Consider the following 142633-nt stretch of genomic DNA (forward strand, 5'->3'; position numbering starts at 1 on the left):
CTTATTGTCATTTCTGGGTCATATTTTTATATGGCAAAAATAATTTGTCTGCATGATGAACCTTCTTCTATGTTCAATTAGGCTGTAATAAGTCTAAGACAAGCGTTCTGGGGGACAGTTCTGATCTCCCTATGATAACCACATTTATTCTAAAAATCATTTTAAAACAAAATAATGCTCCAAATAGAAGACTGCAAAGACTTCTCATCAACTTTTCACTAGACACCATCACAAACAGAAACAATAATAATCTCATCACCCTTTCTATTATGTGAAAATTCTCAAATAACCTGTAAGACTATGCAGAAGATATCCCATTGCCTTTCAACTCTACTGTCAACAAAACACTAACTGTAAGATCCACAACTCCTCTTTATTCAAGACATCTGCTCCAACTTTGCTGTCAGATATCTCAGAAGACATAAGACTTCTTCCACCTGTAACAAAACTATGGGCCAAGACTAGCTTTTCTCTTTTTACCTCATCATTAAATCTCTATTGCCCTCTATTCCAAAAAAGAACTGGTATACTTTCTTGACATTGAGTATGAAGACAAAACACATATCTAACGATCATACAGTGTAGTCCTCCCATAAAAGTTAATTATGTGGCTTTTCAGACCATCAGATTATTTTTTTTTGCTTAATTTTAGCATGCTTGAGAAGCAGGACTTTCATTTACCCCACAGGTATTTGTACTTAGGAGTTAAAGAAACAATGCATGAGGTGCAGAAGTATTGCTAATACTGGCAGTAAAGCAGGAGTAGGATTGGAGCTGGGAGTAGGAAACCAAGTTAGATCTAAATAAAGCAGGTAGTAACATGAAGCTCCATACAGACAACAATAGTTCTTTGTTACCCAAACAAGCACAAGTGTGCCATAGTCTATGACATTGCACAGTGTCAGTGTCCTCCCTCCCTTTAATGCAAAGGAATAAGATTATCTGCATAAGATTCTTCCAAGCTGATTTTTCAAGTAAAAAAAGTTCATACCACTAAAATAATTTGTTGTCTGTATTCTAACCACTACTACTTCTGACCTAGTATGGAAAAAATGTTGTCTCCAAGAAACAGTACAAGGGATTAAAAGAAGGACAACCAACTAGTGTTTGAAAGTGTTTGCATCACTCAGACACATCTGGAGTTGTAAATTCCTTGCTCTGAAGTCCTACCGGAGCTGTTCTGTGGGTCATGGTGCCACCTAGGGGAAAGCTGAGAAAGACTAAGAAACATAGGTACTGAGAAGAGAGCAATATTAAATGAACAAAATTCTTAAAACTTGGCCTAGCTCACCTAACTATGAGAAATTAAGAATGCATATTAAACTTTGAAATAGAAAAAAAAATCTCTTATTTAAGAGCCCAGCTGTATGTTGAGCTGTGGTTTTGTGATAGGATACAAGGTATTTTATAGAGCTTATTTACAATGAAGGGGATATAAACCTTCAGTTCAAAACGCGAACCGCGGGGAGGGCGTGGAGCTGGCGGCGCCAGGTAGGAGGCGGCTCCGGGGCCTCCGCGCCGGGGCACGGGACGGTTGCGTCCCTCCGGCCCCGGGCCGCCCGCTGAGGAGCGGGCTGCGAAACCGCTTCCGGCTCCCGAGCGCGGCCTGCGGGGCCGGGCCGGGCCGGGCCGGGCCGCGCCGCGCGGCCCCGCTAACCAAAGCGCTTCCCCCCCGCCCCGTGGGGGCAGCGCTCTCCGGTGGCGGGGGGGCCGGCCCGCCGGTGCAGCGGCCGCCCCCGGGGCGCTGAGGCCGCTGTTGCCCGGAGGGGCCTGTGCGCGGGGCGCGGCGGGCGGGCGGGCGGCGTTTGCACCGCGGGGCCCCCGGAAAGTCCGCCCCCGCGGGGAGGAGGCGCGCAGCTCCCGTTAGCGCGGCGTCCCGGTGTTGCGGGCAGCTGCTCCGGCAGACGGACGAGTTCGTCGTGGCCAGGGACACGTTTCTGAAGACTAATCTGAGGGTGTCTCTTTGCTTGTAGGAAATAAACGGCTTCTGATGCGAGGAAGACGATGAAATTTGGTTGCCTTTCCTTCCGACAGCCCTATGCAGGATTAATTTTAAACAAAGTCAAGACAGTAGAGACCCGCTGGCGTCCTTTGCTAGCAAAGTACAAGAACTGTACTATTGCTATTCATATAGCTATTAAGGACTGGGAAGATGAAACATGGAAAGCAATTCTTTTGGATAGGTTTGGTATGACACGAGAAGAAGTGCAAGGTTTGTTGGATAAAGGGGAAAAATTTGGCAGAGGAGTTATTGCAGGTAAGGAACCTTGGATTATATTTTCCAAACAAGTTTTCAATCCATTGACGTTCAGTCTAATACACGTGCTTTACATGGTTATGCTTGTTATCACATTGCTTTAACGCTTACTTTAGAGAATTGGTGGTGCCTGAGTTGTGACTGGGGCGGCTATTTCGATTCCTTATCACTGTAAACTGAGGCCCATGAGGAAAGATGTAAATAAAATTTATTCTTTTTTATTGTGTTGGAAATTTGAAGTATCTTTGACCTTTAGAATATTGAATTTTAGTCAGGTTTCAGTTTTTAAAATACACTCACTTCGCTAAACTCTTCAGACTGCAACCTGAAAGTCTCTACAAGAAATAAAATTGATTCGTGCTAACTCATCAGACATTAAGATAGCATAACATTGGTTGCATATTATTTTATTTCCTGATAATAAATGTCAATTCCACACTTACTGCATTATGAGCTTAGGAACTCTTGCTGAAAACATTTTACAATACTCATCAAACGAAGTCATGACGTTGCAGTGCTTTGCATATCATATTAGAATATTACGTAAATAAATCCTGTTTCTATTCTACAAATGTCCCATTGCTGTTGTTACTTGGGCAGTGAAGTAGCTTGGTTCTATGCTAGGATGGAGTGGTGTTCCTTTGCTTATATTATGGTGAAATACAATGGATGTTGATGCACTGTATACTTACAAAGTTTTTATCCAGCACTCATTTTGCGTTCTTGTAGGTATCTTTTGTTATGGCATCTGTTTTGCATTCTCATTTGAATACCTTTAGCTATTCCTACACAACAAATTATTTCTGTCACGTATACTGAAATAATTTTTCTGTTCCAATGGAAAATTGTTAGGTACTACGTAATATGCAGACTTGTAACCTTGGCATAAATTGCACACTAAATTGTGGTGTAAGTATCAAAGCTGCTCTGAGGTTTTTTTTTTAATGTTTCTATTCTTTAAGCAATATAGAAATTCCCTTTTATGACATCAGGAATTTTCATATAGTTTAATGATTTTAAAATGTTAATGCAATAGCGTACTGATAGGAACAGAGAATTTTATTTTTAATGAAGCTGTTTCAAGGCCAAGTGTAGCTCAGGAGTTTTGGTAGCACCTGCATTTCCGTAGATGCAGGCTTCTTTTAGCAGAATCCTAGATCACTGAGTTGTCAGTATTGTAACTGCATGCTTGACCTGTTCTTCACCAACCTCAGTTCAGTCACAGAGGCTGTCTTCTGCAGTGAATGACACTGGTTTGAAGTGTGCAGGCTTCATACTGTGCTCTTCTGGTAACAAATTAGCTCTCTTGTATGTCTTCTGGGAGGCTGACTTTTGGAAAACTTTTCTCTGGGAGATCAAACAGCTATCTAATTTTATATTTTGATTTTATAACGCAGGATTGATTGACATTGGAGAGACATCACTATATCCAGAAAACTTGCCTCCTGAAAAGATTCTGGAGCTGGAGAACAGAGCTGTCCTCAGTAATCTAGAACAGAAATACTTGACTCTTGTTTCAAATCCAAGGTGGCTCCTGGAACCGATTCCCGCCAGAGGGAGAAGAGGTGTGTGGCAGGTGGACATCCCTGAAGAACTGATCCCTTCGGAAGCGTAGGTGTTGCCCCTCGCTATTCTTTTTCCTACCTAAATGCAAACTTATAATTCACAAGTCAGCATCTTGAATACCAGTGAGTTGGATTCCCTTCCAGAGCTAACCATTTGAAAGAGCCAATACATTTGAAAAACTACATCTTGTTTATTTTGCCTCGGAAGAGCAATTTTTGTGACCATTACTGGAAATTATTAATTGGTTTACTACATTCTCCCCATACACATAACTATAAATGCCCTTATTTTAAATACATGGTTGATGCATTGTGTGCCAATTTAAAACGTGTCTAAATACGATACTATCTGTGTGCATTTCCCATTATATGAAGGAGGAGGAGTTTGGAGGACCTTTCAGCAAAATGGTGCTTGAAAGCCGGCTGCCATCATCAAGAAAACATTTGTCTCACAGCCTACTCCTCTCCTTACGGTTGTGGGATTACTGAGCAAGAAATTAGCTAAGATTGGCTGGATGAGGTTTTTCCACAGAGCCTGTGTCTGTAAATAAAAATCTAGTCCTTTCTGGGAGCTTTACCTCATTTACAGCCCAGGTATAGTACATGCGCCTCTGATGGGCGGAGCAGGCTGCAGCTCTGACTTGAGAGCCTGTGTAGGAAGGCCTTTACAAGAAAAAAGGTGCTTGTACAAAATTAAAGGAAGTACTCTAACATTTCTCTTTTAAGATGAAAAGTATTAGTAATTTTTAATTCAGTATTAGATTTTCAAAGACAAGTGTGAAGAGTGACAAATAAGTCATTAATTTGGGTACTTCAAGTGTTTTTTGTAATTCACATCCTGCTTCACAATTAAAATATTTTCAACTTTGTGGAGTAAGGCCCAAGACCAGGCATAGGCACAGCTGTAAAAACAGGACAGGACAACGGGCATAGGCTTTTATTGAAACAGTTTATTGGAACACATAAGAGAGACTCTATTCCCTAGGAACGTGTCCCAGGGCGAGCCCATTGCCTGCAGGGCCGCTGTTGGGACCACACGTGCAGGGGGGCAGCAGGGGTGGGGGGGGGGTTGGCCCAGAGGTGGCCTCGGCCTGGACAGGGCAGGGGCTGCCGCCAGCACGGCTGGAGAGGCGGGAGGTGCCGGCCCTGGCGGAAAGTGGCTGTTGGGCCTGGCCGGCACGGCGGGGCCTGGTGAGGCGGCAGCAGCCCCCGGCGTGCCGGCCGGGCCGGGGCTGCTGTGCTGGGGCCAGAGGATGGAGTTGCTCCCTGCCTACTGCTCCGCAGGGTCGGCCTGGGCCAGGGCAGAGGTGTGGGCAGATGTAGAGGCACGTCTGGCTCGGGCAGCTGCCTTGGCGCGGGCAGCTGCCTTGGCGCGGCCCTTGGCGCGGCCCTTGGCGCGTGCCGTCTTCCTGGGCGCAGGGGTGCACGTGTTCTCCCTCGGAGCTGCTGCCAACGGACCGCTCTCCTCCTCGGAAGTGGTTTCCCACACAACCTCAACATCTGGTTTTCTCTTCCGGCAGCGTGCATGCAAATAATCTGTGTCTGGTGAAACTCCTGCCGCTGTTTGACTGTTTGGGTCAAAGCGTTGCTTATACTCCCTTAGCGAATATGGAAAGTATCTTCTAAAATTTGGGTTGTAGTAGAAGTGAAACTGAAAAACGCAAAGGAAAAGAGTTGCCACCACCTTGAGACTGGAAAACACAAAGATACTAGAGCTAAGAATTTGAACTGCAAAAGAGAAATGTGGCTGTTAAAAAGAGACTATCAGGGGTGGTCTAAACCTGAAGTTCAGACTCAAAGAATAAAATAGTGCTATACAATCCTGCTAAGTAGTAACCAGCTTTGTGTTTCTGCGGCTTGGTAGCAGAGATGTGTAGGATTTTCAAAAGCATACAAATGGATTTAGAAACCCAAATACCATTATTTTTCAGTAACTTCAGTGTGGAATGAACAGGTAGGTAATCATATGATGCTGACACATACCTTCTTGGCCTTCAGCAAAAAAACCCAACAAACTGCACATCTGGTACAGCAAGACATAGCAAATATCAAAAAAAAAAAAAAAAAAGTCCTGATAGGAAGGGACTGTGTTTTCATTGTATGTGTTCAAAGCAATTGGAAAGAACCAGCACGTATTTTATCAGCATTTCTACTACTCAGAAGCGCTACCTCAAAAACTCCTGGACACAAGCTGAGAAACAAGTGACCATCAGAACATTTGCTACCATTCTCATCTCCTAGGTAGTAAAGGCTTACTTAATTGGAACAGCAACCTGTCCCACTAGAATATTCTGAGAGTTAGTTTGCACATAGAGGATCCAACATACCTCCCTAGCTGCCTCTTCCGCTGTCAAGTCACTGTGCAAGCCCAATTTTGGAAAATCCCCCAGCTTTCTGGTGAATCCATGCAGCTGGAGGCAATCAGTGAAGCTTCTCATGTTCTCACTTCCAAAAATTCTCAGATGTCCTCTCCTTGCTAGTACTTCCTCTTCAAACAATTCTTCATGAATCACAACACACTGCCCGTTGTCACCCCACCAAATGGACTCAAACCGATCGCTTTCAACAACATCCCAGAGCTTCTTCAGAAAGCTGAAGCATGCAGAGACATCGCCTTTGCTAGAGCTCTCCTCCGATGAGTTCAGACACTCTCTTTTTGAGCAGGGTTGCGGAGTCAAAGTTTGTGAAGACCCTTCTTCACTTGGAGGGCCAGAGGCAGCATCACTGGCTGCTCTTTTGTCACACGCTGGATGGACAGAAGCAGTTAAGCCTGACGAATCAAATTCCTTGTCCGGAACAGAATCACATGAAGTTTCCAATGAGGAAAGCTCCATTTTAAATTCTTTTTTCTCAGTTCGAGTATATTTTTCAGCTGAACCCCAGCAGCTAGACTACCCTGCCAGACAGCCAGCTGAAAGACAGTGACCAACTGACTGAGTGTCCCAAGGGAGAATTCTTAGACATTGCTAGGACACCCGTGCTGTGCTGCTGTGACATCAGAGAGCAGTGTCTGTTTCCCAGCAACATCAAACAGCAGGGGCAATAGTACTTGCTGCTTTTCATTTACAGATTTTTTTTTTAGACTCAAAAGCCAAGTAATAAAACTGCAATGAAATTTTAAGTGTAATTATAGGGCTGCTGTGCTGAGTTCCAGCCAGTAGCTGGTCCACAGGAAAGAATAGAGGGGTCTGCAGTGTTAGGAAGGAAAGCACCACATCTCTTAAGTTTTTCAGATGTGCATGTTTCACACACGCAAAAGTGTCCATAGACTCTTTGCTCTTAATGTATGCTGACACTAAGGAAACATGATCCATGGAATTTAAGCTACTTAGTGTGGGTTCACCTAAGCACAAAGAACAGCTGCAAGGATGTGGGAATATCTGACATGCTGTTACAAACTACTGGAGTATAGCTTTCAGCTAAATTTCTCCAAAGCACATGAAAGTCCCAGAATCTGCCAAAGGAGGTTTTTCTTCAAACAAGAAAATGCTATACCAACACCAATGAGTTCCTATCTTGTAAAGTTTAATCATTTACACCAACAGTCTTACAAAGTTGGTAATGAAGACCAAGCTATGATGTTTATACCAGCTAACCAACAGCTGTAAAACCTACAACTAGTGTTTCTGGCATAGACTGCACACGCAATGCAAGAGGGAACAGCTTATTAAATAGCCAGTCTAATGGGAGAATGGTGTACATGCTGCTCAAGAATTAAAACATGAAACTGGAAAAGCTACAAAAGCAACACTTAATTTCCAAGCCAGTGCAAATGTTCAAATACTTACATGAAAATTTACATAGCTAACTCAAAAACATCATGTAAGTCGCTGTACATTCTATTTCCCCCCACCAAAAGCTTTCCAGTCTTGCCTGAGAAATGCAACACTCCTGTGCCTCTGTGGTTAAGACAATGATTGTGGCTGAACAGGAAAAAGTAGTAAGAGATAGTATACTAAGGCATCCCCAAAAAAGGATTTAAAACAGACATGGAAATCAAGTGTATATTTAGGACCTAAAAGACACCTGGAATAGCACAGGCATTTCATACAGGATTTTTAAAAAAATACTTTTAGATAATACTTATACTGTACAGGACAAGACTTTTAAACAATATATTACACTGCTAAAATGTTCATATAAATACTATACAGGCAAATGTGTAGCCAACCTGTTAGGAAAGACCACCACATATCTATGGGAAAAGCTCTCAGATTATCTTCAAGATCTCCAATTTGTGTAATCCAAGCCACTGATTCAGCCATACCTATTTTAAAGTAATTGGGACAAGGCATGAGATGAAATACATTTGTCTGTTGATTCCCAGTTCAAGTTTAATATGCTACTGTCATCTTAATCTGGCATATTGAAACAAAAAGGGGCCCAAACAATAGGCCTCAAACCAAAGTTGACTTCTGAGTGAATTCCCCGACCAGCAATCAGCATCTTATCAGCAGACTGAAGCAACCAGTATCTTATCATCATGAAAATGTAACCCTGGGAACAATCCTTGGGAACTATAATTAAACAATAGGAAGTAACTATAAATCCCAAATGTAAAGAAAAACAGAAACTCCTCAGACATGCCCGGATCCTGGCCAGATCCGGACATGCCTGAGTGAGGCATATCAATCTACCAGATATCTCCTGTGCGTTTTGTTTAGACTTGTTTGTTAAACTGTATAAAAGCTGGACCCTCTCACAGCAAAGACGGAGACCTCACCTACGAGTGGACGCACTGCGTAGGACTTCCCAATTGCCGGGAAAGGCTCTGCGACCCTTCGCTGTGACGGGGCTCCCCAGCTGATGCACGGGTCTGGATGATGGTAAAGTATGAGGGCAATTGGTGATGTATCTTTCTTAATCACTATAGCTAGCTTTAAATAGTAATGTCTAGGTGCATTACCTTGCTTATTCTTTCTGCTATTTCTACTATAGTAAAATTTCTATTTCTACTAAAGTAAAATAAGCCTATTTCTTTAGCTTGGTGTCTGTGTCCTTTGTGTTAACCCCGTCAATTGGCAAAACAAATTTGGCGTCACGGACAGGATCAGAACAAAATGTCATTTTTTAAATCTAAACGTAATGAATCAGCTCCATCTGAAATTCCTGGATGGGAAGACCTTCCTTATAGTTCACTGGCTCTTGAGTGGGCTAAGGTCGGAGGACCATGTGAACAGTGGGAAAGTCGGATAAAAGAAGCTGAACCACTGGATGTATTAAAATGTATCCAAAAATTATCTATTGAAAAAGGAAAAGAAATTGTGTGTTCGGGAAGACGGGGATGGGTTTTGTTAACAGCATATCGGAAACAGCACCAACAGAAAGAAAAACTGTTGTTAGAGCGCTCCCACATGGAGCGACAGATGTGTGATTTGCAGAATCAAATTGTAATGTTACAGTGTCAAAACAAGTTGCTTGCCGATAAGTTGGATACTTATCAGACTGTAGCTGAAAGAGCTGCAGTAAGAGTTGCACAGTATAAGTATAAGAAAAGAAGGGGACGCGTAAACCATAGGAAAGTGCATGCTGTGATTGCAGAAGCAGGGGTACAGTGGGATCCTGACAGATGGGATGGAGATATTTGGGATTCTACAGGTTCTGATGAGGCTGGTTCCTCAGATGAACCTGTGGATGTAAAACCAGTGTGGAGATGGAAAATAGAATTGGATACTAACGGGCAACAAGTAAGGAAGGATGTGATTGAAGATTATACTCAGCATGAAATAAATGATATAATTGAAAGATTTAAGCAGAGACCAGGGGAACCCCTGCTCTCTTGGATGGTGCGTTTGCACGATCAGGGAGCAGCAGGGGTAACCCTAGATCCAGAGGACTCTAGGAAGTTTTTAGTTTTGAGTTTTGACTCCTTTGTGCAAGATGCATTCCGAAATAATCCTCAGGATACAAATTTGTTAACCTTGGCTGCCCGGGGATGTAATAATAAATACCCCACAGAGAATGATTGGCCAGGTGGGGAACGTCCCTGGTATACTTTGCGAGATTGTATACAGCGGATGAAGGAGGAAGGGATGAAATTGGCAGTCTTTATAGGAGACCCTGACAGAATGATGCAAACTGCCTTGTCTGTCACTCATAGAAACCGATTGATTAAAACTGCCCCACCAGCATATAAAAATGTAATAATGACTCTCTTAATTAATGAGACCGGAAATCCCATTGATGAAATAATTGAAAAAATACAGCAACTAGGTGATCTTGGAGAATGGGGCCCCCGAGGAGGCGCAGGAAACCGAGATACTCGGGACAGCCCTAAAGGAAATGAGAACAGAGTCTCTCGCAAAGAAATGTTTACAGCTTTACTGAAGGATGGCCTATCTCATGAAAAGATTGATGGTGTTCCAACTAACGAGCTGTGGCAAATATACAAACAAAGAGGGCTGAATAAGCCTAGCAGGAGAGTGCAGAGTTCTGAAACTAAGAAGCCAGGGGTAACTCAGCCTACAGCACCTCCTCCTGAGCCTCAACGGGACTTCCTATCTGCACACGGTGGGCCCTCCGTGGGCAGATCAGTTGTTCCGGGGAAAGGGGGGATTGGGAGCTGTATTCTGATTTATACCCCTGGAAGGAGACTAGGGAAATTGTCCAGCGTAGTAAACAGGAATGAAATTATGGCCGAGCTCCAGTGCAATGGGCACGGAAGGACCAACGGCCCCATGCGGAGCTCCAAATATTTTGGAAAAACCGGTCCTCACAAACAGTAAAAGCCTTAATTGACACAGGAGCGGAGGCCTCCTTGATATATGGTAATCCAAAGAAATTTAAAGGACAACCTGTAATCATTACAGGTCTGGGAGGGAAACAAATTGAAGCTGTACAAACTCAAATCGAAAAGAAAATAGGAAACCTCCCAAAACGACTGTATTCAGTCATGATTGTCCCCATTCCTGAATACATAATCGGAATAGACATTCTGAAGGGACTAACTTTGAATCTCCCAGACGGTCAGTACCAGTTTGGGGTGAAAAATCATATCAGTATTAGAACAATTTTAGTAGGAAAAGTAAAAATGCCTCCTATACAGATTCCTGCTGCTACTGAATTAGTGACTATGAAACAATATAGAATTCCAGGAGGGCATGAGGAGATATCACAGACAATTAAAGATTTATTAGATGCAGGAGTGTCGAAACCAGTTACCACAGCTTGGAACAATCCGGTATGGCCTGTCAAGAAAAGTGATGGGTCATGGAGAATGACAGTAGATTTTAGGGAATTAAATAAACACACCCCACCGCTTGCAGCAGCTGTACCAGATACTATTACTTTAATAGAAAAGGTTCAAAAGCATTCAGGGACTTGGTATGCTGTAATAGATTTAGCTAACGCCTTTTTCACTATCCCAATTGCAGAGGAGCATTGGGACCAATTTGCCTTCACCTGGCAAGGAAGACAGTATACCTTTACCAGATTGCCTCAGGGATGGCTGCATAGTCCAACCATTTGCCATCGGACAGTGGCTGAGCATCTGGATAAGATAAAATTGCCTCCTCATATGCAAATAGTGCATTACTTTGATGATATCCTAATTCAGGGAAATGATGAGAAGGAAGTACAACAAATACTTGAACAGGTGGTAGATCATATGAGACAGAAAGGTTGGGAAATTAATCCTAACAAGATTCAAGAACCATCCCAAACGGTAAAATTCCTAGGAATTCAGTGGCATTGTGGGCATCGGGAAGTATTACCCAAAACTCGCACAATTATTGATATTGCCAGTTTTGAAAGCAATTGTGAAAAAAAGGGGATCCACCTCAAGTCACCAGTGTTCATGGAGATAAAGGGTTTGGATCAACTAATTTCAATAACGGAGCTAAAGTATGGGTCCAGAGTTCAAGCGGACCTCCTGAACCAGCTGAAGTAATAGCCACAGGAAAAGACAATACTGTTTTAATCATGAAACCTGGACAGGAAAAATGGGAATATGTTCCTGCGACTAAATGTTATCTGCGAGAATAACTAGAAGTCTTAAGATTCTATCTTTTAGATCCTGCTAAGATGGATTTGCCTGTGTATCATCATGGTCCATTTGGGAAAGGCTTTCACACCAGGATGGCCACTGGAAGGTCCACGAGAGACACCGCTTAGGTGGCAATGGAAAAATGCAACCAAGACAAGACAACAGGATGATGTCCGATGCAAAGCCAATTCTGCCTGTATCATAGCCAATCTTACTTTCAGTACTCAGTATAACGAAACATGTACATACTGGTGGCCTTCAGGACCAGCATCACGATGGAGAGATCGTGGACGTCTTTTTGTAACCTGTCCTACAGATAATTCAAATGTCACTATATCTAGTACTTAATGGCTAATAATGAGCTGTTATGGAGAAACATATTTAAGAAATGGATTCCTCAAACCCATTGGGTCAAATTATCGCCACAGACAGTGCAGTGCACAGATTTATTCTGTGCTCGTCAAATAAGCCACTACAATATTAGCCAACCTGAAGTTATGTGTAAATTTCTAGTACTGCCTGTAATTTTTGGGGAAAAAACACCCTTTGAACCAGAATATTGGCTGCCCCACTTGGAGGGAGACTATATAGACTCTAGGAATCGAACCCATAAATTAGATTTGTGTACGTCCACAGCAAATGGTTTATTGTGTGGACAAAGCTCGCGGTTATATGAACCATGTTTATTGGAACATTCAGTGAATCTGTGTAAATGGACAATTTTGCCCAAAAGCTTTGATATGTTTGTAGAAATTAGTGCTAAGCATGTTTGTATAGTAACAAATGATAAAAATATTATAGAAATGTATAATCTAAGTGCTCCATTTTCGGGATGCCTCAGAAATGTATTCTATCTCATCTGGCACGGACAGATGTATACTTTTTATTCAACGCATGAAGAACGACTAAACATGTACTGGCATCCCCAAAGCTTAGGACTTAATGGAATCAGCTTATCCCTGACTCCACTGAAAACCATCATGGAACAATCAGAACATTTGCGACGACACCTAGAACGACGAAATAAAACTCTGTCAGACTCTGTGATACAGACTGTAATCACAAAGAATCAGCTAATGTCGCTAGCTAGCCAGATGGAAAAGGAGACTGCACACCACTGGTGGGACATCTTTACTGGATATTCATCCTCTGCAACCCAAGTGTTGAATTTCTTAATACATCCTCTTGTAATATTGTTAGTTATCATTATTATTATTACTTTATATAATTGTTATGTATGGTATCGTATCAAACGGATAGAGCGAACATATTGGGCTCTTCCAAAAGGGTCGTGATCTTCACTCATAAGTCAAAGGACCGATTGAAACAAAAAGGGGCCCAAACAATAGGCCTCAAACCAAAGTTGACTTCTGAGTGAATTCCCCGACCAGCAATCAGCATCTTATCAGCAGACTGAAGCAACCAGTATCTTATCATCATGAAAATGTAACCCTGGGAACAATCCTTGGGAACTATAATTAAACAATAGGAAGTAACTATAAATCCCAAATGTAAAGAAAAACAGAAACTCCTCAGACATGCCCGGATCCTGGCCAGATCCGGACATGCCTGAGTGAGGCATATCAATCTACCAGATATCTCCTGTGCGTTTTGTTTAGACTTGTTTGTTAAACTGTATAAAAGCTGGACCCTCTCACAGCAAAGACGGAGACCTCACCTACGAGTGGACGCACTGCATAGGACTTCCCAATTGCCGGGAAAGGCTCTGCGACCCTTCGCTGTGACGGGGCTCCCCAGCTGATGCACGGGTCTGGATGATGGTAAAGTAGTCCCAGTTCAAGTTTAATATGCTACTGTCATCTTAATCTGGCATATCAATGTTTAATTTGGGAGGTGGAATCACGTATTTTCCAGGACTCTGTGTAATGACCACTCCAGTCTTTTTTCGAAACATTGGTGCAATTTTTGGTGGTTCAGGCAGTGGTGTTTCTTCTGTTTCCTCATTATCTTCATGATGAAGATCATAAGAAATATTGCCATATTCTCGTAAGAATGGGAAAATTTCAAGCAGAAACTGGCAAAAGTCTTTGCGAATTCCAAACCACCCTAAAAAAAAAAAAAAAAAAAAAAAATCACTTCACATTACTGCAGAACAGAATTAATTAAGTAGGCAGACTATGCAATCTTAAGTTCTCTTAATTGTCTGCATATGAACAATATAAAATTTGTTAGTGCTGCTTCTCCGTATGTTATTTATACCCATCATACAACAACATTACAGTTCAGATCATATACAGATACACATACAGAACATATACATGCATTACATGGCTCTGCATGTCTGCACGTGCGTGTCTGTATGTGTATATCCATATGTATAAATTACAGTTATACTACCACAGCAAGAATCCATTTCACTTCACTTGTCAAGCACTGCCAAGTCACATCAGTACACAGAGAAATAACACAAAAGACTTTGCATCTCAAATCAAAGCAATCAGTGCCACATGGGAAGTCATTCACGCCAACTTCTGTTTGATCCATATAAGTTACAATACCAGAGAGAATGTGATGGCATAAGCACACACAGATTAGTAAATGTATGTATTCAGTATTCCCAAAATACTTTTGTTGTTAGCCAAATATCATGCGATGCCAGGAGTACCTCATCCTTGGTGCTACCTGTGCTAGATTAGAAAACAGTACACACTGTGTGTTTGTCTTGTATTTTGCTCTGAGGTTCACTTTGGTGAACTGTCTTTTTTAAAAAATTTACATAAGTATTGATTAACCCTACAAAAGATAAAATGGACACACTTGGCTTTCCCAAAGACTAACCTGGCCATAAATTATCAAGGGCATGCATTTAAAAAAATAAATACCACCAGTAAATTTTCCATGCAATAACAATATAAAAGTAAACTAAATATATAGAGATAAGCTTCGTCATGACCCAAGAAAGAAATTCTCAGTGTACTTCACAATCTGACCAAAACTGAAATGAGTTTATATAACAAACATCACAGCTGGTTCATTCAACTCTGAAAAATCCTAATGAATTTTACTGCCTTGTCAACAAGGAACATGAGCTGCAACACGGATGGGAAGAGCTACTCATCTGAACTGGTTCAGTAACATGAGATGGCTGAAAGTGCAAATGCTCCTTTGGGCAGTACTAGTGATAATGGGGACAAAATCCTGGTAAATCTACAGTGGCCACTCAGGCAACTGAGGTTACAACAAAACAGCAGAGAACACTATTTGGCCAAAGAGGAAAGAGACTACTAGTTCAGCCTACTAGGACAAATGCTAATTAATTTTCAGAACCCAGAGTGGAAAGATCCAGTCATGTCCCGTGAGAATGAAACCCATGGAAATAAGAAAGGGTAAAAGGCTAAGTTACAATTAAAATCCCATTGAGATTTCAAGCTGAGCCCAAGCAGAAGTCATGCTCTTACAGGAGTAAGAAAAAAAAGCAAGAGGCACTACAAACACTGAAAACTTACTAAAATGACTTGAAAACAATAGTAACAGACACATCTGAATTCTTCCATGAGAGAATATATACAAAAAAGCCCTTTTTGAAAATACAGTCTTAATAAATTACATTTAAGCCTTGAGTTTCAATCTATTTCCATGATTTTTAAATACTTACAGTGATTTCCTCCTTTTTGTCCGAATGTTGTTGCCATTAAAGTTATCAGTGAAAGCCAGAGAGGAACAAATATGGGTATAAAAGAAAAAGAATTATGCCCATCCAGTCTGTGTACTAGTAAGATCTAAATGGCAAAAAAATTATACAGTGTCAGTTTAATTGCAATACCCACTTTCAAGCTGCTGAAAACAGAGGCTGATCTCAGACCTTCAGCTTCACATAACTGTGAAGAAAAATGGTCTCCACAGAAACACGTAGTTACAGTTCCAATGTGATGCATATTTTACTCAAAAAACTTTAAAGAAACACAGGATTCTTGTTTTTCTTTCATATCTGCTGCTAATGTCTTATTCCAAAACAAAAAGCAGTGTTCTCATTTTAGTAAGTTCAAAGAGACAGAGCAACTTCATCACTCACTGAAAAAAGAACAAGATGCCTAACACTCGTCACGCCTTTTCCTACCTCAAATGTGAGCAGTGGAACTACAATTGTCATCCAGCTGACAGCCATTGTTATGTGTGTCCTCCTCTGCTCAGCAATCACATCCATAGAGCGCAAGAAGAGAACAGACCATACAATGTAATAGAGCACTACTAGACACAGAAAGGACATCAAGATCCACAGTGGAACACAAACAACCTGAAAGAAAGAGAAATTAACTGCTTTCCTCCCCCTTGACAGTGATACATTCTTATCAGTTTGATTTCTTTCAGGTGTGGGGTTTTTAAATAAAGCAAGTCTACATATTAAGTCTAAACAAGGAAAAGAAATCTAATATAATCTCTGGCAGAAAAGTTTCACAAATCATATGCACCATTATGAGCAGTATCAGCTCTTTGGCGTTCCTCAGCTTTGTACGCCCCATCAAGCTGAAACAATTTAAACTTAACTCAATGTAGTTCAACTCTCCCCCAAAGGATGAAATGACCAAAGAAGAGACTTTGTTTCCCATGACCACTGAATGAAATGCCAGACCTTCCGTGAAGGCTTGTTAAGCAAGCAAAAAAGTGATTGTGGACTCTGATCATACATTAACTGTTCCCTATAATAAATATCTTTATGAAATTCAGCATTTAACCAAGGATAAGAACAGAACTTGTTACATACAAGCCATGGCCATCTGATGATCTCATCTAGTCTGAGTGCAATAAATATGAACTGTAGAATATTGACTGAACACAAGATTTCCAGCTAGAAAAAGAAAAAAACATTAGTTAACTCTTTGCGTGATAAAGCCATTTCCAAGATGAGCGAAGAATCTGTCAAAGGACTTTTCTAACTCCGTGCTAATCACTGCAATACAGAACATCATTTGCATTTACACTAGGTATTACTAAGTACCCCTAAATTTGGGAAGCTGTGATCCCAACAGAGTAACTGTAGAAGCAGCTGTCCCCTGAGGAAAGACCTTCCTGGTATTAAAAAAAAAAAAAAAAAGAAAATCACTACCTGCAACACTTAGAGTGATTAGAGAAATAAAAGCCAAACTAATCAGACTGAAAACAGAAAGTTTAACAGTCCCAGATCTACTGGGGGGGGGTGGGGGGAAATACATTGAATACTGGAAGATAACATCCAGATTCATTCATTTACATGAATTTACATGATACATTCATCTGTATAACAGAGATATTTGAAATTACACTGAAGACACTTAGGTTATGAGGCTATACAAAAAAGCAATACTTCTCATTAAAAGTGTTAATGAAAGCTTTCTGTGTGTTCTCCTTCCCACTAGGAGAACTAACCCTAAATGATACTTTTTTTAAAAAAATGAAGTTTGTGTCTAGCTTGAACAAAGTAGAACAATGAAACAGACTTGGCAAGATTCCTCCCAAAGTTTATGGGCAGCCCTACATGGGTAGGAATTTCAAAGATCAGAGAATTATTATCTGAAAAGACTAACTGAAGCTCTTAAGTTAGAAACATTTTCCAGTTTAAAAAACCCACAGAGTTATGTAGGGCATCTTTGAAATATAGTATTTCCCAGAACACACATACATGCTTTTCACTAACATATGATTGTTTACAACGAAGGGGATATAAACCTTCAGTTCAAAACCACTTTGATAATTAAGATATTTTCAGATTTTGGACAAAATCAGCTTATATTTTATTTTAATTTCTGCTTGCTGATGTATTAGAAATTAGGTTCATTTGACATCTTGATTAGTGATTAAAATAAAATATGGACCACTCTAGTATGCATTTAGACTAACACTAGAATTAACTGATCGGATACTGCTTTATCTTTAAAAGTATGCCTAAGAAAAAGTAACACTTCATCTAAGTAGTCATGCATGATGAAAACATTCTGTGTTTCCTAATGGGTACAATAGAGAAGTGGAGATCAAGACACCTGAAATTTAAGAGAGCATGTAAGTCCATTATATATGAGAAATTCCTGAAAACAAAAGAAAATGCAGAGAAAGGATGAGATGATGTACTTTAAAATACAACCTAAATATTCGAATTATATATATGTAGGAAAAAACATATATATAAAAAAGCAACCACATATAAAATGGTTATTACTGCACTGAAACACACAAAACTCACTAAAGTAACACACACACACGCTTACTAGAAAGAGCAAGTCAGAAGTTAACCATCTATTTTTAAATCTTATGTAGAATGCTAAACACAGTTTTAACCATAGCACAGCAAACCAATCTGTTCTAGATTTGGCTTTTATACATTTTTCTAATCATCATGATGATAAACATGCACATCAGGTCTATACAGGCATCTATACACACATATGTTTTATAAGTTTCCATTTTATCTCTAATATTTTTAGACAGCAAGAATAGAAAATCAACCTGTATCAGCTAGAAGCAACATGTTTCCTAGAATTCTTTAATAACGTTCTACCCAGTAGTGTAACAAACCATTTATTGGTGCCTTCTCTAACACAGCCTATATTGACACCAATATTCCAAAACAAAACCAAACCAACCAATTAAAAAAAACTCCCACCAAAAAAAAAAAAAACAAAAACAACCCAAAACCCACAACCAAAAAAGCCAAGAAGAAACAGAACCGGATTGACCTCTGATGTGAAGGCACTTCTTTCAGGGAAGATAGTTTTTGCCAGTTAGTTCACTAGTTTGAATTCAGAAAGAAGAACTACATTTTCCATTTTTAATAGTGTTTTATCAGTAGCCAAAAAGTAATGCTTTAGTGACAAAAGAACATACAGGACTAGTTTCAAAATACATTTGTTTCTGCACATGGATTCTTGTAGTTCTTGCCAGGAATATCTTTTGTGATTAACTCAAAATGGTGAGGCAATTCATTTTCTCCTCTTTCTTTAAGTGTCTCCTGATGAGACAGGATCAAAAGGTACTTAGCCAAACACAGTAGAAATTGTTGAAGAATTCGTAAGCACTGTACATGTTATATAAGGTAGATGTTACTAAGGAAACAAAAGAAGTAATTCATATTTTAGTTGCCACAGGTAGCATGAATTTTCCACATATTAGAAATAGCTTTAAATGATCTTTCAAAACTTCCAGCAACACCTTGCATCTGAAAACATTAAAATGGAAATAGTTATAAAGCTGGATGGACAGCATCAATCAGATGAAGTAAGGATACCTACCTCCTTTATAGCAGGAGCGCAGACTCATTAAGAAAAATGTTCTCAGCATTTTAGAGGGCATGAACCCTGGTCACGAACCCACAGCCGTACAAAAGTATTGATCAGTCTTTATCTTTAAAAATGTTTTATGCAGCCACATACTGCATTCAGAGTTGCCTGTGGATTGGACATAATAATCAGCAGGGGAAGGAGAGCTCATCACTACAAGCTCTCCTTCCCCTGCAGATTACCTCAGCATGAAGCCACGTATCTCAATCAAAAAAAGATTGCTGTGGAAAGCTACACAAGATGTTTCTAAATCAGCTAGCTTGGTGTTCAGCCTATAGTTACAACCTTCTTTTAACCTTCAGAAAAGCAGAAGGACCAGGATGGTCTCTGAATATTAGCAGCCTTACAGTTTAGAAATAAATCATTAAGCAGATAAAACTCACCAGCAGACCTGGCCTGTCTCACGCTCACATGCCTGCTGCCCAGTTCAAATACATGGAAAATTCAGCAGCAAGACCTGATGTAAAAGAGACAAGGCAGGACACTGTCCATGTTGGGGTGGAGTAGGGGGTTTAGGGTATCTAGCACATTGTATACTACTGAGAACCACCCTTCATTCAAAAAATAGTGCACATAGTGGCACCTTATATGCATATTTAGCTGCTTTAAATAACACAGAAAAATAGGCATAGCTGCAGTAAGCAAAGACATTTGCCTACCAGAAATCTTTGGACTGCACTTACATAAGAGCTCCAAATCGTAACGTCAGTGTTTGGAAAACTTTTTTAATCATAATGTAATATTCTGGAGCGAATAACAATATTTCCCCTTCTTGTTCCAGACAAGTATGAAACCCAGGCACTTGTGGCAACTTTTGAGGACTATGGATACCATAATGTCAGAGACTAGAATGCAACATGAATATCACCAAAATAATATTCTAAGTAAACAGAGACTCACCCAGGTATTACGTATGTTCTATTTTCTTTCTAAAATAAATTATCACCCAGTTAAAAAGCCCAGTAATTTGCAATGAAATGGCTGAAAAAACTAATCTCCGATGGAAATTTAGGAGTTCAACTCCCATGTTAATAAGATCACTGTTGCTACTTTGTATCACACCTGGACTGCCTCACTACCTGTGAACTGCTGGCTCGCCCTTCCACTGCATACCCTGCAAAGCTATGTAGGCTATATTCACAGCTTCAGGGGCATCTTCAGTAGGAATATGACTAAACACATGTCCCTTTGCCAAAAATTTCTATGTATATACTCCAAAAAAGTTAGTGTCTCCCATAAACAAAGGAAGATCTGAAAAGAGTTTTTGAAGTTCCCACCGAGGCTGCAACTATGTGACTAGAAGCTGTTTTAAATGTTAATTTGTCTGACCCAACAAAATGGATCCTTCTTAAATATCTCTCTCACAATTCATCTTTGTCCAGCTTCCATGTTTCTGTATCACCCAAAGCACCTTCTAAAAAGATGTGCATGCAGATATTTTCAGAAGCCATTTATTCTGTCTGTATTCAAGCACTTGAAGTTAGAAGGCACTCAACTGCTTGAACAGAAGAAAGCAAACAGAAAAGAACACCTAGCACAGTCAAAGAACAGCAGATTTATTTGTAATTTCTGGCAATGTGCCAGAAAGTTTCCTTGAACTCTTTGTCCAGTAAGTGTATTTGTTCTGTAGAAAATAAATAATGCTTTTTAATTTGATTTATGGAGCTAATTGTAAATTGAGAAAGCAAGACTTATCACAGCAACACGCTTGATTTTCAAATGTCATTACCTTCATTAATACTGGTAAACTAAGGGCAAAGTTTTCCAGCAAATTTTCTTCTGTACAGAAACTGTGATATAGACATGAAGCTATATACATTAAATCAGAAAAACTTCCAGCATATTAGCTATTACATACCACTATACAGTTACTATGATATACCATTACGAAAAGCAGTATGATTGACTGCAAACAAATACTGGAAGCTAATGCTCACACTCTACCTTATATTTTCATGTTGTTTATTTAAAAAATGAACAGTGCATATGTTCTTACATAAGACCTGTCATATACACATCTGTTATGAAAACATACTGAAACTTGCATAAGAGAAAATTTAGCATGTATGCATTTCATTCTTGAATAGCACTCTGATATACAGCTGCATTTTTACCACCGAGCTATACACACTGAGAAACCTCATTAAAATATTTCTCAGACACAGGAAAACTCTACTATAAGTAACCAATGAACTATGACTACTGATTATTTATAATGCCAAAACTTTTGACAAGGATAGTAACATCAGTGATGTGTTACAAACTAGAAATGTACTCTACTTGTGGGGCATGTGTGAGGTATGTGTAAAAAAAAAAAAAAAAAAAAAAAAAAAGATTCACATTTTCAGAAAATTGTTCAGGAAACACAGTGTTGCAACAAATCTGGAAATAAGAGAATCATCTAAAGAAACTGGAGATATATTTACTAAAACACTTATGACAGTAATTTCTCACAATATATACAAGGAAATACGTAACAGCAAGGTAAAATGCAAGTATTTTAGTTCATCCAAAACTTAGAAGTTCTTTATTTGGGTATAAGAGTAATATGAAGCTGGTTTTCCATCATGCACTGAGTTTTTGTGAATTAGAATATTCGAATGAGAGACAGAGTAAAATTAAGGGAAAGGTGGCAAACTGTAGAAGGTTGATAGAAGTCCTTAAGGTGAAATTGCTGCCAAAAGGATAGAGAGTCACAGCATCACACTTCACATTGTCTGAGGTTCTAAAAATGCAGGGAAATGCAATGGATGTTCGTATGTCAACGTATCCCAGCTTCTCACGAATGTTTTCTATTAAATAGTGACCACTCAAATAATTGTCTTGTATTGTATTTCATGGATTATTAACAGCTGAAATTTCAGTTTTGACCTCCAATATCCTGGAACATACTGCACCAAATCTTTACCCACTTCTGAAATGAGCTGTATCTGATTGAGTACCTTGACCTGATTTTGACCCAAGATATCCCAGCACCTATTGCTGCGTACTGAATCATGCAAAATCAGGTACTAGGAGAATTTGACAAGAAACACGGCAACGCTTGCCTTTCTAGATGAGATCAGACCTGAGTCCTTATAAATGATGTACTAGGCATTGTTTTAGCTCCACAGAAATCAGTAGCACATTCTGTAATTGGAATTATGCAGTCTTTATTCTATTAAAACTAAAATTAGGGACAGCTGAAAGTTAAATTAGAGACACTAACATGAAGTATACTTTACAGAAGTATAGACAAAACTTTTAGAATTTTCTGCTATTGAGATCATCATCATGTGAGGTACTGTGCCAAGATTAGATAATTTGGGATTGGTGTTAGCATGTGAAAGCCACAGTGACCAAAAAAACAGTTACATTCGTGTAAGATGTCAAGCACAAGATGATCATCTGCAAAAATCAGAATTAATTTTCTTTTTCATACTCACTACTGTACACTTCAAATCATTATCTTATATCCTGCGGGAACCTACTAAAGTCACTTTACCACTCATCACACACACAAAATTTAGGTGCCACTATAAATTGTTTTTAAGACTTTCAGTGAATGTCACAATACATCAGACAAGGTTTCTACAAACCAAGCTAGCTAGCTTTCTGGCAGAAAATTTTCAACATAATATTTATTCACTGTTGGTAGTAGCACACAGGTCTTGTGCTATTTACATTTTATTTAGAACTGTCAGACTTGAGATTTTAAGTACCTTGGAGATTTTTGCTTAAACCAAGAAAACTGTATTTTATTTATGGGATGAAACACATGATACAAATCCTGCTACAAGTTATATGATCCTAGAACAAACCTAACACTTACTTACACGACATAAAAAAATTTTGGCCTATATTTTCCCCAAAATAAGTAACCCTCACATAAACTGTAATTATGCAGTGGAAAATTACCAAAAGCAAATACCAAAAAAAGCACGAAAACTCATTACAAACTTGCAACTAAACAGATTCAACAGGTTCTTCAGCTAACCATGCGCATCTAGTAAGATGGAAAGAGCTTAAAGCCAAAGACCATATAAAATAATAACTCTGTAAAAAGCGCAGTGACCTTAAATTCACGTCATCTGTTAATTACTCTTGTTATTATGGCAGGAATGACGCCATTTGGAACATTTTGAACAAGATATTGGAAATATCCTGGGGAAAAAAAAGGACAATGAGAGCAGTAGGAATTTCAGAAAGTGGCGATAAGAAAAAAGTAGGTTTCAACAGTTGAAGTCTATCAGCCATAAAATACTTCAGAATACACAACATACACTGAAGGCATATTTGAAGTGTACACCAAAAACAGCTATCATAAAAGCTATCTGAAGTGCTTATCATCAGAAAAGAATCATCTAACCATGCTGTCCAGTGCACTTACATAGTACTAAGGTTACAGGCAAGGTTTTACTGATAAATACCTGTTATTCACAAAGTCATAGACCTGAACATAAAAAAAACAAAACAAAACCAAAACAAACAAACAAACAAAACCCACCACAAAACAACCTCCTTAAGCTTACCTTCTGAAGTTCTTCTGCCTTTGTTAAGTAAAGATACAGCCCATCTCTTTGTCAGTGGAATTCTGGCAAACTATTTTTCTCTTTCCACCTAAGTTCCTGCAATTGTTAACGTAATTTTGAGATTCCTCATGATTGAAAAGTGTGGTTCAATAGAGCAGAGGATAAATTCTAAATCACTAAAACCAGTATTCAAAATCAGGATTTTATGTTGGTGATGGCTGTAATATTTACCCTTTGTAAATATTACTAATTTGTCTTTTCCATCTCTCCCACTTTTCTTCCTCTTGCCTATCTCTCCTTACTTCTACTGCAAACTCATTCCTTTTTTTGTGAATGTTCTCTCCTCCTTTCTCTCCTCCCTGCTTCCTTTCTTTAAGATGGTACATGCATAGAAAAACTCCCCAAATACTTCTCATATTTATAACCCTCAACCGATAGATGTGGCTCTACAGGAAAGATGACTCTCCTTTGACTTCTGTTTGGATACAGATGCATCTGCATTTTTTATCTTTTACACCTGCAGGAATTCAGGCAGGATCTCAGCTGTTTGACTTGCTGCATCAGTAGCCATTTTCACAGTCCCTTGCTATTCAGCATTAGGGTCTGCCTTAATAAGGTCACTTTATTTGTTTATGTTAGAAATTAACTCTGTTGAAACATGTGTGCACCAAGATAAAATATATATTGCTTATCCCCTTAAAACTGAACAAATACAGGGGGACCATACATCTATTTGAAACACCTTCTTTTACAAATCTTCCTTTACTGTGAGGTCTCTTCATTCAATAAATCTTCATTTATTGTGTTCACTAGGCCTTCACGTACGGTTCCAGGGATGGCCTACCAGGGATCACAAGGAGACTAGCACAGGTAACACCTCTGTTGTGAAATAGCTGTTCTGTTCAAAACACTTGCATTAGAATGGCAAGGCATTGATGCAAAACCTACATTTCAAGTAAGCCAAAACACTGATTCAAAATGTATACTGTTGCTATTTGAAATGTACAAATGAGATTCTCTGTTATAGGTAGATTAAGGCCAATCACATCCAAATATGGATTAATGAATCTTTATTAAGGTAAGAGAGCAAATGCAGCGCTGGGGTGGCCGAGGAGTCGCAGCTCCGTCCAGGCTCACCAAATTGTTTAAGTTTCAAACCCCCTTTTATCCACCCAGCTGCCGGTTTCAACACCTTCGGCACGCCTCCTGGCTTCTTCTACAATCTTCTTTCTTCAGTCCTGTGGTCACTACACCTTGTCCTTCAAGCCTGGGCCAATTTGCAGCTCCTTTGTCTTTTATGGCTCAGTGGTTTCAATTCCTCTCTTATCTCAAGGACAAGGGATACCAGAGATGGCCCATTCTGTTCTTTCTCAATCCATTGCAAAGGAGTTACCGCCCTTTGATATGGACCATCTGGTGAGCATCCCAAGAGGGGGGGCTGTTGGGTTGGTGTTTCCTCAGATCAATTCCCCCCTTTTCCCAGTAGTAAAGTCTTTTCTTAAAATTTGGATCATTGTACTAGTAATAACTTTAGCCTAAGAAGTAATTTTTAATTACTTTTAGCGAAAGCAAAATTCTTCTATTACTTACCACGTTCTCCACTTGGGGAAATTCTGTCCAAAATGAGCTATTGGCCAAAGAAATGTAAGGGAGGTAAGAGACCACTGAGTTTTTAAGTGCTAAACGGCTTTTAGTTACTTCCAGAGGCAGGAGGCCCTTTGCACACCCCTCCAGCTCCGGCGCCAGTGCCGCGGGGAGGGGCCGCCCACCACAGAGCTTCTGCTGCCGTTTTACTTTCAGGGGACTTGGATGGCGAGCACCGTCAGACCGCTCCTTACCAGCGCCAAGACCCACTGGCGGTCGCTGCACCGGCCGCTCCGGCGGCGCACCCCGGGGACACCCCAGCTCCCTCCTCCCCTCAGCAGCCACCAAAACACGCCCCGGGCGCCACGCTCCCACCACCCTCACTGCCCGGCGGGAAGCTGGGGGGGGCGAGACCACCGCCCTTTTCGCGGGATAACCAACAGAAGGAGAGGAAAGGAAAAAAAAAAAGGCGAAAACCACAGGTGGGCAGGTGCCGGCCTCGCTACCCCGGCCGCGCAGAGACGGCCCCGCCCACAAGCGGCGGCAGAACCGCCCCGCCACCCGCCTTCCCCCCGCGGCACCGAGCGGGACGGCAGCGCGGCCGGCCGGCCCCGCGGGGAGGGCGTGGAGCTGGCGGCGCCAGGTAGGAGGCGGCTCCGGGGCCTCCGCGCCGGGGCACGGGACGGTTGCGTCCCTCCGGCCCCGGGCCGCCCGCTGAGGAGCGGGCTGCGAAACCGCTTCCGGCTCCCGAGCGCGGCCTGCGGGGCCGGGCCGGGCCGGGCCGCGCCGCGCGGCCCCGCTAACCAAAGCGCTTCCCCCCCGCCCCGTGGGGGCAGCGCTCTCCGGTGGCGGGGGGGCCGGCCCGCCGGTGCAGCGGCCGCCCCCGGGGCGCTGAGGCCGCTGTTGCCCGGAGGGGCCTGTGCGCGGGGCGCGGCGGGCGGGCGGGCGGCGTTTGCACCGCGGGGCCCCCGGAAAGTCCGCCCCCGCGGGGAGGAGGCGCGCAGCTCCCGTTAGCGCGGCGTCCCGGTGTTGCGGGCAGCTGCTCCGGCAGACGGACGAGTTCGTCGTGGCCAGGGACACGTTTCTGAAGACTAATCTGAGGGTGTCTCTTTGCTTGTAGGAAATAAACGGCTTCTGATGCGAGGAAGACGATGAAATTTGGTTGCCTTTCCTTCCGACAGCCCTATGCAGGATTAATTTTAAACAAAGTCAAGACAGTAGAGACCCGCTGGCGTCCTTTGCTAGCAAAGTACAAGAACTGTACTATTGCTATTCATATAGCTATTAAGGACTGGGAAGATGAAACATGGAAAGCAATTCTTTTGGATAGGTTTGGTATGACACGAGAAGAAGTGCAAGGTTTGTTGGATAAAGGGGAAAAATTTGGCAGAGGAGTTATTGCAGGTAAGGAACCTTGGATTATATTTTCCAAACAAGTTTTCAATCCATTGACGTTCAGTCTAATACACGTGCTTTACATGGTTATGCTCGTTATCACATTGCTTTAACACTTACTTTAGAGAATTGGTGGTGCCTGAGTTGTGACTGGGGCGGCTATTTCGATTCCTTATCACTGTAAACTGAGGCCCATGAGGAAAGATGTAAATAAAATTTATTCTTTTTTATTGTGTTGGAAATTTGAAGTATCTTTGACCTTTAGAATATTGAATTTTAGTCAGGTTTCAGTTTTTAAAATACACTCACTTCGCTAAACTCTTCAGACTGCAACCTGAAAGTCTCTACAAGAAATAAAATTGATTCGTGCTAACTCATCAGACATTAAGATAGCATAACATTGGTTGCATATTATTTTATTTCCTGATAATAAATGTCAATTCCACACTTACTGCATTATGAGCTTAGGAACTCTTGCTGAAAACATTTTACAATACTCATCAAACGAAGTCATGACGTTGCAGTGCTTTGCATATCATATTAGAATATTACGTAAATAAATCCTGTTTCTATTCTACAAATGTCCCATTGCTGTTGTTACTTGGGCAGTGAAGTAGCTTGGTTCTATGCTAGGATGGAGTGGTGTTCCTTTGCTTATATTATGGTGAAATACAATGGATGTTGATGCACTGTATACTTACAAAGTTTTTATCCAGCACTCATTTTGCGTTCTTGTAGGTATCTTTTGTTATGGCATCTGTTTTGCATTCTCATTTGAATACCTTTAGCTATTCCTACACAACAAATTATTTCTGTCACGTATACTGAAATAATTTTTCTGTTCCAATGGAAAATTGTTAGGTACTACGTAATATGCAGACTTGTAACCTTGGCATAAATTGCACACTAAATTGTGGTGTAAGTATCAAAGCTGCTCTGAGGTTTTTTTTTTAATGTTTCTATTCTTTAAGCAATATAGAAATTCCCTTTTATGACATCAGGAATTTTCATATAGTTTAATGATTTTAAAATGTTAATGCAATAGCGTACTGATAGGAACAGAGAATTTTATTTTTAATGAAGCTGTTTCAAGGCCAAGTGTAGCTCAGGAGTTTTGGTAGCACCTGCATTTCCGTAGATGCAGGCTTCTTTTAGCAGAATCCTAGATCACTGAGTTGTCAGTATTGTAACTGCATGCTTGACCTGTTCTTCACCAACCTCAGTTCAGTCACAGAGGCTGTCTTCTGCAGTGAATGACACTGGTTTGAAGTGTGCAGGCTTCATACTGTGCTCTTCTGGTAACAAATTAGCTCTCTTGTATGTCTTCTGGGAGGCTGACTTTTGGAAAACTTTTCTCTGGGAGATCAAACAGCTATCTAATTTTATATTTTGATTTTATAACGCAGGATTGATTGACATTGGAGAGACATCACTATATCCAGAAAACTTGCCTCCTGAAAAGATTCTGGAGCTGGAGAACAGAGCTGTCCTCAGTAATCTAGAACAGAAATACTTGACTCTTGTTTCAAATCCAAGGTGGCTCCTGGAACCGATTCCCGCCAGAGGGAGAAGAGGTGTGTGGCAGGTGGACATCCCTGAAGAACTGATCCCTTCGGAAGCGTAGGTGTTGCCCCTCGCTATTCTTTTTCCTACCTAAATGCAAACTTATAATTCACAAGTCAGCATCTTGAATACCAGTGAGTTGGATTCCCTTCCAGAGCTAACCATTTGAAAGAGCCAATACATTTGAAAAACTACATCTTGTTTATTTTGCCTCGGAAGAGCAATTTTTGTGACCATTACTGGAAATTATTAATTGGTTTACTACATTCTCCCCATACACATAACTATAAATGCCCTTATTTTAAATACATGGTTGATGCATTGTGTGCCAATTTAAAACGTGTCTAAATACGATACTATCTGTGTGCATTTCCCATTATATGAAGGAGGAGGAGTTTGGAGGACCTTTCAGCAAAATGGTGCTTGAAAGCCGGCTGCCATCATCAAGAAAACATTTGTCTCACAGCCTACTCCTCTCCTTACGGTTGTGGGATTACTGAGCAAGAAATTAGCTAAGATTGGCTGGATGAGGTTTTTCCACAGAGCCTGTGTCTGTAAATAAAAATCTAGTCCTTTCTGGGAGCTTTACCTCATTTACAGCCCAGGTATAGTACATGCGCCTCTGATGGGCGGAGCAGGCTGCAGCTCTGACTTGAGAGCCTGTGTAGGAAGGCCTTTACAAGAAAAAAGGTGCTTGTACAAAATTAAAGGAAGTACTCTAACATTTCTCTTTTAAGATGAAAAGTATTAGTAATTTTTAATTCAGTATTAGATTTTCAAAGACAAGTGTGAAGAGTGACAAATAAGTCATTAATTTGGGTACTTCAAGTGTTTTTTGTAATTCACATCCTGCTTCACAATTAAAATATTTTCAACTTTGTGGAGTAAGGCCCAAGACCAGGCATAGGCACAGCTGTAAAAACAGGACAGGACAACGGGCATAGGCTTTTATTGAAACAGTTTATTGGAACACATAAGAGAGACTCTATTCCCTAGGAACGTGTCCCAGGGCGAGCCCATTGCCTGCAGGGCCGCTGTTGGGACCACACGTGCAGGGGGGCAGCAGGGGTGGGGGGGGGGTTGGCCCAGAGGTGGCCTCGGCCTGGACAGGGCAGGGGCTGCCGCCAGCACGGCTGGAGAGGCGGGAGGTGCCGGCCCTGGCGGAAAGTGGCTGTTGGGCCTGGCCGGCACGGCGGGGCCTGGTGAGGCGGCAGCAGCCCCCGGCGTGCCGGCCGGGCCGGGGCTGCTGTGCTGGGGCCAGAGGATGGAGTTGCTCCCTGCCTACTGCTCCGCAGGGTCGGCCTGGGCCAGGGCAGAGGTGTGGGCAGATGTAGAGGCACGTCTGGCTCGGGCAGCTGCCTTGGCGCGGGCAGCTGCCTTGGCGCGGCCCTTGGCGCGGCCCTTGGCGCGTGCCGTCTTCCTGGGCGCAGGGGTGCACGTGTTCTCCCTCGGAGCTGCTGCCAACGGACCGCTCTCCTCCTCGGAAGTGGTTTCCCACACAACCTCAACATCTGGTTTTCTCTTCCGGCAGCGTGCATGCAAATAATCTGTGTCTGGTGAAACTCCTGCCGCTGTTTGACTGTTTGGGTCAAAGCGTTGCTTATACTCCCTTAGCGAATATGGAAAGTATCTTCTAAAATTTGGGTTGTAGTAGAAGTGAAACTGAAAAACGCAAAGGAAAAGAGTTGCCACCACCTTGAGACTGGAAAACACAAAGATACTAGAGCTAAGAATTTGAACTGCAAAAGAGAAATGTGGCTGTTAAAAAGAGACTATCAGGGGTGGTCTAAACCTGAAGTTCAGACTCAAAGAATAAAATAGTGCTATACAATCCTGCTAAGTAGTAACCAGCTTTGTGTTTCTGCGGCTTGGTAGCAGAGATGTGTAGGATTTTCAAAAGCATACAAATGGATTTAGAAACCCAAATACCATTATTTTTCAGTAACTTCAGTGTGGAATGAACAGGTAGGTAATCATATGATGCTGACACATACCTTCTTGGCCTTCAGCAAAAAAACCCAACAAACTGCACATCTGGTACAGCAAGACATAGCAAATATCAAAAAAAAAAAAAAAAAAGTCCTGATAGGAAGGGACTGTGTTTTCATTGTATGTGTTCAAAGCAATTGGAAAGAACCAGCACGTATTTTATCAGCATTTCTACTACTCAGAAGCGCTACCTCAAAAACTCCTGGACACAAGCTGAGAAACAAGTGACCATCAGAACATTTGCTACCATTCTCATCTCCTAGGTAGTAAAGGCTTACTTAATTGGAACAGCAACCTGTCCCACTAGAATATTCTGAGAGTTAGTTTGCACATAGAGGATCCAACATACCTCCCTAGCTGCCTCTTCCGCTGTCAAGTCACTGTGCAAGCCCAATTTTGGAAAATCCCCCAGCTTTCTGGTGAATCCATGCAGCTGGAGGCAATCAGTGAAGCTTCTCATGTTCTCACTTCCAAAAATTCTCAGATGTCCTCTCCTTGCTAGTACTTCCTCTTCAAACAATTCTTCATGAATCACAACACACTGCCCGTTGTCACCCCACCAAATGGACTCAAACCGATCGCTTTCAACAACATCCCAGAGCTTCTTCAGAAAGCTGAAGCATGCAGAGACATCGCCTTTGCTAGAGCTCTCCTCCGATGAGTTCAGACACTCTCTTTTTGAGCAGGGTTGCGGAGTCAAAGTTTGTGAAGACCCTTCTTCACTTGGAGGGCCAGAGGCAGCATCACTGGCTGCTCTTTTGTCACACGCTGGATGGACAGAAGCAGTTAAGCCTGACGAATCAAATTCCTTGTCCGGAACAGAATCACATGAAGTTTCCAATGAGGAAAGCTCCATTTTAAATTCTTTTTTCTCAGTTCGAGTATATTTTTCAGCTGAACCCCAGCAGCTAGACTACCCTGCCAGACAGCCAGCTGAAAGACAGTGACCAACTGACTGAGTGTCCCAAGGGAGAATTCTCAGACATTGCTAGGACACCCGTGCTGTGCTGCTGTGACATCAGAGAGCAGTGTCTGTTTCCCAGCAACATCAAACAGCAGGGGCAATAGTACTTGCTGCTTTTCATTTACAGATTTTTTTTTTAGACTCAAAAGCCAAGTAATAAAACTGCAATGAAATTTTAAGTGTAATTATAGGGCTGCTGTGCTGAGTTCCAGCCAGTAGCTGGTCCACAGGAAAGAATAGAGGGGTCTGCAGTGTTAGGAAGGAAAGCACCACATCTCTTAAGTTTTTCAGATGTGCATGTTTCACACACGCAAAAGTGTCCATAGACTCTTTGCTCTTAATGTATGCTGACACTAAGGAAACATGATCCATGGAATTTAAGCTACTTAGTGTGGGTTCACCTAAGCACAAAGAACAGCTGCAAGGATGTGGGAATATCTGACATGCTGTTACAAACTACTGGAGTATAGCTTTCAGCTAAATTTCTCCAAAGCACATGAAAGTCCCAGAATCTGCCAAAGGAGGTTTTTCTTCAAACAAGAAAATGCTATACCAACACCAATGAGTTCCTATCTTGTAAAGTTTAATCATTTACACCAACAGTCTTACAAAGTTGGTAATGAAGACCAAGCTATGATGTTTATACCAGCTAACCAACAGCTGTAAAACCTACAACTAGTGTTTCTGGCATAGACTGCACACGCAATGCAAGAGGGAACAGCTTATTAAATAGCCAGTCTAATGGGAGAATGGTGTACATGCTGCTCAAGAATTAAAACATGAAACTGGAAAAGCTACAAAAGCAACACTTAATTTCCAAGCCAGTGCAAATGTTCAAATACTTACATGAAAATTTACATAGCTAACTCAAAAACATCATGTAAGTCGCTGTACATTCTATTTCCCCCCACCAAAAGCTTTCCAGTCTTGCCTGAGAAATGCAACACTCCTGTGCCTCTGTGGTTAAGACAATGATTGTGGCTGAACAGGAAAAAGTAGTAAGAGATAGTATACTAAGGCATCCCCAAAAAAGGATTTAAAACAGACATGGAAATCAAGTGTATATTTAGGACCTAAAAGACACCTGGAATAGCACAGGCATTTCATACAGGATTTTTAAAAAAATACTTTTAGATAATACTTATACTGTACAGGACAAGACTTTTAAACAATATATTACACTGCTAAAATGTTCATATAAATACTATACAGGCAAATGTGTAGCCAACCTGTTAGGAAAGACCACCACATATCTATGGGAAAAGCTCTCAGATTATCTTCAAGATCTCCAATTTGTGTAATCCAAGCCACTGATTCAGCCATACCTATTTTAAAGTAATTGGGACAAGGCATGAGATGAAATACATTTGTCTGTTGATTCCCAGTTCAAGTTTAATATGCTACCGTCATCTTAATCTGGCATATCAATGTTTAATTTGGGAGGTGGAATCACGTATTTTCCAGGACTCTGTGTAATGACCACTCCAGTCTTTTTTCGAAACATTGGTGCAATTTTTGGTGGTTCAGGCAGTGGTGTTTCTTCTGTTTCCTCATTATCTTCATGATGAAGATCATAAGAAATATTGCCATATTCTCGTAAGAATGGGAAAATTTCAAGCAGAAACTGGCAAAAGTCTTTGCGAATTCCAAACCACCCTAAAAAAAAAAAAAAAAAGAAATCACTTCACATTACTGCAGAACAGAATTAATTAAGTAGGCAGACTATGCAATCTTAAGTTCTCTTAATTGTCTCCATATGAACAATATAAAATTTGTTAGTGCTGCTTCTCCGTATGTTATTTATACCCATCATACAACAACATTACAGTTCAGATCATATACAGATACACATACAGAACATATACATGCATTACGTGGCTCTACATGTCTGCACGTGCGTGTCTGTATGTGTATATCCATATGTATAAATTACAGTTATACTACCACAGCAAGAATCCATTTCACTTCACTTGTCAAGCACTGCCAAGTCACATCAGTACACAGAGAAATAACACAAAAGACTTTGCATCTCAAATCAAAGCAATCAGTGCCACGTGGGAAGTCATTCACGCCAACTTCTGTTTGATCCATATAAGTTACAATACCAGAGAGAATGTGATGGCATAAGCACACACAGATTAGTAAATGTATGTATTCAGTATTCCCAAAATACTTTTGTTGTTAGCCAAATATCATGCGATGCCAGGAGTACCTCATCCTTGGTGCTACCTGTGCTAGATTAGAAAACAGTACACACTGTGTGTTTGTCTTGTATTTTGCTCTGAGGTTCACTTTGGTGAACTGTCTTTTTAAAAAAATTTACATAAGTATTGATTAACCCTACAAAAGATAAAATGGACACACTTGGCTTTCCCAAAGACTAACCTGGCCATAAATTATCAAGGGCATGCATTTAAAAAAATAAATACCACCAGTAAATTTTCCATGCAATAACAATATAAAAGTAAACTAAATATATAGAGATAAGCTTCGTCATGACCCAAGAAAGAAATTCTTAGTGTACTTCACAATCTGACCAAAACTGAAATGAGTTTATATAACAAACATCACAGCTGGTTCATTCAACTCTGAAAAATCCTAATGAATTTTACTGCCTTGTCAACAAGGAACATGAGCTGCAACACGGATGGGAAGAGCTACTCATCTGAACTGGTTCAGTAACATGAGATGGCTGAAAGTGCAAATGCTCCTTTGGGCAGTACTAGTGATAATGGGGACAAAATCCTGGTAAATCTACAGTGGCCACTCAGGCAACTGAGGTTACAACAAAACAGCAGAGAACACTATTTGGCCAAAGAGGAAAGAGACTACTAGTTCAGCCTACTAGGACAAATGCTAATTAATTTTCAGAACCCAGAGTGGAAAGATCCAGTCATGTCCCGTGAGAATGAAACCCATGGAAATAAGAAAGGGTAAAAGGCTAAGTTACAATTAAAATCCCATTGAGATTTCAAGCTGAGCCCAAGCAGAAGTCATGCTCTTACAGGAGTAAGAAAAAAAAGCAAGAGGCACTACAAACACTGAAAACTTACTAAAATGACTTGAAAACAATAGTAACAGACACATCTGAATTCTTCCATGAGAGAATATATACAAAAAAGCCCTTTTTGAAAATACAGTCTTAATAAATTACATTTAAGCCTTGAGTTTCAATCTATTTCCATGATTTTTAAATACTTACAGTGATTTCCTCCTTTTTGTCCGAATGTTGTTGCCATTAAAGTTATCAGTGAAAGCCAGAGAGGAACAAATATGGGTATAAAAGAAAAAGAATTATGCCCATCCAGTCTGTGTACTAGTAAGATCTAAATGGCAAAAAAATTATACAGTGTCAGTTTAATTGCAATACCCACTTTCAAGCTGCTGAAAACAGAGGCTGATCTCAGACCTTCAGCTTCACATAACTGTGAAGAAAAATGGTCTCCACAGAAACACGTAGTTACAGTTCCAATGTGATGCATATTTTACTCAAAAAACTTTAAAGAAACACAGGATTCTTGTTTTTCTTTCATATCTGCTGCTAATGTCTTATTCCAAAACAAAAAGCAGTGTTCTCATTTTAGTAAGTTCAAAGAGACAGAGCAACTTCATCACTCACTGAAAAAAGAACAAGATGCCTAACACTCGTCACGCCTTTTCCTACCTCAAATGTGAGCAGTGGAACTACAATTGTCATCCAGCTGACAGCCATTGTTATGTGTGTCCTCCTCTGCTCAGCAATCACATCCATAGAGCGCAAGAAGAGAACAGACCATACAATGTAATAGAGCACTACTAGACACAGAAAGGACATCAAGATCCACAGTGGAACACAAACAACCTGAAAGAAAGAGAAATTAACTGCTTTCCTCCCCCTTGACAGTGATACATTCTTATCAGTTTGATTTCTTTCAGGTGTGGGGTTTTTAAATAAAGCAAGTCTACATATTAAGTCTAAACAAGGAAAAGAAATCTAATATAATCTCTGGCAGCAATCTAATATAATCTCTGGCAGAAAAGTTTCACAAATCATATGCACCATTATGAGCAGTATCAGCTCTTTGGCGTTCCTCAGCTTTGTACGCCCCATCAAGCTGAAAGAATTTAAACTTAACTCAATGTAGTTCAACTCTCCCCCAAAGGATGAAATGACCAAAGAAGAGACTTTGTTTCCCATGACCACTGAATGAAATGCCAGACCTTCCGTGAAGGCTTGTTAAGCAAGCAAAAAAGTGATTGTGGACTCTGATCATACATTAACTGTTCCCTATAATAAATATCTTTATGAAATTCAGCATTTAACCAAGGATAAGAACAGAACTTGTTACATACAAGCCATGGCCATCTGATGATCTCATCTAGTCTGAGTGCAATAAATATGAACTGTAGAATATTGACTGAACACAAGATTTCCAGCTAGAAAAAGAAAAAAACATTAGTTAACTCTTTGCGTGATAAAGCCATTTCCAAGATGAGCGAAGAATCTGTCAAAGGACTTTTCTAACTCCGTGCTAATCACTGCAATACAGAACATCATTTGCATTTACACTAGGTATTACTAAGTACCCCTAAATTTGGGAAGCTGTGATCCCAACAGAGTAACTGTAGAAGCAGCTGTCCCCTGAGGAAAGACCTTCCTGGTATTAAAAAAAAAAAAAAAAAGAAAATCACTACCTGCAACACTTAGAGTGATTAGAGAAATAAAAGCCAAACTAATCAGACTGAAAACAGAAAGTTTAACAGTCCCAGATCTACTGGGGGGGGGGTGGGGGGAAATACATTGAATACTGGAAGATAACATCCAGATTCATTCATTTACATGAATTTACATTATACATTCATCTGTATAACAGAGATATTTGAAATTACACTGAAGACACTTAGGTTATGAGGCTATACAAAAAAGCAATACTTCTCATTAAAAGTGTTAATGAAAGCTTTCTGTGTGTTCTCCTTCCCACTAGGAGAACTAACCCTAAATGATACTTTTTTTAAAAAAATGAAGTTTGTGTCTAGCTTGAACAAAGTAGAACAATGAAACAGACTTGGCAAGATTCCTCCCAAAGTTTATGGGCAGCCCTACATGGGTAGGAATTTCAAAGATCAGAGAATTATTATCTGAAAAGACTAACTGAAGCTCTTAAGTTAGAAACATTTTCCAGTTTAAAAAACCCACAGAGTTATGTAGGGCATCTTTGAAATGTAGTATTTCCCAGAACGCGCATATATGCTTTTCACTAACATATGATTGTTTACTACAATCTCTTGGATAAAGGCCTTTGAAATTCACAGTACAGGGTGTCAAAAGTCCATCAGGCAGCACTTCAGAGACTGCATGGAAGTCTCCACTGTTGAAGTAAAGGTTAAAGAGAGTGGAAAACTAGATTTAAAATAATTTTTTACCACTGGCTTTCTCAAAAAAACTAACCACCAAAAAAGCCCACACTCAAGCATAAGACCAAGAAACCTGAAAATTACAAGAGCAAATAGAGAGAAAAATAAATCATATGATCAATTACTGTAAATAATTTTTAGAATCAAATTACATTTGATCTATATATTGCAAGCGCAAGTATATTTGGAGTGGCTAAGTTCATAATTTAATGAATTCAATGTGCCTTAAATAAATGGTGCTTTATTGACTATAAAAATAGTATAACACATAAATGAAATTTTTTTCCTGAGCCCACCATATGTAGACAAAACCCCACCATGTACTTAATGATCACCTAATCAGTTTCAGAATAGGAACAAGCAGACAAATATATTTTAGATTAAATAATTATGAAAATAACAAACAACTACTTTCATTACTCATGCCAAAAATGAATATCCTGGATTAAAGACGGGCCCCTCTTATGCTTCCATGAAATGAAAGGGAAATACTTATATCTTCCCAGAGTAAAAAGAAAGGAAAGTAGAACACAGTAAATGAAGATGACAAAACAGTAAAAGCTGACACTTCCACTGAGTAACTTATTTTGAGACAGCTGTTGCCTTTTAGGGGTGAGTGGATTCCATTTTTTTCTGCCAGTACTTTGCAGCTGTGAACTCATCTGTAAATCAATAGTTAATCAAGCATCATCCAGTAGAAGGCAAATACTTTTACACAAATTTTGCTTTTAGGAATGGTTAACTGTGAATGGAAGTCTGTAAAATTAAATTCCATTTGCAATATTTTTAAATCATCATTTTAAGATATCAGTTTATCAGCCATCCTAGCAATCCACTAAGCAAAAATGTTTCTCTCTGGAGATAAACTTGGCTTATGCTAATGTTAGAGAAATAGTCTCTTGAAATTAAAAAAAATGAAAAAGCTGAACTTCATCTAAAAATCATAAATGTTAATTGTCATGGGGCAGTTTGGGGACATAGCAAAAAAATATCCTTGAAAAATATCAATACAATAAGAATTCTAAATTTACTGAAAATGCCACAACCATGGGAAGATCCTGAGAATCCTTGTGAAGTTCTTCCAAAACAAAAAGCAATGAATTGGAGAAGAAAGAAGATAGAGGCAGAAAATAACAAGCTACTGGCTTATGCCTACCATCTGTATTTTCAAATTAAAGATTAAGCACACAGACTGGGATAGTAAGAAATTTTCAACCCTAATTATCTAGGGCTCTGGAAATTCAATTCTGCCTAAGGACAGTGCTTAGTATCAATGCAATTTTCTTCAGCAATTTCTGTTTTAGTGTCTAGTATTAGTCCATATTGCAGAGTTTGTGGTGAGTTCTTTTAACACACAATAATAAAATGGTAGGTTTAAAACATGGTGCAATTTGGTAGTTAAAAAAAAAAAAAACAACAAAAAAAAAAACCACACCAACAAAACTGTAAGAGATTAGAAAAAAATATATTATTCCTGATCCTGAATTTTCACTCTAGCAGGTCAGTGCAAGCAATTCAGCTGATGCAGTTATCCCTGTCAGGCTTTACTGAGAGATGATAACAGAATAGATACAGAGTCTCACATCACCACAAATTTTACCCCTAACAAATGAAGCATTACCTCCAGAGACCTGTCATGTCGGAATCCCCACACACATGCTGCAACTGACACTGGAGATACAAAGAATAAGGGCATGAAGACCAGAAGCCAGAAATGGGTTCCTCTTTCAATTCTGTCACACACCAGAACTTCAAACATCAGCAAAAGCAGGTGGATGCCTACAGCAATTAACATAGCTTTGAACTCCACACAGGTTTCTCCTTCAGCTCTAAAGAGAGTATAAGGAAGCATTCAGTTTACTTGTCAATACAAAAGCACTCTTTCCTGCAAACATCCCAGGAGACTTTGTTTACAATTGTAAAGTTTCATCTATCAACACTTGTTTTTAATAAACCTACACATTATGCCCAAATAGTCACTATTAAAATACACTCCTAATGATGTAACAGGATTTCTTGCCCATAAAGCTGCACATTTAAAGTATCTTACTCAAAGGGGGCAGTGGGATTTTTACAACTTGAAATTTTTCTAAGCATTCCACAGTAGTGCAATTAAAACAGGATTTCTTTGCTACTATGTAAACACTCAGATATCACACAGGCTGTTAGGAAATAAGCTACATCTAAAATTATCTGTTTGCTTCCTGCACCAGCTTTCATTGAATCAACACCTTTCCCCAGAATTTTTTTATTCACAGAAATCAGTGTGTTGCAACAGATTATTACCTATTACTAAAAAGAAAAATGCCTGTAGAATAGCAGCACACAGAGAGAAACATTTTTTCCTACACAAGTAGGACCATTACTAGAAGGGGCAAGCAAGACCAGAATCACACAAAATAGCATATCAGAATGACAACGGGGCACAAAATTTTTCATTTAATATTCACCATAGATAGAAGAGAGGATTGATTTTATTGCACTTCATTTAAGGTAGTTTTTATTATCCCCTATCATGTTCAAATTCACATCTTACTGATAACCAAAAAAGTAAACTCTGATGATATGAAGGTCTTATAGTTATTTTACCCTTGATTGACAATTAAAATATCAATGTTAAACAACTTCAACAAAAATGAAAGGCATTTTACAGAATTTGTTCCCACAACCATCTTTCTTTGCAAATGTTGCACATTTGCCTATATTACTGTATTAAACTACTTGAATATTTCTTACAAAACTGTAACTAAAGTCTGAAAAATTTCTCTATGTTCATGGCATATTCAGGAATTACTGAATATTCACGTATATGTTCAGTGAGGTTATACGCACACCAAGGAGAAAAAAAAAAAAATCATTCTTCAGGCTGATCTGTACATTTCAGGAAACTGATTTAGAAAATACTACAATTGAATACAGTATATTCCTAGTGCATATGAAGATGCATATTTCTATATGGCTTATACTAAAGCAAAGAATTCCCAATGTTCTAACAGAAAAGTGCAAAAAGTTACTCAGAGAAGTTTTAGCTTCCCAAAGACAATATTGTTGAAGCTTGTGATAAACTGTTGCAACTAGGCGTAAGACATCCATAGCTGCTGCATAAAACTGCTCATACACACTAGAGGTTATGGTAATTATTTTAAACATGTTGAAAACAAACCCGGATGCTATATCTTATGTTGTTAAAAAACCTGTTTATTAATTCGAATCATTATGGGAAACACATTATGTTCTCGCTGTTTTGCAAAATAAATATCCTCAACTTACCGATACTGTGGGTTTCGGGCCCATACTCCTGTTCCCACTGAGGCACCAACAATCACCATTAACTTCCATAGCCATATTGGAGCAAATACAGCCCAGTAACTCCATTGAATTTTGTCATCCAGACGTAGAGAGAGCAACACAGAAAAAAGCAGCAGGCAGGCGTATATAAGAAATTTGCTATTAAACAAACAAAAAAACAGAGTCAGAAATTAAGGCAGACAACTTAACATGAGCTTAGTAGAGAACAAGAAAATCAGTCATAGCTCAAATTTAATCATGATCCTTCCCAACAGAAAATGTGTGTCAAACTTCTTTGCAAAGAATCAAGTAAGTTCTGAAGAGTCAAATATTTCATCATAAATACAGCACGTCATCTCTTTCACTTATAAAAGCATTGCTTCAAGGGAACACATCAGAAGCATTCTTGCATGACAAACTTAATGAATGGACATCTATAAATAGTTCCCTCCCACAATGATCCAGTCAGGAGCTGCATTATTAGAGGCTCAGAAATATACCAGTTGTACGTGTTTTCAGAAAATGTGTTCTTTCATACAAATCAAGCGAGATAGTTTTTGATGTTCAAACTTAAGTTACATAACTTATGTAATTTTATCCACACTATCTTTAACTAAAGATTAAAGGCTATTACATATTGTAATAAGACAGACTTCAGAGATATTTTTTAATTTTTACATTCAGTTAAAAAAAAAAAGCAACATTATAGGGAAAAAAATCCCAAACCATAACAGGTTAAATTCTCAAAGTTAGTGTACAGAGTGGAGTTTCTAACTGGAATACTGAGGATGGTGCTTGCAAGTTTAAAATAGTTATGTTGATATATCTTATAAACTAGTGAACCTAAGAATGAATAAATGTATCCAGAACACTTGAGAGCAGTTGCACAGCAATTGCTTGTACCACCAAAAAATCAGACAAAGTAATTACATAGTGCATGATTTCCTCAGACTACAGGAAGGGAAAGTCACCCACCCATTCACAGGAGGATCACAGGCTGCTTTATAAAACAGGCTTCAACACCACTTCAGTGAAGTAATTATATGTATTTTAAAACACTAACCTAAGGAACAGAGAAAATACTTGCTATAGAGTAAAGCAGCAAGTCAGGAATACTACCCTTACTCCAACAGCACAACTCAAACTACATACTTTCACTCTCATCAAATAATAAAACATTCATTAGATCAACATGGCCTCGTTTGGATATCAAACTGCTTTGTCTCTATTCAGAAAAAGTGTTTCAGCTGCTCCTTAATAAGAAAAAGCAGTGTTATTGTGCCAGCATCTCCTCTCATGCTTGATGAAACTACCTCGGGATAGGATAATATAAAAGTCACTCTTCACAGCAACAAAAGAGATCCCTCAGCTTCCTAGGCTATTCATACTTTTCTAACATTCAGCATTTGTGTAATTTGTACTTTGCTGGGCTCCTCAATAAATACAGAAGTAAAACATCATGTAGTAAAATACCACTGCTCCCTGAGTGTTCCAGTAAACATCAAAACATTCAAGATTAAGTTATCTGCACAACATTCAGCTTGCTCATTCATCGTGTAGACAGCATCCAAATATGCTGCAAGCATCTCTTAGCAATAACAAAACTTTACAAGCTTCTGGAACTTCTGTTGCTAGTTTTCCATTACTTCCAACCACACATATTTAAAATGTTTATTTCAACCTCTCTGCAACAATGCATTTCCTGAAGCATTGGTTACCCTTCTGTTTGTCTGAACAACTAATTGAACACAGCTTTTAGTAATTACAATCAAGTAGGGCCTCTTTTACAAGCAAGATTTTTCCAGGACTCTCAGTATTTCATGCCACCCTACACAAGTGACTTACAGGCCTTTATTCTGTGGTCTTAAAATACTTGGTAACAGAAAAAACCAGTAAACTCATTCTCTCAGCTTCCTTAAAAAGTTACATGTGTCCATACTTGCTTGGCAAGATAGCAGAAGCCCAAGTTGTAGGGACTATGATCTTGTTAACGTTAAGAGAGCCCAGAGTGAACAATCACCATCAACCACTCTTGTCTAGACTAGAACTGTTAAACACCATGCCCTCATACCTGCAAAGAATGAGCCTTAACTATAAGATAAATGCTTGTGCTGAAGCAGAAGGCAACTGTTTTCCCGTATAAAGCTTTATACCCCCAATCATCAAGTTGCAAAATTCAAAAACCAGAATGAGACTCGGGAGTAATTTGAGAAAGTTACATAATAAAGCAAAAAAGATGACTGGCACCGGGCCTGGAAACCAGATGACGGATGCCTCGTTCACAGCCGCCCAGATCGGGACCCAGCCGAGGGGGCTCACGCATCGGCACCCACGGCCGTTCGGAAGGCACCCGGCCGCAACAGCGGGGGCGGAGCGCTCCCGGCGCCGCCGGTACCGGAGCGCTCCCGCCTGCCGCGCCGACACTGAGATCCGTTGAAACGCTGAGGGGTCACACACCTCGACGCTGCTCCAGCCCGGGCCGGCGCCGCTCCCCAGCGCGGCCCCAGGTAACGATGCCGAAGCAGGTTTCCGCCCCAGACGACTCGCCGCGCTGAGCGGCTCTAACGCGGGGAAGCGAGAGGAGCCGGCCCCGGCGGTGCTCCCCCCCCGCGCCCCCGGCTCCGCCTCGGCCTGGCGGCAGCTCGGGCCCCGCCGCGACGCCGCTTCCGGCCGCGTCCCGCTACCGGCGCGGGGGAGGGGAGCCTCCGGCCAACAGCAGCGCTGCGCTGGGGCACAGAACCGCCGGGACCAGGCCGGGTGCCGCCCCGCCACCGCGCAGACCGGCGGCAACCCACCCAATGAGCCCTGACGAGACGGCGCGGCCCGAGGCCTCCCGTTAAGTGACGGGCCGCCCTCACCTAGGGTTGAAATCCTGGAACAAGCCGCGCAGGTTCATTGCGGCTCGACCCTACGCCCCCGCCGCGCTCTACCAGGCAGGCATGGCGCCGCCGCCACCGGAGCCTGGCCTCGCCGCCGCTCCGCCCCCGCCGCGATCTACCAGGCAGGCATGGCGCCGCCACCACCGGAGCCTGCCCTGGCCTCGTCGCCGCTCCGCCCCCGCCGGAACCGGGCAGCCCGCGCATGCGCGCCGCCCGCCAGGCCCCTACGACGGTGTTCATCTGCCGGGAAACGGGCAGCCCGCTTTACCGGGCTTCACGGGCTGGGGTTGCGCATGCGCTCACCGCCGGCTGGCTCATGCGCTCTAAGCAAGGCGGGCGCTCTGCCAGCAGATGGGCCGGCCCGTCACCTCCCTGCCCGAGTCGGCGCCCGGCCCTCGTCTCGTCTCGTCTCTCCCTTGCCAGCCCTCCCGGCGGGCGGGGAGACCCCCGCCACACACCCGCAGGAACGAGGCTTGTTTGGGGCCCTACCCGAGGCCTGGAGGGTCGGGGTGGTGGCTGGCGGGCCTGCCGTTCCCCACCGGGAGAAGGAAAGGGGTGGCCCGGGCCTCTCCCCGCTGCAGTTGCCTGTGGGGAGCTGGGCCGAAAGCGGGACCTCCGCAGCGGCCTTTGGGGCATATGGCGGTGTGGGCTGGGTATTTAGGGAACAGCTGTACTAAAGGTTGTCATAATCCGGTACTCACCGAGAAATGTTTCAATTATATATTAAAAAAAAAAAAAACCAAACTGGTTAACTTTGTTTTGGGGAATCAGTATGGCCTTTTTTGGCTTATGTTTAAAAAGGTTTTTGATGGACTAGTACAATTCTGCAGTCTTTACTGGAGAAAAATAACACCATACAATATATCAGACTGTGTGGTAAAGAACAGTATTTCTCTCCGGGACCTTTGTAGACTTAAATTTGTGTTTACTTTGTGCTTCAGAAAGCCTAGGTGCACTGGCTGCTCACATTCGGTCTCTGTTGGGAGGCTTGCTGCAGAGAAACGTCAAGGAACATCCTTCTCTTACAACCCCAGAGTCCTGTCCTCAATGTTTATCTCATGTTGTTTCCTTTTAAATTTATGACTGCATTTCAAAAGTTAAGCACTGAGCTTGGTTATTTTAAAAATATGGGCTTAGATAATCTCTTCTGATTCTGTTCAAAATGTCTTATTTGTTACCTGTTCATTTGTGTTTTATCGCACATTTCAGTAAGTTTAGACTGTGTTCTATGTGTTAGTAGGAATATATATCAGACATTCTTCAAACTATAGTGAAGCCAAGCCCGGATGATCTGGAGGCAGATTTTGTTTATTATGTTGCCACTTAGTTTCTGCTGCAATTTGTGATATGGCTGTTGTCAGAAGTAGGAATGGATGAGTCTTTGACAAATTTTCTTCTTTTCAGTCACACTGGAATAACACCTAGGAATGCACCCCTCTCAAACAACCTTTTTTATGACTGGTTTTCCTTTGTATGCTCATATTGGAAACATTCACCTCACTATATTTGTTTAAATGTCCAGCTGATTTTTAGGGCACTGATACGTAATGCTTGTTTAAACTTATGCCCAGCAAATTACTAGTAAATCTCAAAGTGTTATTTTAAAGATGGAAAAAAATTAGGTTAATTTATTTATGCAGCAGTACCCAGGAAGTTGCCTGGAGAACTAAAAGCAGTCTTCATGTGTTTTTTAGCTCTGTCCTTAGGCTGTACTCATGCCCAATGGAATACAAAAGTAACATGGAGAAGGAGAGAGTTTTTCTCCCAGCATTCTTTTAAACTACATTATTATCAGTAATCTGTCTTCTTTGGACATGATTTCAAGAGTTTAGTTCTGATTTATTATTGTGGAAACTGCCTGTACAATACACTTCCTTATTACTCTAGATATGAATCAATGTGCACAATATAGAAAAGCAAAAAAATAAGTCCATTTTAAAGAGGCTGAGGCCTACATTAATTGCATATTCTGGACTTAATCCCATCAACCTTTAGAACATTCTTGCATCAGGAAAAATGTTGAAAGTGGTGCAGATAGTGATTAAATGCTCAGAAAAAATTGTCATAAAGTAGTTGAGGGTATTTCAAAGACTGTGAGATCACTTAATTAGGTTATGTATGTACCCTCTTGGAGACGAAATATTAGGTACTGGAAGACTCTTCAGCCAAGCTAGGAGAGGCATAACAAGAAACAAGGCTGAGGAGTTCAGCTAAACAAATATTGGTCAGAGAGGAGAGAGCTGGGATTTCTTTTGTCTTTTTTGTTTTCTAAGTGAAAGTATTTAACTGTCAGAACAAATGAACCCCGAGGAACAGGAGATTTTTAATTTTTAAATTAAGTCCAGGTGCCCCTCTGGAAGATATATGCTAATCAAACTCAAGTCAATGAGCTTGACTGTAGCAAGGGTTATGAAATTATATAGCAGATCAGGATAGATTATATGATGAGTCTGTATTGGGATAAATTATATTATGACTTGGAACTGAAAATCCCCATAGTTTTTCACTAATCAAGATTACATTGCAAGTGAAATGCTAAAAAAAAAAAAAAAGAAAAATTCAGTCATATCTTAAGCTCTCACTTCTGCAGAAAGATGAAAAAAGGACTGAAAATTAAATGGTCTAAATCTTCATCCAGTGCTAACAGGACTGGTAATTTGTATCAACTAAGAAGCTAGGCTTACATGCAATGTGATTTATTAAATGCCATAGCTACTTGTAGCCCTTGACAGAATTCATTAGCTAATACAATCTACTCAAAGATGTGACTCATCTGGAGATATTCACTGGCAAATTGTAGATACAATTTTAATTCCATTGGCAACAGCACAAATAGCTGACAGACTTCCACACCAGGAGCTTTCTGCACAATATATTCAGCTGATAAGGCAAGGGTATGTCAAAGGCTACAAGGAAGCAGGAATATGCCAGCACAAGAAATGGCAGTGGGGAGGGTGTGTGAGGAGACTGGTAAGAAATCAGGATGAGAGAAAAACAAGAAAACATAATGGAAGAAAGGAAAAAAGGATGAGGGCTAGGCAGTCTCCAGAGACTGATAAGATGAAAAGTTCCCATATGATAGGACCTGTGGCAGGGCAGTGCGCCAGCTTCTAAGGAGCCAAAGAATTGCCAGGCTTAAAAAATTGGAAACTAGAACCTTGGTTTTCGTTCTGCTTTTTCAAAAGTTGAGCTTTACTCGTTTGGAAAAGAGAACAATTATGCATTATGCATTATCCAAGATGAAATACATCTATTGCAACTCATAAGGAAGCTACTAGACAGGATGGCACCTGTAAACACGATCCTCAACCAGATGCAATCATAAAACAAAGTCAAAATAATATTAACAAGGAATTATCTTAACTTGAGAACTGTTAATAATTCAGAAGTCCAATAAAGCAGCATGCCATTTCTAAGAATATTTATGAAAGTCTGTAGGAGTAAATCAAGAAAGATTTCTTCTACAGTTACAATGTTTGGCTGACTGCCCAGGCAGCAAAATAATTCACATGAAGGACAAAGAATGAGGAAATAAATCCCTAGTTACAGAAAACATGATAGAGATGAAGCTAAAAGAAAAAGGAGGTAAGTAGACAAAGAAAACAGCTCTTTGCTGTTGGACCCAACCTGCAGGTGCCACAGCTGAGAAACCCTCCACTCACTGTATCTGCTTTTCCCCTCTAAAGAAATATATAGCAAATTTAGCCCCCCCTCCATCCAGCAGTTCACTTTCAAGTAAATCTAATAGCACAAAAATGAAAATTACTTTCTCAATCTCAGCAATTAATCCACGTTCCTTCACAATGTGATTCAAAAATTTATAGTGCTGCAAGAAAACAGCTGATACTTTATAGTAAAAACTCCATATTAGAGTAGGTAATGAGAAAACAACAGCAATACCTTTGACCCCTGGATACATCAAACAATTTGCCTTTCGATTCTAACTTGATTCCTTTGAGATTTAGGATGATCTGTTTGCCCCTTTTCTGGTTAATAGGAGATACAATATTAGACAGTTTTGTATTAGTTGTTACATCCTAATTTTTTGCGCCTTAAATTGGATGTTGAAGCTGTGACTTTCATATAACCTGAAACCCCAACTATATCATTATCCATGATTAAATTCGTGGTTAAGCTCAGGTGACATACCTCTTACAGTTACCTCAGAAAAGCTAGGGCTAAATTTTTGACTTGAAGTCAAGTAACTGGCAGTAGGGATTTTAGGAGCTTAGATCTTTTGGTGGTCTTGGGTTTCTTGATTGCTATGGCTAGATATTACACTTCTGAGGGTGCTGTTGAGGAGAGTTGGGCAGCAAAGAAAAAACAAGGTGTTGTCTGAACTTACAAGATTTCTCGAGTTTATATTTTATGGTGATTTAAGAGTGGGAGGAGGAATAAGGGGAAGAGATAAAAGAAGCAGCAAGTCATCTGCTTTCTGTTAAGACTTCCTGTCAACTGCTGGTTGAGACTTGAACACTAGGAATTGAACTGAATCCCCTGACATAGTTTATTTTGGAGACCAAACACATTTTGTTTTCATTTCATTTATCTAGTTCCTCAAATTAGTTCAAAGAGTCCTATATAGTATATATTTTATAGACACTGCCATTACTGCTTTCATAAGCCATCTACTTGGATTCTTATTTTGCTTAAAAAACATAAACCAGGAGGTTCCCTATCCTTGACTGGCCAAAGTTAAGTGAAGGAAAAGAAAACTGAATCAGCCGTCTGATTTGTCAAGCTTGCTTTTCTACTGACAGTCAGCCTTGGCTCCTTTCTAACATGCTTTGTAATTCATGTGTCCTGTTTGCTTTACAGACTTTCAAAGTGTCACTGTTAGATGACTGGAATACAGTAACATTTAAAGGGAAGACAGCAGTTCAGTAATAATTGACTTATGTGGCTGGCAGCATAGCCATGAACTGTTTCTAGGATCATCTTTCACAGTCTATGACAGAGCATCTGACTGTTTACAAAACCAAATCTCCAGGTTTGAAAAGCCCCATTTGAATTTATGTTGATGTAAAATCAGGCCTTACTGTTAACATTTATTCACAGAATAAACAGATTGACCAATAATCGACAGAGATCGCTCAATCTATTATAAAATCCTTAGACAAGTCTGTAATTTTGCACAGTTAAAACCAGTAATGATCTAATATCTACACAGATGTTACTGTCATTGGCATTACATGCAGCTGCTTAGTTTTTAAATTAGGGCCTTTGGTTTCAATCAAGATTTCAATAATTTCTGTAAGAATATTGTTATGTGTCCTGTTTGGGAAGTTAAAGGGCAAAGGCTTTAAATCATTCTATTTGCATCTGTCTATTGGGTACTGTGCCCCTAAATTAATATCCTCCAGCCTGAAATCTCTTTGTAGGAAGTTGCTACATTAATGCCAACTAGGATTGTGATGTGAAGCAAATTATACTAATAAAACAGTATGAATTTCATAAACTGTTCTGTCAGTGGGATGCTAGAAAATGCATTGTTGTGCAGCTGTTTGGCCAAAGCAAGATTTGACACAATGTTTTGACATCACCTGCAAAAGATTTATCTGGTTTAATTGCTACAGCTTCAAAATTACTAATTTTTTATGAAGCTCTATGCTTGAGCTTTCTGCCACCCATTTCCCTTCCACTGTGTTTAGGAGCTGTTGAAATAAAGCTGGAAAAGAAGGCATTGGATCATTTATCTATAAATAAATTCTATCAATCTCCTAATAATGGTGATTTATCAGAGTCAATGCTTTCCTTCAAGGCCTTTTTAATTCCATTAGGCTTTGATGGTATATCAGATCACATATATTGTCCTGGCAAAATTAATATAATGTTCTATTCTTAAAACCCTTGCATAGTATCCAGCACAAAACATGACTCTTATTTGCTGTTGTTTAACTTTCAGCCCTATCATGTTATCAGGCTACTTGGACCAGCTGAACCCATAACCATTTAAACAAGTTCCATAAATTTCTCAGTGCAGATATGATTTTGAGAAAAGAAGGAAGTGGCCTCTGCAGGAAGACACCAACTGAGATATTCAGTTCCAAGAGACAAAGGCTATTTAAGAGAGCTTCAGCCACACAGAAAACTGAATAAATTAGATTTTTGCTATCATATGCACAGGGAGATGTTAGAGATGTTATCAGCCTTAAAAGAGTAAGAACAACCTGCAAGTCTCCTAGGCCCTCCTCTCATACCAAATCGGTGCTGTGGGTGCCATAACTGATATATCTGCCAGTCATGAGGGTTTAGAACTATGGATGCTTTCAGTGACATCTCAATTGTCACTGAAGCAGCATGGTTTTCTCTTGTATTTTTAACTTTTGGCATAACTCCTGTGCCAGATAATTTGTCAGGTCCCGACAGCATTGGAGATTTCACTACATAGAGACCAACAAACTGTCCCCATAGTAGCTTTGTGGTGACTGAAGTGGGAGCCCAGTATGACTCATGAAAATCAGTAGTGGTTGTACCCTTACTGACTCAAATGAAGTGAGGGAGGTCTGGTTTGTGTTAACTGGAGGACACGGGTCAACCTGACCTGGGTTTAGGTTTCTTTAGTTTGACCACTCTGCTATAGTAATCAAGTATTTTAGGTAATGTTTTCTTCATTAATTAAAAGTCAACAAATCCAGGAACTAGAGAGATTTGATTATTTGTTGCTTCCTTTAATGGCTTTTTCAAACACTGTCACTATGCGACTTCTTCATTGATATTCCTGTCACATGTCTCGGAGAGTTTTTGTTTTTTAATCACTATTGAACTTTGTCTGTTCAAGTTAGCACACTGCTGATTTTCATATTTTCTTTCAACTCACACTTTGTTCTTGTTTAATTGCCAAAAGTAATAGTCATCCAAATTCTAAACACAGCTAACCAAAGTGCAGATTTTCTGCCTTGCAGTAGTTTATTCTATGACTAGAATTTACCATTTTTTTTTTTTAATAGGAAAGCATCACATCTCTTTGCTATTTTTAAATTTTTTAATGTTTATCATTACCAAAAAATGTATCTGCAGCATAAATGCCCTTATATAAGCAGAAAGGAGAACATTTAATTTGCAGTATTTTTGAATAAGAAATTATACAAATTTAGAGTTGGGAAAAAATTCATTAAGTAGTTTATGTAATAGAAATACATAATCTGATTGGTTTACCTTTAAATGTTGCATTTAATTTTAATACAGTAAACTAAGACTGATTGTACAGGTAAAATATTTGAAATAAAATTCCCATGGTTTTGATATAAAATTTATTATATGGTTGACCAATACCATCATCTTAGTCCTATGCAAAGTAATTTAATTCTATAATTTGTGTTCTTATCAATGAAAATTATAGAGATGTTTAAAATGAGGTTTCTAAATAATTTAAAAATTGCAGTACAGTTCTGCTTGTGTATTCTCTAAAAATGCTATGGTTTTTGTTAACTTCTACTTCACCTCTACTTGATCAGTCCTGCATGTTATAAAGGGAATGCAATTTGAGCTTCACGTTGACCTGATAATTTATGTGAAAAGACCGACTTGTCAACTGTTATGAAAATAAGGAGCTCTTGTCTTCACTGAACATTTGTATTTTAACTAATGAAATTGCACTAGGAATAGAACCTTTCACCAAGAAGAACAGAGCCTGTAAGTTAAAGGAACTGATTCTGCCTATCATATTATGCCTAGGGAAATTGATGGGAGTTCTGTATGCAACACGAAGCTTTTACGTTCCTCCTTTTTAAAGTAAAGGCACCTAGTAATTTTACCTAAAGCATTAGAACTTTTGTACTGACACAGGTCAGGTGTTCCAAGAATCTTAAGGATCTGCATGTCTGGATAGCACTGACTTCAAATGAGATTTCTGTGATTCCTCTGGGCTTCTTTCAGAAGTCAAGCCAGATAGCACAAGATAAATGGTTAAATGCCACCAAATAACAGTTTTCGGATTTTGTATACAAGAGGTGAATTTAGTTCAGCATGCCTTGCAGCAGTGTAATAATTTGCAGCAGTATAGCTCATGGGCTAAAATACTGGCACCCTGATGTAGTAACATGGTGCAACGTATACTTTAGCCTGTGATGCAGGACAATGATAAATCAGGCTTCATCTTATCAGTAATTGGATATAACATAGCTCCTTCTGCAGTGTATTCAAGGAAAAGGATCAGGTTAAATGTCAATATGATTGTGGCAAATTTACATGGCTTTTACAGAGATAAAAACACTAACCAGCTACTTGCTGCATTTTATTCTTTGACAAGAACCTACTTATATCTCACTACATTGAAAAGACACACAAACATATCTAAAAATAATACAACTCACTTAAGTCTCTGATTCAGCCATGAAGCAAGAAACCAATTGTTAACAAAATTAGATGGGAGTCAGGGAATGAAAGTGAACAAGATCAAAGAGATGAGCTTTTTTTTTTACCTTGGTTTCAGGTCTGAGATCTAGCAAGATGACATTTTGGAATCACCTAGGAGCTGTCCAAATTAAATATAAGAGAGAATCAGAAAGCTCCAGTTCAGTGGTCCAAAGAGGAATGTTGGATTACCAAATCCAAGCTTACACAGGATGACTGAGTAAGAGGACAGCATGAGGTGATTTATCTTCCCTGGGCTTTCAGCTTTACATAAGTTTATCAGGCTTTTTCTTTTTTTTTTTTTTTTTTTTTTTTTTACCTTGTATTGTAGTGAACATGTGTATATCTTATAAGAAAAAAACATAAGTATTTTAAAGCATTGGTATTGTCACACAGCCAGGCTGTTGCATGGCAATCTTCAATGACATGAACACATGCTGGTCTTCCCCACAGGATTCCTGCAGTAAGTTGGGGGTTGTCCAGTGAAGCACCACCTTGTGTATGCTTTTGCTGCTGAAGGTGAAAGGTGTCCTGTGAAGGAGTAAAGGAATTTCAGGAAGGGAAAGAATATTCTCCTTTAAGGCAGTTGAATTTTACCATGTTTCTGTGTGAGTACAAGCCAGGCTTCACTGGTCCTTTTTACCTCACTTTGTATTCCTTGCCCACTGGGTATCTGTGTTTGAGATCCTGGGACCTAGTCCACTCACACCTGCAGTAGTAGTGATGAGGACCTGTGTTCATTCAAACCTATATTATAGGTTATGTAACAACAGAAAGTTTGGAAAATCAGTTTCCAGATGGACAAAATAAGTAATCACAATTTTGGGTTCTAGATGGGCAAAATAAGCGACCACAATTTGGGCCATAATCTGTTTGTCTACCATTTCTCCCTGTTCTTTAATTCCATCCTTTTATCAAAGGGATGAAATTTTCTTAGTGAAAAAAACCAAACACTTCTGTACTCCAAGTACTGAAATAGCATGAAAGCTTAGTCTGCAGTTGCCTCCACGCTTCCTGGCCTGCTGCCTTCCAAAGGCAGACAGGAGCATTGCCCATGAAGCAGCACTGCAGAAGGGGTAACCAGATCACAACTGCTTCCTCCGTAGCAGCTTGGTTCTGTGCCTCCCTTGTTATTGCCTGGAACAGCAGAAAATTTTGCTCAGCTAAGCATGGAGTTTCCACTGAGCATGTGTAAAGTGGTTTCTATTTATTTATTTTTAAAAGAAGGCCTATAACATTATCATGTTCATGAAAGTTGACAGCTAGATCAATACTTATTTTTTGTTGGTGATGCTTATAAAGTTACAATTTATGTTCAGTTTCACTTTTTAAGACCTGCAGAGGCTTTGTCTTTTACTGCTCTGATTTTCCAGTTAATTTCTGATGGATTTTGGAGTTTTCATATCCTGCTGCTCCCTGCTATTTCTATGGCTACCTCCTCACAGCAAACCTGTTTTCCAAAATTTATTGCTGCTAAATCATGTCAAAGCAAAGGTGGCTGATGAGTTTCATTTTGTGACTTAACATGGTACATGTGAAAGTCCTTTACGTAAAAAATTATCAGAGATATTACTTTACTTGAACAAGCACATACTAGAACACAGTTAACCCTTTGTGGTTTTTACCTGAACTTTTTGGACCATAGAATACTATTGATAAATGATAGGAAACAGAGTGTCTGGGAAGGGCATACTAGTTTGAGCTGTTTATCCAACAGCTCCTGCAAAACACCTTTGAGTCTCAAGAACTCAAGGGAAAATGATGCTATCCAGAAAGGACTAGTTACCTTGTTTAGGTGTCATGCTTAAAAGCACTGAGTAAACTCAGCAGAGGTCCTTTGGGATCCAGTACACTGACAGCTATTATAGCAGGAGATTGAAGATACAGGTTAGATAGAAACAATCTTTGAGTTTTGTCTCCTTTTATACTAACAAAAGAAAGAAATGTAGAATCTTTATTTAGTAACCAGACACAGGCTATTCCATCCTGCAGTCATACTTAAGGTAGTACCAATTCCTGAATACATTGTGGATAGTATCTTGATGTGTTATATACTGAATTGGGAAAATGACTGTTGTGGAAATGTGGTTCTCAATATTTTTTTCTGGTGGACCAGAAAGCCTGTTGCAGAGCTTGTGTACTAGGATCATATCTGGCACACTGATGGGATGCTTCTGGAGGTATAGGCCATTTTCAGCATATGAAACAGTGTTACTCATGGGTAGTTGTAGATCTTGTTGTATGGTCTTGCGAATGAGAATGGAAAGTACTGTCATAGTAGCAGAACCAGTCTCCTACTGTGTACAAAGTAAACTCAGAGCAGTGCAAGGAATGTCTACAGTGGCATGAGCATAATTTTTTTTGTAGTTCTTAGTCTTATATCTCACCCTAAGATGAACTGTGAAGAAAGGAGATAGTGAAAGGAAGAATTTGATCATGTCAAAAGACATTGCTACTCACTACTACAATTGCTAGTTCTATGTCTCTTGGTCTTACTACTGTTCTGTTTTAGTCAGGCATGATAAAAAGTGTCATTAAAAGAATCCTAAAGAGTAGCAAGTCCGTGTTAATTTCTAAAAGGTTTTATCCTAACCTTGAGTGATTTTTAATTCTAACTTGCTTTGCCTAGTTACAGATCCCTGCTTATCCTCCCCTGTGCTTCTGCCTTCATGACACTTGCTTTGCATCCCACAGTTTGCATGTATATGGGAAGCGGGATCTGTGTCTTCGCAAGAATCACTCCTCTCATTCTGTGTAAGCAGAATGACACTACAGAAAACATCACCTTAGTCAGAGCAAAGTAGTTGTGTACTTTGGTGTCCTTGTCAAATTACTAATTGCAACGTTTTAATGTTTGAAATGGAGAGTTGCTTAACAGAAGGTGACCTCCCTGTTAGCAATACCTGAATACTGATGAGCTTATTCACTTCCCCTCTAAGGCAGTTGTGATAAGGGCAATAGAGGGTCGACTAGATTTCACTATGAGCAATAAATGGGGGTCAGATTGTTTGTTTGTTTGTTTGTTTGTTTTAATAACTGTATTTTGTAACTGCACCAAGGAAGCCATCCAAAATACCCTCTAAAATCTGCAGCAACTATTAACCCAGAATAGTAAACAAAACAGAATTTGTAAATGTTTAAATAATAGACCAGTCCTAGCCAGCTACCCACATTAAAGAATTCAGTAGTATTACATGACATCTTGTTTACACAGGCTTTCATGTTTGCAGTCCTTATCTCTTTACTGTACTCACCACATAACTTGAGAAATTGCCTGTGTCAATGCATATGTGCATGAAAGTTATTTCTTAGGGGCTACGATGCAGTGTGCTTGCCTGCTCTTACAAAGTCCTTGGGAAAGAGTAATTTCTTTAAGCATTAGCTGAATTGTAGGCACATTTCCTGAAATGGGTGCAGGGAGGGTCAGGAAGAACTCCAGTTCCTCAATCCACCCATCTCTTCTCTGGCCAGCACATCAGAGACAGAGCTGGTAGTATCTAATTTGCCACGTTTATAAGGCCAAACAGGAAATGGGAGAATCCGTGACTGAGGTGTGCCTTTGATTCATTGCTTTTAGTGGTGGTAACAGCACCTGCCTTACCTATTGCCCAGTGCTCTGAAGTCAGTCTAAATAGTATCTTAGAAACAGCTCTGATACTGCATGTGCTTGGGAAAACTCGTTGTGTGAGATCACTAACCTAGGACTTGAGGAGAAAGAGAGTGTGCTGCAGGTGTGCAGATCTGCATGACTCACTTCAGCCATGGAAAAATGACTTTATATGAAAACAAGGTTTATAATGAGTATTTTTGGATTAGGAATGTATTTTCTAAGGCCTGCAATGTATTTGCTAGTGCATAGCTCTGCAGATTAGACTGCAAGGACAGAATATGATGTTATCTTATAATTTCTCATCAGAATGTTAACAAACTGAAAGTCTATGCAGATGCCTCTGATGGGATGTTTTTAGTGTATCCTTGAGTGCTGATGTTCACAGACGACTTATAAGTATGTTTGCTTTGGTTCTGAAAGTAGAGCTATGGAATATTTAAAAAATAAAAATGCTGTTTAGAGATTTATCAACATTATGTCTCACTGGTTCAGGCAGCTCCATGTTTGCTATAGGTATTTCACTTGCTCACCATATGTGCCAGAGAAGGCTACAGATATTAACACAGGTGTTAATGTTTTTAACAGGCCTCTCATTTTCTTCGGAGCAACTTGTACAGAAATAAATTTAATCAATCCATAAAACAAAAAGGAAACCAGTGCTTTTTTGAAAAAAAAAGTTTAGGGATAAATATATTTGCCAGTCAGAATCCTCCCTTAAACAGAAAGTGTACATGTGGAAACTTTCTTGGAAAGCCTCCCCAGGTATGAAAATGCTACTTTATAAGATCTACTATGGGTCTGATAGTACAGCCATTTCTTACAGAGTTGCAATAATAGGATTTTTCCCACTAAAAATATTCCTGTACTGAATTTTTACTATGTCTTAATGTGGGTCTGTCATAGAAAATAGTTGATTTAAAGATATTTAGCTGTTATTTTGGTGGTCTCATCTATATTACTAACACTTGTACAAGCACTACTGTAGACCCTCAAACCTTCATTATATGTCTCAGCATCTTGCTAAGTGATCACACTGTCAGATTTGATACTCAGTGGTGGTGGTAGGTAGAAAAGGCTGACATTCATAAGGGCTTCTGGGACTTCTAGCAGAATGACTAGGGAGAGTGTTGTACAAGATATCTCCAGTTCAGGCAAGGTTTGGGTTTAACCTTTCCTGTTACACTCCTGACTCATCACAATCAATGTAGCAGTGGTTTAGTTCAGGAGCTGAATGACAGGCAGCTCAGATGCCCATACATCCGGGGTGGAGTGGACATCTGAGCTGTGAGACCAGTTTGTCAAAGCCATACTACTAGGGCTGTGATTTCTGAGTCTGCAATCATTCACCAGGCAGCATCCCTATCTGCTTTATAGCATTAGAACTTGTGTGCTGTTTGAAAGAGATTTTTTCCTGTGTAATTAATTCTTCTAGTGGACTGAATTTAAGATGACTGATAAATACTCATGTTAGCCAAACCAGGAAATCCATATCAAGTACCACTTAACATATTTGCCTTTGAGAGAGGCAAATGTTATGGTAATTAAATGCATGTACAATAGCAAAATAATTCCTTGGCTTTTTCCATAAAAAGTCTCCAAATGAAGTATCACTTGGGGATGCACATTTCCAGCAGCTGATCTGTGCTAAGAGAGTTGCTGATACCTGTGAGATATGCTGCTTATACACAAAATTAATTCCAAAATACGCAATCACCAAATACACTGAATAATATTCATGAGCTGGTTGCATGTTGTGTACCCTGTAGTAACTGAGTTTGTAGTAACATGGTTCTTGATTTGATTCAAGCATTTCCAGTATGTATAGAAAGGAAGTGTAAGTTCCACATGAAAATAAACTTCACTGTAATAGTTTAGAGGAAGTATATGTTCTGGAATGTGTATGCAGACGCCATGTAACACATAATGTGTTGGACTTTTGAACCGTGTATTCCACTGAGCAATAGGATTGTGACAGACCATTTTAACCAATGTTCCTGGTAAGCTTATGGTGAGTGCATACACAGCATATTTTAACCTTCAGATATGCTTCTTTATAGAGCAGAGAAACAGGCTATTTTCTATCCCATCCTCTTAAAGAGTTAGCAAAGCAGTTTTAGGAAACTAAGTCATTCAGTATTGTTTGCAAACATCTGAAAATGCTTAACTCTGATGAATTGTAAGTTTTTCTTAATTGGCTTACGTATCCTGGGTTGTATAGTTTTTCCAGTAAATCTGCTCTCTTCTGAAGTATTTCTATAGGTATTTTAACAAAACTGCTATATTGCATTATAAAAATTTTTAGATTTAATTCATCTTCATTGTTCTGTCAACTTCTTCAGAGGTGAGAAAAAGGCTGCTTCTGGCTCTGAGGTGGTTCTGTTTTAAGCCTATTTTTTAACACCTGCTCCAGTGAAAGAAGCCACCAATTTGGGGAATGTTGATAGGAATTCCTTGGTGGTTTAAAGGTAAAGTTCCTGTATTTCTGCTTCAGATTCTACAGACACTTACAGTTTCCTATGTTTCTGGTTCATATTCCCCATTGCACATATAGTATAATACATGTGCTGTGCAATTGGCATGTCTGGGTTGTATCACGTGTACGTGTATAGAGAATGTGCACAGATGTACTAAGTGAGCTGTGCCTTGCCTGTACTGGTACTGTGTGAGCCACCTCATACAGCGAGTGTGCAGGAGATCCAACCTACTCAAGAACAGCTTGGCGTATCAAATGGGTTCTCCATTAGGTGTTCACATGCACAGTGTCCAACATCTCAAGAAGGTATCAAGTTTTGTGTGTGCCTTGTGCTATTTATGCATTGGACATGCTGTGAATTAATTGCATCTGGTAAATCTACTGCCCTGTTTCTGAGTAAGTGATAGGGTATGCAGAAATCACATTCAAAAGCCTTTATATTCCCTTAGAATAACTTTTCTAAGGGGGTGTGTGTGGAAAGAGAGGTATCTAGGAAAATCTGGACTCTAAGAATGTTTTCACAGCAATTTCCCTTAGTGCAGATAACTTTAAATTTGCAGAAATACCACAATTTGCACAATACCAGTAGCACAGGACTAATCCACACACCTGCCTGTCTCTGATGAGGCAGGCTCTGCTAGCTGGACTTTTCACACTCGGCTTTTGATTTTCTTTCCGTATGCTAGTCCTCAGTATTAAAAAAAGGGATGAATTAGGGTATTTCTATCTCAGAACTCAGGCTGCCAACATTTTAATTTTGATAAGAAAGAGCAACCAATACAGTCCTGAAGCACAGAAACAATAAACTTATAGATTTCATTAGAGATGCATTGCTTTTCTGTAAATGGAGGCTTTTTTTTCCCCTAGGGTTGTTCGGGTTTTGGTTTTTGTTTTGTTTTGTTTTGTTTTGTTTAATAGTCTGGTCCTGAAGATATTGATATTTGCCAATACATTTCACTATTAATCTGCCATTTGTAATCAACGGAGCACCTAACACTTGCTAAAAAAGAAAAATCCACATGGCATCACAGGTGCCATTGTCATAGTGGTTTTCACATGCGAGTAAAAAGTTGGCTGTGTATTTTCAGTATTGGTATATTTGTCATAATTTTACCTGCTTATTAAATGTTTAAGACTATGTAGTTATGGTCTTTTAATTCTTTTATAATCTTCTTGTGAGCAGCTTTATTGTACCATCTTGGTCTTTGATAATGTTACAGTTGCGGATTGGGAAACATCTATATAGTTAACAGGGAGTTTATTTTGTACAGGAATACTGGCAATAAATCTATTCTCTCTTCCACAGTTAAAGATAGAAATCATGATAAGTTTCAGAGCTTTTTATAAAACTAGTTCTTCACGAATCTTTTAATATTGTGGGGAGGGGACAACACGCAGCCTTTCAGTCTGCTGAAGCCAAGACCGGTCTTTGAAGGATTGATCATAAAAAGTGATCAGAACTTCTGTCCTTTCGTGCCCCCCTCAACCACTGCACCAGTCAAGCTGAAAAAAAAAAAAAAAAAAAAAAAGCCGTCGGTTGTCTTGAGAGCTTGGCCCTGGCTGCCCTGCAGCCCCGGCGTGGGGAAGCGCCTGAGCCCACCCGGCCGGCTCCGAATTCCACGAACGGAGGCGAACCGCCGACCGCGGGGACGCGCCCGGGGCCCTTCGCGTCCCGCCCCGCCGCCGGGAGCCGGGCCGCGCTAGGCCTGGGGTGACTCCGGCCACGCGCTGGTTCTTTAAAGAACAAAAGTCAGCGGTAACTGGCTGTAGACCTGGGTAACAAAGGGGGTTCCGGCGCGCTCCGGGCCGGCCCCTCTAAACGCCGAACCTCGATTTCCTCGTTCCCGGCGTTATTTGCATGAGAAAGATGGAACGGGCCGCAGCCGGGGCCGCGCTCGCTCTCCCGGGAAGCGCGCGGGGCTACCGCGCCACCGTGTGGGCGCGCGGGGAAACGGAGTCCTCGCGGCGGCGGCGATTGGCCCCGAGAGGGTTAAAGCCCGGCGGCGCCCCGCCCGCCCCTGCCCCCGCCCCCGCCGCGGAGATGGCGGTGGTTTGGCTCTGCCTCGGCCTGCTCGGCCTTCCCCGCGTCGCCTGCGCCTTCGCCCCGGAGGCGGCGGCGGGGCCCGGAGGTGCGGCGGGGCCCCGCGTGGGGCTCGTTCCCGCGGGAGGGAAGGAAGGGCCGGGCCGGGCCGGGCCGGGCCGGCGGGGGGAGTCGGGCGGCGCCGCCCCGGGTCGGGGGGGAGCGCCCGGGCGGGTGTGGGGGAGCGCGGGCCGCAGCGCCGCGGGCTGCGGAGCTCAGGCGACTTCAGCAGTTTGTGCGCAGTTTGAACCGTAAGATGGTTTGCCGCCTTAAGTGAGTGTTTTTAGAAATACGTACGTAATTAACTTCCTTAAAATGTTTTCATCAGTTTGGAGCAGAATTATATAGCGTAACAGTTTCCAAGTTTTACCTGTAGCAGTTTTACTTGTAGCATAATAACTCTCTCAAAGTTTGTAGGCTGCAGAATTCAGTAGTAGGTAGAGCTGTAAAACACCTCTTTATTTCACACCAGCTTTCTGCAGCCAGCTGAAGGCAGGTGAATAAACTAGTATGGGATGAAGCAATGAAATAGGAAGGGAAGTGAAAACCACTATAATTCTGTCTAGGCAAAATAAGAATTTTGACACGTTGAAGGAATTAATCCCAGTATTTATGTTTCCTTACAAAAGTATTAGATGTTCTTGAAGCTTTTAAAATTTTTGTTCTTTCATAAGTACACTTACGGATTAAAAACTGACAAATCTGCATAAAGTAGCTGCTACTTGCTGGAGCTCTGCTGAATATATTCTTGATTCTTTCTCTTCATAGATGGTATGAATGTCCTGTTTATAGTTGTGGATGATCTGCGTCCTGTTTTGGGCTGTTATGGAGATAAGCTCGTGAAATCTCCAAATATTGATCAACTTGCTTCTCACAGTATTGTGTTCAGCAATGCGTATGCACAGGTGAGATAAATAACTTATTTTGCATAGAGAAAACACATTTTATTAATTAGTGGTTTTATCACAGTAGGTGTTGGCAAACCACTGGAAAAAGCGAGTATTTATTAACCTTAAGTATTTCCAGTAGAAAATAAATGGTTGGGCTGAAGTCTACTGTGTGAATCTGCCTTTATTAAAGTGAGAGAAATGAAAACAGCATTTGATTGATGATACTTGTGTAGCCTGTGCAGGAGCGTAATGTCACTCAAACATTTTCACTCTTAGCAGCAAAGTGCTGCTTAAAAAATGATGTTTTACTAAATTAGAATTATTTTTTCCAACTGCTTATAAAGGATTAAAGGATTATTTTTTATTTTTTACTATTTTGAGGAAATTATAGACTTTTATGAAGGGGCAGCTTGTATGGTAAGTATCAAATACAGGACTCGAAATCACACTAATTGCTCTTTACTTGAATACTTTGCATAGGATGTCTACACTCCCACGTTTCTTTCTGCTGCAAAGTTAGAAGTTCGAGTCTAATTCTGCATAGGGATTAGGACTTTAAAGAAATAATTCTTGGCTCTTGCCAATCTGAAACAGAATTGCTGAGGCCTTTGGACTGTAACCTGGACCTTCTGTATGTGTAGCCTTTTAATTATTCTTAAAGTGGTCCAGGTCAATTAGATTTTGGGTTTGTGTCAACACAGTCCATCTGCCACTTCTGCTTAATTCCATGTGAGTGTGAGCTAGATTTCAAAAGCACTGTCTTTAATGCAACCTGACTTTTTTTCTTTTTTTTTTTTTTTTTTATGCTACTAGCTGCATAACCAAAGCTTTTAGTGCTTAGAAATTGGTTATTTAAGGAAAAACTATAGGTAGGTAAATGAATATCCTGTTGAAAGCTCACAATGGGGAATTGATATTCTGAATAAGGGTGCTATTCATTCCAGCTTCAAGTGATACAAACTCTTTCACTGCAGTTCCTGAGTCTTTGAATGCTTTGCCCAGCCACACATAAGTCAGTTTGTATGTGTGTTTTGCTTTTTGTTCCCAACTGATTCTTTTTTGTCTGGTTCTCACCTCAGCAAGCTGTGTGTGCTCCCAGTAGAGTGTCGTTTCTTACTGGACGCAGACCTGATACTACCCGACTGTATGATTTCTACTCCTACTGGAGAGTACATGCAGGAAACTATTCCACGATGCCACAATATTTCAAGGAGAATGGCTACGTGACCCTATCTGTGGGGAAAGTTTTTCATCCTGGTATGGTTTGAATTGTCATCTGCTTAACATACACGTGCTTAATGTGTATATTCTCACAAACAGACTTCACATAAAGTATCAACTGTGTGTTTCTTGTCTATATTGACAATCTAAACCATAATTGTGAGCCAGATTGTACAATGGTTGTCGGTTGTCTTTAAATCTCAGTTTTAAATCTTAAGGTGCTAGAGAGGAATATATTAGATTACTCTTATCTAGTGAATATTTTCACATCTTGTCTAGAGATTGTGGGAATAAATGTCTAACATTATAAAAATATGTCTGGAAGTTAGGTAGCTGCTGTAGAAGAAATTACTGAACAGCCCCATTGTCTTAGTTCTGCATATACATGTTTCATGTTTCCATAATAGGCTGCCTGGATCAGGAGGTACAGAATGTATGATTAATACTACCAATTAAATAGGAAAGTTGTTCACTAGTTAAAAAGCAATAACACGACTGAGTTGAAAAATGCTGTAATACTGACCTGCTTTTTAGTAGTTAGTTACCCCAGAACTAAACTTGTGTGGATATATGAACTTTCAGTTGGTAGTAATGCTAGTTAGGGATGTGTATGAAGACTTTTACTAATCCTGTTTTTATGGTGTTTTTTTTTCTTCTGTTCCCTGGAGTAAGGTTCTTCAAGAAGTTTGATTTTCCCTCACTAGTAGAAGGTGTATTTCAGGGAAAAATGTCTGTCTTAAACTTTTTGACTTATTTCTTGATTTTCTTTTTTTTCAGTTAAAGATAATTTTAAATATTTCTTCATTTAGCATATTTAGGAGAGAAAAAAAACGCAACTGAAAACAAGTTAAACTAGTTTGAACTCTTCCTGGTTCAGTCAACTATTAGAGCATTTCTAATGTCTTTACCCTTTTCAGGGGTTTCATCCAATTACAGTGATGACTATCCATACAGTTGGTCCATTCCACCCTTTCATCCTTCAACTGAAAAGTATGAAAATTATAAGGTAAGGGTGATTTGTGAGACCCTAACGAAGAAGGGTTTTCAGGATATAACCAAGATCTTTGTGTCAAGCACAGGCTATACTCTGGTTTTTGAGACTGCAACCTTGTGCAGGGAAACAACAAGCCAGATTGATACTCTGTTTCTTAGCCTCCCAAAAGAAGGCTTACCTCTTCAGTTGTGTGTCATGTCAGTTCATGTGCCCATCCTGCAGATATTTTAAGTATTTCTAAATTAGTATTTAGAAACTTACGTTACTGAGATATAAAGGTGCTTGCAAGAAAGGGTGATCTTAATTTGTGTCTAGGTCATGAATTCCTGTATCTGAAAAATGCAGGTGTCAACTTCCACACTAATTTTGCTCTGCTTTGTAACTGGCAAAACATTGTCAGTAGGCTTGATGAACTTAATTCAATGAAGAGCTCAGGGCTAAATGGGTGGAGGTCATAATTAAAATAATCTCTAAATACTCTGAAACTTTATTCTGATTCATTTTTCTAGAATGTTTGTTACTCTTAAGTGTGGCCCAAAAAAATCCTGTGATAGCATCATATGCTGGAGTCTATATACTGCAAAGCTAGGAGCTCCAGCCATGAGGCTACAGACAGCCTTGTCAATGCTTTGTTCTTACATTTACTGCTGAAAAAGACTGGTTTTAACAACATTTATATCCGTGGCATACTTTTCTCTATGTTCATTTAGCAACTCCCCCAAACACCATGCTGAGGCCACCTTTTCCTGGCAACCATTTAGTCTCATTTATCTTTCTTCACTAGTTGTACATCAGCCACTGGTGGCATTTGCTGAGAAGCTAAGTCAGTAGCTTCCAGGCAGCTCTCTATGAGCTCTTGGGTTCAGAAGGAGTTAAAATGCATGTATGTAGTGTAACCAAATTCTGCCTTCTTGCCAGTAGGTCAGAGAAATTGTTTGTTTTCCCATATGACTGTTTAATCTTCTGCCCAGCTTTAGAGAGGATTCTGCTTTTCCGTAGACATGGAAGCTGTGTTCTTCAACTCTTGAAGCTGTCTGCTCAAGCATCAATATACTTGGCACCTTTAGTGTTCATAGAAATTGTGAAATTCCTTTTTGTGTCTAATCTGCAGTATTCTGTTGGTAGAATGATTGAGAAACAAATTGGTTTGAAAGTTACAGAACAGAGGATTTCTTTACTTTTACAGAAGTTAAGTTACTTTTTTTTGTTGTTGTTTTTAAAGACCTGTAGGGGAAAAGATGGAAAACTTTATGCAAACTTGGTGTGCCCAGTGGATGTGACAGAAATGCCCAGTGGTACTTTGCCTGATATTCAGAGCACTGAAGAGGCCATACGCTTACTGAATGTTATGAAAACCAACAAGCAAAAATTCTTCCTGGCTGTCGGTTACCACAAACCACATATCCCACTGAAGTACCCTCAGGTGAGGAAACTGAAGCCTGCAGGGAAAGAAACTTAGACAAGCGTTGCTTTTGCTTTTCAAGGCTGTTTCCACAAATGCTTTATTGCTATTGTTCCTGGAAAGCAAGCTGAAAACCAGCTTTGATTTGGTGTAACTTTAGCAGTTGCCTGTGTTGCATTTCAGAATGTCTAATGAGAATGAGTTGTGACCACTCAGCCAGAAGCCAGGCTTCTACCACCATAATAGTGACTGCTATTGCATGGAGATGGTGTTCAGCTTGATGGAGTATGACATAATGAAGCCTTGCAACATCTTGTACTTCATTCCCTGTTTGAGTTGGTAGCAAAACTTCTATTAATTTCAGAGGAAGTGATGTTGGACCTTTTATTTCAGCGTTGCTTTGAGATACAGGAGGCTGGTTTTAGGTACTTACTAACTCAGTATTTTTCAGGATTTGTTTGGGGCTGACTAGCATAGTATTGCTACTTTTTACGCTCTGGGGGAGGAGTAGTGGTGAAGCCTTGTAAATGGTAAGAATGTTAAAGGGTCATGCAAGGGGAGACAGTTACTGCTTTACAACACAAAGTTTACAATAAACGTTAGAGGTGAAGGCAGTCTTTATGTGTGTTCATATTGTAAAGGAATTTCTCAAGTTGTACCCCTTGGAAAACATCACGTTAGCCCCAGATCCCTGGGTGCCTGAGAAACTACCTTCTGTGGCGTACAACCCCTGGACGGATATCAGGCAGAGGGATGATGTGGAAGCATTAAATGTTAGTTTCCCTTATGGACCACTTCCAGATGACTTCCAGGTAAGCTGTCAACACACTGCACTGAAGTCAAGCTGTTTTACCTTGTTCAAATGCAAGGGAGCAGTTGGCTGCTTGTAGATGTTCCTAGGTATTCAGCAACTGGCAGTTTGCAAATACTATGAATTTCCTGCCTTGCATATACTGTCATCTCTGGCTTTGTAGGCTAAACCATCACTGTAACTGCAATCAGACTAGTGAGGGTGGGGAGGAAGAGATCAACCATCAACTAGCAATAGTAGTATGTGCTCCTGCTTTGTATATAAAGCAACGTTTGTATCAGCTACCAATGTTGTGTTCGTTTTCATTATCTGAATCTGTTTATCTGGTTCAAGCCACCACTCAGTGCATCTTCTTTTACAAGATTTTCCTCGACTTCCCAGTGCTTATGCCAAAATAAGGTGCACTGGCTGGACCCTGAGAGAAGCAGAAATGATTGCTTTGCAACATCTTGCTTGACAGAACTTCTAGGAAAGAGAGAATTTTTTAACTGCTCCCTCCCTGTTTACCTTTTCTTGGACATTAATCAGGCTACAGACACTTAAAAAATAAAGCTTTACAAGTAAAATCCTTTAGTTCTTTTACTTACACAGCCACCCACTGGTTTTCCTGTGTGCGTCTCTTGGGAAAAGCTAACTATTTTTTCTCTCCCCTGTTTTCACTTGAAGCGGCAGATTCGTCAGAGCTATTATGCAGCAGTTTCTTACCTGGATATGCAAGTTGGCCTACTCTTGAATGCTTTGGATGATGTAGGACTCTCAAATAGCACAATAGTAGTTTTTACTGCTGATCATGGTAAGTGTTTAGATCTTTCTCCAGCTCACTGTTAATAACTTAATTGTGCAGCTCAGTGCTGTCATATTAATCAAGTATGTGTTTATATCACGTACAGCAGAGCTACCGTACCTTGTATATCTGGTTAGTCTGTCTCTAATTAAATGGACTGACGCACGCTTCTGTGGCTGCACAGTTCTGTCCCCTGTAAGCACCTCTTTTTAATCAGGTTGGGAGTTTGCTAGTGAGTGATGAGACTGCCAGGCCACTGGGCTGAGCTTGTTGTATTCCCACTTCCTACCCAGGGAGTGACTCTTGCTGGGAACAGTTCTGTGAAAGGATAGTGACCACTCCTCCCCCCCTTACAGTTTGTAGAGAGCCATCTGGTACAGTGGGTGACAGGCTTTCTCATTAACTGCTGAAGTGTATTTTCTTGCACTTGTCATTGCTGCTTGCAGAGCACCTAAACTGATAGCAGTATGGCTCCCCCCTCATAATTGAGGTCTTGTGCACTCTGGATCCTGGTAGTAAAAAACTGATTTTGAATTGTGGGACACATGCCTCAAGTATTTAATGTTTGTTTCTATAATATTAATTAAAATAACCGCCCTGTGACCCTTTAATCGGGGGATGGCTTAGCTGACTTTAAATTGGTTTAGTTAAGCCATATCCTAACTGTTTCAAGTCACATATTTTGTGAATTTGCAGTTACTTCTGTGAGTGTGTGTATAAACGAGCCCTTACGAGTTGTAGAGCAATGGGATTAATACTTCTGGTACTAAAGTGACTCTGGATGTTCCTTCTGATTTACCACCTTGACTCGGACTTTCAGTTGTAAACTGAATTCCTCTTTTCCTTGCTGTGGTTAACTGTAAACAGTTGATATTTCTAGTACCATGGCTAGCAAAGTGATCCAAAAAAAGTCATGTGTTAACATAGCTGTCATACAGTTCCTTTGTCTTCCCCCAAAGTGAAGCTGGCAATAAATCTGCCTGCAAGGAAGTCATGTTGGCACCTCTTCCAAGAGGAAGAGGATAGCTAAAGAGTTTTGATCTCTATTGCTTCCTCAGGGGTAACATTCTGATATGGCAGTCTGGCATAGATAGCAGCCTTGGCTCCAAGGGATGTTCAGTTACAGCATTAACAGGAGTATTGGAGCGCTGGCAGCTGCCCAGAACTTAAATGAGTGCTTTGTGGAATCGATCTGGAGACTCTTGCAGGCACTGTGACACACCCCAGTTCCTCTTTTCTGCTGTTTTAATGCTAATTTCCTAATTCTAATCTAGAGTAGGGGAAATAAGGAAAGATGTAATTATTCCTTAATAAAGGAGTATCAAGTTGCAAGATTTAGGTGGCTGTTGAAATAGTTTTCATGTTAGAGAAAAATCTTGTTATATTTAAATACAGTTTGTTCTTTGCCTTTTAATATAACCTTGATAACAGACTAGTGGCCTCAACAGCCAGAGTCAATTTACAGTGAAAAAGAAATGACTATTGAATTACAACCCAGTGTGTCTACTCTGAATTGTATTCTCTGTCATCTAGGATGGTCCCTGGGAGAACATGGTGAATGGGCAAAATACAGCAATTTTGATGTTGCTACCCGTGTGCCGCTGATGTTTTATGTACCAGGAATGACAACTTCTGTTAGTCAAGGAGAGAGGGTTTTCCCCTACCTTGATGCTTTTAGTCATATTATAGGTTTGGTACCTCAAGGTAAATTTCCAGCATTTATTTCTTGTTTGCTGTGGATATATGTAAAGGAGAAGTGGTGAAGTAAAGACACTTTGCTTACAGGCAGCTTGAGTGGGTGTCATTGACTGTGCTTCTTGTACTGATGAGGAATAAGATGGTGAAAGGAATCCTTGGACACAAACTTTTGCTTTGGTTAGATCTGCTTTAGTAGAAACAGCTAGATGTCTGCATTAACACAGCAGGCGATTTATTTTTCTGTGGTGTAGATGGCTAAAAGGAACCGTGATCTATCTTTTGTAGTGGTGGCTGCTGTCTTTCCCACAGTGATTAGTAACTAACCTCCGTGTAGCATCTGTACTTAAAATGGTGGCACTGGAAAGTGTTTTTATGGAGGCACTCTAGTGTTATACTGTTGACATTGGAATTTGCTTTGTCTTTCTGGAGAGTTCTTGAATTTCAAAGTAATGAATATTATTGTCTTGAAAGCTGCACATTTAAGAAATGTAAGTACAAAAAATTTCTTGTTAAAAATACATCATAAATGCATAGACTAGCATCTACAGAGCTAACTGCCACACCTTAATTGCCTTGATTTTGTTACCTCACAAATCAGTACAAAGCACTTTCAATAAAACACCAAGTTAATTTTCAGTAAATTTCTAAAATGTTCTACCAGTGTCTGTCAAGCCATCATGTTACATAACTTTGTATTTTGATGTTTCTTTTAGGACGAAGCAAAAAAGTGGTTGAGCTTGTGTCTCTGTTTTCAACGCTTGCTGAACTTGCTGGCCTGCAAGTTCCTCCTGTGTGCCCAGAGACTTCGTTTCATGTTGCACTGTGCACTGAGGGGGCAAGCATTGTCCAGTATTTTAATGCCTCTGAAGAGAAGGTGGAGGAAGAGAAGGATGAGTATGATGAGACTCCTGGGTGTTTTAATGAGGAACCTGTTGCTTTCAGCCAATATCCTCGGCCCGCAGACACTCCTCAGTGGAACTCTGACAAGCCGAAGCTGAAAGACATCAGAATCATGGGCTACTCCATGCGTACAGCTGACTACAGGTATACTGTATGGGTTCGGTTTAATCCTAACAACTTCAGTGCTGACTTTGAGGATGTCCATGCAGGAGAGTTGTACATGGTGGAGACTGATCCAAACCAGGATTATAACATCTATAACAATACCTCACATGGTTGTTTTTTCAAAAAAATCCTCGTCTTTTTGAAGCACTAGGGTTCTGCAGTTTCTCTGCATGTTCTTGCAACTGAGGTAACACTTCCTGTTTTGTATAAAAGCTTTCTGTTGTACAGAAAACACTTGGATTGAATTAAAATCCTGTTTATATCAAAACACTAGCTATTGCCTTTATCTTCTTGCAGTCCTTATTACACTGAAGTAGTCAAGAGTGAACTTCTGCAGTTGTGTTTTCAAACACAAGCGTGTATAATGCTTCTGAAAAGGCCACACAGGGTATGCAGGTCCATACTCTGAAACATCTCTGTAGTCTTCTGAGTGACTGAAGAATTAAAAATCCTTACTTATGCTGAAACTGGTGGTGTGAAAGGTGGAAAAAGAGAGACTTCTGTGCTTGAAAGTGTGCAGAGAGTGTGTGTCAGTAAGCAGGTCTCGTCTGCTGTACCAAGGAGACATTTGATATTGGTGAAGGACTGAGATGCCTGCTGTCGCCAGCCTTACCTCTGATTAGAGCTAAAAGAGAAATTTCTTGTGTTTCATGCAAAATTTAATTATTTAAAATAAGAGCTTTAATTTGGAGAATCATGCTTTTTATTCAGGAGCAGATCTGATTTTTTAATTAATATGTGTGAAATGAGTGCTTTCATCACTGAAACACTAAATAAGACTGAGGGTTTAAGGTAACACCCGTATGTTCTTCTGTGGCTTTTCATGTGAATTGGTCCAATGAGGCCCCACAGGTGAAAAGACATGGAAACCTTTAGCTGTTGTAGCTTGCTGGTTACTGTAGTTGCTGAATTGCTCAGTGCACTTGAGGGTTGTCACTCCAGTGACAGCAACTTAGATGTTTGCATTCTTAGGTGCTAAGTGAGGCTTGGCAGTCTTAGTTTTGGACTAGGATGACTAAAAGCCTCCCATTTAGTTTTAATTTTTTTACTGTGGCATTTAGCAACATGCAATATGGAGCATTAATTAACCCAAGCTATGCTGGTAAGTAAATTTCCATAAGGCCAAATACATCAAGGTAAATATATTGGGAAGCTTTTATCAGAGAAAAATGTTTTTGCTGAGTATTTAAGTACTATCTGTACCTTATGCTCACAGTCACAAGGTACACTGTGCTCTAGTGTGATGGCATTAATTTGTGTTGTGTCCTATCAGCCTGTTAGATTTCTGCAATTCCATCTTGGTAATCGAGGCACTCAGAATTTTTACCTTAATAGATAAGAGCTTGTTCAGACAGTGCTAACTCCTGCTACCTTCCTCAGTGAACTGCTCCAATTCCTACAAAAAGAAAAAGCCAGCCATTCATTACTTGTCTTCCTCAGATAAATTGACTTTAATATCCTAGAGAAGCCACAGACATAACTTTTATTTCATTAAAATCCACGTGACAGTCTTATTCCTAATTAATGTAGAGATACCCACCATGAATCTGATTCTATGTTAGAAGACAGTGGTTATTTAGTGCCTTAAACTCAATTAGAAGAATATATTTCTTACGAACTTGTCATTTCTTTTACTCAGCCCAAGATGCAGTGTGTTCTGTAGTATTACTCCTGATGAAAACATATTTTTCCCTTGCGCGGGTATACTTAGATCCTCAGCTGGTGTAAAATACTGCAGTTGCATGTTGCAGGTTCAGTGTAGCTATACCAGTTTCAAACTGGTTGAAGTTGTGTTTTACTGAGAATGACGCCAGGTAGAGATCTGGAGTCTGCAGCTAGAGCTAATTATATCTGACACAATTTCCTTCAAAGCAAAATCAAATATTGGGGAAAGTTATTTTGGGGGGGTGCACTGAAGTATTAAGGACTAATCTAAATCTCTGGTATGCTAGGTCAGTAATGCAATGTACATGTAAAATTGATCAGGTAAATGGGTATTATCTTAGACTTGGCTACCTGAGCTTTGTGTTTTGTTCTGCTAAAACACCTGTAAAAAAATAAACAAACAACTTGGGTGGGAGAACTTAAAATTATAGCATGTAGATAAATTATTTAGGAATTTACTTGCATAAAAGCATTCTTGTATATACCCTGCCCTGAGTCTCCCATCACTTCAGGCAATTTAATTTTTCAAGTAGAGATGAAAGTCCTGGTGCTAGGGGATGAGTATGTTTTTTCCTCAAGTCATTCTCTTTATATTGGAAGGGAAAAACTGCCCTTGACCTTTCTTAATCAAAATCCAGTAATCTTTTGGGGAGACATGAAACAGAATTGTCTCTGACAGCCAGTGAATCAAGACTGGTATCTACGTGCTCAGGGCAAGGACATTCTTGAGTAATGGCACAAGTCACTGAGCAGGACTGCCGTCTACCTAGTGAGCCCTTCTGCCCACTGCTGAGCCGAGGCATAATGTTTTTGAGGATTAGTGAGCCATAGCAGTAAAAAAAATTTTGCTCTTTCAAGTGCAATGTGAGTTTTGTTATGGAATTGGTTGAGCTAAATGCAGACCAATAGAGACAAAAGGAGAAGGCACATTTTTTCAAAAATGCTGCTTCTCCTGGAGAGCTTGATCTGTGGGCCTTGCTAGGCTGAGCAGCCTCTGCTGAAGAACAAAAGAGCTTAACAGGAGCAATAAAAGTGAAGTGCTCTTGTGAACAGTGCTCTCTCTAGAGGGAAGAGGATGCAAGCCAAGCATCAGAAAATAAATGAGATGCCAGTGCTGACCCTATTTCTCTGGATGGCACCAGAACAGCTGGAAGAACAGCATGATGCTGCGTCAGCAGGAGTTGTTACCTGTGGTACATGTATGGAGAGATTCCACTGGGGACCCCAGAGTAGCCGTCGTAAGCACTTGGCACAAAGCAGAGTCAATAAACAGGCCTCTCTTAATAAGCTACTGTACAGGAGTGATTAAGCAATGGAATTAAAATTTTGGTCCCTAAACAGCTGTATATCAGTCAATCATAACTCACGACATTGTTTCTAATGTATAGATGTACAACATCCCCAAATCAAAGCTTTTAAAGCAAAGTAAAAATATATATTATGTATGAAGTAGAAGCAATAGAAATTTTTAAATGATGGAGATGACTGTGTATTTTGGTGTGCTTTGTAACACTCTACTTGAATGTTTACAGCATGCTGTCTGCAAAGGAAAGATGTGGGTCTAATTTCAGGCATGCTGTGCACACTGGAATATATGGAAATGCTGTAGCTCCATACTGTGCTGTGCAACAGATTGGAATCCCCCCCTTTGGCCTGTGTTCTGCACTTGCTGGGAGAAATGGGGTACGTTTTGAATTAATAGCTGTCTGGACAAATTGCAAATGTTTTTGTGTGGTGAGACATGCAAAAGCAGCTAAGTGTCCTGGCTATTGGTCAGATGTTACCTACTTAATCACTTGCATGTTAATTATGTATTAGTGACTTTCTGCTGTGTTGTATTGGTCAAGTGGAGTCCCCTGCTGGAACGTGTGTTCCACAGCATGAAGGGTGGGAGATGGACTTGATGCTTTGATCAGGGATGTTGCTTAATTCCCAGTGCTAATCTGTGTCTTGTGTGATAGTCAGCAATATCACCATTGGCAAAATGGCCATAATGTCATGGTCAACACTCAGGTTTTGCAAGGCATTGTGCTCAGCTTATGTTTCAGACCTTTAGGATAGAGAGAGTCTTAGACTATATTTGGGAAGTTCCTTGTGGTTGCATCTGAGATCCTTTGTTGAATGTGGATTTTATATATCCCCCTCCCAGTGGTTACTTAGCATTCAAATGTGAAATGCTACATAAAGAATGAAATTACCCTCTTGGTAACTAGGTTTTCAGCACTTTACAGTTTTCTAGGCTATAGACCTTCCTGCTCTTCACATCAGAAACTCCCAGCCAAGTTAAGATGACTCTGTCAAAACTTTTTATGCCTCTGTGTTTGACTTCCTAGCTAATGAAAATTATCTTCAGATCTGCGTGGGTGGATCTTGACTCCAATGTTCTTCTCTGACTACATGCATAGATCTCCTTTTAAAGTCTGTGGGAGTCCTGCTTATGAAAGAAGATAGACTACCGATGTCAAGATCCACCATATGAAGCAGCAAAATGAGCCTTTTGCCCTCTCTCTTTAACACTTGTCTCTGTGCTGAGTAGTAGAACATCATTTTTATCCAGCAGCATGCGCTGGCCACAACTGTAGTGAATCTTTGAGTAAGCAAGAGGAACTGACAAAGTTTGTGATATTTCTGTAGGTGCAGTTGGACATGGAGTGGGAAATAATAGACTGAAGCATCAGACAGGAAAGAAACAGTAAGATGTAATGAACAGTGAAATTGGATGTAAAGTCATGATCTGAAAGATTAGGATCCAGCAAGAAGATAGAACAGAAATCTAAAGAGATCGAAGGCTGGAAAGGGAAATATTTTGCATCTCTGGTTTTAGGCACTGTAGACATATAGAGGTACTCAGATCTTCCTGTTTCGGCTCTAATTTATTTCTGTGTTTTAGCTATAAAACCTGTAAGCTTTGTACATGTTGACTGCACAAGTTCTTTGAATTTATCTCTCTTGAAAATCTACCTCTGGAGAGAGTGTTGTGTTTTTGTCCAAAGTATGCCCAATTTGCCATTTTCCATCTATTCAAAACCCTTTCTCTTTTCTTTTGGTACCAATATCATAGTAGAATTAAAGTCTTTAATTTCTAGTATGTTACACACTTGTGCTGAAGAGTCCCAGTTTACTCCTTCCTGTGTAACTGGAAAGCAGTTACCTGTAGGTTGTGCATTCCTAACTGTTTGAACGTGCTCCATGGCCGGACTGCACTAAATGTTTAGCAGATCTCTGGGCTGGATTCCTCCCAGGCAGCCTGGTAAAGCTGCTTGGTAAAGTGGGTACAAATGAAGTCGGAGTCTGGTCATGCTTCAGGGCTGTGCTGGGCTGCAAGACTTATGAACAAAGTCCTGCTTATGCATCTTTTGTAGAGCTTGTAAGAGCTGGCTGAGTAGCAACTGACTGCAGTCCTTTTTTTTTTTTTTTTTGTCAGGAAAATGTTTATTTGATTAAATCAAACTGTCTTATGTAGAGATATTGCTTTGGTGACAGTTTTATTGAAAAGTTTTGCTTTGATAAGATCAGGGACCTTTGCTTCATTTTTTTTTTTTCTTCAATTTTTATTATATTGCATAATTTTGACATACTATGAAAGGGTATTATAACAAATGATAGTGGAATTACTTTGTGAAAATAATGAAGTCGAAACAAAAAAAAATTACTTCAGAAGGAAAGTGTTTACCTTTGTCAAAATGAAATGGCTCATTTCACAAGTGTCAAATCAAGTTTTTATACCAGAATTTTTTGTAATTTTTGTCTTGTGGGAAGACTTCAAAATATTGGCAACAAGAAAGTGATGGAAAAATCCCAACTCATGCAGCTTCTCATGGTATTAAAAATGCCAATTCTAATCCAGCTCCACAAATAATTATTCACATTAACACAGTGTTGAAGGCTGGAGTTGGGTTTAGGCCATTTCTGCTGCAGTGCTCTAGAAATAGAGTGGTATCTATTTCTATGCTCAGACTAAATGAGAGGGGGGCAGTCAGGGAAAATTGTTGCTCTTTTACGGGTAGGGGGACTCCAGCCTAGAGAGCTGAAATTTTTACTTGAGGTCAGACAAGAACTGTGAGCAGACATGGATCTAAAAGGACATTGATTCCTTATCCGGTGCTTTTAACCCAAGCCTGTTTCTGCTTTTCCAAAGCTTTCCAAACAGATGACACAAAGTAGTCTGAGTCAAGGAGATGCTGCTGTAAAGTACAGGTGCCCAACTGGAAAAGGCTAATGGGAACTCTTATCTGAAAAATGGAGCAGCAGCTTTTTCTTCAGTTTCCCTTCCTACCCTGTCACCACCAAGCTTTGTTGTACTCCCTCGCAGGCTCACCCTGCTGCTGCTGTCAGAAAGACGCTCCTCCCGCTCCTCCTTCCTAGAAAGCCAGGCTACAGAGCCCCTGCAGAGCCAAAGAAATGCTTCCACTGGCCAGAGAGCTGCAGTGAATTTTAAGCAGGGCTTTTTCTCCCAACAAATTGCCTAATAAAAGGGCAAGTATTAATCACATGTCTGGAAAAAGTTTGTTTTGATCTCTGTGTCTGCTATTCCAGCTTTAACGAACAGAGCCTTTTCTGAAATATTTTCCTGGTAATAGAATTAGGATATAATTCCTAGAAGACAAATCTTGGCAGGTATGAAGTGTATAATATCTATCCTTGATTGAACCTACAGCCTTGTATAATACTTCCCACATTTTCCTGTTTTCAAAGTGAGTTTGATCTTGTGCTGTAGGAAATGACTCTCTTTACTTGAGCCCTCTTGAATATTTCACAGCAAGAAGGATGTGATCCATTACTTAGGGAGCCCTCATTACATGCAGCTGTGGGATACTCATCTTCTTCCTTTATCTGCTCTGCTGGAAAACTTGGATACCTTGTTTTACTAAACAAAATCAAGGTCAGGGATGTTAAAAACAAATAGATTGGCTTATTGAACTTGATAGTATAATAATTTTCATGTTTCCAGCTTTAGCTTTTCTTTGCTGAAATAAGATTAGCACAGATTAAAGTTATTTATTTTGGAGGTATAGAATTCCGGACAGGGAAGCGGTGGTGGGTTTGCTTTAAATGGGCCTTCATATTTTAAGAATTTGCAAACCCTCACTTCTTTTGAGTGTTATTTTTTCTTATAGCTGTTACTCTTGCCTGCAACTATGCATTTCTGAGATAATACTTGGTGGAGACAGCTCGAGTATCTTCTGTATTTGTTCCATGTTACTCTATGAAAGCAATGATGTTCTTTTTTATGTAAATCTGTGCAAATGAGATCAGAGTTTTTCACTGCCTTTCAAAGTGATGGCTTGACTAAGGATCCTTTTAATATTCACTTTGTGAAAGAAGTGCTAAACTTCATTTACCTTTATTAAATACAGATGGGCTCTGACCTAGTAAATTAAGTCATGCACTTAAGTACATTCCTATTCAGCAAAGCACTTAAGTGTGTTAGCTAAGTATGTGCTTAAAATGCTTTGCTGAAGCAGTGCCAGAAGACTGGCACATGCACCCCAGTGCTAGTGCGACCAAAGGAAACCAGCGAGCTGAAGAGACCTGCCTGAGTGGGTAACTGAGTAAGGTTCCTTTTCTGCTAGAAAAAAAATATCTTAGCACTCTGTGTTTTAAGGTCAGTTGTTTGCTCTTCAGCAAAACAACTTTTGGTAGCACAGGATGGAATTTCTATGCTTGTGAGGCTTCATAAGGCTCCCACGCCTCTCTTGCATTTCTCCCTTCTCTCTCACACATATTTATTAGCTTGAAAGAGTAGCCAGGTCTGGATTTCTCAAAGTGTCTTGTATCCTTGGTTGCAGATCAATAACGCTTTGCTTTCCTTGAGAGGTTTAAATGAGTCACAAGACATTAAAAATAAAAACTAGGAAGTGCAAATGCATGATGTTCCAACATCAAATCTCACTCACAAACCTCATGTAAACCTTTCACCTGATTTACAGATAGTGCTTCTCTACACTTTGCATTGCCTCTTCTTGGTGACAACAGTTGAAAGGAGGCAAAAGTCATCCAGCTTTTCACTTCTTAGAATTTTGTAATAGTTCTTCAGATGTCATCTGCATACGTGGGAGCGGCTCTGCCCTGTAATTCCAGAACTCCTCGACTAGAGGTCAGTAACACATCAAAGAACATGAGAGAACGTAAGACAGAAAATCATAAACTGTGGGATGTTAGCTACCACTAGACATTTTATTTTGCATTTAAAATGAAGACTTGTGATAAGGTTAATCATCATCAGCTATAAGTCACTGAGATATGTGACCAAAGTTGTGGAATGCTTCTATTGTCTATTTTTTTTTTTTATATTAGAAGCATGTTGAAAATAGTGCTTCCAAATTTTAAACAGTAAAAAAAAAATTATCACCCTTCTAATATCACTTGTGATTACACAGTAAATTGCACATTTCCATGTGATACGTATTCTAGAACAAATATGTATTCTAGAAAAAAAAAATCTGAGTTCTATAAATTTTTACTCCTAAATCTTTATATAATCTCTTCAGTTGCATTGGCATTTTCCTCACACATTGCTAGCTAATGTTCTTGGAAGAAGAGATCGGTGTGTGAAGCAGAGGTGGTTAAAAGTAGTTTACTTTACAAATGGGCTTAAAGTCCTATTTGTCACATGCTTACAACTTCATAGAGCATAGAATACATCAGTCACTTTTTAATAAGGGTAAGTTTAGGAATGCTCAAGGTAACATAGAGATTATTTTTTTGTTGTTTCAAGTTACTTTAAAAATAACCTTTACTGTTCCCGTAATCATTCCTTCTCCCCCAGCTAAACTGTTCTTGCTTGGTGATAGAGGAATTGGTCATCTGGACAATAAAAAACAATTTATGCAGCAGCTCTTTCTTGTCCATGCGCATTTCTTTAAAAGATATCTTGAACTGTGCTGCTATTTTAGGAGCAAGTTGTTCAAATACATACTCTGAATCATTCCTCCATAGAAGCAGGCATAAAGCATTCTGTTTGTATTCTTCGAGTGTGTCCTATCCTGAAAATACTCATTTCCTTTATCATGACTAATGCCATTACTGAGTGGTTTTGCTGAGACATTTAGTTCAGCTGTGTTCATGACCGTGATTAGTGCATTTGTCTCTAGCTAAAGTGCTGATTCTTATTTGAATGCTGTACTCCTAAGAGCTGTGCTCTAACTCTTTATGAAGGAGAAATTGCTGTTTCCCAGCATTCTTGTCTCAAGTTGATATTTTCCCCCCACCCTCTGCATAAAGAAACCCTAGGCCAAGGCATTCCAACTGTTTTCTTACACAAGTCCAGTTTCCTTCCCTCACACCAGGTTTACATTTGCAAGCTACATTGCAATTTATGCCAGAGTTAGTAAGCGTGGAACCAGACCTAGTATTTCTAAAATGTAAAATATTAACAATTATAACGAATGGTGTAATTCTAATGAATAATATCACAATGAGAGATGCAAGCCTTTTTCAAGGTAATGGCAACCAAGAGTGACAGGCCTGCCATCTGTCCAGACACTCAAGACTTCACCAAGTTCATTGCACTCCAAAAATCTCCTACTGAGAAAAGAGAGTAAAGGTTGCTATGCTATCTAACATAGGTTTCTCATGAGCTTGGCACAAAACCAAGCCAAAGTCTTAAAGACTTAATTTCAGCTGGATTCTGGATTTTGGTGTGTGTGGTTTTTTTTTTTTTTTCTTTTTTCTTTTTTTTTTTTTTCCCCTCCTCCTCCCTTTTATTTTTTCCTCCTCCTTAAATTCAGGAGAAGTATATGAAAGAATAAAAGTCTCTAAGTTGTGTTTTCTCAGTGCAGTTTCTTACTATCTGTACAGACAAGTTCATAGGGAACCCACTGTACAGGGGAATATAAAGTCACGTTTGCATTAAGAAGCTCTTGGTATAATTTGAACTGAAAACTTAAATATTTAAAACCTGGTCAGTGGGGCTCCTCTTGTGAGCTGCAAAAACAGGAGACCTCTTGTGTTGGAGCAGTAAAATGCATTAGTCTAAAAGTGTCTGGTTTTAAGAAATTACTATGCCTTGGAAACGTTATGGACAAGGCAATGGAGACAAGTTCGAGGGTTGGTATTTAGTTTTGTAAGGGTATTATTAACGATAGTTATATTTGGAACTGGGATCATGCTGAAAAGTAGTGTCCTTTTCTTCAGTTCTCTTCTTCAGGCAGCTTTCAGGCTGCACAGCTGCTTAACTCTTGTGGCCAACTTGTACTTTCGCGATTACTACTTTGTGATTAGTACCCCTGCCTTATTTGGTGTGATACCAGCAAAGCGAAAAGACCTTTGTAGGCAGCAGTCACTGATTGGAGGTTGAACAGTATAACTGCTTTTAAAAGCCCAGTGCAGTCATCTCTTCGGGTCTGGCATCTCTTTTTTCTTGAGCCTGTACATTGGCAAAGCATTCCATTCCAGCCTGCCAGCTCCAGAAGTGAATGGTGACAGGCCATCATCATCAGTTATCCCCTGTCATTCAATCAGTTTTTAAATGGAAACCCAAGCTTGTGGTGTAGAAATGATGACTTTAATGCATTTGATCATTGAATGAATAGGGGAAATAAACTGTAATGGGAACTCTTTTTTTTTTTTTAACCTCTTTCATAAAGCAAATCAAGTTCTCTGCTAGTGTGACTGCATGAAAGCCACTGAGATTATCAGATTGTCATTGTTTTACTCAAATGGCATAGGTAGACTTTTAGTTTAAGTGGTGCTATGTGTTTTTTTTACTAGAAAATGTTCAGCGTTTCCAATCTCCCATTCTCAGTTGGGTCTAGAGACTCCAACTGGATAAGGGCCCGGCTGTACTAGACACTGTGCAAACCATCGTGGGGGGAAGTTCTGTGCTGTGGCTGAGCTGACTGCCAACAGCGAGGATGGTCCCACCTCGCCGCTGCTGTTCACAGCTGGCTGGCTCTGCCCTCACCCTTCTGTTGGTGCATGTCTGATTCGCTGGGAGCTGGTTCAGCTTGATAACCCAACAAAAAGCACTTTTTTTTTTTTTTTTTTTCCTGTTGATTTAGCTCACCAAGAAGTTAGAGGACTGCCAGAGCAGGAAGGAGCATGTGACCCAAGACACAGCTCCTGCCTTGCAGAACTTAGCACCTATGTGAAGAAGACAGATGAAAGCAATGCAATTACCATTCCCTTTCCTGGCAATGTATCTGAGCTTTTCAAGTGGCTTTGCAAGGAGTGTGGTAGTTGTATGGAGGCAGTAGTGCAATTAGGGGATGTGCAGTAGTATGTTGTTGCAAGGGGTGAAGGTGCTAGTCTGGCCTGATTCTAGAAGGTGATGAGCACCAGGTGGGAACTGGATGAGTTGAGCTCATATCATGAACAGCAGTGTAAGGGGTAATAAAACTAGGGGGATCTGATGCTATAATTTTCCAAATTGGGCAGTCTCAAGATCCTAAAACACTGACTATTTTGTCAGATAGAAAAGATCATTTAAACACTGCTACTTAAGCATCATGCTGGTGACTTGGATAATGACTGAAAAAGCATTAATAATATTTACATTGGGATGTTGCTTTATGCTATGTTCTTCTGAAAATTAATTTTTGAACAGTGCAGTTTTTACCCTTATGGATGATGAAGTTGTACAATATTAAACAATGGTTTAGGGTGTACAACTAAAACAATGTTTGTTTTAAGGTCAATGAGTCATTCCAGCTCCAGATGAAAGCTGTAGGCATACTGCAGTTGACTGCAGTCTACCATCTCGGACTAACAAACAAGGTCTTTTAGCAACATGGTGGAACAATTGCACAGAAAGACCAGCTTTAGCCCTACTATTGTCTTATCTCCATGGAATTATTTTTTTGTTATTGTTTATAGCTTGTGAAAATGGGCTTATTGCCAATGAGAAAGCAAAGAGGGAAACTCTCTCTGTGACAATTTTCATACATCTGGTACCATTATAAATATTTTATATTATTAATAATAAATACCAGTTTTATAGAAATGGTTTCGTTTTATGGGCAATGGTAGGACAGCTGTCTAGTTTGTAATTTTATAATTTGTCCTATAGGCAATTCTGTGCTTATGGCATATTGACTTCAACAGGGAATTCTGCTTAAAACCTGATGGCACAACAGATAATTTGGTATTTCCATGAAGGCAGGTGTAGACATTTGTGTTTCCATTGCCAGTCTCTAGGTACCTCTTTGGAGAGGCTTTGGAGGAAGAAATCAGTGGGTTTTCCACGTGTCCTGCATGTGAAAGGTGAACTTGCTAGGAACAATTACACTGATTCATGGTGTGAGACAGTTGTAAAGTTACTTCTCCTCCCCTTAAGAATTGTTTTAATCTCTTCAGAATCCCTTGGGGCTTTGCCATTAGGAACAGGATCACAATTTAGATTAATGTTATTGAAATAGCAGCAACACTTCCAAGCTTTATCCAAAAATGAAACCCCATCGTGCTGATACTGTACAAGTACAAAGACCTCTTTTAGGTTTCCTGATGTGTGCTGGAAGAAATCTTTAACTCCATCAGTGGTCCTTGTGTTTTAGTGGGACTTGTTGTGGGGTAGGGATTACTCCCTCTATCTGAAGGGTATCCTGATTCATCTAAGTGGCAGTCCCAGCCCCAAAGAAAAGCTAGTAACACTGAGAATAGTTGACTGTATTTAGCAGAACTTTCCAGTTCTTGTGAACGGAGCTAAGCTGCTGTCTAGCAGGTGAATCGGGACACCTGAAAGCAGTAAGTATCTGGAACAGTTATTACCTTCTCTGAACAAGAACTTGACTGTCAAGTTGGGTTTAATGCTTCTAACGTTAATAACAAAACCTCTGCAACCTACTGACTAGTTCTCAGACACAAACCAGGTACCAGGGATCCAGTATACAAAGTCTTAACCCCCAAGGCTATTGGCCCATTTTTTCCACTCTTTCAAATAACCTTGCCTCTCATAAATCTGTTGCTCATTTAAAGCAAACTTTCTGCTTGCATCAGAAATCACTTCCAGCATTGGATATGAAGCCTTCTGCAATATGTTATAAAATGAGGGCTGGATTCACTGCTTAAATAAAGAAAGCCAGTTTGTTTCAAACGGATCATTTATTGCTACCTTCATGCTGTATATTTATTGTGAGGATATTGTCACATTTCTTTCAGTTTTGAAAATGTAAGTTGGATTTTCTCTTTCAGGTTGCCATCTGGTGTATTGCGAACAGTCTCAGAGAGTAAGAGGCCATCTGTTAATACTTTTTCAGGAAGCTTTTTATAGAGCAGTGAAGTGGCAAATCTCAAAAACACGTTGTAATGACTTACAAGATCTCGGGTATGTGTACAAGTAAAGGCTGATATTTTATTCCTATCAACAATATAGTTATCAAGCTGGGAAGGAAAGGAAGAGAAGAAAGAGAACTTGCACACAAATGCACATGCATTTTAATGGCTCTATTGCATATATTACTTTTTCTATTTTTACATAAAATGTAAACTGAGTTTCTGAAGCCCTGATTCAGTTTACACTCATGTACTTTGGCAAGACTGATTGCCTCTTTAGGAAACTATTTCATTCTTTAACCATTAATTGAAATCAAGTTACCCAGGATTTTTCCTAATAATGCTAAAAATGTAGCTTGTGTTAATGTAGCATGTGACCTTATATCTCTAGTGGGTGGCATACCTAAGATGCTGCTATGTCTACTGCAAGATGGCTGCCATGTATGAAGGCCTCCAGTTCAGACCTTCTGCTTTTAGTGCCAACAGCCTCAAGTTCAATATCTGAGGTATTCCTATGGCAGGTTAGTTCCACATTCAGCTCCAGAAGTAGAGATATTTTCAACCCAAAATTGATAAGCTTACTTGATCGTTAATGGTAGCAGTAGAGGACACAACTGACAGAGGTGTTGTCTAATCAGCCACTGAAGTATTCTGATTGTTGTGGAACAAAAAAAGGTTGGAAAGGAGCTAGATATGAGAATTGCCAATTAAATGCATGCAATGTAGCTCACTGAAGAGCACTGCAGGAATAGTTAGCATTAGCACTGGCTTCTCTCTGTGTATGAGAGAGCATGCCTCTGTTTTTTCTGCCTATGGCCATATTGTGCAATGAGAGGAAGCAAGTAAATCCTTGTAAAGTGCCATGATACTGGTTGTCGTGGTTTGAGCCTGGTCGGCAGCCAACCACCACGCAGCCACTCTCTCTCCCTTCTCTTCCGGCAATGAGAAGGGACAGAGAGCCAGGCTTGGGGTTCAAGATAGGACTGGGATGGGGAAAAAAATCACCCTTTATAGTCACGAGCAAAAGGCAGACTCGTTAGGGGAAGAAAAAAAGAACATATATTTATTACAGACACTAACAACACATAACAGAGTAGGACAGTGAGAAGCATTGCCACATCTTGAGAACACCTTCCCCCCACCCCTCCCTTCTTCCCGGGCTCAGCTCTGCTCCCGATATCTCTACCTCCTCCCCCAGTGGCACAGGGGCAGGGAATGGGGGGTGCAGTCAGTGCTGCCGTTTCTTCCATCTTCGGTGGGAGGAGCTTCTGGAACTTCTTCCCCCTGGTCCACCGTGGTCCCCCTCTCACAGGAGACAGTCCTCCACAAACTTTCTCTGACATGAGTCCCTCCCACGGGCCGCAGCGTTCCCCACACTGCTCCGTCATGGGTCACTAACTTCCTCCGACTGGATTCCCTCCCACGGCTGCAGCCCTTCCCGAGCTGCTCCGGCGTGGGACTCCCCCACATGCTGCAATCCTCCCAGCACTGAATTACAGCAGCGGGGCTGCCTTTTCCCATGAGACCCCGGCCTTCTTCGGGCACAGAACCTTGATCAGGCGAGCAGGAGCAACAGGGCATAAATCAATGTCTGCTCCACCGTAGATCTTCATGGGTGGCAGGGGGGGCCGCCCTGCCGTCTCACCACAGGATACAGGGGGGTCTCTGCTCTGGCACACCTCCCCCCTCCTTTCTTCCTCCATTCCTCCACTGACCTTGGTGTTCATGCAGCTGCAGCAACTCCTCCTCACAAGTCCGACTGCTCGTCACCACGTCCCTTCTTAAATACGTTATCGCAGAGGCGCAGCTGATTGGCTCAGTTTTCGAGCAGAGGTGGAGCTGACTTGGAGCTGGGGGAGCTTTGAGAAGCTTCTCACAGGGGGCTGCCCCTATAGCCCCCTCCCCTGCTACCAAAAAAACCCCATTGCTCACTCAACCCAGGACACTGGTGATGGTTAAAAAAAAAAAAAACAACCAAACAAATTGTGCTGATGATTGATGCTGTTATTTTATAGTAAGATAAATTGAAGTCCTGAGGAAGAGGTGACCTCTGTGAGGTTATCCATGAGGTCTCTAGTACAACTAGGAGTAGGAACTGGGTTTCTTGAGAAACTCTCTATGGGCCTATATATGCTGAGCCATTTTTCTCCACTTACATTGACTTTCTCATATTTTTATGGTACACCAGATGCAAATAGAGCTGCATCGTTTGCCTGTTGTCTGCAGTGCTGAGGTTTATCTCAACTCTCTTCTGGTTTCTCTGAGAGAAGACCTGAGAAAACACCTGCTTCTTTCAGGATCAGGCCCTTTGAAAACACTTGAAGCATCAGAATACTGATTTTTTTGTAGGCCTGACATGCTGAGGAGGAAAGGTAAGTCCTGATTATCTGGGCAGGTGACTGTAGTTTTGCTACCACAGAAAGATGTGATCAGGTGTATTTTGTTGGGTGCTCATATAAATACTCAGTGAATGGAGTGTTCCACTTCCACCTGTGCATTATCTGAAATGGTCCAGTCAAGCACATTTTTCTGTATTTTATCACTGTATTAATTCTCTATGCTTTGTGTTCTGTAGTAACAAGATTCTGTGATGTTCTTGGGCATCCCTCAACAGAACTAGTCCTGTTTAAACGAAGAGTAATAGTAAAATCTTTTTCTCCTCAGTGGTTCCAAATTTGATTGTGAGACATCAAAAATATCATCTAGGTATCACTGGTAATAAATGTCAGTGCTGCTGCATGTCAAGGTCATGTAAACCTGTAGTAAGGCCTGTTCAGACTGGCATTGTGCTTAAATAATATAATATTTTAAACAAAACTAGGCAGCTTTAAAGGCAAAGGCAGCACGAATATTGCCATAAAATTAAGTCCACTAGCCAGTGGTGAGAAAATCCGAAGCCTGTATGTTGGAAGAGTTTTAAAAGCAGTGCAGGTTGATTTTTCAGTGTTAACAACCCACAGAAATAGAGAAACAGAGCACAGCTGTGTTCAATGTAATGCAAGTCAGCTCTGCATAGGTATCTAGCAGTGGTCAGAGTATCTTCTAAAAGTTTTATTTATAAAAAAGGACTTTATTCCAAATTATTTTTAGAGGCGTTCTCTTTTATTGAATAAAGAAAAAAACCCAATGTTTGTCTTGTTCCTATGTTTTTAGTGTTAAAGGAAGATATAGATTGAATTATAGAAATTGGGGAGGGGCTATTTTGTTGTCCAAAAAAGTACAACATCAGCTACAATTTTTACTTGTGAAGTATGCTTTTTTCCCCATCTAATACCTGTGCTGTGTTGCTGAATGATCACTACTTAACCAAAGGCAATAGGCAAACAGTCATAATTCTATTACTGCATTATTTGAGAATGCTATTAGAAAGACCTACTATTGACTTGAATCCAGCAAAAAGCTGACAGAAATTAGTTCTGTTGTCTCTATTCTTTCATCTCAAAACAAGCCTAGGTAGTCTTGACTGGCGGCTGCCCTGGGCTCTAGGATTTTTCTTTCTTTATTAAACATGTGAAACTGCTGAGAGAGTTCCTGAAATGTTAGTAAATTAAGCATTGGTATGAAGATGCGTATTGTGTCCTTCATCCATTCCATGACTATTAATCCAGGGCAGCATGTAGGCAAAAAAACTCATGGCTGAAAATGATTCCCCAGAGGTGCAGGCTCATACAAGTCCCATAAAAATTACCTGCCAGCAGCTCTTACTGGGCCACTATAGAGCACCTTACTACACTTTCTACAGATGACTGGATTGAATTAATGGTGCATCATATTGAATTTTCAAGTGCCCTAGCATGTGGGGTACTACTTTTTGCCACCAGAACTGAGATGTTACCAGAACATCTGTGAGCTACACCTGAGCTGTACTGGCATAATCTGGAGCCCAGGCCTCTCAAAGTATCAGAAACATAACTTTCCTGTGTTGTGGTTTGTCTTGTGGTGCTGTGCTTCACGTCTATCAGCTGGTGTTGTGCGGATTTACTGGGATAATGAAATACGAAAGATTGAATCTAGTCCTATTTAGGGTTAAGAGTCTGTAAATCCACTGTGCTTGCAGAGACTAGGAATAATTTAAACACTGCTCACATTCCAGCCTCCGCAGTAGGGATGGGTATTTTGTTTTGAGGATTTTTTTCCTTATCTCAACTGCTGTACCATTTGGCTATCTGAAGCTTTTGCATGCCTCACAAACACCATCTGTTACAACCCAAGACACAAATACTGCAAGTGATTAGTAATATAAGCCAATGTTGCAGCTGTATGTGGTGTGGAAACCTGATAGAACCAGAACTTCCTTTGTAAGCTTGACATGTTGAATAGTGCATTTGTGGTTTGTCTAAGCTTTTGCATTCATCAATTAAAGATTAACTTTCTGCTGCTATGGAGACATGTTAGATTAAGAACAAAAAACAAACAAACAACACCCCCTCACCCCCCCCCCCCCCCCCCCCCCCCCAATGTTCCGTATAGGAAATGTTATTGGAGCAAGTAAAGCACCTAGCATAGAGGGAATCCCTAGCAGGGAAATGTTTCCAACTGCCACATCCTAATACTTCATTAGATGAATTTTTTATGGGTTGAAATAGTCTATGTATTCTTATCCATGCTATTCCTAAAGTGGTCGAACACTGAAAATATACATATAACAGGCACCATTCAGCTGTTCTAGCCATGGGCAGATTGCAATAAATACCAATATATTCCTCCTGTTATTCAATATGTGTTCACAGCATAGACCAATTCTCCTCAAGTTCCACTACTGTTTTTTCTCTCTTTGTTTTATCCTCCAGCATCAGCCTTGATTGCAGTAATGGATGAAGAACTACTTGTGCTGGAGGACACCAAATTGGAGAGGAACACCATGTGTGCTCATGGATGTACATGAGAAATGAACAGGAAAGGAGAGGAAAGCTTATATTTGACTGCCCGCAGGGTAATTGTGTTAGTGCATGATAATCCAGGACATGGTTCAACCACAGAGACTGAAATTCTGAAATGGTAGGGTAAGTCCCTTTTTAATCTTGAATAAAAGAAACTGTTTAATTCAAGGACCGTAACAGTTATGTTATTGCTAATTTTCCTCTCCATCTCTGAGCTATGCATGCCCCTTTGCCATCTCTAGGCATTTGGATTTCTTTAACATCATTAGTTAGGTGAATAGCAAATGTGAGGACAAAGTTTGAATCATTTTTGTCTTTCTCCTCTCTACAAAAATCTTTACAAAAATCTTTCATGAAACACTCATATCCTTGTCATGTTCTCATGTTTGTTTTGAAAACAAGGAAGAGTTTTAATTCTAAAAAGCTCCTCTGTTAGTGTTACATAATAATAGGTCAAATTTGGAAAAAGGTAGGTGTATGAATTTTCTCTATATAAGTGCACTATTGTTCTTAAACTTTTTTTTTTTTTTTTTATATATATATATTTTGTCCATGGAGACAGGACAGGAAATAATGGCTTTAAAATGAAGCAAAATAAGTTCAAGCTAGATATTAAGAAAAAAACCCCTTACTGATCAAAAGGATAGCGAAAGCTGGAGACTGTCAGGGAAGTTGTGATGCCTGCATCACTGGAAATCTTTAAGAGCAAATACCACATATACAGTTGATATCACCATGGATAGAAGGATGAACTAAATGGCCTTATGGTATGTCTTCCAGTACTATAATTTTGTAAGTTTGGTGACCCAGGAGGCCTTTTTCAGTCCTATGCTGTATGTAAGAAAAGTCAGGATTATCAATGGAGAGCAAGCCCTGACTGCTGAGATGCCTGGCTCCTGGGGTGCAGCCCACTGCCATGACCAGACACCCGGGGGCTCTAAGATGTACACGAAAAGTTAAATGCCTCCCAGTGGACTCTGGATAAGAGGGCAGGTTGAGCAGGGAGGTACTTAGTTTAGCTAAGGGGAAAAGCTCAAGAATGAGCAAATTTTAATCTTATTTCTCTGGAACTGTGGCAGCAAGAAGGTATTGGTGTCAGACCAGTGTATACAGCTAAGAAGTCTTTGCTGTGTTGTCCCTTGCTAAAACAGTAGTTGATACTCAGGCTGATGGAGGAACAGAAGTTACTTGCTCCTTTCCCTTTTCATGGCTAAAATCTGGGGTGTAGAACATCCAGATTTTATATGGTGGTTGGTCTGTGGGAGTGTAAAACCACCTTTCCTTCTTCCTTACGTCTTAAACACTAGTCCACTGAGCATGCTGTGGCCTTCTGGGCATTTGCAATTAACCACACATGACCCATTGCGCCAGAGGAAGGCAATGAGACTTTCCAGCCTTGTGAGCAGGGCATGTCCTTGGAAAAGGAAAGGTGCTGTCTTGCCCCAGGAACTGCTGAGGCCAGTTCAGTGGCCTGTCTTTTATTATGGGCTAGATTGCAATGGAGGGAGCTGGAATTTTCGTTATATCAAGTTCCTCCCGGTGGTTTGATAACTCATATTTAAATGACCGCAGCATATTCTGGAGCACTGAGCAGGCACATGTTTATGCCCTGCTAGTTGCCCTTTACTGTGTATTATGAAGTGTAAGACAGCAGGATTGTGAGTGGCTGTGATTTAAATGACTAAATTTACTCTAGATTAAATGTTTGCCTTTCATGTTTGATTTCTCATTAACTGAGAATTTACAAAGTCAAGTACACAGTCTTACTCTTATTTGTAAACTCGCAGCTTTCTCTTTTAATGCCTAATAATAAGTTCTCCCCTCTGGTTGTTTAATGTATCACTTGTGATTCCATTTTGACAAATCTCTCAGCAGTTCAGAAAACTCTTTGTTACAAGGAAATAAATATCCTGCTGACTCAATGGGAAAGAAACGCTTTTTGTCCTTTGAAAAATGTTGCAGCCCTGTAGATTGGTCAGTGTTACTTATCTGAATAGTGCTATTGTGGAGAGGAAAAGGGCACTTTATTGGGCCAAAAGAGCATTCAAGGGTACTGAAGTATGTAGGGCAAGGTTATCAAGTCTTTACTTTGGTAATGTCTATTTTTGCTTTGAAAGATCATCTTACATGTGATATTTGTCTCTGTTAAATGCATTGCCTTTATTATTGCAGTAGCTTTTCTTTTTTAATTACAAAATGCTGACAAGATGTTTTGCAGTGACATATTATAACTACATTAACCAGGTGCATTAGGATCTGTGTATATGGCAATTGATGCTTTCTCTTTGTCACTTACATAATGAACCTTCTGCCTGCACAGAATAAAATATTTATCTGGAATGTAGGCTAAAGCAAATGCTGGAGACTGGAGGAGGAAAAAACAGGCTGCCTGCCGTGAATAATTGTTATAATCTCATTGTCCTTTGTAAAGTTGTTAATTAAGGCCTTTACTAAGCAGACTGTGCTTGCAGGAGTCCTACAGAAGTCAAGTTGTTGTACTCTTGTGCATCTGTTAGCTTGCACTGTTTTTAGCATACTTAATACAAGGCTCCTCAAGTTTCATCATCAGAGAGAATGTATATTAGGGGGGGATGGCTTGTAATGCTCTCCCCTTTCTCTCCCATGAACTTCTTTCTTTGAAATAAGAAAGAAAACAACACCTGAAGGAGGCTGGTAAAGTAGTATGTAGAGCTTGAGTGTCCTCCATCATCGATATTGGCATGTAAGCCTGCTAGGGATGTGGGGCTGTTAGTTTATTTGCAGGTTCTCTCTGGAGTTTTCTCTGCAAGGAGCAAATAGTATAAATTGTGTGTACTTTGCCTACTCTGGTTCCAAGTTCTTTTTGTTATTTAGTATTTATATTTCTATAGCAACTAGAAGATCCTCTTAGGGATTTTGACCATTCCTGGTAGGCAGCAGTGTAAATAGTATAAGGAAACAGTATTTTAGGTGAAGTGATCTGAGCAAAAAATGATCTATTGTTGTCAGTTTCTTTGTAGACATTAATGGAAAGAAGAATTTTTGAAAAACACAATGAATTGATTTTTAGGTTGTTTCCTGTGTGAGGGGACAACATGGGAGGAAGAAAAGAAAGCAAGAAAGTCCTAGTTTTGAAAAGTAGCAAATGGAGAAGTTTGGTGCCAAGGGCTGATTGAAGGCAAAAATTGACATCTTGGGAGCAGATGAGAGGAAATGGGATGTGTCAGTAAATCATGAACAGCCTCAAAACTCAAGGCAAGCAATCCATAAATAATAGAGAAGGGAGAGCTCAAGGAGGAAGGAGAAAAACAGCAACACATGAGCTAAGAAAAAGGTATTTGCAACATGATCTGGGAGGGAATGGTATTGGGGAAAGATTGCATTAGGAAGGGCAGAGAGAAGAACATTGATATGACAGTAGGATTGACCAGTTCCTGTGTGAAAAAGCAGGGGCGGGGAAAAGCAACCATTATGCAGACAAAATCAGCAAAATGGGGATGTGAAAACTGAGGAGGGGATGGATCAACAGGTGGAGAAGCAAGCAGAGTCAGTGTGGGGACTTTGTGAGTAGGGAGGCACTGAATATGGTAATTCTGGGTGTATGAAGACACAGATGAAAATAGGAAATGGGATGAGGATGAGGATGAGAAGAATTCCTGGAGAACTAAAGGAGTTGGCAGAAGAAAAGTAATTTCTACATCTGATGGGAAAGGAGGAGGGAAAAGGCAGAAGGAAGAGTAAGACATGCAAATGTCTAGAAGTCTTGTGTCCTTTTTTTCTTGGTAGAAAGTTGGCAAAAGCTTGTGTGGATAAGGAATAGGAGGCAGAATAAATTGCGGAGGTGGATTTATTTTTATCAGAAAAGCAAATTTTGTTAGGATGCCAGAGAAACTGACGGAGGAATTAATTCAGGTCTCCACGATGCTACAGGAGCTGCTTTCCTCTATGAACCAAGCTGCAGTTATGTGATAGAGGTGATCTGGAATGGAAGCTTGGAAAATCAGACCTTGTTAAGGGTGAAAAGGCAAGAGAGTCCTTACTAATGGAGGAGAAAAAGGAAGGCAGAGAGGAGGGGGCTAAAAGCAAACAAAAGTTTTTCCTGTGTACTAGAAGCCTGATGCAATTGAATAGTGAAAAAGCTGACAGACATGAAGTGGGAATGAGGTGGAGAAAGGGGATAGTGCTAATAAAGGCAATTGTAGAACAAGGGCTCTGCAGCAGAAGAGTCAAGCCAGACCTGCAGATGTGAGACCGTGGAGATGGGTGAGGATGACTGCAAGCGGCTCATCAGCATAGAAGTTGCCGTCATTGAGAGTTAAGCTGAAGGACAGCCAAGAGTCAGTCAGAGAGGAAGGTTGATGAGAAGTTGGATCCATGGTAGACAGTAGCAATACTGAGTGGGTGAGATGGCAGGACTAATTGTTTACTAGAATGAAATATCTCTCTGCTGTTTAATTAGTTTAATTAGGTCAGTTATTTTAAGTTAGAATATATACTTCATAGTTTTTGGCAGTATCTGTAAAAATAGGATTAAAAAAAAATCAACAAATGTGTATAATTGAAAACGAGCTCCCAGTTACTGACTTAGACAGCTGTTTTGTATTTATTTGGTGAATTTGCCAGGACGAACCAGGACTCGCACTGCCGAGCGGAGTCATTCTGGCGGAGGGCAGGGTGCCCCAGGGGGGTCTGCCCAGGGCCCGGCGCAGCCCCTGCCCTGGTGCTGAGCGGGACCGGGCAGGGCTCTGGCTGCAGGGTGGGTGTGCAAGGTCCTGCCCCCCCGCCTGCCCCCCAGCCTCCAGCAGCCTGGATTCGCAGAGCCAGTCAGGTCTCTTGACCCCCGATTTCTCCTGTCTGTGGAGCGAAGGCGCTGCTCTAGGGGAAGCCGGGCTGCCACCGGCAGAGGTTGCTGCTGTTCCCTTCACCTCCTCCTCTTTTCAAGCTAGCTAACCTGTCATGTCAAGCGCTTAGCTGAAAGCAGTGGGAATTGTGAAGCTTTAATGTTTCCCAGACTGTAGTCTGCCACATTAACAAATCTTTCACTTTTCAGAAGATGATAGTGTCAATCACGGTGACAGGCTGAAAGACACCATTCATTGTTAATTAATTATTAGCTGTCAACTCAAAGACTTTGTTGAACTAAGAACATTCAGGCAGATTGTGGATTTCCTCTTTTTTAAACTTTATGTTTAAAGGACACTAAATACCCTTAATTATCAAAGTAAGTTGAAATCCTTTCATACCTCTTTCTTCTGCAGGTGACTGCTTTAGGTACAATATTAATTATAAATAGAATGAAGATTCTGTAGCTTCTTATTGCTGATTTATGTTTTCATAATGGATGAACTAGAAAGGAAGAAGTTTCCTTTCTTTGCTTTGGTAACAGCCTGCGATCCCTAGGCTGCCTCCAAGTTCTGGTGTTTAGAGGAAACAAACAAAAGAAAAGAAACATTTCTGGAGAAGGCCTGAGGACTGTATAACCTGAAATGGGGGCCATGACTTTGTATCCAACTCCACTACATAAATCCTTGGATTTGAGTTGGAATACTTCAGTGTCACTCCTCATGTCTGTAAGACTTTGACCAAGAAAATGAGGGTAGCTTTCTTACTGGAGTTCTTGCAGGTGGGAATGATCTCTTACGGCTTTTTCCTAAGTAATGATCTGATTTCCTAGCAGTTCTGGGAATGTCCAACCATCATTGCAGAGCTTTCTGATACAAGAGCCATACAATTAAATGTGAAGATGCTCATATGGATACTCTTCTGGTTGGGGGGAAATTGAAGTGCCCAGTCCAGGAAGACAGCTTGTGCACATAAGTGCTTGCAGAATGTGCCTGCAAGTTTGAAAACACTGTCCAGTCTTCTCTCCATTTGGGCTTGCCAAACACAGAGGGATACAAAAATACTTACCTACCTCACAGGAGTGTTCTGAAGCTTAATTAATGCATATGGCTAAAATGCTTTGAGATCCTCAGGTCATAATGATACTTAGCACTTTATATCTTCAAAGCCCCATACCCAATGCGAAGGAACTAATCCCAAACTAATTAGGCAAAAGGCACTATAAAAGTGCCAAGTGTTGCTATTTGCCTTAAAGTATTATTATTTAATCACAAATTGCCTCAAAGTGAAGTGTGACTGTATGAGATTAGAGACATAGTAATTAAGGCCTTGATTTAATATTTTAAAATTATTCAGCATACTTCAATGCAGCTCTTGAATTTTTTCATTCTTTCCCAAACACCCGGCACACATTTTAATTTTTATAAACACTGCATCCTCATCACTTAATAGGCTTTCCCTCTTCTCTCTCAGTTGTGTGCCCTTAGGATGTTGCAGTGCTGAGGGAAGATAGTTTGGTGAACAAGGATTTGGCCAAGTTGGAACATAGCAGACTTGAGTGTGTGCGTGTGTGAATTAAATATGACAAGAAGGAAATGTATAAATAAAGTCTTTTTTGCATGTGTAGTAGATATATTTATGTATGTGCCGTGTATGTTCTACAATGCAAAAGCATCTATGAAAGCATCTGTCACCCCACATTACTTATTCTGCCTTTGAGATACAAGCTGTGGCAGACCTTCTTAAAGACAACACTTCTCTGCATGTCAGGGAGCAGCTGTAGTTGTTATACTGATTTGGGAAGCAGTGACTTTGGGTAAATACTCTGGTGAAATTCACCTCTCTGTACAGAAGCCCAGCAGAAGTTTCAAGCACCACCATCTCTCTTAGATAAACCTATTTTAAATGTGGAAGTGAATGTGAAGACCTTGTGTATAGGAGTGGATTTCATCCACAATGTTATGGTGTGTTTAGGGAAAAACTGCCAGTGGGAATTGAATGTATTTGCTCTTCTTTCTAAAGCAGTAGAAGAGATTTATTTTTCAGATGTAAATGACTTGAAGTTCATAGTTACATGAGGACTGGATGCAGCATGACTATACTGTGTCACTGTAACTTTACAGATCTCAGTAAAGACAAACCCCAGCCTTCTAGTGCGGTGAGATTATAATTAACAGCGAGGTTGAACAAGTGAGTTTATGGGATAGGAAGGCTTCATAGTTACAGGGGAACAGTGTCTAAACTTCTTACTGAGTGAGCCTTGTGGTGTCATGCAGCCAATATAGTGACATACTGAAAACTCGGTAGCAGTCACAGATATTGACTCTGGAGAGCCACAATACTCTAGTGAGAAGACATGTCCGTAACAAGAGAAAGGGGCTGGGGGTTTGCATAGCCTCAGGTTGCAATAGCACGGTGCTTCCTGAGGAGTGTCACTGCAACAGGCAGAATTACCTCCAAAGCAAAGTAGAGCTCAGTATGACAGCAGCACCACCGAAATCGTGTTTATCCTTGTGTATGTGTTTACATTTGCAACCTATATTATTGAACACTTACCCAATCAAAGTAAGCTTTAGGAAGTTTGGGCTTCTTTTGTAGATCAATGGTTTCTTGTAAACCATAGAAAAAGGTTATAAAGTGAATTTTTGTACAGCCATGAAAACATGTTGTCTCTGGGCTCTTACCTTCTCTCCAGAAACCTCCCCCTGCAACTTACAGTATTTTTTTCATGCCTCGGAAGTTTGTGGATCCTATTTTTTTTTTTTTTGGGGGGGGGAGGTGTTCTGTTCCCAACTGGTCTTGGAAAAGATTTGAGACCAGGAAGTGTTAACATTGGTCTGCATGAAATCAGTCAGAGAGGATTGCTTAGGTAGCAATTGGTAAGGCTAGGCCTAGATGTTGTAAAAATTGCAGGATATTTGTCTCATCTACTCTGAGACATTCAAGACATTGAATGCTTGAATTCCATTTTGAAACAGGCAAATTTTGAGGGGGTTCATGATGCGGCCACGTTTACTTTCAAGACTCAAGCTTCTATACCTTGTGTTCTTTGTCTTACATAATACAGTAGCTGAAAGAAACTCAGTTATTGGAATGCAAAGCCCGTTTGCAGGGGACCAGATGTTCAGCTGTGAAACTGAAGTAGCTTCTCTGACTTCACACCAGCTGAGGATGCAGTTCTGTACAGCAGGGATGGGGTTGCAGCAGGGATGGGGCTGCAGCATACAAGTCTTTGACACTTCTAAGCTTGAGATGGTTTATTTTTCAGCATGAAGGACCAGAAGGTTTCTGTTTATTCTTAGCTTGCTTTTACTGAAGTGTTCAGCAGTCTTTTGCAGTGCAGGTGCGTTGCTTTCGCAATGACAGCCAAGTATCAACTAACCTTTGCCTCCTCCTGGAATGAAAGCAAAAATTCTCCATCCTAACAAAAAACATCAACTTAGGAATGATCTTTAAAATGAATAACTGACCAGGAACTTGTGCTTAGAAACATGAATGTGGTTTTCTGGTAATCTCATTGTCAACATGTATTTTGATAGAACTTCAGGGGTGGAGAGCATCTAATGTAAAGCAGGGACAACTGAGTGCTCCATATAAGCTGATTCATCCTGGAGAAGAGAAGCTCTTATTGAAGAGACTGACAGGAACCCCTCTCCTGATGCTAACTCTTGATGCTAAGAGAGGAAAAGGTGAAGAGATGAAACAATGAGGCCAGCTGTACTTGGGATCATATTTTGGTTGAGCTTCAGCAGCTCCTTTTGTGTCAGAAGTAAAGGGGCCTATGTAGATTGTGAAGGAGAGAGCTCATGCTGGTGAAAATCAGTGTGCCTCTGCTGAAAGGATGTCAGCTTTCACCAGCTCAGCATCTGATCTGTGTGCCTTTATGATGACAAAAACCTGATGAAGAGTCCAAACCGTGGTGTTGCCCCACCCAAACATACACTGGGGCAGGTGACAGTAATGTCTTCCCACACTTACACACCTGGAGGAAAGATGAGGTGAAATGAAGTGCTGACCTAAAAGACAAGAGCCCCGGAGGAGATAGGTGCTATCAAAATGTCATCTAGATAAATAAGGACCCGAACTCCTAGTATCTTAAGTAGCTCGACTATTGATTAAAGAATCATGATAAATGAGTATAGGGCTGTGAATTAGATCAATACTATCAACCTTAAAAGTCAATCTCCTGTACCAGCTTGAACAGAGACACTAAAAAAAATGCACTCAGGAGAACCACAAATCCTTGGGCTGATGGTGGCCTTGAAGTTTTAAGTTCTTCTCTGCCATTTCTTTTTTCCTTTGTTTCTCTGAATAAACTAAAGAACTGGCAGAATAGATGTTTATGCCTGCAAATATTTTGCAATTCACAAAATTATCTAAGACTACCAGTCACCAAGATCTGGGCTTTGGAGTAGCTAAGGATATCTTTAGGACATTGTTATGCAACTCTTAAAGTTCTCTGTGGCAATCATTGTGCTAAAATTAAAGGGTTAAATCCTCAGCTATGGTGGACAGACATTGGCCCTCTTGGACTAAGTTCACATCTGTAAAGAAGGAAGCCCTAAAATTTATTTTTTTTCTTGAAAAGGGGAGCATGTGTTTGGGAGTTTTTGCAAAAAAGAAGTCTTTCTACAGGCATAAGAAAGTAATTACTAGGTTTTAGAAAATGAAGTACCCTTGCTTTATGTGCTTCACTGGATGAGACTTGAGAGAGGGTAGTTGGCCATTTTAGCATGCCAAGTATTTGAACAGATTAAAAGCAGTGGTGCTATGCTGAGTCAGATCATGTATCTTTCAGTAGGGCTCTGCATGGACAAGGATTTTATTGAAGGTCTGTTTCTCAGGTCATATTGGCCTTTTTGTGTAAGCTTCAGGAAAGTCACATAACATTTTTCTATCTCTGTTTTTGTATATGAAAAACAGAAATGATCTTTTATGTGCATACCTTATTGGATGCTGAAATGATTCATGATTTCCTATTTCTTATTACTTCTTTCTGTTATTTTTGCAGCAGAATTGCTCCAGGGTTTCTTAAAGTACTTTCCTTCATTTGCCTATATCTCTACAAAATGAAGATGTAACAAACACTGTTCAGCTATGGCTGCTGGTTGTGAAGACTGCTAAGGATGTTTGCAGGAAGTATTTATTTTGTTTTCTTTTTGTGGTAGAAGTCCTATCATACCCAGTCCTTATTCTTGCCCTTCAAAGTCTTTTATTCTTTAATAATGTTTAATTTCAGAGGCTATAGGTATGTTATTTGTATCACACTGTGAGTAAGAGACTTTCATTACTGTTTCTGCACTGAGAGAGGACTCAATTAGCACATATATTGCCCACAAAGGTATATTTCCATGATGCTGTTTTTGGAAAATTTCACTCAAATCAGAGTCTGTGAAAAACCTGTCTACTTCTGATTGTATGTAGCCATTGCTACGAGAGTTTGTCTTATGATGCTGCCAAGATGCTTTCCCAATGCTAATGAGAACTATATCTATGCCGATAAACTGTATGTGTGTTGATTTTAATAGAGCCCTGTCTTGTCATCTGACTTCTTAGGATGAAATTAACCCCCTGTTCAGATATCTGGCACTTGTGCATCACTTGAGTCATCTTTTGACATGTTAATTGTGATTGAAATGATATCTAGCTCTTCTGCTGGTTTACTTCACAGAATTGAATTTCCTGCAAGCAAGGTAGCAACTCTTAAAGCAGAAACCCTCTCCTTCCCAGCAGCATCCTCATCTTCACCTTCAGAGTGCTGATGCTCTCATCTGAAATGAGGAGACAAGCTCTCAGAAAACTTCTGGAGAGTAGTGGTCAGGGGGATTGCTTGGGAGCAAGCTGTCATTTGTGATCATTTATAGAGGGCATTATACTCAGCAAGTGTTAGTGCATAGGAAAGAGAACTCCATGAGAAATTAGGTATCTACTCCAGGGAATTTCAGTTCTCTTTTCTGTAAGGGTGACAGTCATTCAGAAAGATTAGTGGTACACTAGGACGTCAAATTGCTTTTAATCTTTACAAGATTCTTCTTCATGGCAGAAATTTGTATTAAAGAGGGAAAAAGTTAAGGAAATATTTACTTTTTTTTGGAAAGATTTTCCCAAATCATTACTCTAGAAAACAAAAAAAAAAAATTAAAAAGGACTCAATTAGAAGTGCTAAATGAGGTTCATAATGAGATATCCAAAGTCTTGCCAAGTGAATTTAATCACTTTCTGATCCCAACAGCCACACAATTCAACTCTTTCTTAGCATAATTAAGAAATTGACAATGAGGATGCTATTCCAAGACATGGTAATGAGATGCTATGGGGCCTGAATTCAGCTGTAGGGGATTTCCTATTAAATATTTATTGTATGTGCAGCTTCTTCAGTAGCTAGGAATATAGAAAAGGAAATTTAGCCAAATAGAGCATCTTTTCTGAAATTAATCTGTGAAAAACTGAAGATCTGTGGTCACTTGGTTTTGGACTGACTATTATTTTTGGCCTGTGGGCTGCATTCAGCATCAATAAAAATCATAGTTTATGTAGGAGGAAAATAAACTGGAGAAAGTTAAAATGTAGGAAAATAAAAATGGAAAGGAAATTAAAAGGAAATAGGAATGTGACAAACCAATTAGGGAGAATACAAATGATAAAAGTCAACAGGAATTAACTAGTGATGGGCTGTGGAATGCTGAAAGACTAGAAGGTTTAAGGGGAAAAAAACCATGTAGAAAGGAAATAATTGGATGAAAGAGATGATGGCATGAGCCAGTGAACTGAAAAAATAATAAGACTTTTAAGCATAGTGAACATTTAATTCTGGATCCAGGGATAAATGAAGTATGCTTTCATCACATTACTTTAGACACTTTATAGGGGTTATGGAAGTCATGGCCAACCTATGTTTAACTGAAACTGTAAAAGAAAAGCTCTATCAAGGCCCCAGGGTTGTATAACACATTTGCACATACACTTATACAAGCCAAAAAAGAATGCAGAAGAATGCTATTTAGCTGGGGCCTTCTCAGCTATTGCTTCCCCTGACTCCAAAAAAAAACCCCCAGCTTTAATGTTCCTCAAAAGTTCTGATCATCTTCTGTTCTGTCTTATGATCATCCCTACGACAAAGGGAAAAACAAAGGCAGAGCAGGGTTCATTCCTTAGTAGTCTGGGAGCACCTACATTTAGGTTGGTTGATGTTGCTAGTGGCTTCTTTTTAAATGCAACTGATGCATGAGGAAATGTGTTCATAAATGCCTTCTTATTCCAGGCTGAAATGTGCAGGGGCAACAGGTCCTGGGGGTCAACAGAGAGGTGTAGAGGGACTTCAGGACATGGAGGTGGTTGCAGACTGTTCTGTGCAGAGATGACCAAGCTCAAATGCTGGAGGAGAAGGCTCTTACCCTGCTTCCCTGCCTCGTCTGCCCTTGACAGCTGCTTTAAGTGCACAGACTGCAGCTCATCCTGGCCATTGGCAAAGTTGCACTGGATGTTTTCTGCACCCTGCTTATAGTCGCCACGGTTTTGAGAAGCAGATGGACAGCTGAGAAATGAATGACATATGGGAAAGTAGTGGAGCTCCCATGCAGAAACTGTAACCTTCCCCTCTTTCCTCCCTCACCCATCACCTCAGCTCTTTGGGCTTAGTGACTGCCTTTCCCTGAGTATTTGAACAATGTCTCTGGGGTACATTGGAATCCCAAGGAGAAACCGCTATGTAAATAACAATTCCTGTCATACTTGCTAAATGGCACTCATAATTTAAAAAAGTTTTTGGCAATAGGATCAAATTAACTTGATGAGAAAGCTCTTTTTTCTTGTAAAGTACTAGGAAAGCTGTGAGACAGGAGGTGCAATTAATTATCTCACTTGGATTAAAAGCTCTTTTATTTGATATTTGATCTCTTATTACTTGATTTCCCACAAAATTGCTGGTAACATGCAGTCCCACTTAATAGCTCATTAGCACTCCAGTGTGGTATTTGTAAGGTGGTCATGTTTGTGTATAATAAAGCAGTTGCTGGCTAGCAGTGAATGACTTCAGCCATAATTAATTAATTAAATGTGTGTAAAACATGGTTCATTAGCAAGGTGTGTGACAATCTCATGGTGTCCAATGCTGTCCCTCTAATCGTGTAATGGGCGTGATGCTACTGCAGCATTGCTTCATTAGTCTCCAGCTTCTGATAGTGTTGTTTAGGCAAAAGACCTCTGATTTCCAGGGCTTGTTCCAGTGACCTGGTAGCATTGGAAGGAATAGTTTACGGTAACCAATCGAACAGCATTTCTTACTGTTTTCACTTAAAACCCACACAATTAGAAATTATTACTATAGCTTAGTAGCAGTAGCTGAACATTTGCTAGGGAAGCTGGAAATCTCAGTTCAACTGTAGTTCAAGCAATAACTATTCTTTATACTCAGTTATGCACTGTAACCCATTAGGGAAGTCTGTGGTTTCTTGATATAGGTTTTTTTTTCCCCTTCTGTGTTACAGCAAGGTTGCAACTGGCTACATGTATATTAAAAATTGGCATGATTGTACAATTATTCTGCAGGCTATCTTACTTCTACCCACTATATTTATCTGGCACATTTAGAGACTGAACAAAGCCAGGAGGTTCAGACCTTTTACCCAGATGTTGTTAAGTGTGGCAGAATGCTAATCTGCACAACTGATGTACGTGTGGTGTAAAGTCATTCTTCAGACCTACTAAATCCAGAAATCAGTGAATACCTAGTCTTCTGGGCCTTGATGGTGATTGTCTGTTCACAGAGGAAAAGCCTGGAGAGAGGTTTACTTGCACCACTTGAAACCTTTTGCATTCAACCTCTGTGAAAATGGGGTCGATTAGTTCTATCAACATCTTGTTTTGCTTTCATGAGAGAGGCAAAAACATTTCCGAGATTTTTAGAGTCTGTGGATGTGATGATAACAAAATCAATTAAAGGAGGTATGATATTCCCTATTGTAGTGAATAGGGGCATGAATAGTATTGCTCTTCCTTTGTTTTAGATAGGTTCAATCATGCTGAGTGTGAGGTTCAGGTTCTGATGCTTGCATAGTTGTTCTTGTTGAGGTGTTTCTTTGTGCCCTATTGTCTTGTGGTTAGGAGGGCAGGTGGGTTTGTGTTGTTAATGTTATGGTTTCCTGCTGTCTTGTTTCTGAAATGAATTCCTGGAGAGCTTTGGCACCCTGTGATATTGATATAAAAAGCCTGCAGTAAAGATGATGTTGATGGCTCTGGCTGTTGTTCAGAAATACAGTTTTTCAGTGTTGCTGTCATATTTGACTGGTACTTAATTAGCTTTCTGTTCCTGATATTTGCTGTAATCAGAGAAATTGCAGGTAGTTTCCTTCTCCAGTAGGTGCACTGGAGGCCATTAAAGAGGTTATGGTGGGACTAGAAAAGAACAATGTGTGTACTCTGGTTCTAGTGTCTTCCATGCAACAATTTTCACATCTAAGGCATGACTTGTTTCGGGACTGTTTTCTTTTTGGAGTTAGTGTGTTAAGTTCTCTACAAAAATAACCCTAGCAAGTTTTTTCCTGGCTGGAGAAATTCTGCTTCCTGTGGAGGAAGGACTTTCTTCTTCAATTATGCAGATCACTGTGGTGTGACCTTGACCCAGGCCCTTGCGCGGTGTTGTCTGAATTGCCACTGTAGACTTCACCCAAAATGTTGCTGAAGCACTGCAATATGCACAGAGGTTTTATTTTTTTACTTAAAACATATCTAGCTATCAAGGACAAAGAGAAATAAAGTAACCAACTGCAAGGGAAACGACACTGAGAACAGCATCTCCAATTTCAAGAGTTTTCTACTTGCCCTGATTCCATTTTATTGCCATAAGCCTGAACATGAGCAGGTAGTTACAGGCCAAATACAAATGTACAAAGCTGCTCTTCCCACTCCTTTACCTTGAGCATCCCTCACATGCCAGTTATGTGCTGCCAATGCCTCCAAAGCCATTAGTCCTCATTTCAGTGTTTTAAAGTCTTATCTTTCAAAGTTCCCCTGTAATATGTTTCTTTCCAGAGGTAGGCAGTGAAATTTGTTCTTTCTGAGTGGCGATTTCTAAGGTGGTTTGTTTTTTTTTTTTTAATGCACAGAGTTCTTTTAAAGAAGGATATATTATTTCCCCCTTCTTGAGTCGTCTTCCCCCCATTATTACAATTTTCAAAAATGTAGATGCTCCTAATACAGCAGAGACCGTTCCACAGCTCTGCCTTTAATGGAGTGAGCAGATTGCAGTAAGAATGCGGTGCTGCTCAGTAAATTTAATGACTTTATGAAGATAAATGTTTCCCTTCCAAAGCCCCTTCTTGTCAGAATACATTTAATACCGCCATTCCTTTGAGAACTAAATTCCTGTAGCACTTTGCAGCATATTAGCATGTTTTTCTCACCACATGAAATTGCACTTCAAGCAAGAAATAATAATGTTTCTGCATCCCCTTGTACATTTTTATTACTGCCAATGAATAGGAGTAAATTAACTATTATGGCTAACATTATTCACAGGGACAAATTCCTAACTCATTTTACAGAGAATAATAAATAACTGAATAAATAAGATGCCTTTAATTTCACATGTGAATTTTCAAAGATTCCTCTGAGTAGAAGGAATAGGGGTCAGTTGATTTTACAAACAAGATACAACTCTGTGAGAGAAGTTAGATGTGTGTATACTTATCTTAATTTTCTTTTATACTCCCAAAAGTGTAATTAATATCTTTATTATTACATGTGATTCCTATGAAAACAGGTTTCTCTTGTCTGAGTATTTGTTTCTATGTATTTATCCAGATACTAATCTGGGAGTTGAGCCACGTTTTGCTGTTAGTTTCTTGGATGCTGCTCTGATTGATGGCAATTATCATATGGTTTACTTCATCTGCAGACCTGTCTTTTTAAAGACAGAATCATTGTACCCCTTTACAAGAAGGGAAACTGAGGCTCTGTGATAGGTGTCTTGTAGTTGGTTACTAAATGTATCAAAGTCAAAGCTCCAGTAGATCACAATGTCTTAGGCCATCCTAAAGACTACCTTGTCACTTGACAGAAGAACTGACCCTAAGCAAAAGTCTATTGCAAAAGAAAAAACTATTTTGATATCACTATCCAATTCAGAAGGGATCAGTCTTTATTTCAAGCATTTTAAAGTGTGGTTAAAAAAAAATCAAAATATAAATATACTTTTGTATTATTCACCAAGAATAACAATTGTAGTTATTTTTTAGATAAATAGTCCTCAGTTTTGTAAAAGGAAAAATGAGAATATTTGCCCATGATTTTTTTCACTGTGGAAAAAAAAAAATGCCATAAATAAATTCCTGCTTCTTCAAAATCTAGTGGCAGTAAAATATTTAATTGAACCAAAATGGTATTTAACCAGGACATTTTACAATTCTTCTTGAGTCTTTTAAAATTATATTTCAAGTTCACATGCTTAATCATTGTGTCTGTTTTTCCGTCTGTGTTTATGCATGTGCACACACACATGCACACATCTACTTCGGGTTCATTCCTAACACTTGCTGCATTGTTTTCTCCCCGCAGTGCCCTGCAGGGTGAATTTGACTGCAGGTGGCCAATGTGCATTTATCCCTTCTAACCATATTTGCCACCTACTTCACTTGACTAACCCACAAAGGTCTGCCTTCAACTTTTAAACTGTGGAAATAAAATCGCCAGTTCTGCATATTGAGGTGCTAAGGTCCAGATTTTGTATAAATTCATTCTCAAAGAGCTGCCACTATGTGTTGGAGGTGGAGGAGGAAGCAAGTGTGTACCCACATATCGTAATGCTGCATCTGGCTTTTTGGTTGAGGGACTGTGTGTGTAACAAAAATTGTCATGCTTAGGTCACCACTTATTCCCTGAGGAGCATTGCTGGAAGGGTGGAGTCTCCATGATTTAACTTACATCTCCCCAGTTCCCTGTTACAAGTTTATACTTTGATTTCTGTGAAGGTGAGCATGAAGACGTGTGGGTGCTGCTGTTGTAAGTAGAGCTATTTAAAGACAATCCACAAAAAACGTTCTTTACTCAATGGAAAATTGCAGCAAAGGATTGGTGAAAAATGTCTGTTTTCCCTGAAAATGTCAAATTCTTTACTGGAAGCCCCTCCAGTCCCCAGCAGGAAGACATTTTCCTCATGAAGGATTATTTTATTTGGCTGGTCTTTCATTCTGTCGCAGAAAAACAATTCCCCTCGCTTTTTCAGGATGGAGAATACCCAAGCTGTCAGGCCGAGAAGGACCCTGCCCTCCGCCCAGCCCTCACCCTAACGCCTTTCCAGCCAAAGCTCCAGAGCGATGTCCCCCCGCGGACAGCGGCCGCTCCTCCGTGAGGAGGACGCCGGGCCCGGCCTCTGCCCCGCCGCGGGGCGCGGGGGCTGCGCGGAGGTTGCGCGGGGGCTGCGCGGAGGTTGCGCGGGGGCTGCGGCCCCGCCCGGCACCGGAGGGAGCCGCGCCCGGGCGGCCCGAGTAACGCCGCGGCGGCGCTAGATCCTCCTCTGTAGCCGTTCGCCACGTTTTTTTAGTTTCTTCCCCTCCTCTGTTCCTCTGCAATAACTGTTGTAAATTAAACAGTTGCTTCTCTTCCTCTGGTTTCAAAGCATCAAAGATGTCTGTGAGCCCATTACCTTTGATGCTGATTTCCTGTTAGAATGCATGTTTTGGCGTTGCAACATCCTGAAAAAGTTTAATCTGAAGCAGAAGAACTGTAAAACGAAGAGAGCAATTATATACAGCCCAGAGCTCTGAGCAGCTGAAATGACAACAAAGTTTCATCTGTTTATTAGGTTAGCTCTGTTTTGGATAAAATACTATTAGCGATTTATGAAGAGAAGAGTAGGACTTTGAAATTGAATATTTGTCAATTAAATCTGAAAGCCTTAATATGAAATGCTTTTAAAAGTCAAATAACATCTATTAAAACTCCAGATTTAGCCAATGAGCTCAGGCTGTACTCTGGGTATACACTGAAGAAAAACCAGTGTATACATGACAGAACCTTACCTGGGAGTAGGAAGGGATCTTCCTGTAGACAGAGAGGAAAAATGAGGAATTAAAACAGCCTTCTCCTCTGCAAAGAGAATTACCATGTAAAGATGGCTACAGTTGTCAAGGCAACTTTGCTTTTACTACTACTCCAAATATGGGCTCTGAAATCCCTTCCTTCCCTGCCCCCCCCCCCCCCCCAAAAAAAAAAAACCAAACCAAACCAAAACAACAAACCAAACAACCCACTGATATTTCTCTATTTTTCAGTAGGAAACATTGAGAAAAATAGCTGAGGACTGACATACCTTCCAAGAGGAAATAATAGAAAATCAGCCAATATTTGGAATTGATACTTCTGTCTGTAACTTGTTCTTGGTAGTTAGTGATCAGTGTCTAGCGTTTAACACAGAGGATTAGGGAGCCTGCCTTGAGTACGCAAAAGAATTAAAATAGACATCGATTAACGTAGAAGCAACTTCTGAGCTCTTTAGTTTCAACAGTGTCCTTTTGTTCTATGTTTGCACACCACTTAGCTATTGTACAGTGTTGGTCCACTCACTGTGATAAGTCACTAAAAACCTCTTTCTTTAGACTTGAAGGTAAGCATGGAGAAGAGCACAAATCCTTTAGCTGACTCTATTGAAGGAGATGGCAGGGCAGCCTGGGTGAGTGGGATTTGCTGTTCCTTTTGTTGTAGAGTGCCTGACTGACTTGTCCTGCGGGGTGGCCTTTTCTGTTATATTGCGTTTTCACCTGATGATTGAATGCTGAAAGACTGACAGCACAGGGATGATATATTTACTGACGCATGGATCTTGCAGCTGTATCCTCATGGGACCCTTTGCTTTCCAGAGCAGAAACCACCTTTTGGTGTGTGTAAATGTATGCATGTTTACAACATCTAGCAGAAAGGGCATAGAGTTTGTGATCAGTACCTTAAAGTTCGACAGTGGTGACATCAGAAAGTATTTTCTGTCTCCATGCCTATGGGCCAAACAAGTATGCTTTAAATAATTTGTATGCCGCAGTATATTCTCCACTGAAGCTATCTCAGCTTTTCTTATTTGGTCACAATAATACTGTCTATAATCCTTGTTTATACTGATAATGCAAAAAGAAGGACAGTCTTGTACTTAAAGCCCAGGGTTCAGTTTCCTGACCTGTAGTACAGGAATATGAATAATTCCTTTTTCTCTCTGTCTTATGGTACTTAAAATGAAAGCTCTGCAGGGCAGATGCTGTATCTTAGTGTGTGTCTATGTGGTACCTAGGATGTACTCTGATCTCAGCTGAGCCATCAAAGTGATGCTTTATCACCTGTAATGTCAAAGAACAGATGTAGCTCAGTTTTTTTCTGGGCTATAAGAGGGGTTTATATTCTGCCTGTGGTGTCACTCTTGAAAATCAGTATGGGAAAGCTGTTGTTTATGAACAACTTAATAATGCACAAAATTTGTTATAATCCTTACTTTAAATGATGGTTTCTGTGGTTTCATGTATCATGGTGGTAATATTGTGTGCCAATATAAACATTTGCTGACGTTTTTACAATGGTCCCAGAAATTGGTTTTGCCATGGTACTTCACAGGTTGAACTTGATTTTCAGGGACCATACTGGGCAGAGATCGTTACCCATCCTTTTGAGGGGAGGACTGTCTGCTATGTATTTTGTAGAGTATTTTGCATAATCCACTGTGGCCTGTGAATGGATCCAAAGCAGTACTGTAATACAGGTTGATGAATGCCAGTTACATGGATGTGATACCAATTTCCAGAGCAGATCAAATAGTCCAGTGTTGGATGGTTAAAAATATACAGGCAAAAAGATCATCTATATGTGCGTAGCTGTGCTTGGGGGAATAAGAAGAAATAATGGTAGTTGTGATGCAAAAAATTACAAAGTATTAAAGGGTTCCAGGACCACTAGTAATGTTGACAGTAGTTGTCAATTATATCTTTTATTTGATAGAACCATTGATAGACGTAAAACTAAATAGATGTGGAAAAAAGAATTCTTACTGTAGGAAGGGTGTATTCTTCACATATGTTCTCTTCACTGTCTTGGAACTGGTTTGCAGACAGCGCTTTTGGGACAGAAGATCTGAGACCTTTGCCTCAGAGTTAGTTTGGATTCCTTTCATAATCAATGGAAATGATATGCTTTCTAGGCTGTGATTTATCTGATCTCTTTTTGATATGTGCCTTAAGATGAGACAAACATGTAAAATCTCTCTCTCTAGGGGCTATAAAGTCATGCAGGGCAAGTAGCATAAATGGAGAAGTCCTCACTGTAGTTCTAAATTCTGTTCCTCTCCCACCCATCAGGACCATTTAATCCTAAGGACTCTGTCGACTAGGGGCTGGACTGGAATTAATTAAAAAGTGTTTCTGAAATATCTTTGTTTGTCTATCAGATGTGTCAGGACCTTAACGTCTTTTGAAAGTTCTATCTTAAGTGCGTATCAGAGTTGCATTAGCCAAGTCTCTCTTCTTATGGAGCCTCAGCAGATACCTAACTGCTGAAGGACAAATCTAGTTGTAACAAGGAGGGGAAAAAATTCCCCAAACTCACACCTGAGCTCTTGACAAGTTCCTCATTGCCAAGTCACTTTTTTGTGTTAATACGACTCTCCCGTATGTATGTTGGTTTTATCTTTTGGTGGAACACATAAAGCATTGGCACTTGTCTTCAGTCCTTCAGGTTTGAATGTGCCTGTGATAAATAGTTCAGAAAATCATTACAGTGTGAAAACTTCTGTTAAGCTACACTGGCATTTGCTACTATGTAAACACCAGTTGTTAGGAAACAATAAGCATTATTGATATCCCAAATGTATGTATTAGTGGGAACAATGTTATGTAAAATGTTAACATCTGTCAAGACAATATAAACAATTATAAGTAACTTTATTTTAATGATGCAATTATACCATAACAAAAGGTGCACTGTAAATTAACGTGACACCACACCAGGTTTATGTATTTTAGGGAATAAATTCCAATCCAGCTAAGAAAACAAACAAAGTTTCCAGAGAATCCCTCTGGAAAAAAATAACTCTGCTAAACCTTTACGAAATAAAGTCTGGGAACTGAGATTGTTATTAAATCTGACCTTGATCAGATTTTTATTATGTCAGAAAAAATGGTTCTTAAGAGACAGAGTTGTCATGGGATTAGAGTACATCTACAGCAAGATGTTTCCATGGCAACAAATCAAACACCATTTCCTAAGTCTGCAGTCGTCTGCTTCAAAACCATGAACTTAGCATTGAATAATTATAGAGAAATGCAGTAATGTTGTGTAAAGAGAGGGGGGGAAATAAATCAATCTGGAGGCAGTGATTTATTTTAAAATGCCAATTAACCCCATCAGTGTGATTGTTTGGAGCTTCTGTTGGTGGCGACAGGTCCCACGTAGGTATTTGGTTTTACAAATTGAAAGCATAATTTTTTTGTCACACATAACCTTAAAAAAAGTGAAAGACGAATCATAATTCCACCAGAATTAATGAAGTCTGAAAGTTATGTATAAAAGCTGTAATAGAAATTCAGAGTTGTGTCAGAGACTCCAGGCGGCAGTAGCACATGATATTCTACCTGAATTCTCCTCATGTTTGAAGGATCTGAAAACATACTTGATATGGGTACGTGTTTAGTCTCCTACAACCAATGAGCTATCTAAATTCATAGGCTCCAATGTCACACAACTGTAATTTTGGTGGAAAGTTAAACCAGTGAACACATCACCACTTAGAACTTGGGGAGTGAGTTAAGGCTATTTAGTTTATCAGTCTTTTTCCCATTCTGCCATAATTGTATTATGAATGTATTGTTCTCCTCCAGAAGCCGTACGTCCCAAATTTATCTGCTGCGTGGTGACATCTGTCTCTCTTTTTTTTTTTAGCCCCTACAATATGGAACATGCTCTTCCCCCCCAGTTACTGGGAGGTTTCCTTGGTACATCTGGGACATATTGTACCACCAGGTTAGAAGACAAGTTGTGTTTTGACATTGCACTTGATGAATGACCTTTAATAAAAGGACACAGGTTCACTGCAGAAGCACAGTCTTCGAGCATTGAGTGCAAATAGCCTGTGCCTGCTTTCTTCATTTTGGGTGTGTGTTACTCCACAGTGTGGAGGCTGGAAGAGGGTGGTAGCAGAAGTTTTGGAAACCATAGGCTTGAGACTCAGTAGTGACATGCTGTCTGTGCTGATGTAATTTCTCACACAGCTGCACGTTCTCTTCTCCAACAAGGTCTTGCTAACAGAAAAATCCTGTTGGATGGGCCATTCCTGTGCATTTATTCCAGCTACTAATAATTTGATTAGTAACAGCCGGTGTCTCACCATTAGGTCACAGAAAGCCAGCAGAGATAGAAAAGTGCTATTGTTGGATTGCAGACTGCAGCAGTAGATCTCCTGTCACAAATAGGGTAACACTAAATTGGCCTCTGACTGCAGTGTGAATTCTGACAAAGGGTGTGGATTTTATGCTGCAACATAAGAGTGGTCTTAAGAGGAACTGATGTAGCCTTGAATCTCATCACATCCGCTGCTTTCTCCTTTACTGCCGGTTGACGAGTTCATTCAACCCATCCTTCATTTCTGATTCAACTACCCTTGCTTCTGGTTGTGGCTCAAGGAAATGTGTTGCCTGATGTGGTGATGAATCAAAGTCCTGCTCTAAATCAGGTCATTTGAAACATGTGGGGTGTGGGTACCACTCAAATTTTCTCAAGAAATACTTGTTTCAATGTGGAAAAAATGCTGGAATCTGGATCTGTACAGTATTAATTTGCCTACTTCAGGAGGTTGACTTCACATTTTTAACCAGAAGCTGTATCTTATTTTAATTCAAAAGATCTGTGGGGGCATTCATGTAATTTTAAAATCAGTGAGTCAGAATAAGGTAAAAGCCGCAGCAGAAACTTTCATGTAGATTGAAATGATAGGAATCTTTCACTTCTTATGTGTGCACAATTTGCAGCCATTAAAAGTATATTAGTGTTGTAGAAAACGGGAAAATTGTTTGTTCCCTAAAGGTGTAAGGAAAATGATACTCTTCTTGTTCACAATAGGGAATTATTAATAAAAATGGAGAAGTGATCTCACTCTGAAATAAATGATGTTTTTGACATAGCTAAAACTAATGGTGGTGTTCTGAATTTTTAATGGAAATATACTGATAAATATTTGTATTTTCTCTCCTTCATTAACGTGTTTTACATTAGCAAGCTCATCTGTGAAGGAAATAGCCAAAAATCAAAAGAATCTCCCTTACCATAGTATCACACATTTCAGTTAGCTTCTCTTCACAGCAGCCCTGTGAGGCAGGATGAGGTCTTTCTCTTCATTTTTACCATTGGAGAAGGTGGCCAATGAGAAGAGGGATATTTTTTTTCTACCTACCCTGATACTTTTGCAAATTCCAGGTGGTGCCTAACTACATCTTTAATTACATGAAAACTCTGGAGTCTAAAGACTTCCCCAACATTACACAAGCTATACTTAGGGGACCATGAGTGTGAACTAGCCTTTTGCAAGGCTGTGGTTACATTTCTAACCGTTGGCCCATTTTTTTTAACGAGGCCCACACTTTCAGGCAGTGGCATTCCAGTATTTCAAGGCCATTGTGGCACCCACAGATGGGCACCACGTGGAGTGGGCAGGCCTGTGTTAGAAGAAATTAACTGCCAGTTGAGATCATTGATCACTATGCTTCAGTCCTCTTTGATAAAGCAAAGTTACATGACTTTGAGGAAGATACGAGTCTCATTAGAAACAGCATATTGCTGTAGGTATAACAGCTAAGTGAGGCAGTGGAAGGCTGCTGCAAGAAATGCATGCAGCTTGGCAAAGCCCAGTAGGGTTGTTTTGTGCAGGACTCCTGTGAGTCATTTGTCTCCAGAAATGAGAAGTGCCTCAGTCTGTGCACCAGTCAGGTCCTTCACAAGCTGGATGGCTTGGGTCTTAATTTAAAATATACAAAAGATGAAAGCTACTGAAGGCTTGTGAAAATGTGTTTGTGGGTGGAGTATGGCCTATTAAATGACATAAAAGTCCTCTGGGAGAACATGAAAGATCTGAGCCACGTTCCTTTGTTGGTTTAACTCACATACTCCTGTGTCATCTACATTTCTGGAAATGTTACCCTGTTTTCTTTTGCCCAGTAGTTTTCAAGCTGTGTTGAAGACTTGAGTCATGTTTCCAAAACCCTTCCTTTCCTACATTTATTTCAACAGTAGAAGTATGTAGAGATGCTAGTCCCACAAACAGCTACATGGATGTGCCACGCTGGTGGGTATGTACAGCAGAGGTGGCTTGTATCAACCTGTATGGATTAAAAAACAAGAAGCAATGCAGGAACATTAGGACTTTGTTGTCACGCTCGGGTCAAACTGCATGCTTATTGCTGCTTGTTTACAAACTGATTCTTTGCAACTTGACTCGCACATGCTTCAGACCATTCTCAGAGTTTGGTGTATGACCTTGAGATACACTACTGCTGGTGATTTTTTATGTTGTGGAAATGTCTAAATACGACCTAAATTTCTTCCATTATTCTAGCACTGAATTTGGCACTTCTGCCAGGAGATTATGCTGTCCTTGATGGATGGAGGATGGGAAGAAGCACTACACCATCCGTAACCATGATTCACCTGGTGAAAGGGAGGACACTATACTGCGTGGATCAAGAGGCTTTTGGGCAGTGTGTTTCTGGCGGGCTGTAGCTGCTGTCGTTGGAGGCTGTGGTGTGCTGAGCCACTGAAAGAGGTCCGGACAGTGCAGGATAGTGGTTCCTCATTCTCCTGTGGAGCCAGGTCAGTGACTCACTGTGTAGTGAGTCAGAAGACCTGTTTTGGAGCATGATTTCAGAAAAGTTACCCAGTTCTCAGGGTTTTCCAGTAGGGACTGGGTACCTTTTCCCTGCAGGCTCAGAAAAGCTCCAGCTCTCATAATTGTCTGAGACTCCTTGAGCCAGATGCCAGCAGGAGGGCACATAGTTATGGGGTGAGAACTTGTTGCCATCAGTGTGGAAGTTATTTGGACAAATGAGAACATTCTTGGGCAAATTACATGAGGTCAGAAGTCTGAAAAAATTAGTCTGGATGAATCAGACTATACTGAGGCCATCTATTTATCTGTGACATTCCTGGAGCATCTTTCTGTCTAATCAAATCTTAGATTTACAGATTGTCTATCCTACGTAAACACTGAGCTGCAGCTGACTGCTGGAGCAACCAAACACAAACTGCAAGTAAGGAGCATAATCTGAGTGATTTTCCCTCTTTAAATAGAAGGAGCTGGCTCTGTGTTACACACTTAAAATGGAGTTTAGATGATTCTGGGTAATGGTGCAATGATGATTATATTGCCTGAATAAATGAAAGAAAGGAAGGACTGCACATCTGAGCTGACCATATGGGATACATAAGGCCTGCCGGTGCAAACGTTTGGGTTAGTGGGGCTGAAGTATGCCACTGTGATCCCTGGCACTAGTGAGACCAGGTTAAATATGATGGACACTTCACATAAAAAGGTGGGGGTTTATTATCCACAAGCTGGATTCAGGGGAAAACTTTTATGTGAGAAGAGATTGAAAAGTCTGGGTCAACTAATAGCTGGGATGATTAATAAAGGAAATTTAATAAAGACTGTATCAAAATATTGAATAGCATGAAAGCAGATAGTGGTTGCCCTTGTTTACCCTTTCTAAGAAGACCTTGAAATGGGAAGGTGCCACATTTAAAATTAACTGAGGCCACTTGGGTTTTCAGAAACAAGCCCTGTGCTTAACCTGTCGCATTTACTGCCTCACAATTTGATGGAGGCCACGAGTTTAGGAGGGTTCCAGAAGGGACTAGTCATTTCTGTGGTCAATGGGAACACCCGCAACTATCTGCGCTATTCCCCCGTCAGGGAAGAACCGGCGCTGCTTATTTAACGCGCGTGGTGTCCACGGGTGGAGGGGACTTCACGGGCCCGCGGAGCGGATTTGGCATCGGCTGCGTGGGAAGGGTGGCGGCGCCAGGTGGCGGTGTGTCCCGCCGTGTCGTATCCCGCCGTGTCATGTCCCGCCGTGTCATGTCCCGCCGTGTCGTGTCCCGCCGTGTCCCGTCCCGCCGTGTCGTGTCCCGCCGTGTCGTGTCCCACCGTGTCGTGTCCCGCCGTGTCATATCCCGCCGTGTCGTGTCCTGCTGTGTCGTGTCTTGCCATGCCGTGTCCCGTCCCACTGTGTCGTGTCCCACCGTGTCGTGTCCCGCCGTGTCGTGTCCCATCCCGTCGTGTCCCGCCGTGTCGTGTCTTGCCGTGTCGTGTCCCGCCGTGTCCCGTCCCGCCGTGTCGTGTCCCGCCGTGTCGTGTCCCACCGTGTCGTGTCCCGCCGTGTCATATCCCGCCATGTCGTGTCCTGCCGTGTCGTGTCTTGCCATGCCGTGTCCCGTCCCACCGTGTCGTGTCCCACCGTGTCGTGTCCCGCCGTGTCGTGTCCCATCCCGTCGTGTCCCGCCGTGTCGTGTCTTGCCGTGTCGTGTCCCGCCGTGTCGTGTCCTGTCCCGCCGTGTCATGTCCTGTCCCACCGTGTCGTGTCCCGCCGTGTCGTGTCCCGTCCCGCCGTGTCATGTCCCACCGTGTCCCATCCCGCCGTGGGAGCAGGGCTCCCTGCAGCGTGGCATGTCCTTGTGCCAGGCACATACCGGTAACTACCGCAAACAGATCCCGGCAGTAAACTAATGGGGGTTGCAAACATTTTTAGACCTGAGGGGGTGGGGTTGTTTGTTTTTAAGCATTACACTTAGATTTTCTACTAAGGCTAGAGAGAACCTAGTTGAGAACCTGCTAGCAATGATAACATTAATGGAAGTGATTTTTCTCTTGTGGATATGGTAACACTTAAAAATTAATCTAAAGGAGTTAAAAAGTGAACAATGTATTACTTGTACTCCTGCTTTGTATCTTCATATTTCTCCTATTTTATGAATACTGTTAGAACCTGAGCATTAGCAGAGACTACCAGGAATGATAGCTGTCTCAGAGAAAATACAGCTTGTTGAAGATGTGGTTTGTAAATATTAATTTGCAGATATAGGTAGGTGCGAGTTCCTACAGGTGCAGTATTGCAGTTCCTGTTGTGAGACATGGGTATCAATATAAATGTTTCCTAAGAGGTCAGTTATCCAAACTGAGTTCTCACTGCCCTTGACTGGCAGGTTGACCACTGGACTCGCTTGATGTGCCTTTTTGGCGGTGCAGGATTGTGCATGGCCATCAGGCTGTGAGGGTCCTGGGATCCCTCCAGTGCCCCCTGTGGGCAGTGCCCTGGGCTCACCGAGAACACATGTGTACAGTACAGGTATCTTTTACCTCGACTCAATCTACCTCTCTATCTTCTGAAAATATTGACTAGCTTTAAGGGCAGGAGCAGTAAAATATTGGGCAAGGGTTAGTTCCTGAGAGAACGTTATGTCGTTACACTGTCTTTAGGCGAAGACTGAAGACAGTAATCAAAAGGGCTATTTTTAACCATAGGTTGATTTATTTGTTTTTCTTGTGCAACTATTGCACCTGGAGCCACTGATGATGGCTTGATTAATTCTCAGTGATTTTCTTTTTTTTTTTTTTTTCCTCTCTACCTTCCTCCACGCGACTCTTCTAACTGGCATGAAGTTGCATTGCAGCAGGGACAGTCTCTGGGCTCTCCCCTGCAGCCCCAGGTAAAGGCAGCTTTGGGCCTGTCAGCAAGGGCAAGGATCCTGGAGCCCTGTCTGAATTTGTGAAGTGGGTGATATGTGTGGAGGTCAGTCAGCGGCGAGGGTTTTCCTGTTCCTCCTGTAGGCGTGCAATATTATGAGTATCCATGCAATACTAGACTCTGTAGCCCTACACTGAAGGAAAAAGAATGATCCTGAGATTTTTTTTTTTTTTGTTCTTTTTCATCTACAAGCATTGGACAGATGCTGAAGAATCTGTGTTTCTCTTTGAGCTTGTTACCTGCAGTGGGGGATAGAGGGTGAGTTGGAGTTTCCTTGCCAGATCATGGGACCTGAATCTGCCAGATCTGTATCCAGCAACTTCCTAGACAGATACCTGTCCTGACTCTTGTAGCAGCACTTAATGCTAGGTAAACTCAAGGCTACAGAGCTGTTGGAGCACTGCGGGAACATATAAGGAACCAAGATTTTCAAAAGCGCCTGTGGATTTTGAAATGTCAGACTTCAGGCATCTATCCTGAGAAAACCTAGGGAAACTCAGTGGCAAACCCACACCAAAGTAACCACTTCTGCAAAACCAGTGCTGCTAGTGTGTCTGCCCCATCCAGAAGTGTTCTCAAAATATTCTGCCTCCTAGGATTTTCTAAATATTCTTCATTCCTCCCCATCGTAATTCACACCTTTTTTTTTTTCCCCTCTGTGTGACTCAGTAACAGTCACCTCCCTTTTTTATTTTTCCTACTTAAAGGTCAGCTTGAGCTGTGTATTACAGATGAAAGGATGCAGCCCAAAGCCAGCCTAGGGGCCCAGTTTGTGTTGTGAATCTCTCCTGAGGGCACTTCTGTTTGCAAGTGTGTTGCCTTGCAACTTCTGAGAAGACTACAGATATTGCTATTGTTTAGGATAAGTTCTGTCAAATTTATTATTCCGCTAGTAATTTTTTATTTTTTTAATATTTCCTTCACAGAACCCAGCCACTTTCAGGCTGTTATTTTGAGTCTACTCTGTGCCAAGCGGCAGGAATGACTTTCTGTCCTCAAAACTGAAGAGACATTTCCCACCAGTGCAGATGAATGTGTCTCTTCTGTCCAAGGACAGAGAAGAGGAGAGGGCAGAAAGTGAGCTATGTTCCGTTCTTACACTTGAAGGTAAAAAATTGCTGGATTTTGTCCATCCACACATGTTCTTCAGAATCTAGTCTTGAGGGATCTGATCTAATGTACTTGAGCAAATGGTAGGTAGCCACAGTGGAAAGGAATCCAAGGGCAGTTGCAGGTTTAAATACAACTGAGGAGAAATAAAAAAGGACCGTCTCCTACTGAAACCAACCCTCAGAGTGACAGAACTTCTACAGGACTACCTACAAGGAAAAGACATGTTCACCATCCTCATTTTTCTCTGTAGTTCTTGTTTTCTCCTAGGTTGCCAGGTGGATGTTTACTTCCAAAGCAGATGTCTCCTTCCCCCTGCCTGGATCCTGCTGCCTGTGGACAGTGTGGCTGCTAGCACTTTTGAAACACCTGGTTCCCTCCATGATTAACGCTCAGAGCTGTATCAGTCTATGGGTTAAATCTGAAGCATCACCATGTGTGTCTTTATTTTATTTTCCAGACAGATTATGCAGATACGGGTGGTAGGAACGTTATATATACCTTTGAGATGCAAATTTTAAAAGAGAATGCACCAAAATCTACTAACTTTGAATCAGTTGTAAATAAGGAAAACTATCTCATATCTTTTTTTTTCATTCTTTTGGGAGGATTTTATCTATAAATTGAGAATGTTTACTTCACTGCGGGTATACCTAACACTTTTACTGTGACGGAGCATAGATTACACCACAATTTCTGACGAGGCTGCTCTTTAAAGAGGTAAGATACAAACCAACAAGCACATTCATATAATAGATCATCATTTAAGGTAACACATTCTGCCTGACATGTAGTGTTTTGAACATTTTGAATTTTCTCCTGCCAAAATATTCAGGCCTGCAGGGGTAACCCCCATTGGGAACACGGGACAGATGGATCTGAATCCAGTCATGAAACTCCCTGGGGCCAGCAGTGTGATGTTAATGATCACACCACAGTAAGATGTAAAACATACCTTTGTGCAGCTCAGTGTAAACAGCAACTCCGGTATTATGATGTAAATGAGAAACCAGCAAGAGATGATGTGTGAATGGAAACACAGCAAGGTGCTCTGAGAGGAAGCAGGAAGCACAGCGCAAGGGGAAATTCTGCACATTGCAAGTGGAGGTGAAATTAAAACGTGGGCTCACTTCATTACAGAGATAAACTTTAAATACTGCTTGGGCTGATGCAGAAGGGAGGGAACTCACCAAGCTGTACCTAATCCCAGCTGAGGTTCTGGAAGGGCAGTGGACAGGATACAATTAGGCTCCAGTTCCTGGACTCACCAGGTAAGAGCTGGAAGATGGGGCTGGATCCAAAGGGAAGATAAAAATCACCAACGAGCCTTATTCAAATATACCTTGCAGTCCACTTCCCTGCTCAAATGAGGGCCGAATTTTAAGTGAGGCAGTGTTGCTCAGTACTTTAGCTGATTTTCAGTTATCTCCAAGGATGGAGATACCTCTCTGGGAGACTTGTTCTAGTGTTTGGGCATCTTTACGGTGAAACAGTTCCTGTAGCACTGAATAAGTCTAAAATGGCTCCGTGGTTGGAGGACAGGAAAGATGATGAACTTAAAACAAGCAGGCATTAAAGGGGCTTGAGGACGGTATCTGAAGGTGCAGTATGTGCATCTGGGTCTTCAGCTTTATTTCAGAAATCCCCGGTTGCCCCTTTGAAAGTCCTCCCCTGTGTGGGTAGCGGCAGTTTGCCTGCAAGACATGATTTGCATTGGGTCCTTGCAAAACAGAAGGTGCATTTGGAGAGTGTGGTGTCACCAATGTAATTTAAAAATGTACTGGGCAGCAGGAGCGGTGCTGTGTCTGCTGCTGGCTTTTTTGTAACAGTGATGTGCCTCTTTGTCCCAGAGTTCCCCGTCCTCTTCCTCTCATCTCTAGCAATGAAGTGAAGGGCTTGCTGAGAAGCTGAGCTTGAAGCTAGAGGAGGTCATACTTAACTAACCTCCTGGAGTTCTTTGAAGATATTACTGCCAGGCTAGATAAGGGGAATTCAGCACTGCGCTTAGAGTTTCAAAGAGCATTTCACAAAGTTCCACATCAGAGATTAATAGCTAAGGCAAAAGGTAAAGGAAGAGGAGGTAATAGAGGCTGTTGGATCAAAACCAGCTCAAGGGCAGGTATGAGACAATAAGCACAGATGAAAACTTTTCAAGCTGGCAGAAGGCTGCTCTTGGGACTGTTTCAGGACCTCTGTAATGCATAATCCAGACAGCACAAAGGTGCCCCACCATGCTCATGTCGCTAAGGCAGCCCAGGTTTGGCACCACCAGCAGCAAAGCATCCTAGCTAGACCCCCTTCTGACTTCCCAGCCTGAGCAGCCAGGAGCCCTTTCATGTCTTTGTTGGGTGGGAACAGTTGACAGCGTGGTCTGGAGTCACTGGTGTCTCTGGGGCCATGGCGAGGGGCTGCCAGCACTGCTGTGCTGCCACGTGTTTCACTGCAGTCAGTGTATTTGTTGGGCTTTGAAAACTGTGAGCCTGCATTTCAGAAGCACTGTGTAAATATGAAGCTGCTGATGTCTGAGAAGTTAGTCCATCTTTGCAGAGGATTGAGGGAAGAGACAATTTGGTGCAAGGTCTCCCCAAGACCAGGCCCAACCTAAGCAGATTCACCAGGGCCAAAATCTCTTCCATGACAAATGTCAACATGGAGTTCAATGCAGAGAAATGTAAAGTAAGTAATTTGCAAGCAGGGAATCAGACTGTGGACTATGTGCTAAACAGAGCAAGCATTCAGCAGAGGGATTAAGAGACGGATTTGATGTGTGTGTGGGGTTAGTTTCTTTTGGAAAAATCATTGAAACTGTCCGCCTAGATCACAGCTGTAGTAAAAGGGCAAGCAAGAGACAAGGCTGCATTAATTGAGGGACAGGATAAAAAACAAAAGAGATGGTATGCTGTAAAAGACATTAGATCCCACCTGGAGTATTTTCAGCGGTGTTGGTCACTGTACCAGTGTGCTGTATCATAAGACAACAAAGAGCAGCCCTGCAGAACCCAGCCTGTGAACAAAGGTGAGAGTGCTGGGTTTTCCTCTGCAGGCTTCGGCCCACCCCATCCATTCATCATCCAAAGAGAAAATCTGAGGGGCATGAAGAGTTTCCCTTTAAGCTCTAACAGAGTTTGGCATGTTTAAGTCAGTTATATTTTTCTCCAGAGCATTTGTTTCTCTCTTTCTCTTGCTCTCTTCCTTCCATCTCTTCTTTCTCTAGTTTTCCCTCTTTTCTCCACTCTTCCTCTCCTACCCTCAGTCTGGACGTCTTTCCCTAATCTATTGCTTCTCCTTCACCCCTGCCTGAGAAGTGAGACTATTTAGCCATCTTGCTTCTTCTGACTGCTGAAGGAGCCCCATCTCCAATAAGGGGGTTGTTACTTTAAGTAGTACAAGTTTTATAGACTGTGCAGCAGGGTGAACAATACTTTTCTTCCCCACAGATTTGGATGAAAAGAAATCAAAGTCATTACTGTGGAAAAGGAGAAGCTCAACAATCAAACTGAAGGCAGGGCATGGAATATTACACAAACTGACCATCAAAACTCTCAGATGTGGCTTTCCTTCTGCACTCAAAAGAGTTCACAATGCTATGGCTGTTTCCAATCATAAAAATTCAGTACCAGAATCTCCCTTTGTTTTCACTGGTGTACATTCAGAGCAAATTCAGCAAGTTACTCTGAATTTACCCAGCTACAGAGGACAGCTGATTTCATTTGAGCAATACAAGAGACAATCTTATTTTGCTTTCCCTCGGATTACAGTAAACTTGTCAATCAATGCCCAGAGCCAGTCAATACAATACAATTGTGCCAGGTAAGAAATGCGCTTGACAGATTGTCATAATATGCATTTCTTCTGCTCTTTGCTTAACCAGCCCTGACCACTGGAGGAAGGTTGAGCATTTCAGGTTTGTACGTACCTTAAGCTGTTAGTTATAAGTCACAATCATGATGGCAGCTTAAATGACAGCAATTCCTATTTCTCTAAACTAGTTCTTTTTTTGTCTTCATTAACTGTTACAGCAATCAACAGGCTGATGCACAAAATGATAAAATAGGTGTCTAATAAGAAAAGGAAAACTTGTTATTATTCTTGCTGTTTAAATCCCCTGAAGCAGAACTGGCTATTGCTATAACATCTGCAGAATTATCCCCGCTATTTCAACTTGCCAAACCAGCTTTTTATCCTGTTAAATTCAGGTCTTTAAAGTAACTTGCCAAAATAATCTTTTGGCTGATGTGAGGATCCACATTGTGTTGCTCATGTAACTTTCCTGCTCATAGAACCATTCATCCTGGAAAGATTTTGACTGAGGTCTTGTGCTTTTAACTCTTAGCTGTTTTCGAAAATATTGCCTTGCTATCTTGTGGGAAATAGTCATGCCATAATGTACCATGACAATGGTTGTCGTGGAGAATGTAAAGAAATTTTTAAATAGAAATTACAGCTAGAAATGAAGGCGTATAAGGAAAAGCTAATTGGTAATATTTACCTTCCAAATCTTAAGGGCAAAAAGAGTCATTTGGCCATTTTCTTGGATATAGCTGGGCAAGGGAAACAAATGCTGAGTCTCATATGATCTTAATTACATACTGTGGGTGCCAGCAACTTTCAGGGTACGTGTGGATTCTTGACTGAGGCTCAGTGTGTGAACTTTGTCACTAGAGGAGTATGTCACACACAGAGCTGGGACATGAGCCATCATTCACAATTCAAACAAACCCCAAGCCCTTCAGAGATTGAAAAGAAATGTTCAGTTAACCATAAAAACTGTGGCATGGTTCTCCATACCCTAGTGTCCTTTGGGAACAGAAATACTTGAAGCTCCAATATCAGGCCCTTCTTGTGAGGCTTTTGACTAGACTGGAACCATGAAATATTCAAACCATTGTACAAAATCCCACTCTTTCGCAACTCTCAGCAGTTTTTTCTAGACCAGGAGCACTATAATTCTAGGTTATAGATGCAAGTCCACAGTCTCCCTCTGAAACCTCCCCCTTGATTTCTGGGGTGTCTCAGCAGAGGGTGACTTTGAGCATGACAGTCTGGAGGCCCATGCCTTGCCATGGGATGGAGCTGGCAGTGGAGTGAAGGGGTAGATTCTGGGCACAGGATGCTCTGATTGTTTCCAGCTGCTGCAAAAGTGCCTGTTCCCTGTCAGGTTACAACAAGAAAATCTAGATTAAAGAGTTGATGTTGGGAACATTTAATTTTTGAGGATATTTGGCCTTTGGATTGTGTGTTGACTGAAGGTCTGCCTTCACCTGTCCAGGTATAAGCCGCTCAAGGGGTTGGGCAGCAACCCTTGAGTGTGAGAGGTGATGCAGCTGCCTCCATCTCCATCTCCACTTGGAGCCACTGGTGCTACAGTGAGATGGCAGGCAGATTGCACCCTCACCCACAAGACGTGTCTTAGTTTGGTCTCACAAAGGGAATGTTGTAAGGAGCAACTTCTGTGTTTCAGCAGGAAAGTCTCCTTCATGTTGCCTCTGCAAGTGAAGTTAGGCCGGCTTTGTGTTCCTACCTGAACTGTGTCTGGGAGGAGGAGGAGGTCTCGGAGGGGTGTTTGTGTGCTCCTCTGAGATTGCATCATCAGCAAAAAGCATAAACAACTGAGGGGATGTTCCTGTGGCCAACTGTGTGCTAGCAAAATTACTGCTCTTGTGATCAGCAGTAAAGGTTTTGCTGCTGCACAGAAATATACTGAAGGTTCAGACCAGAATGAAAATCAGTTCTGTACCCAGTTGCTCTCATTGTATGTTCTTTTCTGTGCATGAGGGCTCTTTGTACTGTCTTCAGGGGCAGAAAGTCTGTTGTGGAAATCCATCATGTCCCAGCAGTTTAGTAAAATTACAGAGAACATGCTTACTTACCTAAAAGAACAAATGTGAACATATGGAGATACCCTTTTTTTTTCTTAACCTTAGGAAGTACCAGCAAAGATTTTCATGTTTGTAAATTGTCATTTTCTTAGAGCAAAGCCTTATGGAAAAGTCAAACATTTTTTTAATGAAAGACATGATAGAAAGTATTACAGCTCTGATCCTTATTATTGCTTGAAAAGCAGAGGTAGTGTCAGAGGAGGAAAGTAAGCACCAAAGGTCAGGTATGAGCCACAGGAAAAATGGTGGGGCCTCATCAGAGTTTTCTTTGTCTTCCTGAGGTCCCTACCTGTCCTTCCAGGCAAGAGAGTCCTTTCTTCATTGACTTTTGTGTGGATCTGTCTCTGATGGCTGAACTAATTGCTCTTCTCAGAAGTGACCCAACACGAGAATAACACCTTTTCGTGTGAGGAACACATCTGGGCAGCCACTATTACCTTTCTTTGTCCTGCTTGCTCTAACTCTTGGCTCCTTTTGAGTTGGAGGGGGAGAGATTGGCATTTCAGTGTATGAAATGCCAGCTGGGATCAAATCAATGCCATTGATTTCATCTTGCGCCTCCAAAGAGCTGGGATTTTTCCTTTTAATATTTTTTTTTCCCTCTGGCTCTATTCTTTGAGAAGTAGAAGAGCGAAACAAAGGCATTTAGTGCTGCCAGTGGTCCTCAAGCACAGAGGCCAGAGCCAGAACTGCAGAGCCCTCTGTGAGTTTGAATAGCTTTGCTTGTGCTGCACTAAATCAGATTTGGATGTAAGAACTCGATTTTCACTTTCTGGATCGGTTTGGTTCTCTGTGAGCCCTCACAGGACAGAGCACCCCTGCTCCCTAGTACCAGCCCTACAGCCAGCCCAGGGCTAGGTACCCAGCTAATGTAGTTGCCACCATACTTTAGAGAATTATTCTAGTTTACATTTGCTGACATTGTGTCTCTGTGTTTGTTTGGCAGATTATAGTTGTGCCTATGCTGACTGTTAACAGCAGTCACCAGTGACTTCTTCAGTGGCCAGAGCGAGCCCTCCGCAGCAGCAGGGACAGTAGGTTGTCGATGCAGCCCGTTGCACTAACAGAGCAGTCAGCAAGGGCAGGAGCAGAGTGCTGCACCAGTCGTTGCTCTGCTCCCTGCTTCATGGGGTTGTATGGACACAGCCTGTAAATCCTGCTGTGAAGCACCTGTGGTTTATCAGGTTAAGGCCTGTGCAGTGGTTATTGATGATAAAGTCACGCCAAGATCTTCTTATGAACCCAGTAGTTCATGAAGTATCAGAGGGCAGAGCAGGGCAATTCCTAGTGTGGAACTATAGTAAAATATAAATGTAAAGATGTAAACTTGATAATGCAAATTAGTTTCCTTTTTATACAACAGATGTTTTTTGACCTAGGAGAAAGAATAATATTATAGAAATTGACATCAGTCTGAGGGGAAAAAATAAATTTGTCTAAAGATAAAACACAAATAGCAGCTACTTCAATTGTATTTCTAATATATCAATGTTGACAGCTATCTCTTTGCCCTAGTTGAGCCAGGAATCTTATGGAAGTGGCAGGTAAAGAAGAGCTGTTTCCTGAGGACAGATGCGAGCAGAGGCCATGGAGAGGCAGAGATGATACCTCTTTGTGTCAGCATGTGTCCTGGGCAGGAATGGTCTCTGGAGATGTGCGAGGGGATGTGGATGGCATCACTGTGCAGGCACATGGAGACGCTCAGGGTCAGGTGGCCTCACTGTTGATTGCAGTGAGTAACACTCTTCTGCACTTAGGAACAACACCAGAATAGGGTAGAACAAAGAATAATAAAATAAATAGAATGAAGTTGTCCAAAATTGTGTTGTTGCCATTTGGGGTGAGATTTCTGAGTGGTATTAAAGTTGGTGTCCTGTGCTTATCTGTGCCAGATGAGGAACAGAACTTAGTGTGTAAGGGTGGTGGGTTATGTCATTTTGATGTAAATACAAAGCAAGTTTCTCACTCTGTAGGCTCAGTCAGTGGGAAAAATACTGCCTAGAAAAAAGAGAATAAAAGATCCTGACTTTTTAGTCCAGAAGCTAGTGGTTTTGGACTGCCAAGCTTGGGCTGTTCAGCCAAGACTGCGTGCCTAGGTCTAATTTGCAGCAAGTGGTAAACACCTCCTCTTTAACAACAAGACGTCTTTGATAGGAGCTTAAGTTGAATGCAAAAACTAAGGCATTCCTTCATTGTTTGTGACCAGTTAGACTGGAACTGGCATAAAGTGACTGTGAGAAAAACGATGTTCTTTCCTTTGTGTATGAGGAGCTCTGCCTTCAGCTGCTGGGTGCTGGGAGCCCAAGCAGGCTCTCTGCAGCTCCTCAGTGCTTGCAGTGCCCTGTCCGCAGTATGCTGTAGAGCAAATAACACATTTTTATTTTTATACAAATGTGCATAACTTCATCCATTTCTTGTGGCTGCTCTGACAGGAAAAGGAAATTTATGACGCACATCACCCATTTATTTGGCACAGGCAGTGTTTATTGCTGAGGGAGGCATTCTCATGGAATTGATTGCACAATTTCCTCTTGGTGTACTGTTTTCAAGTAATATCCCAAGACCTCTGTGTACTAAGATACAGGGACACTTCTTTAAGGCCCGCAGAATACTACAGCAGAGAAAAAAAAAAAAACCACACAGTGGAAAATATAACAGAAAAATGTAATTTTATTTACACTGTAAATCTAGAGCTTTCTCCACTGTGTTGGGAGTCTCTGTGGAAACACCCATTCCCAACAGGTTAAATTTCTGTGTTTCTCCACAGAACTAAGAATAGCTTTGGATTTTATGGCTGTTTCATTTTCACAGGTATAAAAGGTGGTTTTGGTCCAGGGTTAGTTCTTGTTCATGCTTTAGGAATGCCAGGATAATGGACGTGTGAAGGGGTGAGGAAAAATCATGCATTTTGGAAAAAGAGAAAAATATATTCTTAGCATGATGTCTTGCTGAGAGGGTGGGACTGTTGCCTGGCCCAACAGGCAAGAGGGCTTGAGACTATTAATGTCACAAAAGGTAGGGAGAGGTTGTCGCCTTGATTCAAAGGACTATGTTACAATATATCTTAAATGCTACGAATGGCACACAGTAGAGGAAGAGAGAGAGAAGTATCTCTCCTGGAAGAGCATAACTCTTGGGTTGGTTTGTTTGCTTTTTATTTTTAAATTATTTTAATCTGCCCATGCAGAATAATTTGTACCAAGGCTTTGATATAATAGTTGTCTCATTTGTGTAGAAAGGCATGGAGTTGGATGCTTGCACACAAATATGTGATGGGTGATGACACTGGTTACAAGTAATCACGGACCGAGGATTGCAGCCAGAAAATTTAGAGCTCTTTTTTGAAAAGGTGACTCAAAGTAGGGATGGAAGAATGGTGGTGCATAACAGCAGTTACAGACAATAGATTCTGTTCCCTTCCACTCCAGAGGAAACATCAGTAACAACCCCGCTCATCACTGCATGCTGAAGGTAGACATCTCCTTATGAAAGAGCTGCCTGATGAATAACTTCTTCTTTCCTGGTGAATGGATCCTCACCTGCATCTCTCTCCTAAATTCTTGGAGGGAGGTTTGGCAGCCAGAACAGCTTTAATTTTATAATTTCACTTCTCTGGTGACTGTCAGTTTCTGCTAGCTTCCTGATTATTCTTTCAGGCTCCAGAAGAATGCGATCTCCTCCTAAGCTTCTGTTTTCACACTCCTGAACGGCAGCTGCCTCTTAGCCTCTTGATGCTCCTCCTCAGAGCTCAAAGCTGGGTATCAGCTTGAGCACTAAACTACCTATTCTGCAGCTCTCTGGCTTACAGTTGTGGCGTTGGTTTGCACTATATGTTTGTTAGCACAGAGGTAGCTGGCTGACTGGTAATGACCTTTTGTACACGCTGACCTCTGAACCAGAAACAAGACTCAAACCTCGGAGGAGGCTGGTGATTAATCAAATCAGGGATCAACTGTGACTCAATCTTTAGATCCCCAGCTGAGGTTATGTCCATGGCTGATTAAATGAGGAAAATATATTTAGCTATTTACAGCTGTATTTCTCTCTGACTGAGGAAAAGGCACCATGGATAAACATATTTATGTTTGTTAGATGTGCAAATTGTGGTTCCTTTGAAAACCTCACAGTTTATCCTAAAGTCTCAGAAAGCACATGGCTGTTTATTGACGCTAGAGGACTTCCTGAGACTATGCCGTGGAAGTCGCTGCTCGGAGTATTTGATATAGGCTAGCGTGTCCACAAGGGAAAAAAGCCCAGACGTTGCCATCTGCACATGAAAGACTATAGGTGGCTTTAAGCAGTCCTCTGTAGTAGATGATAATTTTCTCCCTTCAATTAGGTTACACTTCCTAGATGCCACACTTTAGAAGCCTACAGTGTTCCCAAGCCCAGCTCTACAGTTAGTCAGTAGTGAACGGAACATATAAACTTTATATTGCTAATATATTTCACAGTACTGTGTGATATTAGCAAACTCCAAATAGCTGTCAGGACCTCAAGGTATTCTGGAACATCCTTTGATGCTACAAACTAATGCATTTTCCATATTATTCCTTTGAACACGTTATATATGCAAAGTCTAGTACTTCTTATAGGAGAGGTGGAATTATCATACAATAGGATATTTTTTCCTCTAGTTCTTTCATGGATCATAACATATAAAATTTCTTCTTAAAATCCAGGCTAGGAACTCAAACTTAATTTATACAGTATTGAAAACATTACAGGGCATAAATCAGTTCAATTTTTAAAGTTCCTGTATGATATTTTCAGAGCAGCCAAATTCCTTCATTCGCCTGGACTCCTTCCAAAATTCTGCCAGCGCTCATGGAAATCTAAATAACTTTGGAGAAAAAGCAGGTTTTCTGTGGAGGCTCAGATTACCCTGTCACCCTTCCTCCACTGCAGACAGGCCTCTGATAAACATGGAGAATAGGGACAGGGAAATTACTTCATTACTTCATGTCCTTTTCAATTACAAACATTGAGGAGCCTGAGCCTCCTGCCAGCTCACGCCCCAGACCCTTGCAAATTTGTGGCTTTCAAAAGCCAACAGTTGCATTTCCTTTGCCAGCAGGGATAAGCGATAGAAAGCAAGCAGGGGAGCTCACTTGAATTTTACTTCTGAGTGTTATTTAAAAAGTTTCAAATCTCAGGTCATTTAAAGCATGACTCCAGCTGAAATTTAAGCCCGTTACTAGAGAAGTGATCAAAACAGGTCTGCACCTTTCTTTTTTTTTTTTTTTTTTCTTTTTCTGAGAATTAATCACTTAGTGGTGGTGTGTTACTGTAATCTTTCAGTGATCACTTAACCTGGAAGCGGTACTTCCAGATAGCTTTGTAATGTTCTCCTGCTGGCATATTCAGAGCTACTATTTGTTCTGTTTATCTGTTTTCAAAGCACATGAGGTTAATGCATTGTTTCTCTACCAGCTTTGTTTTGTGTTTTGATTTACACCTAAAGAAACAAGTGTGTTTTCTTTGATGTAATTATTCCATTATTGATGAACTAATATTGCAAAAAAAAGGCTGTTTAAGATCTTACTCTGAAACTTCATTATTTCTACAAAAAAAAACCAAAAAAACCCAAGTAAAACCCAGTGTCAGAACATCATGTTACAGAGGGGGAAAAAACGTGGCAGGAGCGAATCTGATTTTCTATTTTGAGTGTAGATCTTACAGGCTCAGCTTCAGCTCAGTGTGTAGGTCTGTGTTAAAAGTCACTGAAAGAGAACCCCATCTTTGGGTTAACCATAGGTGTCTGTATATAGCTCTGGGGAGGGTTTGCTGAAAGGCAGTTGCAGTGATTATTCTGCTCCTCTTTTTTTTTTTTTTTTACACAGTGATTCTCAGTGTGGGCTCAGGTGATTTGGTACCTCGAGCTGGTCAGATTTCTGTCCTGCAGTGTTATATATCCTGATATGCATCACTTTTGTGATCAGGAGGGATGGAAGGGAGAAGAGGACAGGGAGAAAGGTTGGGGTGTTCTTCAGTGCATCACAATTCAGGTTTTGCTGTGATATGAATCCAAAAATTCAGACATTCCTGTGAAATGAATCTTTGGTGGGTGTGAGTAGAGCAAAGAGCTGAGCACATGGAAACCAAGAGAGCATCCAGCAGTTCTCACTACAGCCTTTCCCAAGTTTGACTTATTTCTTACTTACATGTTACTTGAACATTACTGTTTAAGTTTTTCTAAGTGAAATTAAAGTGTGGAGAGTTGTTAGTTAGGTGTGCAGCATCTTTTTCGTGCTATCAAAGCTTCATCCCTTGGCTAGAACTCTCCTGGATTCAGACTGTGTGTGGGGGGGTATGTATGCATATGTGTACATGTGCTTGCTTCTTGATACTCCCTGCTACCTCTTGGGCCATAAATATTGTGCGAACCACAACGGAGGCATATCTACTGCTGGTATCAGCCCAAATGTGGAAGTACATAAAACAAAAAAATACTAAGGAAAAGTTCACCAGACTTAGAAACTCCCAGCTGGCCAGGTCTGGGTCTTTGGGAGCTGGCTGGAGTGAATGATCTGTACCTGAAATAATTCCATGTACTCACTGACTTCCTAAGACATGACACCAAAATTATTTTTTTTGCATAATGCTAAGGTCATAATGATGTTGGATGCACTATAAGCAATTTTTTCCCTTTAGAAAGGAAAACTGCAGATGGATCCTCATTCTATTTGCTGATGTACAGTAAAGAAAGGCATATCACCCCAAGAATGCCTATTGCTGTGACAAATCACAAGAAGTGGAGAAAGACTTAGTGCCTGCTAAATTTAGCCTGTGCAAATCCAGTACATTCCAAGTCCACGGAATGAAATACTGTTTGGAGTCAAATATGATTGAAGCATTTCTGGGAATATAACTCCACTGGCTAGTTTACCACCTGGACTTGGTTTTCATATTGTAGCAGAGGAATTAAATTTTTATTATTTTTAAATTATAGCCCCCCCCACCCCCCCATATCAGTTCTCTTGTCTTCCCACTGAAGCAAGCACTGTTAAGCTGCTATAACTTTAAGAGCATGAAAGCAAATGTTGTAAAGAGGTCACTGTATAGGTCACGCAGCAGGTTTGATGTGTCAGTGGATAAATGATGGGATCACATCTGGAACAGTTTGGTGAATAAATAAAATGTGAAAGCTCATATATCACTGCCCACCTTCCAATCTGTAAGGGAAAGAGAAAATAAATTCTCTAATAACCTTGTAAAGCACATAAAAGATATTGAATAAACTCTTGAAATTTTGTGACTAAAACTGTCCGTATTAAATAATGATTTTAAGAGTGGCAAAAAGCTTGAAATACAGTATGAGTCTTCCTTGTAAAATATTGTTTTATTTTATGGTTTATTTATTAGACTATACTTGGATAGCTTTGAAAAATATAATTTTGAGTTTAACTATGTGTTATTGAAACACTCTTCCTTTAGATATGTCCCCCAGAGGTATTTTATATTTACACTTAGGGAAACGAATTTTCAATTTTTATTACACAGTGCTGTATTATTGCTTATACTGCCACTATATTCTGTGTTCTGCAAGTAACATTAATATATGCATATTTTACTGCCATTACCTTCAAAAGGCCTTAGAAAAAACATAGGTCTAAAATTATTTCTCTAAGTTGGCCATTACTGACTACTGAATTAAGATACTGGGCCATTAATAATAAGCCCCTGTGAATTGTAAGACAGGAAGCTAGAAACTGAGTAATTTCAGTCACCCAAGAAATGTACAGTCAGAATAAAAGGCTAATAGAAACTTGTTCTGGAGTGTGAATGCCTTTGGTGTCTGATGAGGGACTAAAAGCAGTGGGTGAGTTTTGATCTCCAGACTCCTGCAAGCAGCTCCTTGGGACGCGAGTAGCAGGGGCTCGTATGGCTGTGCAGGCAAAGTATCACACTTGTGTGGAGAAATAATACATGTAGATGTATGTATGATGTATAGTTACTGCCAACAGCTACAGAAGAGAGTTTTGCTGTTCATTTTCCTCCCTTGTTACAGACTGTTACAGTGCTGCAGCCGTGTGCTGAGGCACGCAGATAGCCACGCACACCCACACACCACTGAAGTCACCAGGACTCTGGGCAGGCATCGGGTACACCCAGACACAGGCTGGCTGTGGGAATAGCAGACAAATTAGTCATGTCACTCCTACCATTTTGCTGGGAAGGAAGAGCCTAAGCCAGTGCCTAATGCAGTCACAGAGAAGGTGTCTCATCGACTTCAGCCACAGTTGGTTGGGTGAAGCAGGGTGAATGCTGTTGTTGGTGGACATGGATGTAGAAAAGTGTGGAGTAGATGGCTGGAGATCCAAGATGCAGTGTGTAGGCTGTGGGTGCTGGGTTAGTTCATGAAGAAGCCTGAAATGTCATCAACTAATGCTTTTTAGACTCCTACATTTCATTTGTGCAGTGCAGAGGCATTTAACATCTGAGGTAGATGGTGGAACAAGAACTAGAAAAAACCCTATAGGCAAAGTCTAAGTGGATTACAACAACAAATACAGCTTTTATTCTGGAAGACCATGTTACTTGTAACCTTTAACCTGAACTGTGACAGCATTTAGAAATCACAGATCAACATGTAACATTGCTAGACATCACTGAAACTGATGCCAGGAAGCAAATCAATGACTTACAAGAAGACTTTATTTCCCCAAATATGATCTTGTTGCAGATAAATCAATCCTGCAAATTCCCTAATTCATTTATTAGGTTCCACCTCAAAATAGGTTTGGTTTATTATTCCTGTTAGACAGCTGTTCTAAATATCTTATTCCTTTGATGAGCCGAAACCTCTTCAAAATATCTAGCTCAAACTTCATAGCCAACTTAGCTCTTTTAAATTTTTGGCAAATGTATGGTCATGTGGTATTTGATAACAACCATATTTAATATGACTGTGCAGCTCTTTTTCCTCAGAAGAAAGATAATTTAACTTACGGAGAGAATCTTGTACTTTAGCACCGATTTCTGATTCCCTGAGCAGATCAGAGAGTGTGTCTGTCCTGCCACGGACACTTGGAACTGTGGGTTTTTCTCTTTAATTTTCCTGTGAAGATTTCTAGTTGCTCTAAGGATGAACGGGAGCATGTGAAATACTCTGCAGAGAGTGACAGGGCTGGGGCAGAACAGGACATCTGTTCTAAGGCAATAAAAGTTGTGAAAGCAACAATTTCTTTAGCAGAGAAGTGTGATGGGGTGCTGTGTTGAGATAGTCTTGGCCAGTAGTAGTGGTCTGTGAGTTTCTTTGCAGAAATGAAACTTACTTTTTACTCAACTTTAATCAGCTTTTTTTTTTTTTTTTTTTTTTTTTTGCAAGCTAGATTCTATTCATCTAGACATGGATCTGTCTGAGGGTCACCATAATAAACCAATGGTTTTCTCTTCTTTTCCTCTTAAAGTTCCTCTTTAGAGTCCCTTTTTATTGTATCGCCTCTTCTGAGCCGACTGTCACTGTGGCCATCAGTAAACCTTTATGAATTAACCTGTTGAGAGGAGGGATGGGGGCAGCTTACATCGCAGCTATAAGATTAAAGCTGCTGTTGAACCCTAGACAATTTTCTGCCACTAATCTTTTGGTCTGACTAATGTAGCTGGATATACTACAAACCTTTCAGTGATGGAAATCATATCTAGATCTGGTAAGCACAGAAGTAAGAAGACTGGGTGATAAATACATTAAGAAGAACTATTTTTGACCATGTATTTGGTAACTTTTTGAGGATATGTGTGATTTATTGATGTCACCTCTAAAACCTGTGTTAAAAGAATACTGTGGCTGCAAAATAGCAGAATTATATTTAACTACTTACCCTTCAAACTTCTGATATCTATACATAATAATAAGATGTTATGTAGGAAACTTCCATATGAACGGTTACAGAGATAGTCTTCTTCCCATGCTGAGTTTAACATCCATCACTCGAAGGTCCAGCCATCTTCTCGTTTCTTTATCCACCTCAGACTTAGGATGGATATGGATTTTTAGGCTGCATACAGTTAGTTATACCTGTGAGGCCATTCATGTAAGACTGCATAGTACTGTATGTACAATAGCAAGCAAAATTTAAGTTGCCCACGGAAATATAATAGTAGCAAAACATAATTTTTACTTACTTTTATGGCAATTTAAAGTTTTTAGTATTGTTAACTTTTTGAGCAGAATTTTTCTTGTAAAGAAAACTGTAATTCTTCTTATCAGAGCTCAGCTGAAGGTAGACCCTTCTGCCCTATCACAGAACTCTTCCTGAAAGTGGGGAATCTTCACCAATAATAGTCATAAGGGTGGCCCATGGGGAGAAAGACATGACTTTGTCTGTGTGATGACTTATGCAAGCACTGAGAAAGCATGTGAAGGTGGGTGGCTATCAGAAGCTTAGTTTTTGTTACTAGCTGATGATTTTGTTACTAGGTGCTTCAGAGATCCAACCTCTACTTTCAGCCAGCCATATTACCCTGTGAGAAACTTTGTGATTCTGGAGCTGGTTAGGGTTTCAACCCTTGGCTGAGAGCCATGACTGCAAATCTTTCTCCCAAGTCCCCCAGGAAAACCCTTTAAGGCTTCATTCTACCTCATCTTGCAGCTTCCGGGGAGGCAAAACCTAATCTTAAGGCAAGTGGTTCAAAGTCCATAAGTTAACCCTTGCAAGCCTGCACTGAATTGTTGTTATGCACACAGCCTTGTGGGTAGTCAATGATGAAACTGGGAAGAAATCCCAGGAACCCTAGTTTCATGACTGTTTCTGACTGTCTTTCTAGCCCAGCTTGGGTAAGTGCCTCTCAGATTTCAGTGGTGGCTAAACACATAAATATTACAGCTGATCTGGCCCTAATCCTGCAGTTATTTACCCCACTGATACCCTCACTGATAACAATCACTGTACTTTTGGACACAGTTACTAGTTTCCTGTGGGATGTCTTCAACTTCCCCGTACTTTTCTGAGAAGTTTTAATCTTGAGGGATTGTCTGGGTTTAGAGACATGCACAGCAGAACAACTGTGTTGCAAGGAATATGTTTTTAATCAGGGTGAAACAATGCTTCTGCTAATTATGGGGTATACTGTGTGATAGATGAGATCTTGTGCTGTTTCCTCTTGCAGACTATGCAGCATCTTGTATTTTCTATTCCTTGCCAGAAGTCATCAAATCTTTTTGAAATTCAGTTGAACAACTGCCCTTGCAAGCAGAGAAGAGGTTAACAGATGATACTGTAGGCTGAAGGAAAGTTATGAGATTGAGGAAGGAAATATGAATCTTTCAGAATTATAAAGATCATGGCAAATAAACTCATAAAGTAGGAGCTGATGCCATGTTGTAAGAAGATCCAATCATTTTTATTTTGAAACATTTCAGCACATTTACAAACTGTGGTCAGCTAAACATGCTGCTAAATCAATACCTGAAACACTTTTAAACTTTTCCAACTTGCTTCTTGCGTTTGGCTTTTCTGGGAGAGGGGGCTGGTCTTTGAAAATTTACTGTAACATAACATATATGAGGTGAGAAGTGATGCATGGCTGAGGGGAGGATCAGACCAATAATCTATTGTAGGGCTACATTATGGTTCTACAATCCACCATCCATCTATGTCAGGTGGGTATGCTTTAAACGGGAAGCGGTAGCCATTGGAACATGTAAGATTAATAGGTGATGTGTGTGTTAATAACAGGATCATAGATGTTGGGTTTGGAATGGTCTTTAGAGATTGTTGAATCAAATCACCAGGATCTCTTGCGGTTTATCCCAGGTATTTTCCCTCCGAGAGTGCTAGCTGGCGTCAGCTGGAATGTGTCTGTTGATAATGCTTATTGCGCTGCTTCTCTCTTCAGACTGCTACGCTGTTGAATTACTGTTCCTGTTGGAAAGTTTTTTCTTGTTATCTAATCTAAACTTGCCCTTCTTTAATTTAAAGACATTACCTCTTGTAGTACATTGCACTTGGCCAACCTTAAATAAGTTTTTCTTCTCCTTTACATTATTTCCTCTCAAGTATTAATTACCTCCAACACTTCTCTTTATTTCTCTAAGCTATTTAGGTTAACTTCCCTTAACCTTTCTTCGAACCCTCCTCTCAAAGGTTACCATTGGCTGACATATTGTCTTGAAAATGTTAACTGTTGCTAAAAGCATTTCTTATAGAGCACACTTCCTACCGAGCGTGCAGCCAGATAAATATGTGGTGACCTTTTTTCTAGGAGCTCTCATAGACATAACATGGTCATGTAGGTGATTCTTAACTACTGACTTTCCCAGCAATATACCTGGTGTTCTCTGCTTTTTTTTTGTAGATAGAAATCAGGGTTAACTTAAGAGTAAAGCAGCTGACCTGAAAAGTATCCAATACAATTATTCAAAACCTGAAGTGAAAAACTGAGAGAGAGTATATAGCCTGGCAGTAGAATCTGAATTGTGACCTTCTAGATGACAAATTCTGTCCATTTGTGCCTCAAGATGATCAAGGAAACATGGCACAGCACAGAGGGTTTAGTGTTGCGCACCCTTCTCTTTCAGTGTGTCTGAGAGACTCGCAGTCTTGGCTGGCTCTCAGTGCTGAGGGCTGAAAACATGCCTGTGGTCAGGACACTTCAACGTCAGTTTGGTGGAAACTGGGGTTTGCAGCTGGCATGAATTTGTGCACCCCAAAACATAACTGCTTATAGTTACTAGTTGGGAAGTGAGGCTGCTCAGAAACCCCTTCACCTCTGTCCTGTCCTTGGTAGGATTATTTCTACTAAGAAATGCCTCCTTACAGAAACCTACAGAGGAAGGTGTCTGTGATCCCCTGGGGACATGGGCTGATCTTTCAACTTCTAATGCAGGGTGCTCATGGAGGAAGTACCATCAGGGTATTTCTGCTCTTTTACCCTGGAACTGGCCTGAATCTGGTCCTTAATCAAGAGTCATTGTGTCAGGAGGAAAAAGTTTTGCTGTACTAGCCTGAGCAAGGTACACACAGATAAGAGAAATTATGTTATCCCTTTAACAATCTAGCCATTAAACTCCACACAGGAACATCTGTTTCCTTCATCCTCTTTGCACAGGATGGGAGTTTTGCTCTCAAAGACAAGGAGCTTTGCTATCACATTGTATATTTCATTCTGTTCCCCTCTTTCACTATTTCCAGAGGAGGTTGGAGGTGTTACTTGATACCTGTCAGAAAAGAGCTCATCTCTTACAACATAGCCTTCTTGTGTCACCTTTGAGACACTCCAGTGTTGCTTGTATCATAAGGGAATTAAAACGTTCAAACTAATGCAGACAAGATGAGAAAAGTCTGAGATTTTGGCAGAATGGTTTTGGTTCACAGTTGTTTCCAGGCCAGCAAAATTGAGGACCCTTGTATATAGGGAAGAGAAGAATTTGTGAGAAGCCTCTTCCATCTCACACATGTATCCAGTTTGCTGGCTGACAAAAGCTGCATATCTAGCATGCCCAGTTTCTCCTGTGCCTGACAACAAGCTCCTCAGGATCTTGTTTTAGAAGCATGAGCGCTGGTAAAAATTAGGTTTGCTGAATTCTTGCCCAGAGCTTTTCTGACTCATCATCTGCTATATTCTCATGTAACTCATTTTCCTAGCAAATTTTTACTCCAGACCTCAAAGAGGATACAGGAATGAATGAAGAGTTGCTGTTTCTTTTCTAAAAGTTTATGTGGAAACAGATTATTTCCTACTTCTGTGGTCCTGGTTGCGTTCTCAAGCCTGGTGCTGCTCTTTGTGCTGTTTTAAATCCAGTACTTGAAAATGTTCCAGAATAAAGGGAAATCCTTGTAGTAGTTGTATAGCTGAAATGATCAGGTGACAGGTGATAATTTGGTGTAAAAAGGCAAACGAAGATGTATTTATGAATATGCTGTTCTCTCAGGCAAGTGAGAAAAGCACCCTTTTTATTTTATTTTTTTTTTTTAAACTGTCTGATGTGCCACATTATAAAAGAACAATAAAAGGCAAATTCTGATCTTCAGGTTACTTTGCATGCAATGTTTTAACCTTACAAGATCTGTTTATCTTTTCTCTTATAAGCCGACTGGCATTATCTTCCAGTCAGAGATGAAATGTGGAGAAGCTCTGTGATTGCCCAGACCCTGGCTGGCATAGTGATGGTGTTTTCAGCTACCAGTTGTGAGCCTTGGTCTCCTGTTGCTTTGGTGTTTCCTCCTTTCAAAGTGTGCTATTCTCTGCAGTCATGAATCAGTGATCTCTGCTGGGGTAGTGTAATTTCTGGAAGGAATTACCTGAAGAGAAGGTTCAATATTAATTTTGAATCCTAAAGCTGAAAATATTTATATGTCGTTGCCACCTGACCACTGAACATTTTGTTACACAAAAATAGTATAATGGAGCAAGGACGCACTAACAAATATGCTGGTGAGAAATCCTGGAAAATCTTTTATTCCACCAAGCTGGGCAGATGGTTGGGGAATGAATGCTTTACATCTAATAATTTAAGGCTGCTCTCCCTCCCCATGGAGGAAATACAAGAACCTTCTTCAGAACTTGTATTCCTGGAGGGTGTTGAGTGATTGTGATGAGTGCATCTAGCTGTCTGTCTGGGCACTTGAGCCTCCACAGCAGTGTGAGTATAAAGGGAGCATACATCTGAAGAACAGCTTTATTTCCTGCTCACTGGGTTGCTCTCTGCAGATAGGTAATTGGTGGAAATGTGGTGATCCTGCTGTTATCACTCACAGTCGATGCCCACACCACAGTAGCATTGTTTGGTAAAGAAACTTCCTTTGAAACATTCCCAAAACTCCAGATTTTGCAAACCTCCTGATGTCTGCCAACACACATGCACTTTTAGTCCCAAAGAAGCCAGAAATCACAGAATAGTGCAGAGACATCTCCAGAGAATCATCTTAGGCATTAAATGGGGAATGATTGTTCATACAGAATGTGAGAATGAAAAAAACAAATGTGGCACCCTCTTGAATGGGTTGATTTATGATAGCAGAAGAGTTGGGAAATACAAAGCTGCCTTTTGGGACCAGCTAATGTCATGTTTTAGTTGCTTGTAAATAAGCGAGTTTCAGATAAATGCACCCATCTAGCTGAGTGCACGTTTCATTACTGGGAGGATTAAGCTAGTTTAAAAGATTTAGGAGACTACTGTGCCAAGTTCATGTTTTTTAAGTGTGAGGACTGCCAAGCCCAGTGGGTGTAAGAGCTACTTTGGAAGCACTTTTATGAACTATTCCTGATGCATATCTTCAAAATATTTAAAGCAACACCTGTCATAGACTGTTCTCTCTTTATCCTCTCTTCATGCCAAGTAATGGAGCCACGTGGTTTCTACAACTGAAATAACTCTTGGAATACAACATCCTTCAGCTTGGTGTGCAGTATACATTGGCAGGACTTCTTTTTTTCCCCTCTAGGATTGCTACATATTGGGTATGAGTGCTAATAAACTGCTTGGGAGCTAGTATTATCATGTTAATCTGGATTTGGCATTGTAAGGATATTAAAACTATTCCATTATCAGCCTTGTGAATATAAAATGCTATGGACTTTTAAATATTTACATTACTGTGAGCTACAGGCCCAAAGGTATAAGGGGGCTGTATTCAGGCCTCCCATGATGGAATCTCAAGCGTAAAGAGGGATTTAGCCTCTTGACTATGCAGGATTATAACATCCTGTCTCCTTACATAATGAACAGAGAATAAGTGATAGTGTTGGCTAAATTTTGTGTTTATAGCAAACGATATTTTTTTTTTACACTGATTTTAGGCAGAAGTGGGGTCTGAACATTAGGTTAAGTCCTTCTTGTTATTCTTAATGGAGCTATCTGAATAGCTTCTCACTTGGCATCTGAGAGTATGGGTCTGTACCAAGGTCAGGATGTGGAGAGCTTCAGCTTGGGGACCTGTGAGCCCAGGTTTCAGGCTGCTTTACCTGTTTCTCATCCAAAGAGTGTTTAACAAAAAGGAAAGCCTTCACTGGGACAGTTGTTCACACAAACACCATCATGTTCTTTTTAGGGTATGTCTAGCCATTTTAGCAAAGAATTATTTTTGTCACTCTCTGTACCTGATTGCTGCAGGCTGGGGGTAGCTGGCACAGCATGACATCTCTTCCTTGTGCTGTGCAGAACCTGCATAGCCACAGAACACACTGCAGGCCATGTGAGCGGTAATATGTAAATCATCATTAGCAGATGTTTATTGTTTCTTTTCAGAAAATCAGATTTGACTAATCAGCCTAAGTGAAACATATGCTGAAATTAATTAAAGTTTGTTTTAAAATAATTTGCATGCTTATTGCTTTTAACTGATTGTAATTGGGGCTTTTGAATACTTTTTAACAGAGAGTGTCACCTAGGTTGAACTTTTCAAAGCACTGATTGGCGTCTCACCATACGTCTTCCACTAATATTTTGCTGACTAAATGACCTGTATTGCACAGAGTTCCCAATCCCACTGTATCAAAGAAGAAAGAAGGAACATGTCATTGTTTCCTATTACGCCATGGTGGTTTTGTAATGAGTACAATTACTGAGATATGTGTGCCACGATGAAAGATGTGATGATTACAGAGTAACTGAAGACAGCAGAGCTTTTATGAATAATACACAGAGTTGACAGCATGCTTAAGCAGCGTGTGTGGTGGGAGGTCTCGTTATTTTGGCAAGACTTCTCACCTACAAACATAACTTCCAGCCACTTCCAGCATCCCCCCTGGACAACAAGGGGTATGTCAAGACTAACACAGAAGCCCATGGCTCAGGGTTGCCCTACAGGTAGGCTCCCTGACCAGCCATGCTGTGGAGGTGTTGTCTGACGCTCTGATTTGAGCCTGGAGGGAGCCAGCTGGCTCTGCAGGCAGGGACATTTAGGGTGGGGAGGGACTGGCATCGTCTCAAGTTCTGCCCCAACAGGCAGCATGGCTCAACTGGCTCAACCCACTTGTCTCTGGGAATCCAGCAGAACAGCCAAAGGCAGCAGAAACCTTGCCAGAGCATACTGGTGTCTCGCTTGTGCTTCCAGCCAAGACGCCTGGGTTCTACGTCTTGCGCTGCTGTTGACTTATTACTTAACACTGGGCAGCCCGCTTCTGTTTTGCTCCCTGCACTTTTTAAGCTGAAGTGAATTTTTGGGTCCAAGAACTGTCTCTGATAACAACAGCCTGCACAATGGGGCTCTGAACAGGACATGCTTTTAACTCTGGGCATCTCACTGGGAGCCTATGAACCATGTGCTCCAGGCTTTACACAGACTTCTTAATGGTCTCCAGGTGGAGATGAAGGTGTGGGTTATGACCTATAACTTTCTAAACAGCCTGGGGCTGGCCTAGCCATGGTATTGCCTTTCTCTTCATTGTGTCCTGCCGTGGTAGGCAGAAATGTTCTCCTTTATGGAAATAACAAGGTGACCAGCAGTCTGCAGCTAGACTTCAGAAAGTGATCCCTTTTCCCCTGCCTCCACTTCTTTAGTTTGAAATTATCTGAATTTGGTGACTGTCAAGAATGGCCCAGGAAAAAGGTGTGTTTGAGTAAATCTAGAGTGCTCAGGGGAAAAAAGCCTCTCTAGTCAGCCAGCTGAACTCCAGTGAAAGACCATTAAGTGAGGTGGAATTTAAATTTAATTGCAGTTCAATTTAGTTGTATTTAGTCTCATTCATACCCTGGTCTGGAAAACTTAAGGAGTCCTGAGGACTTGGGCTCCTTGTATGCTGAGTAGGCCCTTTGCTGGAGCTGTGTATCAGCATCCTGCCACTGATAAATGCTGTTCACCCCAGCAGAGGATTTGTCTCACTAGCACTACTTACTCTGCAGTGGAGCTTGCAGGGTTAGTGCAGGACTCGGTTTGTTCTTTTCATTCATTAGCTCGCTTAGATCTTCCTCAGACCACACTGAAGACAAGAGGCACTTATTAAGAGCAGCAGTTTGTTTCAAGTGCTTTCTCTTAAGTTTTCAAATCTTCCTGCTATAATGTCACAGCATCACTGGCTCCTGTGATGGAGAATAACGGTGGTTCATTAAGCTCATAAATCCAAATGGAAGAAAGACTCTCCTGGAGACATGAGTAGCTTTATAACAAACAGAGCAGAGGGAGAGCCTGCAAATTATCAGCCCAATGCTTTATAAGCATTTTATCATCAGTTGGTGGAAATTACAATAAAGAGAAATGAGTAAGTGAAATATAAACTATGGCATAAACACGCCCCATGTTCCCTTCTGTCCACATTTCATGTAAAAGCTTATTTGAAGTCGTAACACTGAGGTGAGAAACCAGGACAGCTTCAGCAGCTCTTCCTCATCCAGAGATTTTACCAGGCTGGAAATTACACAGGGTTATACGTTATATGTACAAATTCCACCAGTAGAGAGAAAATATATGCAACATTTAACAATATGTCCCCCTATTATTCCAATACAAGTGCTGCATGACAATGAGCTTGATGATATTTACACCCTACCCAACAGTTTTGCCACTACCACATTTGTAAGTGTGCAGCTTTATTTATGACTAGTGATACTAAGATCCCAACCTGTAAATTTTTACAGCAAGCAGACTTGAATTATGTGTTGTGTCTTCTGCACTGGATCAAGATTGCTCAAAATCATCTTTGTGAAGATTTAAATGTATATGGTCTCTAAGCCATGGAAATATTGCTCTAATGTGCCCGTGTGATTTTTAACAGATTGTGAGTTCAAATCCATTTATCAGCTGATGTCTAATGAGTTTGGCAGGCCCTTACTACATTAAATATAAGAAAAACTATGAGCATAATGATGTAGACTGAGGAGAATTTAATGAACAAATAAATGACCTTCACGTTTATGTGAGATAAAGATTTCATGCCAAATTTTGCATGATAAACGCTGGAAATAATGGGATATTTATTAGATTTCTTCTCCCCTTTCTCATCTTCTTTACACAACATGGTTTTTGCACAGCAGACCTGTGTTATCTGTGGTAAGTGATTGGGAAGAGTGCAGCTGACCTGCAGTGGCTAGCATTTTTAATTCTACCTGGGGGAATCTGTCTGAACAACATAAAGAAATAAGTCATCCAAGGCCTGCTTCAGGGTGGCAGCTCTGCTGGAGGTGAGCACATGGTTGCCATGTGTACTGGGGTTCACCTCCGTGCCTCCACTGCCACCGCTGCTTAGCACTTCTGCAAAATCATGTCACCCATTTTGATGCCTGAATGTGTATCTAAGAGCTTAATTACAGGCTTTTGCCTCTGTAAAATGCATCCCAGCATTCTGGCCTGAATCCCATTCATTTCATTGCACAGTGTTTTCTGACTACTGACCACTAGTCACTAGCTCTAGTGCCTTTGAAGAAAGGACCCTCCTTTGGCTGAGAAAACCTTGAGCTAAGGGTTGTAGTTGAAGTTGGTTGGGTTTTGTTTTTAGGCCTGCTTTGAATGATGAGGATGGAAGAGCAGCGTAAGGCTCCAAATATTTCCTCATCCTCCTGCCCTGCCATCTGTAGTTAAGCTCAACTGCTAGGTGGTATTTAAAAGTCCCCTTCTCTCTTTAAATGTCATACCTTGCATGGTAAGATCCTAGATGTTGTATCACCCCAGGCCAGGGCCCTGACTGCATGGGCTGCTGAACAATAATGAAGGTGGAAGACCTGAAGGTCTGAGTAGCCCTTTGCAGTCTCTCCCTGATGCCTTCCACACGCCCACTCATGAAAAGCTCTAGTGCTCTCAACCGGGTCCAGCTTCACCTCAGGAGCCATGTCTGGGTGCCAGCAGCTTAGACCAGCAGTAGCTTTACAACTTCACGCCTCACAACTGCAGATCCAGCCGTGGACCTGTGTGTATACAGGTGTGGGGAATGAAAAGCTGTTAGATGCTGTCTCCACAGCTCATCCCATCTCCTGTGGAAGCAGCTGGTACTGTGAGTCTGTCCCAGTGCACCAACTGGGGACCAGTAAGCATTAAGGACAACCCACACTTTTCCTTGCTCCAGCTTCCACATTTCCACAAAGGTGTCTAGTTGCTGATGCCTGCTCACGTAAATTGTGACAAATAGATGATTTGCAGCAATCTTGCTTGCAACAGTCAGAGGGGCTGGCAGGAAAAATAATAAGCTGTTTCTTGAGGCTGTGACATCATACTTTCATTATAAAGTAACCAATGCTGAGGATATTTCCACCAGAGGCAATGGGAGTTTTTGCTGAGGCAGTTCAACTTGGTGGGAAGGAGACAATTGTAATCTGATAATTATAAAAGGAACAAGGCAAAGGGGCCGTTTTCTGAAAGAAACTGGTTGAGCCACATGGTAGGAAAAATAGTATCTTACTTACCTTTTTTCACATCCTTTTTTTTTTGTTCACGCAGAAGCAGCAAAACCTGACTTCATTTTTCTATTTGAGGTGATCTGTGGCTTTGCTGTGTATTCTGTAACTCAGCAGGTATTACAAATAGTATTTCCAACTAATGAACTGAATGAATAATTTATTTAATGTGTCAGACATGGCAGAAGGTACTGCAGCCAGTCACTGCTCATGAAGCTAATTGCTGCACTAAGAAAACAAATCTGTGCAAGTCCTCATTTCAAAGTTATTTCCAAACATTAACTCAAAAGTTATTTCAATAATGAGGCCTCTTAAAAGAAGCATCACTTTTCACAGCACATTGCATAGCCCTGTTGACCCTCAAGCACTGTTCAGCTGGGTGAAACGTAGTTCAAACAAAACTTTAACCATAAAACTTGGGCAAGGGGGAGTCTATGTAAAGTCTGTGATTAATTAGCAATTAACAATATTGAAATTCAGTAAGAAGGGAAAGAACTGGTTCTGTGCAGAGATTTTTGAACCTCTTTTTGCTCAGAATTGTTTATGCTGAGGTTGTGGGCACTTAGGAGATCTGAAAGTTGGGTAGTCAAACAACCTAAGCAGGACCAGCTTTGTGGCTTAGATGAGTAATAGTTTAGAAAGTCACCTAAATATATATATATATATTTTTTTTTTTTTTCACTGCAGTTGCCAAATTTGAACATGTAGTTGAATTCACCATTGAGCTGAACTCTTCCCTCAGGCAGATGCCAGGGTGTGTGTTGACCACGGAGCACTGTGTGCCGATCGGGGGAACAGTCAGATTGCCTGTTTGAAACCCATGCTGCCCTGAGCCTCTGCAGATCACTATTTTAAGGCATTTAAGTGGTGTCCTGGCAGGAGACCGCTTCTACAAAAGGTGAGTTTCCCTGTCAGTAAGTGGGATTTGTGCTATCTCTTGCCTGTTGCAAACAAGATAAGCAGTATCATGGGATTTCTGAATGTCCTGTAAACGGAATCTCCTGGCTCTATCCCACACTAAGCAATGTGATCTGGATGAGGAATAAGATATATCACAGGCAGAACTCCCTCCTCCTTCTGTCCCATTTTCTTGGGATCTTACACAGTCCTCTACCTACTTAAAGTACCTACTTAAAGTCCCTCATGACTTATCTTAGAGAAATTTTAGGGGTATTTCCCAAATCATTCCTTAACCTCCTAACATGCTGAAAAGAATACACACTTATGGAAGGGAAATCCTGTAGTAAATTAAGCTTTTCTGGAAACACTTAGGCAGCAGATATCAGGTAACTAGAAGATGATGAGCCAGTAGCCAGCTCCTGCTCACCATAGCTGTTCCTGGGAAGCAACATGGAGATGAGGTTAGCTGTCTCTCTTTGCTCTATGGCCAAGGGATGTGTCAGCCTTGGTGTGAGTGAGTGCAACTCCATTAATTTCCATTTGCATCTGATTACACCAAGGCTGAAGCTGATCCATGGTGTTTTATTGTATTCCTTTATTTGATTTTGTTTTATTTCTGCTTCCTATACCATAAAGCCGACCAGCTGAACCGTACAGCATGTAGCAATTTACGGTAAACCTTCCTTGTTCAACACAGTAATGGATGGAAACAATTCCAAAGTTAATGGTATTAGTGAGGAAATACAGTCATTCTTAACCAATCTTGTAATGTCCTTTTGGAAAAATGATACTTAAGACTACTTTTATCATTCGATTTACAAGTCACAAATTTTTGCAAGAAACTTGACTTTAAGTCAGTCACACACCTTATAAACTGAGCAGGGCCGGTTCACAAATGGTTTTACAGCTCCATACACTTCCCTGGAGGAGCCATCTCCTTCCTGCTGGCCAGACACATTGCCTTGAAATGGCTGCCAACTTTTTAAGAGTTCCTTTTTGGCTATATTCTTCTTTTCATAGCAGCATTCATGGCCCCAGCCCAGGTTCATAAGGAACAAAGTGTAAAATTAATCAATGGATTGATGCACTGTTTAGAATAAAAACAGCCTGGTTTTGGCTA

The 142633-nt window shown here is 40.7% G+C and overlaps 7 protein-coding genes across 13 annotated transcripts; 3 read left to right on the forward strand and 4 right to left on the reverse strand.

The window, feature by feature from the left end:
- The first annotated feature begins 1453 nt into the window (after positions 1-1453).
- LOC104355841 (EOLA-like protein) lies at positions 1454-26317 on the forward strand. 3 transcript variants are annotated; one of them, XM_042807465.1, is made up of 5 exons: positions 1454-1491; positions 1974-2257; positions 3655-3868; positions 24399-24455; positions 26290-26317. In XM_042807465.1, exons 2-4 carry the CDS (start codon positions 2005-2007, stop codon positions 24448-24450), a joined length of 519 nt encoding a protein of 172 aa, XP_042663399.1. In that variant the 5' UTR covers positions 1454-1491; positions 1974-2004; the 3' UTR covers positions 24451-24455; positions 26290-26317. The 3 variants fall into 3 exon arrangements, with proteins under 3 accessions (XP_042663399.1, XP_042663397.1, XP_042663400.1); XM_042807463.1 differs by lacking the exon at positions 1454-1491 and having other exon boundaries at positions 1660-2257; XM_042807466.1 differs by lacking the exons at positions 1454-1491; positions 24399-24455; positions 26290-26317 and adding an exon at positions 19856-21889 and having other exon boundaries at positions 1663-2257.
- LOC122154847 (heat shock transcription factor, Y-linked-like) lies at positions 4753-6770 on the reverse strand. Its single transcript, XM_042807461.1, has 2 exons — positions 6150-6770; positions 4753-5473 (listed from the first exon to the last, which is right to left on the reverse strand). Exons 1-2 carry the CDS (start codon positions 6654-6656, stop codon positions 5093-5095), a joined length of 888 nt encoding a protein of 295 aa, XP_042663395.1. The 5' UTR covers positions 6657-6770; the 3' UTR covers positions 4753-5092.
- LOC122154848 (transmembrane protein 185A-like) lies at positions 7327-16952 on the reverse strand. The gene is made up of 5 exons (XM_042807462.1): positions 16530-16952; positions 15885-16061; positions 15423-15546; positions 13634-13873; positions 7327-8180 (listed from the first exon to the last, which is right to left on the reverse strand). The coding sequence occupies exons 2-5, from the start codon at positions 16032-16034 to the stop codon at positions 8176-8178; spliced, it is 519 nt and encodes a 172-aa protein (XP_042663396.1). The 5' UTR covers positions 16035-16061; positions 16530-16952; the 3' UTR covers positions 7327-8175.
- Positions 7327-42901, reverse strand: TMEM185A (transmembrane protein 185A). 4 transcript variants are annotated; one of them, XM_042807458.1, is made up of 8 exons: positions 42621-42897; positions 39745-39921; positions 38096-38303; positions 35413-35496; positions 34745-34921; positions 34283-34406; positions 32448-32736; positions 7327-8131 (listed from the first exon to the last, which is right to left on the reverse strand). In XM_042807458.1, the coding sequence occupies exons 1-7, from the start codon at positions 42656-42658 to the stop codon at positions 32492-32494; spliced, it is 1053 nt and encodes a 350-aa protein (XP_042663392.1). In that variant the 5' UTR covers positions 42659-42897; the 3' UTR covers positions 7327-8131; positions 32448-32491. The 4 variants fall into 4 exon arrangements, with proteins under 4 accessions (XP_042663392.1, XP_042663393.1, XP_042663391.1 ...); XM_042807459.1 differs by lacking the exon at positions 7327-8131 and having other exon boundaries at positions 31643-32736; positions 34745-34810; positions 42621-42900; XM_042807457.1 differs by lacking the exon at positions 7327-8131 and having other exon boundaries at positions 31643-32736.
- Positions 26321-28466, forward strand: LOC122154849 (EOLA-like protein). Its single transcript, XM_042807467.1, has 2 exons — positions 26321-26573; positions 27971-28466. The coding sequence occupies exons 1-2, from the start codon at positions 26321-26323 to the stop codon at positions 28186-28188; spliced, it is 471 nt and encodes a 156-aa protein (XP_042663401.1). The 3' UTR covers positions 28189-28466.
- LOC116962423 (heat shock transcription factor, Y-linked-like) lies at positions 29069-31533 on the reverse strand. Its single transcript, XM_032996136.2, has 2 exons — positions 30466-31533; positions 29069-29789 (listed from the first exon to the last, which is right to left on the reverse strand). The coding sequence occupies exons 1-2, from the start codon at positions 30970-30972 to the stop codon at positions 29409-29411; spliced, it is 888 nt and encodes a 295-aa protein (XP_032852027.2). The 5' UTR covers positions 30973-31533; the 3' UTR covers positions 29069-29408.
- Positions 42902-58926: 16025 nt separating the features above from the next.
- IDS (iduronate 2-sulfatase) lies at positions 58927-68292 on the forward strand. 2 transcript variants are annotated; one of them, XM_032996152.2, is made up of 9 exons: positions 58927-59208; positions 59928-60064; positions 61129-61306; positions 62188-62276; positions 63487-63687; positions 64308-64478; positions 65144-65270; positions 66795-66965; positions 67673-68292. In XM_032996152.2, the coding sequence occupies exons 1-9, from the start codon at positions 58938-58940 to the stop codon at positions 68173-68175; spliced, it is 1848 nt and encodes a 615-aa protein (XP_032852043.2). In that variant the 5' UTR covers positions 58927-58937; the 3' UTR covers positions 68176-68292. The 2 variants fall into 2 exon arrangements, with proteins under 2 accessions (XP_032852043.2, XP_032852044.2); XM_032996153.2 differs by lacking the exon at positions 58927-59208 and adding an exon at positions 59340-59432.
- Positions 68293-142633: the final 74341 nt, after the last annotated feature.

This window comes from Tyto alba, unplaced genomic scaffold, assembly GCF_018691265.1.
Source record: "Tyto alba isolate M040663 unplaced genomic scaffold, T.alba_DEE_v4.0 Super-Scaffold_5, whole genome shotgun sequence".
In the NCBI taxonomy this organism is placed as follows: Eukaryota; Metazoa; Chordata; class Aves; order Strigiformes; family Tytonidae; genus Tyto; species Tyto alba.

Bases quoted from the DNA above. Each gene is read 5' to 3' on its own strand.
- LOC122154847 (XM_042807461.1), bottom strand. From the start codon at position 6,656: ATGGAGCTTTCCTCATTGGAAACTTCATGTGATTCTGTTCCGGACAAG. The intron at 5,474-6,149 runs GTATGTTGGATC...TGCGTTTTTCAG, and splicing joins CGGAAGAGGCAGCTAGGGAG to TTTCACTTCTACTACAACCC.
- TMEM185A (XM_042807458.1), bottom strand. From the start codon at position 42,658: ATGAACCTGCGCGGCTTGTTCCAGGATTTCAACCCTAG. The intron at 35,497-38,095 runs GTAATGCTTCAT...TTCTTTTTCTAG, and splicing joins GACATGACAGGTCTCTGGAG to CTGGAAATCTTGTGTTCAGT. The intron at 34,407-34,744 runs GTAGGAAAAGGC...TTTGCCATTTAG, and splicing joins TTCCACTGCTCACATTTGAG to ATCTTACTAGTACACAGACT.
- LOC122154848 (XM_042807462.1), bottom strand. From the start codon at position 16,034: ATGTCCTTTCTGTGTCTAGTAGTGCTCTATTACATTGTATGGTCTGTT. The intron at 15,547-15,884 runs GTAGGAAAAGGC...TTTGCCATTTAG, and splicing joins TTCCACTGCTCACATTTGAG to ATCTTACTAGTACACAGACT. The intron at 13,874-15,422 runs GTAAGTATTTAA...TTTTTTTTTTAG, and splicing joins ACAAAAAGGAGGAAATCACT to GGTGGTTTGGAATTCGCAAA.
- LOC104355841 (XM_042807465.1), top strand. From the start codon at position 2,005: ATGAAATTTGGTTGCCTTTCCTTCCGACAGCCCTATGCAGGATTAATT. The intron at 2,258-3,654 runs GTAAGGAACCTT...TTTATAACGCAG, and splicing joins TGGCAGAGGAGTTATTGCAG to GATTGATTGACATTGGAGAG. The intron at 3,869-24,398 runs GTAGGTGTTGCC...TGTGTTCACTAG, and splicing joins GAACTGATCCCTTCGGAAGC to GCCTTCACGTACGGTTCCAG.
- LOC116962423 (XM_032996136.2), bottom strand. From the start codon at position 30,972: ATGGAGCTTTCCTCATTGGAAACTTCATGTGATTCTGTTCCGGACAAG. The intron at 29,790-30,465 runs GTATGTTGGATC...TGCGTTTTTCAG, and splicing joins CGGAAGAGGCAGCTAGGGAG to TTTCACTTCTACTACAACCC.
- LOC122154849 (XM_042807467.1), top strand. From the start codon at position 26,321: ATGAAATTTGGTTGCCTTTCCTTCCGACAGCCCTATGCAGGATTAATT. The intron at 26,574-27,970 runs GTAAGGAACCTT...TTTATAACGCAG, and splicing joins TGGCAGAGGAGTTATTGCAG to GATTGATTGACATTGGAGAG.
- IDS (XM_032996152.2), top strand. From the start codon at position 58,938: ATGAGAAAGATGGAACGGGCCGCAGCCGGGGCCGCGCTCGCTCTCCCG. The intron at 59,209-59,927 runs GTGCGGCGGGGC...TTCTCTTCATAG, and splicing joins GGCGGCGGCGGGGCCCGGAG to ATGGTATGAATGTCCTGTTT. The intron at 63,688-64,307 runs GTGAGGAAACTG...CATATTGTAAAG, and splicing joins TCCCACTGAAGTACCCTCAG to GAATTTCTCAAGTTGTACCC.